This window comes from Numida meleagris, chromosome 1 (assembly GCF_002078875.1).
Source record: "Numida meleagris isolate 19003 breed g44 Domestic line chromosome 1, NumMel1.0, whole genome shotgun sequence".
Taxonomy (NCBI): Eukaryota; Metazoa; Chordata; class Aves; order Galliformes; family Numididae; genus Numida; species Numida meleagris.
The window spans coordinates 129,922,228-130,066,406 of record NC_034409.1 but is presented as its reverse complement, the minus strand read 5'-3'; the positions used below and the strand labels follow the sequence as shown (position 1 = coordinate 130,066,406).

Below are 144,179 nucleotides of genomic sequence, written 5' to 3'. Positions count from 1 at the left end.
AGGCTAGTTTGGTCTTGCTTTCTGCAGTTAGAGCCGTGTCTGCAATAGAGACAGTTGTACCACAGCCGTAGCTTAACACTGTGTGTGCTAACAGGAGCCTACACCACGGGCAGAGTCCTTGGGAGTCCTTGGGTTAGCCTGATATATAATTTGCTTTTTCATGTCTTGTAAGATTTCTTTTGCTGGAGTAACTTTAGTCAGCCCTGCAACTGAGGAAAAGATACTCTAGTGCGATTTGCTAGCAGAAGAAGGTTTTGTTAATATTACACTGTCTCCGTTATGAATCTAGGTGCCATTTCTGTATTGGAAAGAATGTGCATTTTCTTTTCACAATGCCAGGGTGACAACAATAGCTGCGTGACAACACTGTTCTACAAATCAGGCCTCAGTGAAGTGTCTGTGTTGTAAGCAGAGAGAGGATGGGGCAAGCTGTCACTGCAAACTCTGGTTATGTCTCTGATGGCAAAATCTCATACATTCTCCTCAGCAAAATCGTCCCTCTGGCTCTGCCCTCAGTCACTTGGCATAAGGGATTAGTAAATCTGCATCCAAATGCTTTCAGTAAGGCAGAAAAGGCTTTAGGATCATGCTCCTGCTGTGCAATTGCCAACTGGCCTTTCACTGTTGATTGCTAGGTTAATTTTTGTTGTCTGCCATTAATTCCCCAGCATGCTACCGCAAAGCGTGTACCTCTACAGCAATTTTACCCCTAAAATCCATCTTTCTTTTTCAGCACTTCAACAGGTTCCCAGTCAATAATATACATCCCACAGGACATTGTTAGAGCAAAGGAAATCATTGCACAAATCAACACCCTGAAAACTCAAGTCAGCTATTATGCAGAAAGGCTCTCACGGGCTGCCAAGGATAGATCAGCTAATGGCCTTGAAAGAACACTGGCTATCCTGGCAGATAAGGTAGGAGAATAGTACATCTGCACACTGAAAAACACTGTTTTTTTTCTCCCTTTCTTTTGTTTACTTTGTCTGGTAGTGTATTATAACGTGTATAGTCTGTAATTAAAAAAAAAAATAAAATTAGACCAGCTTTAAGATTTGCTGCATTTTATTTTTTTTTTCCACTGTTCTTCACACTCCCATGTCTTGAGAGTGGAGAACAATGTCCTCTGGTTGCCTCTATTGATTCGCCATAATCCAGAAATGAATATTTCTTCATTTTCTTTTATACTCTTTTCTCCATAACCATGTTGTTTCTTTTAATGACCCTCTGAGTCATATGTCAAGCAGCAGCAATTGGGCAAAGCTTACGTGAATGAAACTCTTCTGTAGTATTCCACTGGTGAAATAAGGAATAATGGTGACACAGGCTTTATCTGAATTAGTGATGTGAATCAGTTATTTCTTGACGTTTGTTAACAGAAGACAGACTGGACCCAAATCTGAAGGCACTCATTTACAGGGACAAAAACCAACTACAGTTTTAGTGACGGCTTCTGTCCCTGAAGGAGATGAGGGTTGTAAATGGCAGCAGTGACATATGCTCAGTCAGTTAGCTGTGAATTATCCCAGTTGAGGGGTTATGTGTACACTTTTGTAGACCGCAAAAGATAGTGTGACCACATGCAAATGTGTTAATAATAGTATTCACTCTAGATGATACTGCGGCATGTATAATTAATCCACAGGATTTTCTACAGCTGGACAAAGTATACATACAGCATAGCGAGGGCTTTCTCTCATTTAATAGACAAACAGGTCAAAATTTTTTTCATAGTCACATAACTTATAGAAAGCCTTTAATACAGGATTACTAAGAAAGGAAACAGGTTGTACTGATTAGCAGTTACACCTTCAGCTTTTCTCTTAAGTCTTGCTTGCTATAATTTGAGACAGGCAGAGTATAAACATGTCTGCACGTTAAAGGTTTCTTCAAATGGAAGGTGAAGTGCAAATAGAGGTGTTAGGAATTGCACATTATCAGTGACGTTTTCAGTAACTGCAAGACTTTAGAAACCTACTCTTTCTGTTCTAGTATCCTATATAGCTTTTGAAGACCATGCCATACAATGCTTTTAAAGGCATCTCAGAGACTCCAAAGCAGTTGTTATTTTCTTTTACAGAATACTAGTCTGTTTTTATATTCTTTCTGTAAAAGAATAAAAATAAAAATTGTGTACAGAATAATGGAAGGATGATAAAATGTTGGGGGATTCTTGCTTTTTAGACCCGGCAACTCGTCACAGTCTGTGACTGCAAGTTGTTAGCAAATTCAATACATGGACTAAACGCTGCAAGGCCAGATTATATAGCTTCAAAGGCATCTCCAACCTCTGGAGAAGGGGAACAAGTGATGCTGAGGAACGATCAAGATACACTAGTGGCCAGATGGACGGGACGAAACAGCCGATCTTCTCTGCAAGTGGACTGGCATGAAGAGGAATGGGTATGTTTACTCTGTGGGGTGACGACGGAGTTTCTTCTTAGTTTTTGTTTGCTGTTCTTTTATTTGTAAGGTCTGTATCTGCTCACGAGGTATGCTTAGGATTAGTATTTTGGAGTATATTTTTATGCATCGTAGTCATCTACTGGAGGAGCTGGAGAACTAGCAAAGATGTTCCTTCTGCCCTGTGTGCACATACTGCTTGACACAGAGCTACAAACTGGCTTTAATGAATAATTTTGGATCTCCTAAGCAGCAGAGATCACCACAGTTGGTGCACTTATTTAAGTTGCTTCCAAGGGAAAATAAACAGCTTTTAAAATAAACTGGCCATACTACAAAGGGCTCTTACACTTCTCCAAAATGAAGCATATTTTGCATGTGGTAGCTATACAGTTCAGTGTTCCAAACTTTTCTCTGTTTTTGTATTCTTGTCTAAATATTTGGGACTTGCTGTCCATCCCTGTTTTGATGATGAACAGCTTCTAAAAAGTGTTTGCACAAAAAATTTAAAGCGTTTTCCATACCTCACTGCCAGTTGAAATGAGAATTGGTCTGTGTAAATTCTGTCATTGTGTAGTATAAACTGAAATAAATTAAATCTCAAAAATAGTCAAGGTAAGTTAAAACAATGATTAATTGTTCAAATTTAGAAAGGAGGTCCAATTCATTTTGGAAATGGATCCTTGCTAACTTTGTTTTGGCACGCTTTGACCCTAGGGTCGGACTCAAAATAACAAGATAATAATAAGGCCAATTCAGCTAATTAGATGTAAATATAATATGCTAATTTTATCTATTACTCTGAGTTACATAAGTAAAAAAAGATGCATGATTGTTTATTATACAATCTTTTTAAGAGTGTTTTTCTATTATTTCAGTTAATTTTATTATTGAATAAGTTTATCTGCAGTACAAAGTCAATAGATCATTAAGACCAGTTCTTTGACCAGCTTTCATTAAAGTAGCATTTACGTTTACAGAAGTAACCACTTTTAAACATAGAGCAAGACTTCAACTTTTATCTGACTAAATGGGGATATTCCCCTCTTTCACCAAATTTCTAAAATTATTTAAAATTATTTTCTGCATTTAGTTTTACATTTGGGCTTAGCCATGCATGTAAGGAAATGCCAGTTCTTTTTCCCCTCTTTTCCTAGCTTTGAAAAGAATGAAGGATATCAGCTCCTGCTGCCCTTTTAAAGGGAGGAAAGTCTGTCTCTGAATTTCAGTTGCTCTGGGCTTTAAGGAAATGAAATTTTAAAGGAGAAAAGCAAACGTTTATCAGCAAAACCGACAAAGCATTTCCGTGACGAACGTTAGAGCCTAAAAGAATAAGCAGTAGTGCCAACTGTAATTGTGAATAGTAGTGAAGGAGGAGGCACTTAAAGTTGTTCAACAAATTTACTTTGAAGATAACTTCACAATTTACCATGCACTGATGTTGCTACATATTGCTGACACGCTGGCATGCGTTATTTGTAGAGAGAATGTGTGTGTGCACAAATGTGATCATTCCTCTGGGCACACAGAAACTTTGCAGAAGAATTGGGACTGCAATCATAGGAGAAAATAGGAGGGATTTGTTACCTAATGTCTTTTCTCTTTTTAAATTGAGAAAGGAATGTTTTCTTTTAAGGAGAAAGTTTGGTTGAATGTTGACAAAAGTCTGGAGTGCATTATACAGAGAGTGGACAAACTTCTCCAGAAAGAGCGCCTGCAAAGTGACAGCTGTGAAGACGTTTTCCAGTGTGACATCAGCTGTACTAGTAAGAAAGGTAATCGGGACACCCGTGCCTACTGGATAAATCCAGAAGATGTAAATGAGACCTCATCTTCCTCACCACCATCATCCTCACCACCACCATCATCCACCCCATCCTGTGCATGCCATTCTCTCAGAAAGACAAGTGCGTATGCCAGACACTGCTTCTCACTGCTGCTCTCTCGCTGTGCGCTGGCATCGTTCCTAAGCCTCTGTGACATCCTTCCATGTGTCTTTAGTTCAGTGCTGGTGTTATGCCCTGATGTCAGGCAGACAGGGCTGGTGGTGTACTGGGAGCTGCAAAGACCATAACTTTAGAATCCTAGACCCACTGAAATCATTGCTAAATCTCTCATTGATAGCAATGGCTTTTGGCTTTCCTGATGGGTATTTTAAGCTAGTAAAACAGGTGTTTGGGTCAGCGTATGCCCAAAATCACCTCTGGTAGCTTTCCTGTTGGCTTCAGCTTCTTTGCGGCAATCAAAGCTTATTACAGTGAGCCTCTATAAAAGATTAAATAAAACATGAGAGAAGTGCATTGCTAATGGTCCCACTTGGGCTGCCAAAGTGTAGGAGGGGAGCTGAGTAGTCCCATTAGACTGAGCTCAGCTTCAAAGAGTGAACCTATGGGAGTTTAAAGCAGATTTTAATCCAAACTGTCAAAAGCTGTGGTGCTGAAGGACTCAATTAGTTAGACTTGATGAAGCTGGAAGGTAGGAGTTGGCAAGTGCAAGCTCTCAGTGGAGTAATCCTATCAAAAATGGGTGCTGGATTGAATGCAGTTACATAATGCCATGAAGGTGGGAATGAGAGAGATCCATATCAGTTTAATGCAGCCTTGCATTAAGTTTCAAAATTATTCTATATATACTTATTTGACTTCCTCTCATATTTGTAACATGTGGCCACTGTGGTTTGGCCATTTAATAGAGCAGGTATGCCAAATTAAGCTTGAGGAAAATTGAGATTTGTGTTTTCATTTCCTTTTGTCCTGTTCTGTCTTATCGTTTGGTGGCCCTTTGTGCATTTGTGACTTCACGTCCATTCCATTGGTAATGTTATAGTAATAAGTTGGAAGACAGTGCCTTTAAGAAAAAGAAAACAAGGAATTTAAAAAAAAAAGTTTAAGTATATTCATGAAGCTCTTGTTACACTACATTTGATTTGCTTAGTATCTTAAATAACCATATTTTTCTAGATTAGACTGACATTTGTGTGTGTTATAAAGGAAACTATAATGGGAGAGTTGGCTCTTGCTTCAGAATGTGTTTTCTATTAATCTTTGACTAAATGTTTTACCATTTTGATGCCTTTAAATGTCATTATTTGCTGGCTAGTTTATGTACTATTTACTTGAAAGTTTTATCAGTAAATTTCATATCAATGATTACAAGTATTACATTGTTAATATTAAAAAAAAAAATAGAAAAAATCTGTTGTGGGTGATATCAGAACCTTTCCCCAAGGCAATTCTATGCCAAAAGCATCTTAGAACAATCATTTTATTTCAATTTACCCAGTATTTTCACTCAATTTTTTACATCTGCTGAAAATCCTGATACCTGTGCAATGTAAGGATGGAATTAGTTGCATTTGCCTACCAAAGGTTTTGTGTCAAAATCTATGGAAAAGCTATCTCTGCTGTGCTTCCAAAATGGAGGAAACAACTCTTCCCATTAAATCCACAGAATCTGGCATAGACAAATCAATAAGTGTAGCAAGCTTTAAATCTGAGGGACTTGCTGCCATTTCCCAGTGTAAGGACTAGATTTGAAGTCTAACTGTCAGCCAGCGCTGGATAAATGTAACTCAGTGCTGGAAAGGGAGCCTTGTTTCTTAATGAGCAGTTTGAATTGAATTGCAGTTGAGAAGTTCACTGTAAGCCAGGGCAAGCCAAGTGCTTGATCACGTTCTCATCAAATTTTATTCTTTCTTAGCAGTATTTTGGACGGACTAACAGGTTCAATACTATGAGAAAATATATTCTTATTGAAAACAATTGCAATTTTTCATTGACTCCACACCAAACCTGGCCTGTAATTCCCTTTCTGTGCCACTTTCCACAACTGATCATGGGAATAGCTGATAGACAAAGATACTTTCTCTAAGTTTATAATCACAACATTTGAATGCTTTTCCTTCTCATATATTCATAGAACTAACAATTTTTCTGTTACCATTTCTGAGCTGTGAATAAATGACACTGAGCAGAGAGCAGACAGAATTTTTTTTTTGAAAGCCAAAAAAGACAACTGAAGATAGTTCCTGGACTGGTGAGAGAGTAGAATGATTACTGGAAACACTCAAGAGCATCTCTCTAGAAGTGAATGCTTGTAGAAGAAAATACTCCCCAAAATGGTAGAAGGGAGAGTTAAGATTACTCTTGCAGCATGAGTGCCTTAATTTTCTGTTAAGTGCATTGAATTTACTGCTAGTCTTTTGCTATTCTGAGTAGCAGCCTTTCAGCCAGCTTATTCTGTAGTTGCACTGGACCAGTGGTTCTCAAATGGTGCCCTGTGAATCGCTGGGAATTGGCAGCACACTCACTGGTGATCCACAGAGAGCCCCTGAGCTGGCGGGTGCTGACTTCCCTCCAGGTCCCCATCCTCGTGTCTCCCTGATCAGCAACAGTGAGTGAAGAAGGCAGCCTGTGCCATTGGTGCCCACAGGCAAAGGAGTCTCTTTGCTGAGCTTCTTTTCACTCAGTGAAAGAGTTTGAGAACCCTGGTGTTGAGCATTTGAGTTGCTTATGTTTTGACTGTGTTGCTGCTCCTTAATCATGCATGTTGCCCCTCCATTTCTGTGCAGATTGCAGCCCCGCTCCGGAAGAATCTGCCCCAGGTATGTGCGTTCATGGCTTCTGCTTATTCTGAAAATTGCAAGTTTTTTTGTTCATAGTTAACAACGGAACAAGTGCTTTGCTGTTCAGGTTGACGGTTTTCAAATGGTAATGTTCTGCGATACCACGGATACCTAAACATATTGAGAAGTTATTTCCTATATAATTCAAGCGTATATCTGGTAACTTCTCAGGTATGGGAGAGCACTTGTTAGTAGTCACTTTGGTTTCTCCAAACCAAACTAATATAGGTGACAACGACTTTCCAAATAACACTAACGTCTATGGGAGTCTGATTTTTAATGACTTTTCAGTCATGTCCTTTCGTATGTGCAACTGAGCTCGCCTTTCTGAATGAGATCTCAAACAGAACATGGAGCAATCAGCAAGGCTGGTGGCAAATCTGTGTTGGGTGTATACAGCGAGCAGTACTAGGCACTGCAAATCTGATGTCTCAGAATACAGAATTTGGAAGACTTCCATCATGCTGTTAGTCATCTTTCCTCTATCCTTGTACTTCTGCACTCTTGTGTTACCTTTGCAAGGTCTCCCTCCTGGATGGCTGTAATCTCTTCCATTTGTGAGCAGGTTAATCTCAACTCAGTGGAGGCTCAGTCTTTGTCCCGTTACATTTTGGGCTCCTGGGTTTAGTGAAACGCGTGGAAAGTAAAGCCCCTGTGCGGGTAGGATTTGCATCTTCGGAGAGCCTAATGGTGTTCTTCCCTGCTCTCCACCCTGTTTCCTTATGTCACCAGGAAAGTGCTTTTAATGAATAAAATTCATCTTGCACAAAGTTGGAGTTGCTGGAGAATCTCTTTCGTTTTTGCAAACTATGAATGTGATGCATGAATGAATGTTGTTTTAGTTATTTTTAAGATTGGAGTCATTAAAAGCAGTGAGGTTACCCAGCTAGATACCCAAACTGCATCTTAAGCAGACGTGGCTGAGGTGGCAGTGCAGTGAAGCACTTAATTAGACATTTGTGTCTAATGTACAAAGCAGAACACCTAAAGCAGATAACAAGCTTCCTGTAGGTTTGTTCAGTGCCAGTCCTTAGACAGAGTAACTTCTTATCATGAAGCAGTAGCCTCTGATTAGGAAGTGGGATTTGTGTCCAAGATGTATTGACTTCTAGCTTAGGCTAGAACATTGTTTTAAATCTATAGCAACTCATTGTATCTTCACTGTCTCAGGCCCTTTGCCAAATCGTTCTCCGTCTGGATCTGCACAGTGAAGTCTATAAATAGTTTTTAAATGCTCTGGTCATCTCACAGAACATAAAAGCAGAGCTCAGAGTGGATTTCACATTAAAATTAGTGCTTCATGGTGTGTTAAGGTGCCATTGATTGATTGGATAGAAAATATTCTTTCAGTATTGAGGTTCTGTTAGGTAAATTATGAGTGGTAGACAGAAGAAGGATGGGAAGATCCAGGTGGACGCTTTCAACTTGATTTAAACTCTGTCAGTGAAATATTTCAGCCTCATTTGAACCTGTCATTCCTTTTATTCTTCTTTACTTTTAAGGACAACTGCCATTGATCAAACAGTTAAAAGCAGCACATGTGGCACGTCTGTGAAGCAGGTAGTGAAAAATATTTAGGATTTTGCTAACTGTCAAGGGGCTGTTTCTTTCATGCCCAATGTCTAAAGCCAAGAAGACACGTAGCACAGTAGATTTTTGCTTATTACCCTAGATGAGCTGTTGTATTCCATGTGAGTTTCAGGAGAAGAAAACATGTAAAGATTGCTTTATCTTCAGGCATGCTGGTGTACCACCAGTGTGCTTTGTGATTACCAGAGATAAACTTATCTTCCAAATGAGGTTCTGCCGGGCACACTGCAATCTCTACTGAGTTATAACTACATTTGTGTATGTATATCCATGCAGTGAAATACTGATGTGCTAGAAGATATTCTCAGTTCTTTCTGTCATTCTTACCCATTTATAGAAAAACTCTTAAATGTATTAAGAGAAATGCACTGTTACTATCATCTGTATTTTGCTTTTTGGTTATTTACAGGCCCATGTTAAGGCAGCAGTTTTATTTTGAGAGAAAAATACTTAATGGGATGTAAAAGAAAAGCTGTAATTCCATGGCTGTTCTTCTGATGTTCCTGGCTTTCTCTGTGGCAATGGAACAGAGACAAATAACTTCCCCTTTGTGAGGTTTATAGATTCTCTATCTACTACATGGAACAAAAGCAAAAAGGATACTTCTGTTAATCTTGTTAGTTAGGTTGCTCTTAGCCAACTTCCAAAGTTCTCTTTGTGGCTGATTATCAAAGAAACATTTATTGCTGCTAGCTCTTTAGTCCTGCATTTGAGTCAAAATCACAGACAGCTTCCATTCAGAGGCTTGAACTGACCCCATTCACATGGGCTTTGAGCTGCATGTTGCCATGACTGTACAGCCAGCCAGTCTGGGGTCACACATCTTCTGGTTGTGGTGCTTTTCAGCTAGAAAAACACATTGTCTTTCCCTGTAAAAAGAGAAGTCATCTTCTCCTTCAACATTCCATACATTAAAGAGAGTGAATTTTTCTGTTCTGTTTTCTCCTAAGATTGCAGAGAGAATGGATTTTGGTACAGATCTGACTAATATTTCATACAGTCCTGGAAGTGGATTTTAAAAATTGGTGAGACAAAAGATGAAGGAAGGAAAGAAAAGAAACTGAGCCTATGGGATATGTTAGGGCAGAGTGATCTCTTTAGGCAGAAAGAGTGGCACAGTGTTTGGGGTGCTAAAATAGGACTTCAGCAATCTAATTTCATTTCTTAGCTTCCTGTGTAGGACATTGAGTAGACGAATTTCTGGATGAAATCCATATGTTTCAGTGAAAGCCAAACTCCTAAATACCTCCAAGGGTCTGGCTAGCTCTCATCTAAGTCACTAGACATTGTGTTTCTTGCTAGCTTGATGTAGACCTTCAAAGCTACTCAGCAGACATGAATATGTGAAAAAATACCTTCACCTCTTTGCTTTTTGACTCCTGCAAATGAGAAAAAAGCACAGTCTTACCTGACTGAGGATGAATATTTTTAAGATGGCGAGGCATTGAATGATACACCCGGTTCCACAAAAAGTGGAGGTGTTTGGGAGAAATCTCATTCACAGAAATGGCTAAACAGATGTTCCCTGTGCATCTAGTTATACAGTTGGCTCCACTAGACTGTCAAGTGGACTCCAGTGGCTCCAATGTCTCCAGTGGAGTGTCTCTGTATGCACTGTGAAAGGGTGTGTTTGAATGTGTACAGTTATATGCACAAGTGTGTGCTGGTCTTTCTGTTAAGGCTTTCCAACTCAGCCATTGTATGACCTGTTCTGTGGCATGAACTGGGGAGCTATTACATGGTTGGGAAAGTCCTAACAGCCTCAGACAGTCAAATTCCCCATGTTTTCCTCATGCAATATCCACTCTGTATTACTTAAGTAATAACAAACAGGGAGTAACTGGCAAGCCAGAATGAAACGAGCGCTGCATGTGAATTATCGACAACTTTAACTTGCTACAGTAAGTTGCTCCTTAACGTAGATTTGTTTGAGATAAAGTACTTAAAGTGCTGTTAATTATTTCTTTTAACCAGGAGAATGGAGCGAAGCTCTTTATCCTTTGCTGACGACACTCACGGACTGCGTGGCCATGATGAGTGACAAGGCCAAGAAAGCCATGGTCTTCTTGTTAATGCAGGACAGCGCCCCAACGATAGGGCTGTGTCTGAGTCTTCAGTATCGCAGGGATGTTGTCTTCTGCCAAACTGTAAGCAAGCAAATGGCAGGGTTTGATTACAGTAGGATGTGCATTGGGTTTTTGTGAAATACAAAAGATGGCTTTTTTCAGAGTTTTACAGATTGACTGTCCTCTCAAGTTTAACGGTGTGATCTCCTCTCACAGACTGTGCTGTGCTCTTCTTATTGGTCACTTCACACATTCAACAGGATAGAAATTAAATGTTTCCTGGGATATACATTTCTGATTTCAAAACAAATTGTGCCAGAATTAGTGAAAATAGTTGTTGGTTTTCTTTATGCTGAAAATGAGTCCAGCATCACCCAGGGAGAGAAGCCCAGCCACATCAGGAGGAACAAGTGCTGAGGTTTCACAAGAAGTTCTGTTCCTGGGCCTGCTGAGGTCTCTTTTGACTCAACCATTGGCTAGCAGGTGTCTGCATTAAAAACCTTCCACACCCTTTCTGCCCACTGCACCTTTGTAGGGTGCATACTTCCCTGCGCAATTAGTATCCCTTTCCTTTATTTCGAACAGCTTATCTCTTGGATGTTGTTTGTTAGGGTCATTGTTGTCTCATAATGTAGTATTCCAAAGAGATACATGCAGAGAATTTTTTTCATGTACAAAACTTCATAATGCAACTGATTTTTTAATTTGATGCTTTGAATATGTTTACCCATCAGAAACAGAGCTTTAGTCTCATCCCTTCTGTTTAGTTCTGTAAGTCATACACCTGCGTACCTAGTATCTGGCAGGCAACTTGGAAATTCCTTTGTTGACAGAAAGACTGGAACTAGTCTGAGATTTTAATACTGATCTTAGTACTAGGTCAGCACTGGGGTCTTGTCCAGAATATCTCATAACTCTGAAGAGTTTTGAATCTTTTCATAATGCAAACACACACTGCATTTTTAAGCTTTTTAAAGATATGATTTTAAAAAATCATTTATTCATACTATCAAAATTCATAGTTTGGAACTAGTAGTGTCTCTTTTCCATCTGTATATTGTTGTATATTCTAATGGCAGTGGTCATGTCAAAAAAAGCAGATAGGTATAAGATCAATGGCATCTGCCATGGGAGAGCTTGTGAGATGAAGGCAATATGCTCTAAATCAGAGTGTTTTGAGTTTTGTTGGTTGGCTGTCTCTCTTCAGCTACAAGGAAAAAAAAAGTGACTTAAAGGCAAAGAGCACCAGTCTAACAGATTTTATGGCACCTCTGTCTTTCATGCTCTGTTGTTTCCTTTTGGGGCTGAAGAGCCTTTTGTTTTTGTGTTTTCTCTCCCACAGCTGACAGCTCTCATATGTGGTTTCATTATCAAGCTGAGGAACTGCCTGCACGATGATGGATTTCTAAGACAACTCTACACCATCGGCTTGCTGGCACAGTTTGAGAGCCTGCTGAGCACTTACGGTAAAAGCACAGGGCACGCAGGAGACAGGAGCTGTTGAATCACCAAATTCTGCTTTAAATTGGCTACAGCAGAGCATGAGTGTTCAGTACAGTCTACAGCTCAGCTACAGAATGTTTTCCAAAATTGAAATGCAAAACCAGATTACATTACTTCACTATCAACTCTAAATTCACTTTTAATTGAATTACTTCTGAAAACATACGGTGTACTTGCTGTGTGATATAATAAGGCTAAAGCTTTAAAAAATAAAAGCTCTCATTTTGATTTTTTTGTTTTTTCAATAAGATTGATTTTTATCTTTGCTTTTCCAAGAAGAGATTGAGTAAAATTGCAGTAAGTTGAGAGAAACTGTGCCTGAAATATGCCCTCTCAATTTTCTTCACCTCTCATAATCCTACAGTACAAAGTGAGAGACTGAAGGGAGAAGGGAAAGTCCTTCACTAGTACTGTTCTTGCATCAGAATACCCATCTGGTTGCCAGTTAGGGAGTACTTTGGTGAAGAAATCTGGAATGTGTTGTAGGATTCTGCAGTACAATGTGCCAAAACCAGTTTTTGGCACATGTCCATGACAATACAGAGAAATACTTACGAGCATCATCTAAATTGGAAAATCAGAGTACAGTCTACATGAAGGACAGTAGTCTGGACTGTGCTGGATAATTGGTGTTTTCTAACATTGCTAAACTCATAAAGCTGATTATGGTGTTGTCTGCAGTCTGTAGACCAAGGTGGGCTGGGCTGCCTTGCATCTTTGTCCACAGAACTTCTTCATGAGATGCATGACCTACAGCCTTAATCAAATAAATAAAGGGAAATTGCACATAACAAGTAATGATTACAATTCACTTTTTCCTCCGTGGTTTAGGCGAGGAGCTGGCAATGCTGGAGGACATGAGTTTGGGAATCATGGACTTGAGGAATGTAACCTTTAAAGTAACTCAGGCAACATCAAATACATCTACTGACATGCTGCCAGTCATCACTGGAAATCGGTGAGAAAAAGGGAGGAGAGCAGGAAGTGGGGTGGGACTGCAGAATGGAGAAGTGATGGTGCTGCACTTAAAATACAAGTGAATTATGAGCTTCTGTACTGTGCTGTTTTTTCCTCTCAGAACTTTAGAGAATTATTAGGAAGCTGACTAACTCGTTTTTTACCGGCTAATTTTACAGAGAATGAAGCTGAAAAGGAATATATGGCAAAGCTCAAACTACAACAATATTTTTGTGAATAAATATCATCTCAACCTATCCTTCCATAATCACAAGCCGGCATTATTCAATCTTCTCTTATACACTTACGCTGTTTGTAAATTTCAGACTGATTTTTGATGTTGATCTCCTTGTCTGAAATTCACTGGTGTTGCTAAGTTTGTCAGTGCTTTACCATATGCCATTGACCATTAGCATCAAGCAGCTGGTGGCTGCTGTGTATTTAGGATCGATTTCTTAACTACCAGGGACAAACTGAATTTAACTTACGGTTGCTTGCGAAATGTTAGAATGCTTCTCATTTTGGCCACTTGTCTAAAATGAGGTGTTTTCAGGTTTGAGCTTAAAGGCAATGTATGCGCTGGCTTCTGGCATGATGTTCTGTGCTCCTGCAATAGAGCTCTTGCCCAGAGGGAGCCAGTTCACAGGTAGGAATGAGTGAGTGGAAGGACAGAGGACTCACAGAAGTCAATGTTTTGATGTTTCTGTGTTTGAGTCTTTAGAATCTTTTAGTTTCAAATCTGATTTCTGGAGGAGGTAAGGCTTTCTTGATCAGTGTGGTGTAGCAAGCTCCACTGAAGCTTTGCTCAACTTTGTCCACATCTGAAGTACAGCTAGAACTCTTGAAAATAAGGATATGTAGTGGAATTTAATCAAATTCAGATTCACATGCACTGAAAAATGTGCTAGCTGAAGGAGGGCTGCAGTGCAATCATATGCATGACAGAATTTGCTGAGAACTTTGGGAATGGCTGAGAGCTGACAGAAAATCCCTCTCAAAGAAAATCTTTAGTTAAAACCTGCTGTCAGCCATAGGACACAAATCAGCAGAAAAAACAGTCTTCACTAGACTCAGGGCTGGTAGCATTGCTGTAGAGATTTTACCTTAGAATGAGAAGAAAAAAATCATGCTTATTTATTTTGGTGCAAATGATTGGAAGCTTTACATTTAGAAATGCAAACAGGCTTGTTACTTTCAGACACAGTGTGTGATTTGTACTTCTATCCAGCATAAATGTGGGACATGCCAATTTTGATTGCCCTATATACTTCTCAGAGCTCTTTTGCTATACTTGTATATGCTGTGCTCGAGAGTTATACTGGCAGTCTCTTGTGAGCAGAAAATTATCATAAGAAAGCTGAACTATAAGGGCTTGAACTTAAGGTCTTGCTGCTGGTAGATTAAAGCACAGCACTCAGGTTACAGTGACTTTTGTCTTTGCAACCTGTAACCTTTGTAACCGTATGTCAGCCTATAGCAGATGTCAAGTGGTATGCACTGATGTTATGGGTATTACCTCACATTTACCATGGTATACTGCACACACAGTGCTCTTTGCCATAGCTCAGTAGACCCAAGGTAACCTGCTGGCTTGTAGACCTGAGTCACGATGTTCTGTATCAGTGCCCTTGTTAGCTCCCCCTTTGGCTTATGCTCTGGTCGCTCCTGTCATTGCCACTGTCCTTCTGCTCTGAAATGTCAGCACTACTTACTGTGTCCAAAAACAAATCCTGCTCTGCATATGCATCATCACCAGTCTTTATCACTTTAAAATCAAATATACTTTACTCAAGATGGGGGCATGCCAAAATTTGGCTTTTTTTGTCCCCAAATAATGTTAGAGCAGCAATACTAATGAGAAGAGCAAAATCAGTTTTTGTCAAAAGATTGACATATCGTATTGAGATGCCCATGAGAAGGTAAAACTAATGTTGCAGGTTGTTGCTGGTTTTATTTGAAGTAGAAGAGCTTTTTGTGACTAGGAGCAAGCTGTAGCAGTTCTTTCAAGTCCTCAGTTTTGACTGATACTGATTTTCTCTAATAATTGGATTGCATTGTGGATGTTAGCCTTCTTTGCAGAAATAACATTCTCAGAATGATGCTTTTGAATCTTTGTCTGATATTTCTTTCTTTGTTCACAGTGATGGATTTAACGTGAGGATCCCTTTGCCAAGCGCCTTGTTTGATTTGCTGCCACGAGAGATTCAGAGTGGCATGTTACTGAGGGTTCAGCCTGTGCTCTTCAACGTGGGGATCAATGAGCAGCAAACCCTAGCGGAGAAGTAGGTATTCATTTCTGCAGCTCAACCTTGATGGCAGTTCAGCAGTCTCCTGTTCTGACGATAGAACGTCTCTGTGAAGTTACGCTGTTGCCTTGCTAACAGTAATTAATTTTCTCTTCCAATACACAAACAAGGGAACATCGAATGAGGCTGACAAACAAAAGGAGGTACTTCTTCATATGGCACGTAGCTGTGAAGGTCCTTACCTGGTGGCTTTGTTTCTAGTGCAGGTTTATGTTTCAGAAGAGGAAACATATTTAACACAGACCTCTGTGAGTGGTAGGTCACTAGAGGATGAGGTTACTCTGAGTATCATTGTGTATTTGCCCTGGTGGTTTAGCATTCTTCCCTAGACTTCCTCTTCTGGAGGAAAGCTATCAAAATCCAGGGTCTTGGGCTAGATGGACCTTTACTTTAATGTATTGTTGCATTACTTGTACAACACAACACTGCTCTTGTAATGCTGAAAAATGTAGCTGTGTAATAGCTTTTGTTAGGGAAACTGTTCTGGAAGAGCCACCAGAATTTCCTCAGTTATGGCTGTGTTTTTAAGGAGTATGTTGACAGTCGCTGCTTTAATGGAGTGCTCAGTGAAGTCAAGCATAGGCACATGGCAGCACCGGTGTGCTTTGTATGATGGTAGACAACTAGAAAACATCAGACTAAGCCATTCCAGCAGTTCTTGTTGTCCTCTGTTGCCTATAAAAGGAGCCCAAGTTGACTCCATAGTTGTAGATACCAATATGGTGTACGTTCGTATACATGTGTATGTGTATATATGTATGTACATACACATAAATATACGTATATAGTTAGGTGAGGTGAATCACAGCAGTGATGACTGTTTATCACTTTCACATTTTGTCACTCCTGGTTCCATATTTCTCATTCACGTCTGAAATCAGGGTTCTTGACCCTGTCTTCTGAAGCCATGGTTGTTATTTATGAACTAAACTAGTAAATCCAGTATTCCAAGACTGAGTTTTGGCAAAATTATTTACCATGTGGGTTTTTAGTTTTGAAAGCAGGGTCCAAAAGCCCAAGTATTATTTTCTAAAGTATTTTTCTTTCTGCCTTCCTTCCCACTTTTCCCTTCACACTTGTATATTCTTTTTCTGGAGTGAATCACTACAACTGTTTCCAGCTCTTTCCTGCTATGATTTACTCTGCATTTGGGTGTTAGGACTTTCTTGGGATGAATCTGTTTTCTTGTCATATTGCAGAGTGAAATTGTTTTGAAGAAAAGGAGAAAAATTACCTTAGGTTTAACTTCCTTCCCTTCTTCACCTTTTAAAGGTTCGGAGACACCTCGCTGCAGGAAGTAATAAACATGGAAAGCTTAGTGCGGTTAAATTCGTATTTTGAGCAATTCAAGGAAGTTTTGCCTGATGATTGTAAGTATGTGATAATTAATGGCAAATCTGGTTGAACTTTTCAGGCTGATTTTCTTGCTTATTTGCTTCAAGTTAGTTGTTTAAATGTTGTTATGCTGGTGTCAGTAACCTCCAATAAATGATGCAACTCAATTTTACTACAGAATAATCTTATTTTCATATGTAGGTAGAGTAGATTCAAGTGTTTCGAAGTTCAGTCTGAATAACTTTCCTTTTCTTAATTTTCTTTTGAGTCTTTTTCGAAGTGGCAGTATGTATTGTATAAACATACAGCCATGCAGTGAGATTGCTGCGAGGGGGTGGGGCATACATGTGACAGGTCATAGCAGCAGCACTTGTGTGTGCAGTTTTTGGTCATGTTCTCTTAATGACCTGTACAGAGAGCAACTGTCATGTTTTGGGAACCTCTTAGTCACATCCACTCTGCCTGTCCTTTGTGCATGTAATTGTCACATCTGCAGCCAGCGATGGAGAAGTCTAGCATCTGGAAGAGAGACAGTAGCTGCAAGCTTGAATGTTACTGGTAATATAGGGAATTTTTCTGCTTATTTTGTTGGGTTTTTTTTAGGAGACAGTGGCTTAAGTGCCCCCAGAAACTGTGAGAATTAATTGATTTATTATTATTAACACCAGGCATCTTGTGAACTAATTTCTTGTTCCCAAAATTGCACTTTTGTTGCAGAAATAGAGATGCAACAACATGCAGTGGGATGCTTAGAATGCTATTTGCTAAAGTAGATTATGGCTCTTTCAGGTGCCCTCCACTAGTTTTGATGAAGCTGAGAGCTCCCTCTTTCCAGTCACTCACAATTGAGCATAATAGTTTCTCCAAAGTTTTAGTTGCAGAATTTTAAGCTGTATTTTATTATATGGTAGTCTAATATCAGACTGTGTTGTAAACTTCAGAAGTTCATCAGTTTATGTTGATTTTTGTTCTACTTTTTTCCCTGTTCCTTTCTGTCCATAGTCTTCCTTATCTCATACCTTTATTTTAGTCTCTTCCCTCATTCCCAAACCTCAGATGTCGATGCAGTCATCTGTTAACTTTTGCTTTTTTCTGTAAACTGTTTTAAAATCCTACAGTATGTTTGCTATCCTGTCGTTTGTTCCTTTTTCTTGTTTTTTGAACTCTGTTTTGTCACTATACTTACTTTCCCTTATTTTTAAAGAGCACTGGTTTCATAACTTCAAGCTTCTCATTTGCTACCGCCACTCACTTCTCATAATGAGTTTTCCTTAAGTAACTTGAGGTTCTGAATAAAACTAGTGTTCAGTGTTGGACAGGTGGCATTAACATGCACCTTAACAGCAAAACAAAGCAAAATGGTTTCGTGTCTATCTGCTTTTTCTCCCTCACTCCAGCTACCTGTTGTAACCCTGCCACAAGAGACAAATGCCTCTGAGAGGGAAAATCTGCCCTCTGCCAAAATTTTATTCTGCTTCGCTGTTTTTTCTGAGTAAATGCAGACATACTGTACCTGGTTTTGCAGTCCAGCTTGGACAAACATTTTGTGGTTATAAACATTAAGAAAAAGTTTTGAGTAGAAGTGCGAAAAAAAATATTGAAGGTGTCCCAGCAGACGTGTTAGAGATGCTCTGTGAAAAGCTGAAACGTGGACAAACCTGGGACTGTGCTTGTCCAAGCTTGTCTGAGAGTACATTTTGTGCCTCCTCTGTGGTGATGTTTAGGATGTACAAAGTGCAAAATACTTTGTCATGAGCCCTTGTCAAGAGAGAATAACATTTTCTTTGGCTGTAAAACAGGTGGTATTATGACCAGCAGTAGTGTAGCCTGTGTAATATAGGCAACAGGAAAAAAACATCCAAACAGATCCTTATAGGGGACAGGAGGCATAGTGACGTATCTGCTGGCAGCTTGCAGAAGGTGTTCCCTTCCTGATCAATATGTAAGGAAAAATGTTCCCTGATCCACTGACGTTTTTTTTTTCTTCTGAAAATGTGTGCCATGAATTCTGAGCACCGCAGAATTTCCAAGAAGTCAGTTACTGTTTAGTTGTTCCCTTTGATCTCCTTGTCTCTAGACATACCTGGGGTGGTGGCCTTCACCCTCTTTTTGTTTACAGACATCAGGGTGCGTTTCTTGTAGCTGAACATTGCCCAGACCGCAAATTCAAAATTGCAGATGTGAGCAGAATATAAAATGGTATCTAAAGAATTTCTGTGGAGACATACGTGATGTCCTGTCGCCTCTGAGGGGGGCACTTACACGTTTCTGTACAGCTCTCGGCAGCACGTCAAAGCAAGTACATCTGGGAGACACAAAACAAGATCCTACACCAATCTTATTCCCTTTGCTCCTTCCATTACTGCATTGTTATATCACATTCTGAACCCCTGAAATTTTAAATGACATGAACATATATTTCCTGTAGAGTTTTACTGAACTTGAATTTGTTTTTTGATGGTATTGTGTAATTGAGAATTGAGTTAGTTGTGAGCTTTGATAGTTTCAAGAAAACGTGACTGTATTTCCAGTGGGCATATAGGAACACTTTTCATGCAACTGATCTTTGTGAAAGTGTTGAGTACAGCTAAAAAAAAAAGAGGACTTGGTTTTTTTTTTTTGCATTGTAGGTCTACCTCGATCTCGTAGTCAGACGTGCCTGCCTGAACTGTTAAGGTTTCTGGGACAAAATGTACATGCGAGGAAAAATAAGAATGTTGATATCCTTTGGCAAGCTGCTGAGGTATTTAGTAATTCGAGCATTTCTGTACAGTTCCGTTGATTTTCTGTATACGTGCATATTTTCCCCTTTTTTATTACTGATATATTCAGATTTCTTCATTTGCGTCTGTTAGCTTGGAAACGCTGTCAGGTTGAACCTCCTCTGGTATTCAGCCACAGGAAAGTAAAGAAAAGGATTTTTTTGCACAACAGTATTTTCCCTACAACTCAAGTAACAAAATACTGCTGTACCACAGATGGCAATTTTTGTGACATCAGAGTCCTCGGAAGATTTATATCTTTCTAAAGAGGAGAAACGCATGTGTTCTCTGGGAGAAGTTTGTGTGAGGAAAGAATGATCGATTGTATATCCCATTTCTAGATATGCCGCAGACTAAACGGTGTTCGGTTTACAAGCTGTAAAAGTGCCAAGGATAGGACTGCTATGTCGGTCACCCTAGAGCAGTGTTTGATCCTACAGCACGAACATGGAATGGCTCCACAGGTCTTCACCCAGGCTCTGGAGTGTATGAGGAGGTAAGAGTTTTACTGTGTCATGTAGTCCTAAATAAGGAACCATGCAAACTGCAGAGGAGCAGTGGTCTCTGTTTCTATTGAAAGAAACAAACAGTAAAAGAAAGCCAAAATACTGCAAAACTGGTTGCTAGGATTCATCCCTTGCTTGCACGTATGAGGAATTTTCATTGGTGAAGCTGGTCCTTAGCGGGTTTGCATCAGGTGAGTTTTAGTTTTCAGTAGTGAATTGGAAGTTTTCAGAGAAGCAAATGAAAACAAGTTTTCAATTAATGCTGAGCTTACAGAACAGGAAACTGGTGCTTCTTTGAAAGTTGTTTGATGATGAGGTTGCTGCTGTCGTAGCACTGGGTTTCTTCATTCTAGATCAGGCATCAGCCATCTCTGATTTCTCAGAGATGTGTATTGTTCTTTGAAACAGACTCCTGCAGTTTGCACTGGTTTGACACGTGTATTCTTCAGCAGTGAAACACTTTGCTCACCGGGCAAAACGTCAGTATGAGTGTTTCACAGTGCAGCAATCAAATTTCATCACAGCGTGTCAGTGTGCTGTTGTCATAGCGATATAATGATGTTCTGTATTCTGAAGCAGCAGAGATGTTTGCAGAATTCAATACTGTACTAAAACAATCTGTTTACTGTTGTTCAATGCCTTGTTTCAAGCACTGCTGGAAAACTCCGTAACTCACATACCAAAAGAAAGGATAAGAAATCTAGCTTTAGTCTTTATCAATGTAGTTCAACAATGCTGTTCAGTCCTGTTTTTCAACATTCACTCTTACTGAATGTACTGTACTGTGTGTCTTCTCACCAAATTCTCTAGAGTGTTCAATTCTCTTATCCTTTCTGTATGTTTTTGCTGTTTGACCCTTTCTTACTCTTTGGGTACTTAGAAGGAAAATGTCTCATATAATAGCACTCACAGCCTCTTACACTAAAAACTTGTTTTTCACTTCGATGTCTAACTGGATGTCTTTTTATTTTCACTTTTTGCTGGACTGCTACAAAATTTATGCAGTATATGAAAACTGTGCATCCGGAGATGTTAAAACTTGACATTTGAAGTAAAGACAGCTCAAAATAGTTTGTGAGGGAGAAGTCATTGACTTAAAAACAGAGCTAAGTGACTCTCAAATACCTTATTATTTAAACTGTGCATCCTGTTGATGTAGACATCTGAAAGAAAAAAGCTTGGTTGCGTAGTTTTAACAAAGTCATTTATTTATTAAGAATAAAAAATGAAGAAGTATTATACTAGGGATCTTGCTGTTTTCTTTACGTTAATTAACAAGTTAATATTTTTAATGCAGTCAGGGTCACAGTAGAGACAGAGATTAATAACAACATTGCTTTGGGCCTCTATACCATCAGTTTAATTTAATACCGTATCAGATAAAGCACTGACATGGGAAAAACATTGCTTTATGTTGACCTACATTGGGTCTTGAAAGTGGGCCAGTTTAATCAAAACCTTTAGCTAGCATGTTCCAGCAACATCAGGAGTTTGCTCTAACAAGTGAAAGTTGTGGCTTGCTCTTCTTTTGTTTAATTGTTGACTAAGAGGGATTGTGCAGAACAAATGCTGACTAATCCTGATGGAATACTAAGACGAGATGGGTTTTCATCAAGCCCATATTTCTTCCTTCCTCTCATCTCATTGGTTTTTAGGGTTGTTTGTTTGTTTAAATATAATCTCCAACTCTGTTTGAGAACAATGGCACAGAAATAAAAAAGCTTAAATAGAGAGATAGATTTATGGAACAAATATCATAGAATATTGAAAGTTGGAAGGAACCGACAAGGATCACTGAGTCCAACTCTTGGCTCAATATATACAAGCCCAACTCCACCCAAAGCCATTTTGACCTGGACAGGATGACCTGACCTAGACGCCATATGTAGGAGATGAAAGAGTTGCAGATTACTTCTGGAGCGTTGAAAAAACCATCTTTTTTTCTTTTAACCTGGACCTTATTTGAAGTATTTAGTTGTACTAAAAAAGTAAGGCTTGGTTCAATCTTGAATACAAACGTTTCAAGAGATTGCACAGGAGTTGTGTTTTACTTTTGATAAAACATATTTTCAGTTGGGCAAAGGTACAGAACCATTGCTGAACCTTGGGGAATATCCATAGCACTGCTTTCTTATTATTCTTTTAAACATACTGTCGATGCATCAGGTGCATAAAGTTTTCCGTGGCACCGTGGGAACTCTGAGGACTGATTCTGTAATCTAAAAACAGAATTGGACATGAAGAAATGAATTCCACAATAGGCCTGTGCTCAAAGCAATGTAGGCATTAGGGGCATAGAGAGATGGGCTATGCAGCATCTTCTGTTCACATGTGTACATTGAGGCACTTCAGAAACATGCATTTTGAAAAGTGTATCGATACACGCTTGAATTCATTTTGAAGCAGAAAAACAAGTGGGTGGTTTGGGTTGTTTGGGTTGTTTTTTTTTTAGTTTATATATTGAGCACGTAGTTAAGAGGTTAAAGTATTTCATGCAGCTCATGTGGAAAGATGTTTGAAAGGGTCAAATACTACAATGGTTATTCATGTTCAGCTTGCTTTTCAGAGCTCCACTTTTTTGCAGCATGCAGAAGCATGGCAGAGCTGCATGGGATATCGCTTGGTAATCTGAAAGAATGAACATGGAAAACCATTAATGTTCAACCTACATGTGTTTATTTTCAGTAGACTACAGTACTTCTTTCTTATTTTTCTCTTTTATTCTCTTTCCCTCTCCTTTTATCTGTAATTGTGCTGATACATATTTTTGAGATGTTTTCCCCGTTTTTCTTTACTTCATATTCTGGTTTTGTTGTGGCTTCTTCCGTGTTTTTTTTCATCTTCTTGACCACCTTGCGTTCCATCTCTTTTTACGCATTCATTTGCATGTCCATCTTCTTTTCTATTTTATTTTCCCTCCTCCCAACCTTCTTCCTTTTCACAGCATTGGAACACGGGAGGTAGTCACCCAGAAGAACTTGAGTGGCTTGGTGCCCATCCGAGATTTCAGACTAGATCCCAGCCTTCTCTACTCTATTCCTTTACTAGCTCTCAGCCCCAATTTACTGATTGTGTGGCTGTTTCTGAGCATAGCGTACCTGGTGGCCAGATTACGTTGCAAGTGAAGATAAGGTTAAAATAAAAACAAAAACAAAAAAAAATTGCTTGAATGTGTATTGCCACTTGGTACCTGCTGGACAAAAGAATGTGTCATAACATTGTCTGCCAAGAACTATTATTATGCCTTACAATTTTACGTTTCTATTGTACTAAACTGTAAATATACATCAAATTATTTTATCAAGAAGAATTGTATTGAAACTTTAAATTACTGTTCTGCTTTCAGTGCTTGTAACATAGTCTGACATTTGGCCTGTTACCTCGTTACTTTAGCCGGCCTGAAGATCTCTTACCAAATATAGTTTTGTGTTACTTGTTTCATGTATTCCAGAGAAAGGAACTCTGAAAAGAATTTGTATCTTTTGTATATTCAGGGTGTATGCTAATCTTGCCTTTCATTTTTACAAGCTATGAAGAGAAAAATAAAAAATAGGGTGGGGTTTATAAGAAATTATAAGAAATTTATTTAAAGAAAGAAACAAATTTGTACCTTTATTTCAAAGCATATTATCCAAATTATTATTAAACAGTTTGTAGAACCATAGTCTTGTTCCTTTCTCATGGTTACGTATGTTCCAGTAGACTAGTGTACCCACTAAAAAAAACAACTTGCAGTGTGCTGCATGCAGGATTATTTCATTATATTTGTAGATCTGCATTTTGTAATATATTAAAGACAAAGAGATAATGACTTGTGGTTAGGGAGAGTATGTAATTGGCAGAGCCTGCTAATGATCCACTGTCTGTTTCAGGTGCTTTGTTCTATAACTTATTCTGAAACAGGGTCATTATCATCATATTGAAGTTAGTCTACAATATTTCAGGCAAGGAAAGGAAGGTATTAATTAGCTCAGTTATTTAGGTGGGCTTGAGGTTTTCCATTAGGCTTTGTGTTAATGACGCTAGACTAAATATTACTGTTATTTCCATTTTGAAGTGTTGGACAGCTTTAATAAATTGTGATGATGATAGACAGTGACTTGGAGGTAAATGAGTGATGGTAAGAACATTCATTTAAATGGTGATACTAAAGGAATTTACCTAGTTTAGTCACACAGAATGATTGTGGAAGAAATTCGGACACCATTTGTATCTAACATCAAACTGGGATAGGCCTGGTCAAAATGGTGGATTCTGTTGATGTAGTGGTCTGGAAGAGCTTGTCAATAGCAATAGTTCATTAAAAAACTAACCTCATTTAACATAGTTTGCTAAATTCGTAAAGGGATTTAGTTTGCTTGGTGCCTAAGATGACAGAATGTTGGGCTTGATGACCAAGGAGAACTCCGCTAGTACTGTGATTTCTGATTTCTACTATTATTAACTTGCTCAGAAAACATAGATAGCTATGGCTTATATTATCAATTTTAATGTATTTTGAAAGCTCCTGAAAAAGGTACGCTTAAAAAAAAAAAAAAAAAAAAAAAAGGAAAGGAAAAGAAAAAAGTGTAGTTAAAAAAAAAATAGGGTAAAATCCTGAATTTGGTAAATATTCTAACTAAATAAAGTACATGGTTATAGTTGTGTCTTCGTGAAAGAAGGCTGTACAGTACACTATCACCTGGTATTTTTCTCACTATTCTTCCAATTTTGTTTTTAAAAGAAAAAAAAAAAGCCCACAGACAAGCATATGTGTATATTTAAGCATTTATCCTATTTATTTTGACTTGTAATGAATTTCAGCAAAGCCTTACTGCTGATGACTTTTAAAATCATGGCGTGATATGGTACTGGACATTTCCACATCCTGTGCTGCTGTCCAGTACCACTGCATCTCAATACAAATAATTTCTTCTTTCTGATTAAGATTGACTTGTTCGCTATGAGGACCAAAATTCCCTTTTTACACAGTGAAGGATGATTAGGTTCACTGTGGCCTTGTTGATGAGTGTCTTGGGTTCAGTCTACCAAGATGTAAAATTCACTTTAGTAGGGGCACCTCCACTGAACTCCCTGATGTTAGTATGTCTGTTATAAATGCAGTATGAAGCTTTGCTCGTGACGGTTGTTGGCAAGATTCGGCGTGCAATAAGACCACCTTTAAATTAATTTACAGTGAGACCTTTTGACAACGAGATGGGTTTTTCTTACCCTTTGCTAGGGGAAAGTTTTCATTTTTTCTCCTTTAGCTCACTCTGTGCTTTCATCCTGGGATTCAGTTTTAAAATGATGCAGTGCGTTCTGCCCGTGTGCCTCCAGAAGCTCCGTGGCACATGGAAATAGGTGGAATACATCTTTGTCACCATGCCTATGGGCCACCTGTGCCACAGAGGGACGTTGGGTAATATAGGCAGTGGAATGAGTTAATGAGCAGAATTATTCACTTCCAATTGAAAATTCTCAGTTGGCATCCCATATTTTTAATTCAAATTTGATGTTTTTATTACTACTGTGAAACGTATTTCCTGCTAATCCTTGATGGATCTATTTGCAGCAGTCTTTGGGGGATCTGTAATACACAAAACAGTGTCATAGAAACAGTGTCACAGTAGTCACAGAATATACTGAGAGACAGACTTCAAACATGAGCTGTTTCCTGCAATGAAAACGTTCAGTGCTTTATGAAGTTAAACTAGGTGGTACGTAAGTAGCGGAGCTGCAGTCTGTGTGATTACCCAAAATTAGAGGAACAGTGAGATCAGCAACAGCAGAGAGCTTTCAAACTGGAGCAGAATCCAAACCCTCCTTGTGAGTCCGATTGCCTCTGTTTATCTGGTACCTGCTGCAGCCACCTCCAGGACAGGAATAACGGGACGTTCCCACCGTAAGATTGTGTACTGTACACTTTGCCATGAACTTTTACTATTAAATCAGTGTTTAGGTTTCCGTTCTCTATCAGAACGCGTTCTCATGTGAGCCTAAATTGATTTCTAACATATTTAAAATAACAGTGCTTCCTCTTTGTATGTCTAGTTTGGATTTGAAGTAGCTTTGCAATCGTAAAGAAGCCTTATAACTGGAACCATTTTTTTATTGTAGCACAGAACCTCTTTGTAATGTGAGGCAGTTGCACCAAAGCATTGGGTAGAAGTTGGACTCCCAAATTCTGCACAGCTTTGTTCCATTGGGGTGTTGGCTGTCAACGCAGCCAATACAAGGCTGCTATTTCCTGGTTGGTTGTTTTTCAGAGTGTGTTGGTTTTCAAGTTAATTTATGCACGCAAAGATAACTGGAAAGCCATTATTTTTGTATCAGCTCTAGTCTTGAAGTAAATTCTGATAACACTGACATACGGGGAACAATAAAATAAAGCTCCTACTGAGAGGTGGACGGTATTTCTTTTTCAAGATAATATACTAATGAATTAGCAGAACTGCTTTTAAGCAATCTTTTGGGATCCCTTGTGCAATGAAGCGGCACGTGAGTGCCACGACAGCGTACCCTGAAATACATGAAACCTTCCTAAAAGAACTTTCTCAGTAGATGCACTGCTGCTTTTTAGAAATGCAAAACTAGCAATCAGACATAGCATGCGTCCATTCTGTGTGCTTCTTACTAGCATTGTATGAGGAGTCATCATTTTTAATATTTGCAGTCGCAAATTAATTAAGCGCTCATTAAATATAACCAACTTTTTGTTAATGCTATAAGATAACCAGTTCATTTCATCTTAGTTTAAGTCTTTTTTTTTTTTTTTCCGTTTTACTGCTGTCATTTTTTTGTGCTTGTTTTTTTTCCCCAGCGAGGGTTGTCGGCGAGAAAATACAATGAAGAATGTTGGATGTCGCAAGTATGCATTTAATTCCCTGCAACTGAAGGCTTTCCCAAAGTATTACAGGCCTCCAGAAGGAACTTATGGAAAAGTTGAAACATAAGCATCTTATGTCCTTTAATTGCTGTTCCATTAAGACGTGTGGCTGCACTCTAGACTAATACATGATTTTGTCATCCAGACCAGACCAATAACCTTTTTGTACGTTTCACTAGGTTATACGGAGCATGTTACTTACCGAATCGGAGTCTGTAGTAACAGTTATTCTGACACCTTAGCTTGAGAATAGTGTGATGACTCTGCCCATTTAAATAGCCTTCAGTGTATGTAAGATGAGCAGATATTGTACTACTTAATAATTACTTCCATGCATATAGCTGGGTACCTCCTGGATGGGCAAGGACTTTGCGAATGGCGTTGAGGCAGCTGTTTCACGTAACATCTTTCAGTACTGAGTTGACTTCAGACTGAGCTTTTCATAACTTTTTCAAACTGAGAGTAAAACTCAGCCGTTGTAAATAAAAAGGGACTGGACCGTAGGCAGTCTCCTAACAGTAGAATGCATTATTGCAATCAAGAAACAGATGTTCAACTTCTAAAAATAATCAGCACAATAACAGCCAGGAGTATAAATTGTTGCACTGTATATAGGACGCCATCTTGAAATACGAAAAGAATAATAAAAAGGCCAGGTATATGAGGTCTAGTTTGTAGTCCTGTCCAAATAAAGACAAATAACGATCGTTTTTGGCACAAAAGGACTTGGGCAAATGTTAACCAATTTTAAAAAGCATTTCAAAACGTAATGATGTTAGTCAATTAATGACAGCGACAGTTCTCCCAGCCCTTCCCCACTATGACGTGTTCACTGTGTTCCATGGTAGCGTATATCAATTAATGTGTTCCTTTATCCATGGCTTTTTATATTGCTTCTGGATTGAAAGCATTAGGATGTCAGGGCATTGCATTTTTTTAATTGGTGTTTGGTTTTTATCAGTATCTGTCAACTCAAAAATGCCTGAAGTACCCAGCATCCCCCTTACTCCCTAACAAAAATTTTACATTTGTTAAGTTTTGCATTTTACCTTACTAAATTTTCAGAATTATGCATGGGCAGTATGACTATTTTCAAAGTATTCCTGGAGAAGGTAGCAGTGTCTCATTTTGCTGGAACGTAACTCATGTGCTAATGCTTGAGAACCTCAGGTGTGTTCTAGCTTAAGGCTAAGGTTTGATAGTCAATCAAACAGTTCGATAGCGTTTGATAAAGGCTCAGTACATCTCCATGGAAATCATCTCCCAAAGGATGCCTTTGAAGATAGGATACGTTCTTAAAAAGCAGCTAAACGTTAAGTTCCAAATCTTAGCAGGATTAAATCATTCCTAACTAGCTTCATTCAGCCCACTGTGCCCTACCCCTCTTGTTTCCGAGGGCTGTGAGCTGTAGAATAGAAAAGCTGGTCATTTGTTCTTGTGAGAGTAGCAACAGCCAGGTAAGTATATGGCTGTCTTCTGGTTTCTTTCTCCCTCTCACTGATGTTTGTCTGTGCTGTCACTGCTCTATCAGTCATGTTCATTCTGCTCCCATGTAGGTGTGGGGGTTTTAAGTCCAGCAGTTTTTGCATTTTGCTTTTTGCAGTCTGACACTGAGCAGCATGTCACAAAACCAGTGAAGAGAGTTCTGCTGAACCAGGTTGTCACCGTTATTGCAGTCATTCTAGGAGGAAAAAAAAAATGCTGTGCAAATTCAATGCGTTTGTAGTTCCTTTCCCAGTACTAAGCTCATCTTCTGTAGTAGGACAGTCCCTTGGAGAACTGCAAACCTTGTCCTCCAATTAAAAATTGTTGGTTTTTGTTCTTTTTTTTTTTTAATATGTAAACAAGTATTTGGTGAAAACCATTGCAGTGAGATTTCTTTAGACATTATTCTCTTAGTTCTGCTCAACCTTCAGTCTCTGGTCCGTTATTAAATGCTACATTTATTTTTGTATACACGATAGTCTTGATATCCCTTAGTTTTTATGAGTTGATAATTTTATTTTGTCTATTTCAAACAGAGTTAATATTTTAAGTCCTATATCGTTACACTAGAAGTCTTCTTCCAGTGTTCAGCTCCAGAAGAAAGCAGCAAGAGGTCTGTCGCTGCAATTAGCAGAGCCGCTCTCTTAGGTGGTGGCCCACAGTCTTTAGATCTACTCTGAGAGCTTAGTGATCCTTGGTTTATTTTGTATACCAATGCAGTCAGATGTTCCTGAATTTTCTGTACGCGTGGTTTTTGCTCACCCTTTTAAAGCGGTGGAATACCAATCTCAAGCATTGCGTTACTTTGTTTAAAATATTCTGGTTTTAGGGTACTTCCGTGTAGGACGTGATTGTCCGGCTGACACGTGATACGTGCAGCGGTGTCAGTACCTGCACGCCAGCGGCTTGTTGTAAGGGGCGTAACGAGCAGGGAGATCCTGAGCAGTTAATCTAAAAAGAAAAACTGTGAAACTTGAAATCCACATAGGACACTTCACAAGGGTGAAGTAAGCTTTTCTGTTGCACAGGAGAGACAAACTTAAGGATTACTGTAAAATGAAGTTCTGTCTAATGTTCTTTTTTTGAGTACCTTTTTTAAATTATAAAACATACAAGGGTAAAAAGACAAAAAAAAAAAAAAAAAACAACTTGCCGAGTATGTTCTGTGTATGTTCCGTGAAAGTATTTACAGCACAGTTGCCTTTTGTTTCATTTATACATGTAAAATGATTGTATAATACGACACTGTTTTGTCCCAACACAATTGTATTTGCCAAGCTTCGTGCATCGAAATATTTTTATTTATTTGTTTTTGGGCAGTATTAATATATCATAAACATATGGCTACTGTTTTATATATCCTAGTTCATCCAATCCATGTATGCTGTACATGTGCTAGTCTTTAGGATGAAAACCAATAAAGAACTGACAGTACCAAGAGGTGGCTGACTTCTGTTGCTTTCTTGAGTAAACTAATCAGCACTTTCAGGTTGCTCAGCTTGGCATGCTTTGTCTGCTCTTCAGTCAGCTCGTGCCTACAGCAGTGTTGGTAGTTACGTTGCTGGGAGAGGTTGATCCACAAAGCACCCGGCCTATGTGCAGCTGTGCTGTGCGACCACTAATGCGACCACTGTGATTACAAAGTGACATCTTCAGATGCTGCCGAGCATGAAATGCGAGGTGATGCCCAAGTGAAAGGGCTATTTATACACGTAAAAACAATTGGTTTCTTTTTTGTGGGAGAAAGATCCCTTTAATATACGTGTTGGATATTTGTCTGGCCTCTTTCTGCAGGTGCATGCACTACACAAATGACCATACGCCGCCTCAAGACTGCATATTGTGCTCAGAGGTAATTCTCTGCCCAGCAGCCGGTGCACAAAAAATTCAGGTGCTACGTGTTTTAAATCACGTTCGGTAACCTTACAGGCGTAATGTTTGATGATTTGAAGCCACCAGCCCCAAATCCCCCCAGGAGCTGCGTGAGAGGGAGAAACGCGGCATCCTCCCGTCCGGGTTAGTTGCTAGCTGCTGGAAAAGCAGAAGACTGCTCTGAGTTCTGAAGAAAGTATCGTTATTTTCCTTGCGGTCATCAGCGGAAATAACTAAACCTGCCTTGTGCTTGCTCTGAGGTCTTAGTGCTTGTATATGGTTGTGCACCCCTGCACCGATACCGCGTCAGTTAGAACGCACCAAGTTACGTTCCCAGTCAGCTTCGTTATCTGTAAGGCAGTGGATGTTTCTTTAAGCGCTGTGACGACGATATTCACACCTTCATGGCCTTTGGGCTGCGGGTACGTGAGTAGCTTGGGTTTGTCCCAATTTCTTGTCCGTATTCGGAAGAGTCTCATGCAACTTCTAGATCTTTTCCTCAAAGTGAGCTTTCTGGATGAAGATGACACTGTGCAACATCTGCATGGGAATGGTCTCTGAGGTAGGTGACTGCAGCACGCCGTCAGATGCGGTTCGTGGCGGGAGCTGCGATAAAACTTGTTTCCTGTGTCAGCCATTTTACTCCCAGCAGCAGATACACTGAGTTACTGAAGTGAAATATGGCAGTGCCAATACTACTTCACCTGGCTCATTCTCTGTCAGAGCCTCTGTCCTCTAGGCAGGTTCGTCAGCTCAGCAGTCACTCAGAACCTTTCCTTTCTCTTGGAGCTGACTGACTGCATCTTTTGCCCCACCTAGCCGGGCGCCTTTTTTTCGCTGTTTGGGTTCGGATGCAAGAAGATGCCTCTTGCCTATCGCTCCACAGCCCAAGCACACCCCGGGATGCAGGGTTCTTACAGGTAGGTGTGTGTCCATTCTGTGGGCTGAGCAGCCCTGTGGGGTTTTGTGTGTCCACTGGGGCCAGAGGAATGCCCATTTCCTGGATCCTGCTTGGGCCTGGGCAGCCACGGTGGCGGTTGGAGGCAGCTCAAGAATTACTTCGTTAAACACGCAGCTCACAGGTAAGTTTAGGCAGCCAGCTGCAGAAAAGACTGTAGGGAGGGGGAACTTGTGAACTCATGGTAGTTTGCCAAGACAGAGAAATCAGATGCTGTTCTGATCCCACCATTTATGCTCCCAGTGCAGGAAAGGATGTGGTGGCAGCCTGGAGCCTCTGCTTGTGTAGACTGAGGGGTCCCGTGTGAGCGGTGTGGGGCTGGTTCAGTCAGCCACTGTGAACACCCTGGGCCACCCAAGCGTCTCCCAGGTACAGGGCGCTCTGCTAATGCTGCCCTTTGGCTGCTGGATTGCTCAGCAGGGAGTCAGGGCTCAAACTGAACGGAAAGCTGTTCCTGAGGGGGTGGAAGCCTTGGAAGTGCTTAAACAAGAAGAGGAATATAGAGTAAATCTCCCATCCCGTCAGGCACCGGACAGCATTGGTCAGCCCCTGGATGAATTCCCACGGCAGCCTGTGCAGAGCCCATCCCTGGGCAGGCTCTGTCCCCTCCCACCCGTGGGGTGGGGGAAAGTAAGGCTAATTTTTTTTTTTTTTCAAGGTTTCAGTAAGAATCATTAATTTTTGAGGCCGGCTGGAACTGCTGTGATCTCCTGAGCCACACAGGGGTGCTGTTTGGCTGAGTGTTAGGAGCGAGCGGAGAGAATTGCTTTACTCAAATTTATCGTATTAGGAAAAATGTTTTCCGATTTGCTGATCTAATCAGCATTACAGGGATTTTTTTCATATGGGTTAATATTACGGCACTGACTAAACCTGTTTCTCACAGCTTGTCTCTATTTTAAACAAACAAACAAAAACCAGCAAAGTGAGCACAGTAAAGTACCGCCCATTACCTAAAACTCTCTGGTGCTCAACCTGCTGCTTTCAGTGCCATTCAGTTCTTGTCGTTGTTATAACAGCTTTACATGGATTTCTGCGTGCGGTTGAACTGTTGCTGGCACAAACTAGGCCTCATTCTCATTCCCTGTGCCTGGAACCACGTGTTAATGCTCCTCATCTGGGCCCAGATATGCACATCTGAATGTAAGTTCTGCCTAACAGTGAGACCACCCCATGCACCATGAGTGCTTTTCTTCCACTCAGGGTATTGCAGAGCAGTAAGCTATTCCATTCCACCATGACCTTTGGTTAGTTCAACTGAAGCTTAAGGCTTTATTCTGCTGATGTTTTCTTAAGCTCCATTAATTTCCATGCCACCCTGCTCCTAAAGAACTGGAGGGCGATTCGTCAGCCACAAAAAGGATTGGTCGGGCAGACAAACTTGAGTAGGATTAGGCAGTTGGACCTGCATCAGAAGCTCACAGGAAGATACAGTGGTATTGCTGGCTAGGGGTGAGACGGACATGAATGTTCCTTGAAATTACCCTTGTCCTAATAGAGTCAGAGCACGTACAGCACAACAGGAATTACTCTGCGAGCTGTGTGTTATTTCCATACTCTGATCTTGGCAGAACGTTGCTGGTGGTCTGACTGCTGAGGGATGGGCTATGCCAAGTGGTCTGGAGAAGTAGGGCAAAAGGGGCTATAAGTTCTTCCCCCTTCCAGAAAGCCCACAACAGCCAGTGAAGTGGCATACTAGGGAGCGCTGTAGTCTCTTGTCCAGTTCCACCTTCTGGGTATTCCCCTCCTGAGAGACAGGGAGCCATCCCCCTGCCTTCTGTTGTCTTCCTGCATTGCCAGACAAAAGGTTGGTGCCTCTTGCCTGGTGAATATTGTCTGACTCCGGAATGGGCCAGGGAATGATACTGGGTGGAGCAGAAACTGTTCTGATACTTGCCCCCTTGGTGGACATATGCTTCCCAGCAACTGCCTTGTAACTAAGCCAAAATAACCACAAGTGACTTCACCCTGCTGTAGCTCCATACCAAAAAAAGCCCAAGAAACATTCCGGAGTATTTTTTTTTCCCCAGGAATATTTTATTAGCCCCAGAATTAGAAATAGACAGCCTGTACCTCTTTCCTAGAGACCCCTTCCCCCCACTCCCAGCCAACATCTTTGGTCTCTTGTGGGACGCCAAATTTCCGATCCCTTATCTCGTTTTGGGCAAGTAATTCAACTGTGATTTTTCACAGCTTCTAAGAGTCTGTCTCAGACTCCAAGACAGCCTGTTTGCTTCACCTCTATTTGTTTCACTTCTCTGGCATGTATCCCTTGTAGAAGTCTTTTATCGACAGTGCTAGAAGTCCCGCACTTCCTTCCGCCACTTGAGAACTTTGTCAGTGTTAGGTCACAAAACTTCAGCAGAGACTGAGCATGCCTCCCTGAAGATACCACGCTGCTGACACTCTGATTCACACATTTGCTTCACAGTAGACAGAGTGAAGTCAGGTCTTGGATGTATGGTCCTTCCTCAAGGCCCTCTGGGTGGGCTGCGGAAGGGCGTGCTGATCCAGGTATTCTGCAGGTAGCTTCAGCATTGATGCCAGTAAAGCAGCAGTTGAACATCATGTCCACCCTTGGCCGGTCTTAGATGAAAGCAAGTACTGGGCAAAACTGTTTTGAAGAAGAACCTGTTTAAATGGAGGTGGCTGAACGCCCTCCTGGAAGCTGCGAGCACACGGCAGAAGCTGGGCCATTCCAGTCTCAGCAGCTCTTTGTTCTGTGACTCATTGGTTCAGAAGGCCAAAATACTGAAGCTGAGAAAACTTGCTCCAAATTACAGGGTGCCAAAGCAGACAAGGCAAAGTCAAAGCTGTACTTAGCGTAAAGCATCACTGAGTGAAATGCTTTCAGTGAAAGATAGTTTCTTACCCCATGCAAGTCAACACTTGTGTACTCTTGATTTCACCCCTCAGGTGAGGCAGCTGGGGCACAGTCAGGCAGTCCAGGGGAAAACTTCAGTATAATTTAATTTGACTGTGACATTCCACTGTTAAGAAGCTGCACAGCTTGTTACTTCTGTCACGGAGTATTTGCCAAGCTCTAGTACTTACGCTGCTGAAAGTCCCACATCAGGGCTCTATCCAGATCCCTCTGCTGTTATGTTGGATCAGCCTAAGTTTTCACAGATGTGAAATAAAATGTAACTGTACTTTCTTTTCATTTATAACCTATTCTGACATAGTACTATGCTTAACCAGAATCTCCAAAGTTTTTCAAGAGGTTTTTTTTTTTTTTTTGAAACTGAACTAAATTTGGGCCTCTTCTGGTCAACATGTTTATTGATGACCTGGATGAGAGCATTGAGTGCACACTTAGCAGATGACACCAAGTTGGCAGGGATCTGCCTGGGGGTAGAGAGGCCCTACAGAGGGATCTGGACAGGCTGGATCTCTGGGCTGAACCCAGTGGGATGAGGTTCAACAAGACCAAGGGCCGGGTCCTGCACTTTGCCACAACAATCCCAGGCAATGCTACAGGCTTGGGGCAGAGTGGCTGGGAGACTGTGTAGAGGAAATGGACCTCGGGGTGTTGGTCGATGCTCGGCTGAGCATGAGCCAGCAGTGTGCCCAGGTGGCCAAGAAGGCCAATGGCATCCTGGCTTGTATCAGAAATAGCATTGCCAGTAGGAGAAGAGAAGTGATCATCCCTCTGTACTCAGCTCTGGGATTGTTCAGTCTGGAGGAGGCTCAGGGGAGACCTTATCGCTTCCTACAACAACCTGAAGGGAGGTTGTGCTGAGCTGGGAGTTGGTCTCTTCTCCCATGCAACTAGTGATAGGACTAGAGGGAACGGCCTCAAGCTGCACCAGGGGAGATTCAGGCTGGATGTTAGGAAATACTTCTCCAAAAGAGTGGTCAGGTGCTGAAATGGGCTGCCCAGGGAGGTGGTAGAGTCACTGTGTCCCTGGAGGTGTCCAAGGAACGTTTAGATGTTGTACTGAGGGATGTGGTTTAGTGAGAACTACTGGTAGTAGATGAGCAGTTGGACTGGATCGTCTTGGAGATCTTTTCAAACCTTGGTGATTCTATGATTCTAGTGTCAACTAAAGTGATTTCACCTTAGGGACATAGTTATCCAGTTCAGGCTTTCAGATTTCAAAACAGGGCAGGAACTTTGCAGGCTTTTGAAGTTTATTCGCTAGAATTAGCAGAATAGAAATGCCATTTAGAGCACCAAAATTATTAAGGCAAATTAATGGTAATTATTTTTCTTCTTTGCTGGGAACTTTGTAATCCCAGCAGTTTCCAGGTCTGGAAAAGAAAAGCTGACTCATGGCAGTCTGCCCCAACAGTACTCTGAATTAAAAAGAATGTTTTCAATTATCAGGCTGTGAGCTCCGCATTTTTCAGGGCAGCTCATCCTCAAAGAACCTGCTTAGGATGCTCTTGAATGATTTTATTCATTGCAAAATTAGAAGTACCCATCTTGGGACTTCAGGTAAGCAAGCAACTCAGCAGCCAGCATTCTTTATGCCTGTGAAGACAGACCATACCATAAAGCCAGCAAGTAAGCTTTGCTGTTTCCTCCCTGAGGTTTCTGTTTCATACACATACCAGACCCAGAAGCTTCTTTAGAAACCCTTGACTTTTGACCAATTTTATTTGACTTATGTTCCATATACTACTTCAGGTTGCTGTATATGATGTTTGCTTTTTTTAAGAGGTAGCTCTCTTGATTACTTTAACCAGGCAAAACAAAATGAAAGTGCTCTCCAAAATAAACTTTGTATTGAGAAAAGGAAGAGCGGACACTCAGAAAAGGAAGCTTTCGGCCTAGGACTTTCCTCACAAGCGGTGAATGACTCAGTGCTGTTTCGCTTGTGAAACTGAAAATGACCTGTCCAAGATCTAAAACTTTTGGGTTGTTTTGCCCCTGGACCTTGAGTAATAATTTTTAATCGGTGTTTGAAAAGAAACTTTTCAAAAGCAAGAACTGAGAATGTTCTAAAGGCAGCAGATGTTATTTGCATTAACACAAGGGAATGGCTCACGTAGGGGGGGGGGAGAGCCAAAAGTCTAAATTAGATATGTTGCCTTGTCTTGTTCAAAGGGAAATTTTGAAAGCAGAAATTATTTTGTTTCTGCAAAACTACTTAAGCCACTGGGACTAGTAGTACCTAGAATTCATTTCTGCTTCTATCTTCCATGGAATCAATTCCTATATAAAGATCTGCTGGGGAAATAGGGTTGTACACATTACATTAACTTCAGTAGCTTCTTTCACCTTGAAGTTACTGCTCTGTTATCTCCTCCAGTTCCATCTTACAGAGAAGCAGGCCCCAGCATGCCAGTAGCTTAACTGTGTCTTTATTTTGCATGCAGGAAGAGACTTGTTTGCCCAGTTACTCAAAAGGAAATTCCATAAAAACCCACCCTGAGCATTTTATTACTTGCGTGGTTCTAGAAATATCCAGATTTTAAGAACAAAGGAGTTCCTACAAATGCCCACTTCAGAGATCCACACCTTCAGCAGCTGCTGGTGACAGCAAGAGAACAGCAACCAGGCACCTGGGGAAATTTTTTTCACATAGTGCTAGATGGAAAAAAAAATGGTGAGTCTCAATTGTTTAACTCGTATGTTTTCTTGCATACAGTATTCTTTGTAGCAAAACAGGATGCTCTCTTTAAGAGAATGGATTCTGGTGAAAATCTGCCGTAAATTTGGAATAGTGCCACTGAATGATAAGTGAATTTGTGCTGCTCACAGTACTGCTGCTTTCTTGTAGCTGAAGGTCTCCATTTTCCCTCAGCGTTAGCGCAGATGAATGTATGCAAGTCACTGAGGCTTGCCTTACTGCTAGTGCACGGAAACAGACACACTCAAGAGTGAGAAACTCTGTCCAAAAAATAGTGAAGTGCTGTAGATCACTACAAGACCAAAGGTTACAGAGGTAAGGGCGTAGCATGAACTGCAGCTGCTACGCCTGATACTTACAAAGTTGAACAGCAGAGATTGTTTTACAGCATTTTGCTATCCAGCAAGTCTTCAAGCGGGCGGCATCAATGCCTGAAAACAGTTTATCAAATGCTGTACAAACTCACACAGTTGAGGATGCCAGTTTTAATTGGCAGGAGAGATTCTGTTAATATAGGACCTATGCACAGTAGATTTTGGCCTGAAGGTGACCACCACCAAGTGGATTTGCATACGCACCAGTTTAGGAAATACTGGGAGAACACAATTACAGTAGGCAGACGTTGAAAAAAGCAGTATTTATTTTAAAGTACAACCCAAAGTTGTAGCCGTAAGAAATGCACAAGGTATCTTGTTTTTTTTTCCACAAGTCTTGGCTGTGTGCATTTCATTTCAACTTAAAAATGCATTCAGGTTTACAAATGTACAAAGAGCACAGAAAGTGTATTACAGTCTTAACAGAATGCTCTTACATTCAGCCATTTTGCTGTTAAGGTTCTGTGTTGGTTCTGTTGTGGGTTTTCTTTTTTGTTGTTGTTGTTGGTTTTTTTTTTTTCCATTTTTTTCATTTTTTTTCTTTTTTTTCTTTTTTTTTTCTTTTTTTCTTTTTTTTACATTCTTAGAACCTGTGTTAACAAAGACAGCCTTATTTTTAAAAAAATACTCTGCATTTTAGCACAAAGTGCCGTTTATTTTTTTTAAATTAGAACTTGGAGGGTAATACTGGAAAAAATTTAAAAATCAAAACCGGCGCTTCCATAAAAGTATTGCATGCCAGGACCATTCTGTAGTTCAAACTGCTTCCTACGTTGAAATGGCAGATGGTGAAATAGGAAAGCAGTGAAATTGTCCAGATTTACAGGCTTCGGCTGTAGGTTGGATTTGTGGCCTCACCCAGACTTTTCCAAGCTTATCTGTAATCTCACACTACCATATTGCAGGATAGAGTTTAAAAAGGGGCAAGTGATGAAAGTGTGACTGAGGGGGGGGAGGGAGAGAGGGAGAAAAAATAGCCATGACCAACAAATGCCTGAAAACGACGTTTCAAAAATTCGCGTTCAGAATTGTATCACGACCTGGATTAAAGTTCTTTTCTTTCGCTTTGCTTTGGGTTTCAGTTTTCATGAGGATAGTGTGAATTAGACCACGGATCCGAACTTCTTCTTCCAATTGTTGGGCTCCAAATTCTCCAAGGATTGTAGGTTTGTCCCATGTCGTCAGCAGGATTGGCAACAGTGGCAGCAGAAGATGGAGGAGGTGGCGGCGGCGAGGAGTTTTCATTACCCATGAGATCAATACCTGACAAGGCATTTGTTGGAGTGGTGAAGGGAAGGCCACTGTTGAGGTTACTCGACCAGATGGAACTGCTGAATGGAGTGGTGGACCACAGGCCGCTCGGGTTGCCAAGGATCGACTGTGGTAAAGACAGAGCTGAGTGAGTAGCTGCCAGGTCACCTCTACAGTCAGCTTTTTCTTTAGTACTGTTATTTTTACGGTCTCTTGGAAAGTAAAGTATCGAGAAAAAAGCGAGTCTGCTGTGGCAGCCCTTCCACCTCCACTGTGACACACAGTTCTGAAGTACCTTTACCAGACCTTGCCCAGAGGAATCACGCTAACGATCACCAAATGCATCTGGGAACTGAATGGGCTGCAGAGTGCAATTACATTACAGGCTTTTAAGCTGTTTCCATTTGGGCTTATACATCCCCACGCTATTACTGATTTAAACAGTACTGGTATTCAAGGGTCAAAAAGCTTGAGCCACTTTAAACTCGTTTGATCAAGATAGATAAATAAAGACAAAATTCAAGTTGTAATAGAAGGTAGCATTGATCCTTGATCCTTTTTGACAGCTTGCAAACCCATCTCCTAGTATTCACATTTATCTGTTAGAAAAGAAATCACACGGTTTGGATGAACCTTCTTGTGTTCAGCCCCACAGTATCTGCCCATATTCCCAGGATATACTTTTTTTCTCCTATCCTTAAGTTCCCCAGTTAAAGAGAGATGGGATGGGATAAGGCCATCTGGCAGAACCAGTGACTCTGCCCTGGCTCCACAAGTCTCTCTGACAAATGGTGCTGCAGAGCAGCTGCACCTGCACCATGACAGCATAAATGAGTTTGGAATGGATGGACAGGTACGGCAAGCCTAGAAGGTCACATGCAGAAATGAACAAGGCCCAGTTTTGGTAAACTGTTTTACTAAACAGTAGAAAGCAAAAAACAGAAGAATCTAACCAGTGGAATGTGGTTGGAGAAAGGGATACCCGGAAACAGCCAGGGATGGAGATAAGTTAGTATAAATTCCATGCTTTTATGAGCACAGAACCTGACATATGTAGGCTTTACACTCTAGTCAATAGGTTTAATAATGCACGTATGCTGTAAATTCATTTTGCAAACACAGAGTAAACCTGAAACATCCAAGAGGCAGTAGACTTGCTGAGTACGTGCTGTAAGGTACAAACTTCCTTACGTTTGGATTTACTGGGAGAAGATAGGACATCCCTTGCCAAGATCTACATCCCTCAGATAATGAACACCAAAGGTTAACCAGTATCAGTGTGCTATGCATCTGATGATTAAAATAAAAATCCCTTGAGAAAGCAAACAGGGTAAATTCTGAAAATGCCTTCATTTCAGGTTGTTGGTTTTTTTTTTTTCCTCCCCGGAACGGAGGAGATGCATTCAACCTTATCTGAAACTGGCTGGACAATAATACATTAGCAAAGAACCCTCAAAGAACTTGACGCAGAGGGGTGGATAGCAATTTTGAGCATACTAAAGGGTTAACCATGCCAGCATCATACTGACTGTCCAATGTCACTGGGATGTTGAGTTAAACTGGGGTCACAGTTTGTTATATAACTAAATGGTTACATTTAAGCTATACAAGCATTAGACTACTAAGCCTACAGCAAGAAACACTCATGCTGCTGTTCAGACAGCATCTCTAACACACTAAATCAACTCTATTTCTTGCTATGGGCTAAAGAACCAGGAACTATTCCAGTGTATCCCAAAACCACTTAGGAGAGTCTGGCAATTGCTCATGAAGTAGAAGCAGCAACAAGGAAAGGATTGGCAGAGCAATATCTTACACAGACAGCTACTCCTTTACAGGGCTTGTGGAGCGAGGTACAAAGTGGCCCACAGACAGAACTACATGATGGAAAATGGAGAGGCTGTTGTGAGAAAGAAACCTGAGAAGGAATAGTTCCAATGCAGGAAGGCTTGAGGGGAGATGAGATGGAGAAGTCAAATGCCACTTAGTGCAGAAGCAAAGAGTTGTGCATAAAACGGGAAAGCAAGAGGAATAAGGATGATAATGAAAGTAAACTCACCAGAATCCTTCCTAGAAAAGAGGATAATCTAGGAGCCACTATACAGCTGCTGTTTGCAGGAAGAGATTTGGCTCTTGTGCCAGAAAGAGGAAATGTACAAGCCCTGGTCTGGTACCTGCCCTCTTATCTTGTATTTAGCCTCATCTGCAGGAACAGCAAAGGTTTCCTATCCTGGCTCACCACAGGCAATGAGAAAACACTGTCATTAAAAAGGCCTTGAACATTTCCATCTATTGGCTGCTTTTTGTGACCTCCTTGAATCACTTCTAAAATGCTTTCTCCCCCTCCACCCTAAAAATTATTTAAAAGCAGAGACTAAAAATTCTTCTGTATCATTTGCTTGGCTTTTGTCTCAGTGCTTCCTGAAGCACAATTCCAGGTAGCTATCATAAGCAGCTAGCTAGGACACAGGTTGGGAGCTAAAGCAATTGTTCTGGTTGTCCTCAGTCCTTCCTTCTATCACATGAGAAATCTGCCCTCTGCATGAGTAAAAGCAACGGTCTCTCCTTTTTATACCTAGTGATGTCACTAGTGATGCACATGGTTTTACATAGTAATGTTACAACCGCAGTTTTAAACACATGGCAAAGAGAAGGGTTAGCAAGTGCAACCAGGTGATGTAGATAGCACCTCTTAATACAGAAACATTTTCAGAAGAAAAGATGATGAATGATTTACCCTTACAGTGAAGACAACTACTGTGCTGTAAGTTTTCTTCCGATGCCAAGGTACAAGGATAAGAGAGCAGCGCTACAGTCTACACTGTTTGGTGGTGGTGTTTTTTCCCCCCCCTCCCACTTACGTGTTTGCACTCAAGATCCCCATCAAAATTAGCAGTCAGTTTAAATGCTTCTACTTAAGCTCAGTCCTCTAGTGTTCTTTGTAAGCTGAAGAGAATACACTTGAGTTTTTTGATTTTCAGACCTTATGTTAATTTACAAGGAGGTGCCACAATGGATTCAGCAAGAATCAAAATAGGAAAGTTATCACGTTGCTTATTTTGCAACTGTCCATCAAACTAGAAGTGACAACAGCAGCTCAGGAGCAGAATGTCTGAAGCATGTGGAAATGGAACATGCCACTAAGTGCTCTCATCACAAATTTCTTCATCATCTGCAAGCAAGCAGACTAATGGCTCATCGTCCAAAAGCCATTCCAACTTAAATACATGGAACTATTAGCACTCGGTTGACCTTTCATCTAAATTAAAAAAAAAATCTCTAAATGAAATGACATGGCAGATACAGAACAGGTTGGTAACAGCAACAAAACAGTGTGATTTGTGCCAAATACTCACTGCAGTTGTATGAGTTGGTGAACTTGAGCTTGTTGGCCAGGAGGGTACGGAATCTGCAGCTGAAGGATCCCAGATGGATGACGGAACATGATTGAACTCGCTCCAGTTTCTCTGAACATCTTGCCCATAAGCAGGTCGAGCTAAACCAAGTTTGCTAAAAACCTCTGAAAAATAAAATGAAATCAATCTGAGCACATACTGTTTCTCCTTGCTCAAGAACATCAGCAGACTAACGTAGTTCACTGTCCCTTCCCATGTTTTTCTGTTGGGTCCTGCTGCAGTAGGAGAACAGATCAGAAAAGGTCACGCACAAACACAGACCTCAGCTCACTTGCCCTGTATGGGGCAGTGGCTAACAAATTTAGAATCATGATTACAGTGAGGAAAAAAGTTCTATACATACAATAAATTCCACAGGTTGATACTGAATGAAATATCTCAGGTACTGTTTACACAAAGGCAAATAGAGGATCTGGTAGAAACACAAGAATACTGCAAATCCTGCTAGTTCAGCACAGCAAGTTCACTGTGGTTGGAGGAGGTGACCGTGCTGAAGCAGCCTCTCAGAAGTGCAGCACTCCCTTCCCAGGTGACTCCTGGCATGGGATGTGGCACCAGCTGTGGCCAGCCCAGGCAGGCTGACCCTGTCTCAACTAAGAGAAGGAAGGACAGTGCCAGTGCTCACGGCTCACATGGTGCCCGCACACAGAACTACTGATCCCAGGCACCTTACTGCCATCCCTCAGAGTCACTGGTGTCAAGTGTTGCAGATGAAGTGAAAGCAGACCCCAGACATTTTTCAGTAGACACCCAATCCAATGGTATGCAGATGCCGCATGAAGTTTGTTTTGCTTACTGATCCTCTGCAGATACTTTAAAAAAATACTGTGCACTCCCAAACACAGGATGCAAATCTACCTCAAGTATGTAGCGCATCTGAGCTCCACAATATAACCTGCCTGCATCAAGGTCTCATCTCAATAGCCACTTACAGAAAGTCTACCTATCTAAATATAGGAATTAATGGATGGTTAATGTGCATCAGTTCATTAGACAGTTACACGAGTGCTAGAGGAAAACACAAGAGGAAAGCAACATGAGGGATGGGCCGTTGCATCACATATATAGCAATGGGTTTATGCAAGCGTGAGGTGCTCAGGAAACCACAGGTTTCACAGCACACTTCTGAGACCTACTGTAAAGCTCCAGGGGAAGGATGGAAGGGAGGAAGACAGCGAGACAAGAAATATAAAGATATTCTTCTGAAACCGAGAAACTTCTAAACCAGTTGTTTCCAGCAAAACAAAACCTAAGACTTTCCACCAACTCCCTGGGCTGAAACACGCAGCACCGAATTATGAAGTGTTTTCCTATACAGTGATCCTTTTCGGGGATAGGCGTGGGAAAAGAGCTTGTACTTAGAACAGTGGAATGGAAATACACCATTTCTTTAACTGTGTTTAAGTACGGAAAATATTTGAAAAAGATACACTCACCTCCGGTTAAGTTAAAAGAATGTCCAAATGCAGAGAATGAATTGAGAGGTGTGAAGTCGGGACTGCTGGGGTTGCTGATAGGACTCCATAAACCCGAACTGAATAGTAAGGAGGAATGGGAAAGAAATATACATTAACATGAGTTCACCAACAGGAACAATGTGCTGGTCCAAACACAAGTATGTATGTGTACAAGTGTGCATGTATATACGTGCACACGCTATACATATGTACAGAAATATAAAATGGTGCCCAACACTTGGTAAATAAGCTTATTTTTGTTTTAAAAAATGATGTCAAGGAAACACCATTATCCTGTACGTACAACACTCTGCTCTTGGTCTGTATGCTGAGTTCCAACAAAGAGCAGCTCTGCTTTTCAGAAGACTCGCAGGCTCCAGGATGCAGCACAGCTTTTTGACAAGCAGAGCAAGCTTAGAACTGCTCAGAAGGCATACAAATGCTCACATTCTAGCTTGTGGATAGGTTTCTTGAAAATACAGATGGGTTAACTGGAACTGGTAGTAAATATTCACAAAAAGAATCCAAGAACTGACCTACACATCTTGCACAGAAAAGCAATTCCTTTGTATATCGAAAATTGATTTCAAGTCTCACTCCTACTTCAGAAAAGCTACCAGACACTGCTCTTTAGAGACACGCACAGCTAAAAATCTATTTAAAAAGGCAGCGTGATCAGAAAAGATCAGGAATCCCCATTGCATTGGGGAATATAACTGAGCACAGCTATACTCTGCTTCTACTCAGAACACAAAGTCCTGTTATTGTCCTGGGCTCAGAGTTAAAACTGGGAACGACAGATATTGCTGTACAGTGCAAAATCCTGCCTGTGAATTATTTTAAGTCATCTTGGTACACACTCCTCAGTACTGATAGAGCCAAGCTGAGGTCTCCTTGTTTGGATGCCCAGGGGACACAAGATTGCCAAGTTACTGGGAATGAGAAGGAAAGTCCCCATCACATCCAGAATACCTCTCTCTCCTTTTGAGTCATTTGCAAAAAAATAAAAATTCAGAACTCACAAACAGAACCAGAATAAACTCTGTTCACTGCCTTCAAAACGCCACTATCTGCTTATGGGGTCTTTTCTAAGAGCTCAGGTATTTCCAAGAGATATAAAACTTACCTGTCAGAGCCATCACTGTCAACAACTGTGTGGGAAATGCTGATATTGCTGGAAACTTCTGTCTTAGTTGGCGGAACCTTTGGTAAACCACTGCCACCTGCAACAATACATCGAAAATGAGGCAAAAGTAAACCAACTGACCAACCAGACCAAATATTCTGGAAATACGCAGAGATATTGATTATGCCACGCTGGTACAGTACCTGGGCTCTTGTCATAACCTGCAGCAACAGCAGCAAAAGTGGGGTTTCCATTCCTGCCTGGAAGAGAAGCTGCCTTTGCCAGCTTGTGTTTGGTACTGTTGGGCTGCTTGCTTTTCGTTTCACTTAAAGGGGGGAGAAACAAAAGTGGAAAAAAAGTTTAAGGTTTTGGACTTCGGTACTTTGATAAACAAGCAATTTAATCCAGAATTCATGAAAACATTACCAATAGTTCAACGGTTTATGTAGGTGCACATTTCTGTAATCAAGCAAGTTGTAACAAACTGCCCCAAAATATAAATAGCACTCTAAGATGTGCACAGTAAAATCTGCTAAAAAGCAGTTTCCAGAGGAAGAGGAAATGGGTACGAGAAAAGAGAGATGCACCGTATCAAGCACATTGGTTCCTCAAGCATTCTGTGCTTGTGAAATCAGTAGGGGGTGCAGATCCAAACTCACTTGCTGCAGCTGCTGTTCACAATGCTGCTGTAAGTGCCTCCTCGTGGCCCAAAAGCTAAGGATGAAGGAGGAGGAGGAGGAGGAGATGGAGAGGCAGGCGTAGGTGAGGGCTGTCGCTGTTTCAGGAAAGCATCTGCGTTCATGGTTTGTAGAGAGAGTTTATAAAGGTTGTCTGTAGCTATATAAAGAAGCACAAAAGACCCTCATGTAGTATTACTTTAAGATGATGGCAACTCATACTCTGCTATAAATTCTGTTTGAGGAATTATTTCAAAGGCTGTTCCCAGTTGTAAAAAAGTAGTGGCTCCTTCCTTATATTCTCCTCCTACTACTCAGGTTTACTGACTACTGTGAGACTATTTCAATGAAAGCATGAACTGATCTGCATGGAACAAAAAGAATGGAACTTTTAGCCTAAGTGAGAGCTGTGGGGAGGGCTGACTTGATGATCACATGCAACCAAGAGGAAAATGACTCGTTTCTCACCAAGGCCTTACAGTGTAACCAAAAATCTTGTAATAGTGCCCCACCCCAACCCTTGCAATAAGGAGCTTTCAGTGTTTCCTCCAAAGGAGGGATCGTTTAATTTCAACTTTGGCTGCAGAAGAAAGAGGAAGAAAAACTCAATCTGCTGTAGAAAATACATTTTGTTTTCAAGTAGTAATTCTCAGTTCCTCAGCAGTTTCTGAAGAACTGTAGAATGAATGACATTCTGCCCATGTGGTGTTCAAATCTCCTGAACTGTACCGGATGCTATCAGTATTAGGCTTACTGCAGAAAATGGGAGCACGGATATGCAGGGAAAAAAAGCTAGGCTAAAAACAGATCCAGCCTGCCGACAGATATGCATAGCAGGAGACTAATTCTGTCATCCTCCAGTGATTACTCACAGCTGCCAGCTTTGTGAAGTGGCACGGAGTCCCACTCCGGCGGTGGAGAATCCTTTTCGCCTTCTGAGCTGCTGGTGTTTCCTAGCTCCTGTCCAGACCCACCGGGGAGAAACTTTGATAATACTGATGGCCTGCTCTCTATTAACTTGTTTGGACCTATTAACAAAACAAACAAAAAAACCCCACCCAAGTCAGTGGATAATAAAGCAAGCAGCTTTCTTCTAACGTTAACAGATCGAAAGTTCAGAGATATTTGTGGTATGTGAAAATAGCCTCACACTACCTCTTGTTTTTGGGAGGTTTCTTGATTTGGACGCATTCGTCAAGAGGTGCTGTGTAGATACCTTGGATGGAAAGGTTTTGCGCTGCTTGTTTTCCAGTGAGGGAGTATAAGGTAATTCCAAGGAACTAAATGAAAACAGAGACCCATTTATTTATTTATTTATTTGCTTTCAGAAGTGCTGCAGGACATACATATACAACTACTGTACAGGCTTTACAAAGGACTGCCCTCTGCAGCTTCCTTCTATCGAGCTTATGCTCACCTTCAAAACGATTCATAAGCACAGTTTTGCTGTCATCTCTTGTGTTTCTCCTACGTACAACTCCACCCTTTCATACTTCCTAACCCCAGCTCATCTCCTTCCCACATGGGCATTCCAGCTCACTCACTTTCCAGGACTACAAAGCCTGCTCGATTACAGAGGGACAACCAAGAGATGGCAATTGCAGTTTTTCCTCTCTGTTGCCACTCGCATGCTCCTGATACGCTGTTGCCACGAACGCACAGGATGATTGATCACAAAACTATTCCAACCCATCAAATTTATGTGGCTATATACTGTTCCTTTTCTCCAGCTATTTGATTTTGTCCCAGATGCTGTACATTTTCTAAGCAGAAATTGTTGTATTCGTGTCTTGCAGAAGAATTCCAGCTCAGTTAGGGCCTCTGAATACTGTCACATACAACCACCTTGTGATTCAGAAGATAGAGGAAAATGTATAACAGTAAGAAGAAAAAATAGCAGGGGACTTTGGCCATGTTTTAAGAAATATTTTGAAGAAAATGAACGCATATGCATACCAACTAAAGCTAAATCTCAGGCTAGTATTAACTACAGTAACAGGCCAAACACAATCCAATATACCACACCTCAGTCTGGCAAAGATTACTTCCGTGGCTCTCCAATACACATTTCGTTTTAGAATTTCAGAATGAGATTTCAAAATGAACAGCCTATAGAAAGGCCGAGGTTCTTTATTTTTTCCTTTTCTATCATCTGCAGTCTGTCAGGAAGGGAACGGCACTGGCAGCAAACGCCTCTTTTAACAACATATCCAAGATGCTGATTTTACTCTGTGATTCCAACGAAGGAAACTGCATGGCTGTAACTTCACCACAAGTAACTAAAAGTACTCTTGTGACAGTGCTGCCACTGTACAGAGGCTCCTGTAGAAATGTTTACCCTATCTTATCTGTGATATTTATTACAAAAGACCTTGCCAACACTTACCCCCATTTTCTTCTCTGGATTTAATTCTCATATTATTAATTGACTGTACTCCCATCAAATAATTATTTACAAGCTTCGGATGTTCCCTGATACCATGAAGGAAGCAGAAGCTGCCTGGAGCTGCATCTGCTGCTGTCATTAGCCAGACTGGCAGCCACAACAGCAGAATACACAGACTGTTATCGATCCATCTCCCATAATGCCTCCCCCCTCTGTTGTGCTTACCTGGTTTTCACATCTGCAGGGATTTCTTTCTTGATACTTGTTAGCAGTTTTTTACTTTTCTGTTTTATTTGCACCATTTCATTTTCAGGTTTTTCCGGCGTAACTTTTCCCTTTTGTTTTTCAGGTTCCTATAAAAGACATTATAATAGGATATCTATATTGATCAAATGTACACGAAAGGTCCCTCTTGCACCACAACATACCTAGTGCAACTAGGACTGAGAAAAGAACGCTAGTTGAAAACATGAGCATTTTTGCAGCATAGAATTTATCTTGTTACTACTTGGTTAGTATATTTTTAAAATGTGATATTTAATTTTCCCTAGATATTTTCATTTCTGCTTCTCCATGCTGTAAATTCACGTGCTTCAAGCAAATCAGGTGATCACAAATACACAGCTCCTTAGGCCATGACCTCCAAGTCTCCCCAGAAAGATGTGACCCTGCACTGAGAGCTACACGGCACTCACGTGCAGCTCAGGCCACACAAAACAGACTGCTTTAATCAGCAAAGCAATGAATACATGCAACTTTCTCAATACAAATTATTTATTCTTTAACTTTCTGGATATGATTATTCTGTCAAATACCTATACTGAAAATCAAAGGTTATTAAACTGAACTATGTTTTTAAAACACATTGTATATTTTTTCCCCCCCTCTCACCAGCTAGCAGGACCATCTTTTCCACAGTTCAAACTTAAGAAATGACAAAGTTTAAGATTCATTTTCATCTCTCACCAATTACCTTTGCTTTGATTGGTTCCACAGCACATGCTTGAAGACAAAATATTTCTGACAACCTGACCACTACACAAATGGTTAAAGGGCTTTTTGTTTACTACCCAGAAGCATGCGAGCCCAATGAATAATATAAGAGTAGGGGTATAGTTGCATTGGCAGAGGTGATTAATTCAATTCCTGCTGACAAGCTACCGCCAATGAACTGACTCTTCATAACTGATTGTGTTGTTTTAGCGCACACTTTAATTATCGAGTAAAATTAGCATTTGTACCTTGTGTTTTATTCAGCAAACAGAATGGGCTAGGAGAGCACACAGAGACAATTACTACAGTTCTGCTGACAGCTGCTAGCTCGTTCCAACCACAGTCACTCAGGCACTTTCAGTCCTGAGACAACATGATTCAAGCATGTTGACACCGCTCTTTTGTAAAAGAGGAAACTGAGTAGTGAAAGCAAGGACTGTGAAAGGGGATTTTTATAATTAACCTTCTTCCACTGCTAGCTATTGTAGCACAGGAAAGACGAGGAAAGAAAGAGACTCTATTTCCAAGTGCCATGCTCCGCTAACAGATGATCCATCACAGGAGCCTCCTTTTATGAGCAGTGCCGTACCTCTTTGAGAAGTGGTTCTGTATCTGGGTTGGAGGTTTCGGTTGTGGTTGAAGAACTGTCATCATCTGCCAAGGAATCCTTCAGTTCATCTTCCTGTTGCTTCCCTTTTCCTCTTCTGTCCTTTTCTTCCCGTTTCTTTTGTGGCTTTGCCTTCCGCTGAAGTGCCTTCCCTTTCCCTGGGGAGACAAGGACATTTCAGATTCTCATCAGCACTACTCTGCGATGGGCTCGTTCAAGTCGTTTCAGAGGCAAACCCACATGATAAAACCTCTGAAGTTAGATTGTTATGCTCCTGAGCCCTAACTCCATTGCCTCCCAGCAGACATGGGCACCTGGCTGCAGAGTGCTTCTCTGCTACGTTCCTGGCGTTCCTTTTGAACGCCTTAGAATTCAAATTGACTGCGCCACCACATAAAAGTAGATTTAGTTACATGGACTTCGTAAATCGGTACAAGCTTTATCATTCTAACAAAGAGACTGAAATGTTTAACATTCTTGCCAGTTCAGAAGCAAAACAAAGCCTCAGATTAAGACTAGAGTGGATGAGAAAAGTGACTATGATATTTTTTGTTTGGGAGTGATGTACTTCTCTCTCTCTCTCTCTCTCTCTCTCGAAATCTCACCCCCCAAATACAGTGACTTCCCTCAACATATTTTACTTTTTCAAAGTGTACTGCATATGAAGAGCCATGGCTAAGCTGAATAAAATTGTTTGGCTTGACATATTTAAGTGCTACTGCATCTCAGTGTATGAAAATAGTGCATTGAACACTCCAGGGAGTGTTTAATCAGTTTTCTTGAAGCAATCCACGTATCAATAAATACTGCTACTCTAACAGTCAATTATGTTTTTCCTGCACTTTCTACAGGCTAACAAACATAGCAGAGAATAAGCTCAAAATACAGAGGTTTAAGAACCTTCAAAACAAAGCCAGCAGTCCTGGGCTTGCAAAATAGAGGAGTATAAAGTAGACACCTGGGGAAAATAACAGTTATTGAGACAAGTATTAATACAGAGAAGCTGCATGCACACATGGAGTCATCATCAACTCGCCTCTGCCTCTTGCTGTTGTACAGGATGAGAGCATCTAAAGTGCTCTTTCGTGCCTTTTGGTAGTCATGATATATGCCCTTACCAGTAGATCTTCCTCAGATACTATCCCTCAGACTAAGTATCTTCCTTAACATGCCACGCAGTGCCTGCCTTCCTGCTTCCAGGATGGACTTCATAAACTCAAAGACTCAGCTATAAGTGAATATAGCTCAAAGTAAGTGAAATCAAAAACTGGGATTTGTACGAGCTCACGTCAGAATTCAGTTTGGTAGAACAACGATGGCTGTCCTGTTTAATGTGACAATTTGTCCCCCAGGGAAAGTTTGTACCAAAACATAGATTTGCCTCCAGTATTTTGGTAAATACCAGATAGATATCAAAGGGCAGCGTCTTCACATTTTGCTTCTTTCAGACTTGATGTTTTCAGTAACAATAACAAAAACATTGCAGATAATGTTATTTTTTAACAGGAATGCAAATACAAGCGTAAACACAAGTAGCTCTGTATGTAAATTTTCTAGGGGTCAGCCTCAAGCTTATTGGGGTGTTCTATTTTTGCCTCAGAAGGCCTCATGCCAACATTTGCATCACCTTTAGTCTACATTTAGGACTGCTGAACAGCTTAATGCTCACCATTAGAAAGTTTTCTCTAAAATCATTGAATCTTTAATGTTGGAAGGGACCCTTAAAGGCCATCAAGACCAACCCCCCTGCAATGAACAGGGACACCCACAGCTAGATCAGGTTGATCAGTGCCCCGTCCAGCCTGACCTTGGATGTTTCCAGAGACGGGGCATCCACCACCTCTCTGGGCAACCTGTGCCAGTGCCTCACCACCCTCACTATAAAAGACTTATGTGCTGTCATAAAACACAAACATAACACAACGCAGCTGTTTAACACAAATCTAATGTAGCCTCCGCAGTACTCTGCTAAGAACTACGTATTAGGAACATGAAACAAGACAACTGAGGGCTGAAATCCTGCACAAGACACTCTGACATAGAATTTTAATTCAGAAGCTGCTGTTCTGGCAAGTGTCTGTGACAAGCTCTGGTTATTTACCTAAAGACAAAGATCAGCGTGCATATGCAGATCCAGATAGATAATGGAACTTCCCCTTAAGTTTTACATTTTAAAGGGTGCAAATGGAAATGGGCAAGTTTTACTTGATGTGCTGAGCTTTTGAGTTAACTTACGGATTACCAGTAATGCTGGGTTTTTATATAAAGCTTATCCAAAGAGAAGCTTGCATTAATAAATATGTGATTATTTGATCTGAGCTGGCAAAGAAGTCAAAAAAAAACAACTATCTGGACTGCAAAATATAATAAAATATTCATTATATGCTCTGCACTAAATAATACATTTAAATATTCATTATACTACCGCACCAAAGCACAAATGATGCAAAGCCTCTGTAACAGTAAGAAAAAAGTGAACCATCTGAATGCATTTGTAATCAAAAAAGTTGAAAAAAACAGGAAGTCATGTCAAAAAGTGAACTCCGCATAAGAGATAACGACTGAAGAATTTTATCACATTTTCAACAGCTTTACCAAACTGATAGACAAATAACAGAAGTGCAGCTCTCAAGCAGATGCATTTAAATATGCCTGAAAAATATAAACCAAGGTCCATCAAACACTTCGGAGCAGATGTTTGCTAAGATGACTTCCCAATACAAAGGCTGCTAGAAATTGCCATAGGTGCAAAAAGGTTAACGTAGATACATCTTGTTATTTGGATCAGGAATATGTTTCTGAAACAAAATTCAATCATGCCCACATACTGTGCAGCAGCTGCACTCTTGGAGCAATCTTGTACAGCAATCTTGGAGTGCAAGAATCACTTCTTCTGCAGAATGAAGTGCAAACAGAAGATGTGCTTCAGAAGCACTCCCGATTTTCTCAGGTATTCAAGTACACAGCCTGGATCAGCCCACTGTAAATCCTCTCAGAATTGCCCCACGGACATGATGCATCCTCCCTACCAGCCATGTTGCTTCACAAAGCTCCAGTGCCACACTATTTGCTTATGTGGGGACTGAGTATGAAACCCACCTACAGCTATGTCATTTGCTGAAGTGCCATTTAGCTTTTAAGAAACAGATACCTGGCAAGCTGGTTACAATTCTTTTAACATTAACTCCTCCTACCACATCCCCTTGCATAAATGGAAAAGGAAAGCAAAACAAACCCACCAACAACCCAAATAAGTAAATAAACAAAAGCTAGAAATAAAGTAGCATGTTTTAGCAGGATCCCCAAAGCTCTCAGCACTTCAGAGTCCCCCATTTCAAAGTCCAAATGCAACAACACACCCATTCTCAAGTATTTAAGACTTTTCTGCTCATTACTAAATACTGCGAAGCTTTCCTCTGTTGTTGTGCATGATCATACAGATGTTTCAGGATTTATACACCTTTTTCTTAACTTAATCTCTAATAAGAAAAACAGTATCAGTACTGTTTCTGTACAACATCACTAGGGAAAAATGAAAATTCATTTAGAAATAAACACATCAAGATTAAATTTGTTAACAACAAAACTAGGACATAACCCAGGTGGTGAATACATAAAGCATGTTAAGAAGCTCCCAGACTCACAGCATCACTGGCTTTGGAAGGGACCTCTGGAGATCAAGTCCAATCACTGCTGAAGTAGGTTCCCTACAGCAGGTCGCAAAGGAAAGGTAGAGTTGGTCTTGAATATCTCCAGAGAAGGAGACTCCTCTTTGGGCAGCCTGTCCCAGTGCTCTGCCACTCTTACAGGAAATATTTTTTTCCCCATGTTCAGATGGAACTTTCTATAGTCAAGTTTGTGCTCACTGCCTCTTGTCCTGTTGTCCGGCACAACTGAAAAGAGCCTGATGCCATCCAGTTGACACCTGCTCATTTCTATAAGAGTTGATAAGATCCCTTCTCAGTCTTCTCTTCTCCACGCTGAATAGCCCCAGGTCTCTCAGCCTTTTCTCAAAGGGGAGATGCTCTATGCCTCTAATCTTCCTTGCAACCCTCTGCTGGACGCTACAGAAGTTCCCATCTTTCTTGAACTGAGGAGCCCAGAATGGGACACAGTATTCCAGATGTGGCCTCACCAGGGCAGAGTAGAGGGGGAGGATCACCTTCCCCGACCTGCTGGCCACACTTTTTGTGATGCACCCAGGATATCATGAACCTTCTTGGCTACAAGGGCACATTGCTGGCTCATGGCCAACCTCCTGCCCACCAGGACACCCAGGTCCTTCTCTAGGGAGCTCCTCTCCAGCTGGTCAGCCCCTAACCTGTACTGATGTATACAGTTATTCCAAAACATTCCAAAGATTTTGCAGGAAGAATCGTAATCTAGCACTGCACGAAGAATTTCACTGCTGTAAAATAGATAAAGGATGCACTCAAGATGCAGGCAGATACAGAAGAGTAGGGAACAGTTGAGAAGCTACCACCTTCCACACTATGAATGATGACCTTTACAGCTGATTAGATCTTGTTCTGTGGTTTACATAAGTAATCCTTTTTTTTTTTTTAAACAAAAAAAGCAGAATTTTATTACCTTTGTTTTTTCCTAGTGGAGATGGAGGTTGCTCTGTAAACACATCTGGGGAAGGGGTTTCTGGGTGGTCAAAGTCTTTTTCCATAGTTTCTATGAGCCCAGTGAGATCTGAATCCTCTGAGCTGTGCCTCCTGCTGCTGGCACACTCGGCATGAGGCGGGCTAAGAAGCGGTAGCTGTGGCAAAGCACTTTCAGTCTGTTGCTCTTGCTGCTGGGACCCGGATCCTGGGGGTTGCTGGAGGGGCTGCTCTACCAAAGCTGTTGTCTGCTGCTGTGTCGGCTGCTGGTTCTGCCTCGTGCCCTTGGTTCTTTTGCTTGTGGCATGCGTCTGAGCTGTGGCACCTGAATCCAAGGTAAAGGGGCCTGCCCTGTTCACTGACTGCATGGAAGATGCTTGTGAAGTCCTATTATTAGGCATGTTTGAACTGTTTTTGGATTTGATGTTTTCAACATCAGGTGCATTTCTATTGCTGTGAAGGTGTGCTGTTGCACTGCATTGTTTATGATTCCCTGCACTGGATCGTGAAGAACTGCCTGCTCCATAGATCCCTCTGGACGAACCGTGATTAGAATCTGATCCAAGCGCATTCAAGCTGGAACAACAAGAAGCGTTTAAATGTACTTCACAATGTTTTAGTTCTTCTGCATGAAAAGAAAAAAAGAATCACTGTATCCAAAAGAAACCTTTAATTACACTATTCTTGGTGTATAATCAACTAAAATGCCTAAAACTTGTTTGACAAGTCAGTAGCTTTTACCATTTCCTGTTCACTTGCTCGCTGCACATACGAGCAAAAATGGTTAAAATGACAGTCAATGTGTATGTTGAAGGGATAGGAGAAGACTGTTATTTATTTTTTAACCTAAGACCAAAAGGCAGAACTTTTGGCCTGCTATTTTTCTGCAGTCTATAGTTTGTTTTCTACAGCATTAACAGAAAAACTTAGCAGGGTTTTGGCAAAAATATGAAAATTCTTCACAATCACAAAAATTTTTCTTTGTAACTCATTATCTTTCGTCCATGGGAATATTCATTCGCCTGCTCTAAAGAGTCTATTACTTTCTAACTGGCCTTATAACTAAAGCGGGGGAAGGGAGAGGAAAACTAAAAACAAACCCAAACCCATACTTACTTTCCATCGGATGAAATTCCAACTATTCTCCTGAGATCAAGTGGCCTTCCCATATCGAAGGGTGGGCTTGAGGCCTCAAAAGACAAGCGTCTTCTAAATGGCTCCCAGATTCCTTGAGCTTCTAGATAGGCTGTTCCAATTACCAAGAGAAAGAGTACACTGCAGAGAAGAGAAGCACTCTGTTAAGTATTCCTACATTTTGAGCATTTTAAGGCTTATGAATTTAATCATGGAAGATGAAAATTTTGTATCCTATATGGAAAAGCTGAAAACTGCATCCAAATCACATTTCTGTCTAACAGAAACATAAAATACCTAAGTCTAACATAACATACACAGCAGTAAGAGTGAGTAGCAAAGCTGGAGATGCAGGTCTGGTCCCAAGTCCCCAGTTTTAGTCCAAATGAAAAAATGAAGATAGAACTGAAATACTAAAATGGCATCCAGGAGGTCACCAGCTCTCACAGACTTGGTACAATTCTATACGAAAAGCAAAGATCCTCCAGAGCAAATTTTACTGCAGTTCAGAGAACTAAAATTAAGGACTGCTATTTCAAGTTTTACAATTGCATCTGCAGTGGTGTTTAGTTCTCCACTTACATAACGCACTGCAGTGAGCTGTATTTCTGATGAAGCAATAAAATCACTGTAGAGACATTCAGCACAGTGCTACTAATTTCATCTTTTAACAGGTGGGAAATTTCGAGGGGGGAGGGGACATAATATCGATGACTAAAGATTGCCTTGCTTATTACCCTAGAAACTTTGTGCAAAATTAACTTTGCATCAGCAACTTCGGTTTCTGTTTTTCTCCCAGATCCAAATGCCAGTTTTTGTAAGCCAAATGTTATGAAGAACTTCCATTCACAGCAAATGACGAGACACCGCTTGCTGAATTCGAGCTGCCTAGAAGAATTTGGTCTAGATATCATCTTTTATTTTTTAACTGTCAGCAAAAATCCATGCAGCTCTGGAGACCAACTCAGCTGATTGTAGCTGCTTATCAGTAGTTTTCCCTGTCCCAGGGATTAAAATGGATAGCAGATACATAACCAGACAGCAGGAAGCAGGCAAAGTAAATTTCATCTGAGGTACTAACAAGAAACAGAAAAGTTAAAGAAATAGGGCAAGTTTTCAGACAAGCTTGTACAAACTCCTAGACAAGAGAACATCACCTGCCTCAGGCACTATGCCCTCAGATATACAGCTACTTTGGGGATGTATAGAATGAGGTGTCACCATCAGTACTACGAATAACAGTAGCAATAGCTGAAAATATCACAAAATTGATACCAACAAGAGTACTGCATCTCCACAGCACTATACAAACTCCAGATGGGGCACACAGGGTTTTGGTGCCACAGATGTGACATGGGGGTAGCTGCAACAAACAGTCACCTCAAGGGCTTCTCCTCTGCCACTCTCAGGAGAACTGTACTGCTTTTACCAAAGCAAACACTGTTGTTTTGATAAATGAGTATCAGCTTTGAAATCAAAAAAGAAACAAGCATGAAAAAAACCACAAAGAATAAACTTTTTTTTTTTTAAATAAAATACCCTTTCTTATCTTGGTGTCATGGTGGTGGTAGGAACAGTGCTGGTCCACTTTATGTTTGTTCACAGAGCCTAGGGATTACTCTGCAATAATACAGAAGTGTGCTGGTGGCAACAAGCAAACCTCTGCACCAGCATATCCTGAAAGCTAGAGGCTATCTATGTGCCTGTTCCTTGGAATATTATAAGGTGGTTACATTAGGACTCCTCTAATTTGCTGCTGGGAAGTGTTTTCAACTTATAGGAAAAAAGAATGAAAGGATTAGTATTTGATGTTTTGTGATGTCCAGTTAGCAAATACAGTACGCGTAAAGTTATCCAGGCAAACAACATGAGCTATGTTATTCACTCTGTCAATAGACAGAGCAGAAATTAAGTCTGCACATTTCTAGCAGATTTTTTAGAAGAAACACAAAATAAGATAAAAATACTGCATTCCAAAGAAGAAAAAGAAGCACACTATCTTCTCTCTTTCTTTCATCAATCCCTAGACAAGGAAAGACAGCCTGACTAAATATTTATGCAATGCAGTACAGCAAAATGGAAGAGTCAGTATCTCAATACAAAAAAAAAAGCAAGGCTTGATTTGCTGCAAAGGCATTGGATAATGCACACAGGAAGACCACTTTTTCCATCACAGGCATCTACAGCAGCAATCTGTCTCACACTGCAATACAGGTTTTACACCAACAAAAGTAAAACGTTTGTTGTTACTGATTAAGTTTCTATCCTATGGATTTCTCCAGACAAATGCAGTGGGGAAAAGCATCTTACATCCAAAGAGACGAGCAGGAAAGTAACATTTATAACCTCAGGTTTCAAAAAATATAGATAGATCTATACCCAAGTTAGACTAGGAAAATGCAATGGAACTTTCAACTCAAATTTCAGCTAGTCTCTTTGAGGAAAAAAAAGCCAGCATCAATATACTACTACATAACCTCAGGGTGTTTAGTGTTGCAGACAATGCCCTTCAGGTTCTCAGAAATTCCATTATTAGTATCACCAGTTGTCTGCCACATACAAGTGGCAGCACGTTAAATTCATCTAAGGCATCTGCTAAGCTCATCGAGTCACTGCCTCATATCTTTCTAAAGCACAGTACTGCAGAAGGATGCTTCAACCTCAACAGGAATTCACTGCTAACAGTGCTCTAATACCTAATTCGATTCAAGTTTGGCTGAATCAGTTATGAAAAATCCACATACTATCAGAGCTAACAGGATCTCGCCTAACAGTCCCAAGCGATGAACATATTTTGTCCTCGTTTAAAGCAGGAAGTCAGTACTCCTCAGCCTAAAGCTGTTCACATAAATCCCCAGCAGCTTTTATTAATTGTTCTCCTTTTGCCACACCATATACTACACTAAATATAACATGTACTGAATACACATGCACACACGCCTTTTCTCTATAATCTATATTTAAGTAAAGGTACCTCACACGCACATACTGAGAAGAACAGAAATACACATTACCTCATTATTCCTGAGGTAAGGATGTACAGTGCCAGTTCCCAGTTGGGCCTGGGCAGTGCTTCTGCACATGTTGCTAACATATGATACGGAAGGGATGCATTCAAGATAAATATGAATTCAGAGCCTCCTGCAGTGATGAGTTTTAATTCACGAATTACTCTGGAAGCAGTGAAATCTGGTGTAAACCTGAAAACAAAGTAAAGCATGTATATATATATACACACACACTTATATAAAACAACAGCAGCTATACCGAAGTAATGAACTGATCATTTATGTGAGCTACGTTTAAATGAAAACACCACGCTTTTTGAAAACACCACTACATTCCAGTCTGATCACAAACTGAGATCATTGCAAAAATGCTAGTGGAGCTTCACTGCCTGCAGTACCTTGCACATCCTCTTGCATAACAGTAGCATCTTTTGAACTGTTTAGATCCTGTATTCCAAATACCTAGTTTAAACCAAGCAGCGTTGAAGAATAATTTTTGGTGCAGAGATCTTTTACAATAAAAATGCACGGAATTCAACAATTGTTGTCATTAAGGCAGCAGATGAAATATTCAAGACCGAAATGCTGTGCTTTATGATCATAATCCTTACACCAAGGGCTCTTTAGCATGTACTGCAATGCACCAAAAATATACGTAAATCTAGATCTCATGTGCATTCATAACCCAAAGAAAGGAAATGTATAAAAAGCTGTGTCGTTACACTATTCCAGCTCATTAAGTTGCATTCACTGGACAGGAACAAAAATAACACTACAGTCGGTCATAAAAACTTAAAGTTTTTAGAAGAACAAATAACGTTTGCAAGAAGAGAGAGGTTTTATGCTTTAAGCTGCATTAAAAATACCAAAACACTCAAAGCTTAAGTAAAAACCCTCAGAATTTAGCCAATATTCACTGCCTTTGAAAATATAATCAGGTATACCAAATTCCTCATGTACAGCTCCATTCAGATGCAAGAAAAAAACACTTACAATATGACTATGTCTTTAGAGGCATTGACACTTAGTGCAAACTCTTGACAGTTAACTACTTTAAATCCGTATCCTTCACATGTATAGCCACTGATTTCCATAGTTTTCACGTTAATCTGCAGCTGCCCCGTGTTTTCCACTTTAAACGTTCTTCTGAGCGTGAAATTTGGTTCTTTGTATTTCATTTCTGGAAACAGAGGAAAGTAATTAGTGCTGTGCTAAAATGATGTTCTTCACTATGTACATCAACAGCAGAAGGGAGTTCTGTCAGTATCACATCAGGAAAAAGAACTGGCAAGGCCCACAGAAACCTTACATAACCTGCAGGAACAGGTTTCTGCTGCCAGACTGTTGTACACTTGCATTGTTCTAGACCACTCCAGCTGATCAGGGAAAGAAATGAAAAGCCCAAAGTCTGACAGCACTACTGCCTAACAAAAATCATCTCAGTTTTAAAGTTCCGTGACGCACTGCTTAGAGTAGTGGTATTCAGTGACAAGTCCCAGCACTTGCAGAATGAGAAGTTATCTTTTTGAGCCTTAAGGGTAAAATCTATTGCTACATTAGCAAAAAAAACCCCAAATGCTAAATCACAACATGTAAAGAGGTATGACTAAGCTTTACTTGAAATTTTCTTACTCATTCCTCAAAAAAAAAGTAAGATCTCAGATAGTAATTAATATATTACATATGGAAATCTGCTAAATAGTAATGCAGTCTAATACCACATGAAAACCAAACCTCTTTTGCTAGATCTTTTAGAAATACAGGTACCCTCTGGCCCTCCTCTCAGAAGCAAGCCTGGGGCATGGAGCAGGAAGCCTCTGATCCCAGAACAGAATTTGCCTGAGCTTACTTTTCAAAGAACATATCCTTCGTTTTTCCCTGCTGGCCATACGCAGATTCAGAGCGTCAGGGGAAAAAAAGCCAAAACCACAAAACAGATAGAAACCATGATGTCTTTTTGATAACATTCGGGAGTTATACCTCATTCTAGTAGTTTACTTGAATTTTCACCTCCTGCATCTTGCATTTTACTGGACAAGGGACTTTTCAGTTTTCCTAATTTTCATATTAAAAGTTAAAAGATCAAATATACCATTTTCTGCCTAAATTAATAAGTAATATTAATGTATTTAAAGGAAAAAAAACTGTGACGCCCTAGAAGAGGGAAAAATGTTTCCACACATACACGTTTTAAGTTGCACGCTTAAAATGTCCTTTATTTTCTCTTCAACAAAGCAGTTCACAAAGTACTCACTTTCTGAACAGTCTTTTAATAGTGCTTCTGTGATTTTAAAGCGCAAAGAACTTCCAAGACCAGGAGGTTTGCCTGCAACCTTCAAGCTCTCAGTCGTCCCCTGTCCTTGTACCATTATGGCATCTATTACAGTCAAATTATTTCTGTATTTAAAAAAAAAGAGAGAGGGGTTTGGAAATATTCATGAAAGAATTATGCAGTTTATTGCTCCTGCAAACTTCTCTAGAGAATATGAAGTTATATCCCAGCCCAGATAACTCCTAACAGTACAGAAGGAAGTAGTGCCAGTTGTCATAAACAGAGTGCTTGCAAGACTAAAGCCTAAGAAAGCACAACATAGCAGGGAAGTAATAATGATAAATTACTTATAGTTTATATTTCATTATCATATTAAAGTATCACATTGTAGAAAAAGTAAATATTTATGCAAACAGAGCTCTTTACAGGCAAGACTGAAATAGCAGCTTTATCTTGCAAATGGTACCTGTAACTAGATACTCTACTCTTTTTACTTCTTACTTTCGGTGGATTAAGAACTGGTTGGCTGGATGCAGCCAGAGGGTTGTGATTAATTGTTCTGTGTCAGGGTGGAGGCCTGTCACAAGTGGTGTCCCTCAGGGGTCGGTCATAGGACTGGTGCTCTTCAGCATCTTAATCAATGACATAGATTATGGCATCGAGTGCAGCCTCACCAAGCTGAGCAGTGCAGCCGATACATTGGAGGGAAGGGAAGCTATCCAGAGGGACCTGGACAGGCTGGAAAAGTGGGCCCAGGTGAACCTAATGAGTTTCAGCAAGGCCAAATGCAGGGTGCTGCACTCGGGCCAGGGCAATCCCAGGTACTTATACAGACTAGGGGAAGCTCTACTTGAGAGTAGCCCTATGGAGAAGGACTTGGGAGTCCTGGTGGACGAGAAGCTGGACATGGGCCAGCAGTGTGTGCTGGCAGCCCCGAAGGCCAACTATGTTCTGGTCTGCATTAAAAGAGGAGTGGTCAGCAGGGAGAGGGAGGGGATTGTCCCCCTCTGCTCGGCTCTTGTGAGGCCCCATCTGGAGTACTGTGTCCAGGCCTGGGGCCCCCAGCACAAGAAAGACGTGGAACTCTTGGAATGGGTTCAGAGGAGGGCCACCAAGATGATCAGAGGGCTGGAGCACCTCTCCTATGAAGAAAGGCTGAGGGAACTGGGCTTGTATAGCTTGGAGAAGAGAAGGCTCTGGGGAGACCTCATTGTGGCCTTCCAATACTTGAAGGGAGCATATAAACAAGAGGGGGTACGACTGTTTACGAGGGTAGATAGTGATAGGACAAGGGGAAATGGTTTTAAACTAAGACAGGGGAGGTTTAGGTTAGATATTAGGAGGAAGTTTTTCACACAGAGGGTGCTGATGCACTGGAACAGGTTGCCCAAGGAGGTTGTGGATGCCCCAACCCTTGAGGCATTCAAGGCAAGGCTGGACGTGGCTCTGGGCAGCCTGGTTTAGTGCTTGGCAGCCCTGCATACATCAGGGGGGGGTTGAAACTAGATGATCATTATGGTCCTTTTCAACCCAGGCCAGTCTATGATTCTATGATTCTATGCTTTCAAAGCAGTACAGAGCGTATTTAAGGAAATGAGTCCAAGTATACGGATTATATATTTATATTAGCAAATATGTACTGAATCCAGCTTAACTACTGTAAAACAGATTTACTTTAAAAGTAATTGTGGTTTCTTCTGACATATGATTCTGTAATTACCCTTGTAAAAGCGAGTTTCTGACTGACAGCAAGTATGACCATACATGTAAATAACGACATAACAGAAATTCAAACTCATTTCAGAAATATCTACCCTACCTGATAACAATTAACGATGAAACAGTTTTGTTAAGAACTGGAGTGAACTGTACTTTGACCGACTTTCTCTCCCCAGGTTTTAACATTAGGCTTAGAACTGAATGACGAGCCAGGCCTTTTGTAAGTCCAACAGGGCTCTGTTGTGGCTGGACCTTAACAGAGTAGGGAAAACAAAGTAATAGTTTCAAAAATAGGAATTTTTAACATATATTTGATAAAATGTATGTTTACGTAGAAAATTGCTTGCGTTCTAGAGAAGTGTCTTACAACAACAGATGAACAGCATATTCCATTGGCTTGTTTTAGCCAGAAACAGACTTCTAGCACAATAAATTCCCTATTTATAAGTAAATCATCTGACAAGCAGAATAAACACAGCAAGACAGAATGCAGCTAAGCTATACACATTTGGATTCATAAAGCTCTAATACAAAAAAGGAGTTCTGAAGTTTTTAAATGTATATTTTTAACACTAAAATAGCATTAAACCATTATGCAACATTTTCTACCATTACAGAAACATTTTTTAGAATACTGCTTTTCCAGAGTAAAGAAGAAAAAAAGGGGGAAAAACCAAACTTAAAATAGAAGGCCTATTGAAAAAAAAGTGCATTTTGCTTAGTTATCCTTTAGATGCAATGCAAGCATCAAATTGCTAATCTAAAACTGATTGTAAATGGAGTGGAAGTGCATACATATTGGATGAGAAAAGGAAGTGATCAGAATTGTCACATGCCCTGAAAATATGCATAGTTAAGCCTGTACACAAAACTTAAAAAGATTTTAAATAAAGAACAAAGCAATGGAAAATTCAGTACTTTGCTAACTTTAGAGCTACAAACCACAACACTGATAAAACAACCCTCAGATCAGTAACAGAACGAATAAGAATGCATCAATAGTTTTTCTGCAACTTCTGCATTTCTATTGTAACGTAAGTATATAGTGGAAATTAAAATGTAACTGTTACATTTGAAATACTTTTCCTACTTCACTAAGACTATCCAACAGAAGTATCATATTTTTTGATCCCTAATTCCCAAAATTTAATACATGCATGACTGAACTCTTCTTAAACGTTAAAACTGTATCTAAAGAATGCAATGAAATACTTACACAATTTCTGAAGACCTGGAATTCTAGAGTCCTCAGACTGAAATCCGCTGGCTTACTCAAATTAAACCTGAAACAAACATGCAGTGTTTTTTTTTCCCCCCCATTCATGAAGAAAACAATCTATTTGCGCTTATTACACACTTTAGCACAAATCAAGAACTTATGGCAGGACTCAAACAATACACAGCTGACAGGATCACTTGGCTTTCTTTTTTTTTTTTTCTCTCATTACTACAAGTTAAGGAAAAAATGTAAGCACATTTTTAACTCAGCATAAATTCAGTTGTATGTTCAGCGTGAAGCAGTTTAGATTCAATTCCCAGCTGGGCTAATGACTGAAGTTCTAGAAATGGACAACAATAACTACCAACACACCGCATGCAATTTCTGTAAAATGCATTTTGCTGTAGAGCAAAAATGCCCTACGTACTCTAAAACAATACTTACCGTTCTAGCATTTTATCAGCAAATGTGGATGGGTTAGAATATAAGGCTACAGGAAGGAACTGAACGTACACAGGAACATCAGCTGGATTTTCTAGAAAAATTTCTTCTTCCTAATCAGAAACACAATGTTTGTGAAGTTTACATTTGGTTAACCGTAACTAGAAGAAGCTATTTAAAATACAATCCCTAAACCAAACACTGATGCTATCAACAAAATAACTCACTGATGAGCTGTTAGTATTGGTGAGTGGGAAGCTCAACTGGCGTGGTGAACTAAGTACGGAAGGCCAGGCCATTTCTGCGGTAACTTTCAACTGAACATCCTTCTGAAGATCTGTGTCCACTTCAAATACTGCATTCAGTCTGGAAAAAATAGTTATAAAACTTACTTCACAAGAGTAAAGTGGCAAAAGCCTGGATAAAAACAATCCTGGAAAACGCGGAGTGCTTAAAAGCACCCTGAAAACAGCATTAGTTTGAGATGATGTACATTATGTTTAACTTATTAAAAAAACAACACTGAGATCTGCCTATATTTAACACTAACAGAAACTGCAACAGAGACCCCCAAAACATGTTCTAGGAGAGCAACTGAAAAATTCAAAAAGATGCTCATTATATAAATATTGTTGTCAACATCCATCCATTCTAAATTCTATTAGAGTGTATTTATGGATAAGGTGACCATAAAACACAATAGGACTTACGTGCTGTATCACCAGTCTTTCAGTATTTCTATTAAACCACAGTTCTTTGGACACTGAGACAACTTCTGCTGTTTTCTTAGAAAGCACCTACCTCTTACTACTGCAGAAACAAATTTTGAGAATCTGATCATGATTCAGATCATTAAACAAAAATAACCCCACAAATATTTTAAGTCTGAGATTATGTAATGCTGCTATTCTGAGATTATTGTAATGATGATTAACTATAACAATCTGCAGAAGTATGAACAATAAAAAGGAAAACCATCAGTCCTACTACACTCTGTTTATAAAGCAACATCCAGATATCCACTACGTCAAAAACATACTGTGCATCCAAACTGTATTGCACGTGGAATATAGAGTAAATCTGATGTATATTAGGTGTAATAGATGCAACGGAATACGTGCCTATACTCACAATAACAAATCTAAATGAAATCTAAAATTAGGTCACGTTATTATTTCCATGAGCGAATGAAGTTCTTTGCCATTAGCCAACCTGTACAACAGACTTGATTCCTTGGTTACTCCATGAGCTCTCCACCACAAGCTGAAACATGACTAACTACTGAGTTCTCCAGTCAGCAAAAGAGACCAAATGTTAAATTTAAAACCCAGAGAAGTATTTTGGAGAGCATCTAAATCTAAATATCCAAGTCAGAATCTATTCTGAAGGAGCAGGCTCTCCTTTGCCTAGCTGGTTAATTTTAACTCTCTTTAAAAAGTATCATACATTCCCCATAACTGCTGTTCAGGCTGAAGTAGTTTTTAAACAACGTTTTCCTTCATTCTTGTAGAAAATTCAGTTTACAACAAATTTATTCAGGAGTTGTTAAAAATTCAGCATTATAACAAAGAAGCTACTTACAATTATTTTGTCTCTCTGCAAATATGCACATCTTTTTTGAAATCAGCCTGGATGCTATCATCACAAAAGACACATCACTTGCTGTTAAAGCAAACATCTCTTGAAGCTTAATCAGTTTACGTATGTGAAAGTGGATGTTTAAAAAGGTATACAGAAGCCTTTAGATATTAGATAGAAACCATTAATCACTTTCTAGTTAGCATCACTCAAGGAGAAGTATCAGACAACTTGATTATTCACTGAAATACAATAATTTCAGAATAGCAGCAACAGAAAATCTTACAAAATACAAAGAGGGATGTCAAGCTTACTACTTTAAAAGAGATTAAGCAGGGATACTGTGTACAATATAACCTGTCTTAGAAAAGATTTGCAGAACAGAGACTGTCCTGCTCTTGCCATCCCTTACAGAGCTACAGTATGCTCCAGTCAATAGTAACTACTAAGGCTGTGATTGACTTGAAGAAGTTATTAGTGGTAGAATTTTTAACTTTTTAAATTTTCTCTTGAAAGGTTTTGCAGAGAACACCAAGTAGCTGTTTTTTTGCTCTCTCTCAAAAAGCACTACAATATATATATTTTTTAAAAAATCTACGTTTTATAATACCACATGGCCTGCGGAAGTAACAGGCATAGAAGACTTACCTATGGCTTGAGTTCTCCTTTATTTCTGTCCATGCTTTGAACAAGTTCTCATGCAAATCCCAGTCAGAATCCCACATATCTTCTTGCATTGCTACGCTGTGCTGAACTTTGGATTCCGCTTTAAAAAACATAATGTATTTTTAAATCCTTCGTGTAAAATCATTGCTTAAGGGGAAAACAATTACTTGTAATTTTCATAAAAAAGCTAGTTACTTACATTTAGACAGAAAAGGCAATCCTACGTAACAATGATCCCCACACTGTAAACCAGGATCAAAATAAATATTTGCAATCTGCAAAACAGTAAGAGCAGACCAATTAAGAAACTGCACAGTAAATGCAAAGACCAAAGAAAGAAGGAAGATTTCTGATGATCACAATCACACATACAATAAAATGGAAAGAATATGACAACTTGTAGAAGTAGACAAAAACAAACCTTTGATTTTTTTCCTGACTCTAAATCTTCTTTATTACTTCTCAGTCGCTTATAATAAAACCTTACATCTTCAGACAGGGAACGTATGTGCTGTATTTTCACTTTCTGAGAGAAGGAGTTCATAATGTTCAGGCTCTGGTGAACTACTTTCCCCTTAAAAAAAAAAAAGGGTGAAGAATGATGCATAGCATGCATTTTCCCTACCACATGTATTTATTTACTTATGCAGACTGGAAAAAATGCTACAGCAGTTTAATTTTTCAACTGAAATTTTAACAATGCTATCCTAAAAAATGCTTTTGTTTTTTAAACACTTCAAGGTAGGTTTCCATGAATTTGATTTCTACCTCCATCTGTTTCCAAACATGGTTCATCTCTCTTTCAAAAGAAATACACCTTAAGGTTTTTGGACAGCTAGGACATTTCTGCTTAATCAAATCACGTTTTAAGAGAGGCAGAGGGGGAAAGGCAAGAGAAAGCTTCAGTTTTATCAGCCTCCAGATATAAAAGACAAACAATCTTCTTGTAACAGCTTTAGAAAATAGTTACAACTGTTTAGAAATTATCTTAAAGGAGCAGTTGAGTGAAGCTCAGATTATCAACACATCAGGTGATAGAGAACATTTACAACATAAGCGTAACCCTCCCTTCCCCTCCCATTGAAATGACGGCACCAGGCAATCAAACTACCTTGAAAAGACCACAAAGAAAAAAGTAAGTTGAAAACAGTGCGCTTCCCCCCACATCATACCTTTACATTTTATCTTTTAAGTAGAGAACATATGGTTTAATTATGTGTCACAACCAAAATGGTTGCAGTACTCAAGCTCTCCCTTCCCCCTCTTCCCCCCCCCCCACTTTCAAAGCTCACTCCAGTTTGATCTCACTTGTAATGCTATGACTCCGTAGGCATGCCTTTCACCTTATCTCAACACCCTGCCCTGACAAGGATATGGCAAACAATAAATGAAAAGAAGTGAAAGGCTAGTCAGGATTGGTGACAAGATTTCAGACCCATATAAAAGAGATACATGCAAGCAGACTTAAAATCCTAGGACTATCTTCTAACAAACAGGTTTTAATGTTCCCCTTAAATCAATACTTCCTCTCATTTTTTTTATTTTTAAAGAAAAATCACAAGTGGAGAGATGAACTTCGCAGGCTCAAAATTTAACTGCAGCCTCAGGAAACAGTCACTTAGCAAAACAGTCTTAAATAGCACCAACTGCAAAGGGAAAGAAGCTGCAAGAGTAATTCTGTAAACAGTACAGTCCTGTTAAACTGAACAGGAAGTAGAAATGACTGTGTCTGTGCTTCACCTACATAAAGCTGGGTAACCAGTCTTCACCATTTGGGCAAGATAAAGGTTCATAAAACTCTGCAGAACAAATGAAAAGTATTTTAGTAAGATCCCCATGTAGCTTTAAAATATTGAAGAGCAGATAAGGGAAGAAAACTATCACTCATTAATAAAAAAAGATTTTTTAAAAAATTGGGTTAAAAAGATCCTTAGCACAGTTTCTCAAAAAACCTTCATCTGGGGTAGAAGGTTAGGACAGGTGGCACTATAAGCTAACGGTGTCATTACAAAGTACAAGTCAGCACAGAAAAAGTGCTTAAGTCAAGACAGTGATCATCAGAAGGCCTGTATGCACCAGTAGTGTATTGCAGACAGATTTTTACAGTACACCAGCAATCACACTTAGGTGCAAATACACTAAAATCACAAACAGACAGCACTGGGAACCGGGCAGCTGCAGGAGAATTACATCCTAGGTATGAAGTGAAAAACAAGTGTTACTAAAATTGTAGTGCCTCGTTATTCCTGGATGTTATAGCAGTCGGATTTCTCTACTGTAAATTGGAACAAGAAGAACCAATGCTATTTTAGGCTTATTCTCTTAAGCAGTGGAGGCATTACTGAACAACTAGATCCAACAAGATCATGAATTCAGTAATCACAAGTTTAGTTAAAATAAAACCAAGAAAAAAAGAAAAGCAAGTCTGCTTTCAGTGTTCTCAAATACCGAAAGAGCTAAGTGTTCAAACAGAAGTAGTTGCTGAAGCCAGAGGCTCTAAGAAGCTTGAGGTTTGAACACAGACAACAGTTTAGAATTTTGTCTGTAGTGATAATGCTCTACAAATTCATACTCCCAAATAAAATACAGTAGCTCAAAAGTCCCCTGAATTAACGCGTGAAAAAAAAATACTAGAGAAGAAAATGAAGCCACTAAAAATTACAGCAGTCCCAGGATGAAAGAAAATGATGGCCAGCAATGACACTACCTCTTCGAGGCTGAGAAATGCAGGTACTACAAGAACCAATAACACTTTCCAAAACAAAACAAAAGAAAACCTGCACAAAATAAAGTCAAGGTGATGAAGAATGTGGGATTATATCAAGATGCACCTAGAAGCTTAGATATTCCAGTTAGAAGAATAGCAGATTTTTAAAAATTGCTCCCTTACGGACCAAAATTTAACAAAATATTTTATTGCGGTATTCAAGAGGCACAATGACCTTGACAGGAAATAGGAGATATAAACTAGGACACAGAACAGAAACTGCTTTATATTTAAGTGAAAGAAAAGGAAACGAACCATTAAGTTTTCTGTTTATTGAAGACTTATGGAGCAGTTCATGGATGAAGTTACAGCTATAGTAGTCAGTGCAATAAATATCCCGGTAATGGTAAAGCTGTACAGTAAAACAGGAAACATAGATTCTAAAGATAGAAAATAATAAATGATCCATGCAACTTCAGGAGTGACAACCTGACCTTGAGAGTAACACAAGACTTCAGAAAAATTTGTGAAGCAGAGTAAGAGGGAGATGGAATGGTGCATGGGACAAACGTGGCAAAGATTTGCTGAAGTCCTGTTGACTGGCCTGTTCTCCTCTGATGAGTCCTACTGCATTATTTTTTCAAGAAATGATCATTTATCTACTGGACATAAGGTAAAGCACTCATCAGAAGTGCCAGTGAAAAAATACTGTTTAAGAATACACAAACTGTAAGATCAGCAAAAGATACTAAGCAGCTATTGCAAGACAAGGAGAGAACAGCCGGAGCTCTATGAATGAAAAAAAATCAGGGTGAAATAATTAGTGCATAGTTTACTGAAGATTAGTCTAGGAATAAATATTCCTAGAATATTCATTGCTTTGGTACCAAGAGGTATAAAAAGAGACAAGTTTGATCCTGCAAAGTTAAGAGGCGCTTTCAGAATCAGAGGAAGATCAATACAGCATACAGATGGATCTGCTGACCTTGAGTAGGGAAAATAGGCTGAATTCAATAATTGTCAACTTAAGATCGTGAATTTCGAATCTAGTAAGAAATTTATTTTAAAGGCTTAAGCCTCTCTGTTTGAAAAGGCAAAGCAGGTAGAGAGAATGATGGTCTGTATACGGTCATTGATCCCACAACACGTTAAGACTAGATAGGACAGATAAGGAAACAAAATCATTTCTGCCAACATGCATAAACTGAGGTATTCTCACTAAAGATAACTAAGACCTCTAAGGAATGTGGTAAAACTTCACTCAGATGACATGGTACATTTGTGATTACTCATTAAGAAAAGAGACTGCTACACATGGAAGATTAAAGATACACAGTATGTAAAGCAGGAGAAAACAAGAAAATACCTTTTTGTTTGTTTTTAACCTACTAACAAGCCATAGCACATACACTGCTCTACACCAATGTCAAGAGCTAAAAAAGGGGTGGGAACTAATTAGGATCAAGGACAGGGCTGATATGGAATAAATGGTTACAAAGTTACAAGGAATAACGATGGGCTGCAAAATGCAGGAATATTTGCAGCCATCCTAACTACAGTCCTGGAGTAACTTCCTCGCAGGAAGAAGGAAGACAAGAGTCATTATCATCAGATAAAATAAACAGTAAGAATAAATAATGAAGTAATAATTAATGTAAAAATGCTCAGGGCCCCCAGGGAATTAAGAAGTGGGCCAGAAGAAATCTAGACCCTTATCCCACTAAGAGAAGCTGGAAAAAAAACTTTGCGACCAAGTACAGTGCTGTGACAGAGTGGTTACACACAGAAGGCAGCTCTGAAATATTCTGTCTAAGCTAAACTAAGCATGAAACAGAACGTGTTCATGTAGACAAGTAATGTAAGTGATAAGAGATGCCTGCCAAATAAGCACCAAGCCAGGCATTGCTTCAAGTATTTGTACAGCATAGATGTGCGCAGTCTGTTCAGGAAGGTGCTTTTTATAAGACACTGATGGCAAACCAACCTGCAAAAAACAACCCACCAGTGACAGCTTTCTAGAAGACGTTACAAAGACAATTTCGATATATAAACTACTCAGATCCAGAACATCCATCTCTAGGAGGGACATTATTTTGTTACTCTAGCATGACACACTCTCATGTCAAGTATTTCTTTACATTTTTCCCAAGCCTGCACAGTAATCACTAGCAAAAACACTGGAGAACCGATCCCTTATTGGACAGCTGCTTTTTCAAAATATATTGAAGATGGCTTTATCATTTCAGAAAACTGCCACAGTAGTATTTCTATCTTGCCATCCCCATCTCTCCTTTTCTACCTTTTTTTTTTTTTCCAGTCTACCATTTCTCTCCTGATTTTCCATTGTATTACATTCCACACTCATCAGAAAGCCACATGAATCTCAGACTTTGATGAAATACCAATTGCAAAGTCAATATGCCTTGATTGCCCATGTTTCCATGGCCCGACTGAACGTCACACAAGAAAGAGAAGCATTATCCGGTTAATAGATTGGTGCACAGTTGAGCAAAGAAGCTGCCTTCAGCTGTCGCTGAATAAACACTAGTGCAGGAGCAGGAAAGAAAACAACCTTTGCATATTTTTGCAGAGAGCTGCGGACTCTCACAACTTTCTTGCTTCCCTGTTGATGTACTCCACCATATACCCTCAAAGACTATCTACTTTCAATGCAGAACACAACAACACAGTAATGCTTCACAGAGATCCAAAACTTTTTATACTGAAGCTTCAGTTCATTAGCTGACTTTGTCATCTTTGGCTTTACACATCAGAAGTTTGAAAAATGCATTTATGCAATGACTTGTGTCTTACTCCTTACGCTAACGTGCACGAATTGGTAATAACTATGTAAACACAGTTACGTTAGAATGAAGCTGCGAAGAATCATGCTTAGGATCATACCAGTATTCAAAGGTCCCACGTAAGTGGGCAGTAGAGGAGAAATGGTGATAAACCATGCTTGGGACGTGCGAGGAAAAAAGTAACAAATGAAATAATACAATCTCTCCAGCAACTTAACACATAACAATTTAAGACAGAGGTTTCTCTCGAAGATGACAGGCAAATAAAAAACAGCTCAATAAGGTTTAATACTGTGACCTAACTATCTTACCGGAAAAGAAGGTGGAAGAAATACATGTTTTGGGGAGCAAGTCAGTGAGCCTACAGCAATCACTGCCTTCACTGGTATAGTTAAAATCTGAAAGAAAGAACAAGTGAGTTAAGGAAAAAAAATGTTACTTCCAGCTTTCAAGTGTTTCTTCTGCATTTATTCGCATGGATTAACAAAAACCTGAAATTCTACAATTAATGTAGCCTAGTCTTATGCACACAGTTTAAATGTGCAACCATGAATTAAGATTTCAACTCATCATCGTACTCAAACAGTTACTCCATACTGTCAGGAAGTAAACCTTTGCTCAGTCATACTTAGCTTCATTCTACATGGAACACAAAAGCAAAGTTAAAATAAAAGCTTTGCAATGGGGCATTATACTGGTCTCACCTGAGAGAGACTTACTCTCTTGGAAAGCAAGAGGATGATGCATTTAAGATTACTATTAATTACTAATAGGGAAGAGGATATAGCAAAGTTAAACATCAAAAGTCATGATAAGACCTCGAAACAAAAATAGACTTAAAAGGAGTGCAGAAGCAATGGCAATAATCCTTACTGTGTATGGTGCTCTAACAACTGTTAGCTTTATAACAATACAAGTACAATAACTTGTAGGGAAATAAGAAAACAAAAGGCTTCCAGTTGTAAAATTGGAGAGCCACTTACATGTATGGACATACTAAAAAGTTTAAGGTCTCAGTTACCTGTCAGAAATCAGGAGTTTCCTATTTTCTGCATCAGAATCGCACAACAAGCTCTATAATTTCCTGACTTCATAAACATCATATTTTCTTCTACATGTATCACTCAAGGTGAAAGTTACAATACAAAAATATTAAATATGGATTGTATTATATATTATAACATCACTCTTCTGCAAAATAATTTGTAAAAGGAAAGAAATATGAAGTTGAGAATTAATTGGTTGTTCTCTCCCTTACTGACTTTGGTGCAAGATCTGTTTCATCATTTGTCAGCAAACTGCAATTTTTCCAAAGCAATTTTCATGTTGAATTTTGACAAAAATCTTTCAAAATTATACCTCAATTTCAATAACCGACAATGTACCAAAAAGCACACTGTGAGCATATTATGCCAAAAGATTTTTGTATTGATGCTTTGAGGGTGCGTCAAGAACTCATACCTCAGAGCATCAGGTCAGACATGAACAGAAATTTCTGAAAAGCAGATGAAAATCATAGTGAAAGTCATTTTTCATTCTCTAAGAGAAGATACGGCATCAGTAGCATTACTGCCGCTCCCTGCAGAGTTTACTTGACCTCCACCCTTTCAACCTCAGCTCCTCCGTGACACTGCTATCTGTCCACTTCAGACTTCACAGTTAAAAATAAAAAAACACTCCACTTGGACAACACACATGAATATACAGTAAGTATACCTCATAATCTGTTGTGATTTGCACAGCTCCATCATGAATCCCTTCAAGATCTTTTGCTGTTAGTTTTACTCTAAACACAGCATAATAACCCGACGTTAGTACCACCTGTGAATGGCAGGAAACAAAATTGTCTTCCATTAAAAACAAAAAATGAATTTCACAAAGAAATACACTAAACAAGTCCCTATTTCCTTAAACTATTTGAAACTGACAGTGGTAGAAGTAAAAAAATTCAAAAGTAAGTAAATAAAGATTAAATATTTCTTGGAGATTACTACTTCTGAAGTTCCCCTTTCACAACCTAACCAATCTGAAAGCTATACTACTAAGAATAAAACTAAAAATAAGAGTATACAACTTCTTTGACAATCATTCTTAAATTTTGTTCTCCTTCCCCCACACTAAAATTGAACTATAAAAAAAATCACATATTTGTCTTTTTTCCCCTCCTAAATTTAGCTTTAAGCAATAGATTCAAAGAGTTACTTACTGAAGACTGATCAGATGCACTAACATTTTGTAGTTCGTGCTGGTTTGCAATTATTGTTGTTCTATTTCCCTTTTCAGTTGCTAGGAGTTCTATGGCCAAGCCATCCCCTATAATATGCCAACTTCTTATAGCCAGCTTAAAAAGAACAAAAGATACTATTTCAGTAACAAGACCGATGAAAGATTTTTAAAAGGCAAACTAAAAATAAATCCATCCTTACCTCTATCGGATTGCTGTTGATGATGGCAAATAAAATGCTGGTAGCTTCTGCTGCACTCAATATGCCAAAATCTATAAATCGTTCCTCAGTTTTTGGAGGCAGTACAAAGTACTAGAAAGATTAATAAAGGTATTTTAGCATAATTAAATATAAAATGTACTCCATGTTTATTAACAAATAAGTCAAGTGCAGCAGTACTAAGACAATCTCAAAATTCTATCCATTTTCTATGCATAACTAAAGGGAGCAAAAGAATTTTTCAGCAGTAACAAAAGTTGTTTGAGAAAAGAGCTGGTGAAGTGGGTGACATTATCTGTAAGCCTGTCGAAATTAAGAAAGCTATCCTCCCACAGAATCAGAATAAAGAGAGTCCTATGAAATTTGCCTCTAAGTAGACTAGAATAGCTAAAAAAGGGAAATACTTACATCTAAAAATCCCGTGTATGCTCGAACAGGTAGGTGAAATTTAGAAGCATTGGTGATAAGTAAAATATTGTTATCTATATGGGCAGATGATGTGGAAGGCATAAAATAAAGTGTAAAAATATATCTGGATTCATTGGGTGGAATTAAGACAGGTTTGCTGAAGTTCTGGACCTGGATCAGTGAAGAATGAAGATCAAAGTTACAATTTAACAAAGTGCAGCACGCTTAAACATTTTCTACTAGGTAAAAATATTCCACTGAACTGAGGCTTACTTTAAACATTGGTTTTGCTTCCTCTGGTAACACAACATCATGTATAAGGACTGCAAAATTGAATGTATTTGTTAGATAGATTGGTCTTTCCTCAGAATCAGAAGCACCGTCACGGATGTGAAAAAGCGTAGCAGCATGATCAAACCCTAAATACCTATGAAAAGAAAACATGTATGAAAAAAATAAGATTTTCCTTATATAATCATATATTACACATATTAGATTCATATAATTTTTATTTTATATATAACACACACACACGTGTGTACTAGAATTCCTTTAATCCATCAGCAGAAAAGGTACGCAGCACACTGCATGCTAACGCTGTAATAATAATACTAGGGGAACATCAATTATTCAGTAATCCAAATGAAATAAGAAAATACAAAACTCGGCACACTTGGAGGACTAAAACCAAGTGTCCATGTACTAAGACAGCCTGCAAATCACGCACTTTCCTTACTATCCAAATTAGGAGTTGGCAACACTAGAGTTCTGATAGGTAATGTTTAGTTTAATTGCCTTTAACATACTGTCAATTCAGTTGATAAGGCAACACATTTCAATGACAATCCAATGTCAACTTAGACATATTTTGTAAATGAATGAAAAAAAGCGTTGACATGATGTCTTCAAAATTTTGCTTAAAACCAAAAATATTTTCTCTACTCTTGCTTCATATTGTGGGTGACAGAAGAGAAAATGCAAAACTGGAAATTTTTCCAGTGTCTCATCGGTAGTCTTCAGCTACTTTGAGAAATGACTCATGCAGGTCACTTTGAATCCAAACTTTGAAACCAGACTGTGCATTACTGAGACTACCTCATTAGCGTAAAAACAGAAAAACTTGTACCAGTGATTGTAGTTCTAAATGAGCTTGATTCAGAAAACACAGGTACCACCTCTTTATATCCCGTCCCTCACCAAAAAAGCTAGAGTTACCTTGCACACCAGCTACTTTTCAGAATTATCTTTTTTTCTAAACAATGTTCAACAACTGCACGCTTACCCATCCAATACTTCTGCTTGATAGGGAATTTCAAGTTTGGAGTAGCTCTTCTCTTTTGCTTTAACAGTTATTTTCCCAGAAGACTGCGATGCTTTTTTTGCTTTTGACGCTGTAAAAGAATATAAGGAGCTTGTTCAAGCAGACAAACACCAAAATCCATCAGGTTAGATTAGGACGAGTAGTACAGAGCTAGCCCAGAGACTGTGCATCGTGGAAGAAAATGGATCTTAATGAAGCTTCAATACACCACTGACATAGAAAAAGGCTTACAAGATACCTGAGTTCTGAGTTCTTCCCCCTTATGCCAGTTAGTTGATATGGCTGAGTTATGTACTCTAGGGAAGCCTAGTTGTCAAATAAATGATTTAAACACGTCCAGAAGATAATTAAGATGCTGGGTGAGCATCTGAATTCCTCACTACAGTATGTACTGTTCTACACTAACAGAACAGAAGTTTGTGTGTGTGTTCGGCTCCTTATTTAAAACTACCAGTCAAGCAGGACTTTGGGCCAAGAACACTGAAATAGAATAAGAATCCATGCAAGATCCAAAGCTAAACAAGTGCCAAGAACAAAACTCACAGGTCTGTTCCAAGGTCACAGAACAAGCAATGTTATCCTGGTAGCAACATGACCAGAAAAGTCAAGGGATTCAAATACTGGTTAGTACAAACTGCCAGCCCCTAAATTCCCTGCATGTAGTGGGACAGCTGTAAGAGCAAATATTTACAGCAGACTGCTTAATAAAAATAATTCACCAAGTCAGTCCCTCATATGTATTATTGTATTATGCAGTTTGACTGATTTTTTTTTCCCCACCCATCAATCCTACCAAAATCTACCATGTGTCAGTCTATATGTTCTCATACAACAATTCCTTCCAGCTTCAAAATCTGGACATATTACCTCAGGTTGACAGCTATTTTAGAATTTAATATTTATGGGCTAAGATATCTTCACTTATCCTACGAACTGTAAGCTATTCGAAGTCTAATATGCTAATCAATACACAAAGTAAATCCTGTCCTCTCTATCCATACAAATTCTAAAATTATGCCTACCTGAAATTAAAAACACTGCATCTATAAGCCTCCATTTTTAAGCAATCCAAGATGAGAGACTTAAGGGTACCAACTAGTATCGTAAAGCAGTAAGATTTGAATAGGTCAGCAGCAGTCTGATAGTTGGTTAGAATCTAATACAAATGGAGGTAACATTTCTATAAAAGGTCGGCATAATATTTACAGTCACGCTATGTAGGAAGGAAATGAACCAGCACTTCTTTCATGAAGATATAAATGAAAGTCAGGATGAGGATACATAACATATCTTCATAGGAAAGGTTACAGTGAAAGCTTTGCCACTCTCACCTACCTTCTCCCGTAATATAAATTCAAGATGAAAGAAAACAAGCTAGTAATCACAGTAAGATTCTCAAGTGCAAGACAGAGCCCTCTTTCTGTGGGCATTCCAACACAAAACGTTTCGGGGGAAAATAGTATCTTGGAGTCTTCTTTAAACTTCAGAAAGCTCAAAAGATATTCCAAGGGATATACTCTCCTTCAATTTATATTACTGTGAGGAACGTGTCTTGGTTTGTTAGGATTTCCCAAAAGCAAACACCTTTTTAGGCTAATAATACCTTTTAATCAATGTCTCAAAATACCACTTATGTTTAATAGAATCTGATGTTCAGTTTTTATATTTACACACGTAAAAGTGCTTAGGAATTCCTTTTCTTCTCACTGTTAGTTTATCAGTCTAAGTCACTGGCTGGTTGTGACTCTAGAAAAGAGCCTTCAAAAATACATGAACTAAGCAGAAATATAAGGCCCTTTCAAGTAATTCCACTTCCTCCTCAAAGCATCAAGTATCATTCTGTTAAGAGACTTGAAAACGATTCATAAGGTTCAGCAAGTGTTACGAAGCACTGGACAAGTTTTAAGAAGAGAGGCGAAGTACTTACCATCAAAGCTAATACTTGCAACTTTGGTATATTTACTTTCAGAGGCCTTTAACGTAACTGGTTTGAAGTGTACTGTTATAGCTTCATTCTGTGGTGTAGGTCTCACACTCTGCAAACACAATCAAAATATAAAGCACTTGTAGATTTATCATTGTTAACACACTGCGCAGCCTTCAAGCATCTTTCAAAGTGATACAGCTGCAACTAGTTGTTGCTGAGTTTGTATACGTCTATCTTCCCTATAACAAAGCAGCATCACAAGAGATTTTAGAATATTTTTCAGGTCCTGAAAACTACTCAATATGCAGAAAAGTGGGCAATAGAGTTCCCCTTGAAAACAGAGTGAAAAGACAGTATAGCCAAGAATACGTAAAAGAAACAGAAGGCAATTTTTTGTAAATTAAGAATTATTTTTTCCTTAATGCCACAGGGTTACAATAGCTATGGCCTATTTGTTTCTGGTTCACTTGTTACACAAGTCAGCTAACAGCTTTGTTAATTAATGGCAATACATGCATCCACCTTGTCTCTTATCCCATGCTAAGTCTGCAAAACTGCCACTGGAAGAAAAAAAATCACTATAAAGAACAGGTCTGCAAATCTGAGATGATACTCATTTTACAGTGACATTTTACAATATCACTTTTTTGATCTGATAATTAGTTTCTAATTACACAGAAACAGTGAATCGGATGTTACCAGAATAGCAGTTCTGCCAGTTGTTAGCCACAGTTGATTTATAGAGATATCCACTGTTACGCAGCAGAAACATGGATTCCAAGTGTCAATATTTGAAGTGTCTACGAAGACTGCTAGCAAACTATTTAGATTCCATGTACAGAAACAGGGCTTGGAGCACTTAAATGCTCTTATTCTTATTTTGCTTAAAATTGGGATGGCTGCCATGATTCCTCCTCCCCAGCTGTCTTCTGCTGTAAAAACAGCTCAGCTGCTCATATAGCAGCTGCTAAGCTGCCGTAAATTACAAGACACTGCATTAAGAAAATTGAAATGAGTGCTGGTTTACCTTACGCTAGGCCACAGAGGTTTAGCACCTGCTTCACAAGCAGCTGAGACTTTCTTCATTGGAGAGGAGTAAAGCAGACAGCTAGTGCTACACACTAGTTAACAATTCTTCAAAGCTAAGCTGTTCTTGATTGTAAATGCAAGCTGTAAAATTTTGCATACATAACTAAGTTCTGCAAAGTTACATAACTAATGTACAACCCTCAGAGGAAACAAGCAGCACTGCTCATGTAACTAATGAATAATCTCTGTTAGCTCAACTGGAAGATTCTCTGCATTGGACGTACAGCACTGACCTCTGTCAAACACCTGCATACACATGGTGCAGATATTTGATACCTCTCTTTATGAGTTGATTTATAAATATCACAGTCTCTTTCTAATGGAATCCATGTTATAAAACTGAGATCTTGAGGTATCTTCGAAAAAACCCTTAAAGCAGGCAAAACAAAAGCTACAGTCAAGCTCATAACTTTTGCATGGTAGAAAAGATAACCATTTCTAGCAGCTCCTTCCACAGAAAAAGCTGGTTTTGAGTTATTAGAAGTTTGAAATGATGCTGATTTCACACAGTTCATCAACAGAAAATATTCAAAAGGACAACCTGGTGTCAGAAAAATTCCAAGTTTCAGAGGTGTACTTCTTAAACTTACAAGTGTAACAAATCTTGATTGATTTGTTCAAAACATCTACAGAAATTTAGTTGAAGAAGGAATTTAACACTGTTTTGTTGATTTTTTTTTTTATTTTAACTGTATCGGTCACATTTCTCTCACTGCTTGATTACATGCTATAAAAGGAAATACAACATTAAGATGACTAATGGAAACAAAATTCCTTAGGAATTCTTTCAACTTCATTTTCCTCAAATTTTAACCCATTTCAAATAAAGCCCAAGTGAAACTTGTTTCCTGAGATGTGCCTTATGAATCATCAAATATGGGCTCCTAAGCAGCAGGTCATAAGAAAACATGCAAAACAAGCTCCACTGAGAATCTAACACTATCAATTTTGTCAGAAAAATCCCCGTCAGCAACTTCTGTGGGGAAGAGGAATTTTAAATAGTGCATTTTATTAACATATGACTCTCCAATGGAAATGCCTCAGTCAAGCTTCAAGATCCTGTAGTATATGGTTTAAGGAAGGACTCACAGACTATATCTATTCTAATAAGATGAAGAATGTGTGTGATAAACTACTAGTAGATTTGAATCTTTGAGGCAACTTTCATTATTTTGAGATGCATGCACTCAAAAATTGAGATGGAGAACATAACTCAGAAGTGAACTACTTCTCACAGGTTGGTAAGAGCAAAAATCTACTGTGAAGTAGTTGAATTGTGACCAAAGTAAACGCTTTCTTATACAAACACTTATCATCAAACAGATAGGCCTAGATTCAATACACAGGTATCCTCAAGTTTCTTGTCCTTTATACATAGAATATGACCAGGAGCTGAAACTTAAAAAGATGGCTTTGCTGTTAACAATGAAATGGACTTAAACTGTCTTAAAGAAACAAAATTTTCTTTCTAGAGAGGGGACAAATTAAAGAGATGAACCATCTAACTTTTTTAGACTTCTGACAACATAGTTTAATTGTTGCAGCACAATGGTTCATCCACTCACGAAATAAACATGATGCTCCCTAATGACGTAGAAAACCCTATAAAAAAAGTAAATAAGGAAGTTTTTGTAAAGACTCTTAGAACTCAAAAAAGAAAGTCAAGTGACTCACTCTTATTTTCCTTAACCAAATTGTTGGACCACAGCATGACTAAGAACTTAAAAGCACAAGTACAGCTCTGGCAGCACTGTTAGCAGTCTCTCATACGCAGATGACCTGAAGATATTTAGTTCTTCCAGCAGCCAACTTAAATATATGCTAAATATAGCCCTGGCCTTTACTTCTGACATTAAGATTAAAGTTGTGGGAGAGCTCTGCCTCACTGCTTTTAAACTCCAGTTCTGAAGGATCAGAAATCAATTTCTTAAGCTTTCCTAGAAATATACCATTCACTAGTTTCCTTGCAGAAATTCTTTACTCTTGTTTACCACTTTAAAACTGGCACAGCAGCAGAAATTCACACAAATTCACACGGTAGTTAAAATACTGGGAAGGTTCTACAGTTCACAAACTTCACTAATTGTGCTTTAATAAGAAGAACAATTGACTTGGACATGCCATATGTGACATTGAAAAATATATCATATTTAGACTTAAATGAAGTAACTTTATCATCATGAAGGTAGGTTCCAAAGCCCTTCAAGATCTCCAAATGTACTGCTTTGATACATTATAAAAGAATAATTCATCTGGAAAAATTCCGTCGTGACTTGTAGAATGAGCAGATGATAGCCTACCATTAGACTGTGTTCTGTGGCCTATGGTCAGGAGTGCAGAGACCACAGCTTTTAAAAAGGGAAGATTTTTTTCTGGAGAAGTATGAATTAGGTGCTAATTAATCTGATATCAGATATGATACTGGCAGTTTGAATGACAAGTTATCTGCATTGCACTCGTGAAGTATGTCACACACCTTACAAAAAAACTGGCAAGTCTAAGAACATGGGCATGACATGTGAAAGCAAAGAGAGCTGAAAAAAATCTAGTAAATTTAGAAGTCCTCTGATAGTAAGAATTACATATAGGTCTCTTTAGAGGGGGAGGAGAGACAAAACTTTTCAATTCGAACATATTACCACTCTCCATGGAAGGTGGTTTCTAGCCACGCGGGACCGTAAAATCATCTACCCTCACTAAAATAATAAGCACTGGAACTTCCATAGATTAAATTCTCATATACTATGCTATTACCTTGTCTTGACTTGAGAGTTATCCATGAATAATAACTTAGCAGACACTGCAATGGACTACCACTACAGTGGAAAGCTACCTTCATTACTAAATAGGTGTCCTGTTTCTGCCATAAATTTGTCTAGCCTCAGTGTCCAGTATCCTGTCCTGTTTTTGTTAGACCTCTACTATTAAAAAAAAAAAAAATCATTCTCTGCAGTTAAAACTTTAAAAACAAAATAATGCTCTCCAAGAGCCCAGTAAGAAACTTTTGCCAGTCCTTCAGTCACTCTTCTGGCTCCCTTGGTTTCTTTTCAACACTTCAACACTTTTTAAAATGCACTAGGACAAGATATAGCTACCAATACAAACAAATCTGGAAAACAAGGAAGACAGGAGGAAGAAAAGGAAGAAGTGAGAAAAATAGTGGGCAAAGAAAGTTTACATAGGAAATTACATAGGAAAGTGGTGCCTTTTTCTTATATCAAGCTACAAATGAGATGGACCCAAGAAAACAAGGGCCACTATACAGTCTGCTTCAGAAAGCTATTCTTTGCTCATCTTAGAAGACTATGTTGGAATATCACTTCATACACTTTCACGGACTCTGATGTAGACAAACAATCCCACAGAAACAGTGTTAATCTCTTGTATGCCAAACTGGGATTACAAGTAGAAAAGCTTGGGGACCCTAAGATATTGTAGACATTATCTATAAATATTGAAATAGCTGCTGAAAGAAGGCTATGAAGCAAATTAATTTTACCACACATATACATGATTTCTTTTCTTAATAGTAAGTCATATTTTAAGTCACCTATTACCTAGCTTCTAATTCTGAACACTGTATGGTGAAGCTGGAAATGATCAATTTTCATGAGATGAAGTAAATCCAAGCAGAAAGTTTCAAATTGAAAGGAAACAAAACTTACTGTAATTGGCACATCTTTTGTTCCTGAATTTAATAAATGCAGATTTAAAATTTTTGGCAGATCTGTTAAAGAACAAAAAACACACCTGACTATTAGGCTATGTTAATATGAAAATCTTATACAAAGTTATCTGCGCTAGCTAGTTTCTCATAAATCCACTGTTGTTCAGTGTTAAAGAGTTAGATTAACATGGCAGCACAGCCAGCCAAAGTAGCTAGCCTCAGGAACATGACATTTTAAACTGCATTTTTGAATAGCAGTAAATATTACATGCTTCAGTTAACTACATTTATTTCTAACACATTAAGAAACGAACCAGCTAAACATAGTAAAATGAATGATTTTGGCCTGATGGAATAGCAGAGACAATCTTATTTGGTAATCTTATGTGCTAGCTAGGTTGCATGGAAAGTACTTAATAAACTACTTTTTTTTTGGTGTTTTTTTTTTTGTTTGTTGGTTTAAAAAAGATATATATGGACTGTTCCTTGAGTACTGATAAGACCTTTTACAGTTTCAAAAGATAACTTCAGTTTTGTTACTTTCTGTCAAGCATAAATAGTTTTTTTGATCTCACTTAAGCAATATTAATTTAAAATGTAAAACATGAGGCGCAAACATGTAAATGGCACTTCTAAAAAAGAAGAAATTATAAACAACTTGGTTAAGTTTGCACGCTTCTACTATCTCTTGCGTATGAAAGGTATTAAAGCTTTGTAGCTATAAAGCAATCTTCCCCTAAAAAAAAATTAGGGAAGTAAACTGACAGTGGCTTTCAGGTTAAGCCACGTGCAACAAAGTTTTAAGACTCACATCAGTACTTGACTTATAAATAGATGTGGAAACTACTGTTTGCTTGTACACATCTCAAGCTTACTTGAAGGCAAACACATTTATGCCTAGTAGCAATGCACTGCTATCCTTTTTTTGAAAATCTGGCTCTTAAAGAAAAAACAAAATAAAATCATAATCTCACAATCACTCTTCCCCTCGTCCCTTACAAATACTTCGAGATCTGAAGCTTTACCTTGTGTTCGTAGCGTACCAAAATCTAGCATTTCTGTTGATGAATAGATTCCTGGTGCTTTAAGGGAGGAAAAAGAAACATTACCATTTTCTTACTGCACAAGTTCATTAAGCTAAATAACGTCAAAAATACTTTTCTACAAACCTGTTGTAACTTCTACCTCAACAGGGAGAATGATAAATTCTGTGTTGTCTGAGGCATTTGTTTTTATTCTAATGAATGCTGTATGATTATCTGCTTCTCTCGAAGAAAAGCTGGCTCTCATCACTCCTTTTGTTTCATAGGGAGGTATTTCCTAACAAAACATTAAAAGCACATCTGTGAGATTGCAGTAATTACAAAAAAGAGCTGCTACAGCAAAAACTACAATAGAAATATTGAGTATAATTGGATAATAAGAGAAAAAGCAGCAATGGTAACAAGAAATAGCCTGCATGTTTTTGAAGTTACCATTAAGTTTCGTTTGGATAGTTTTTTTCTCAACAAATACGGCACTGATTAAAAACAGGTATACACAAGAGGACTTTAATTCCCCTCTTAAGTTTTATTTCTTAAAAATGTGGTAAAAAGAACAGAGATTAACGATAAAAATGTTACTGAGCTCAGTAACATCAAATGCTATTTTTATATATTGTTTTTCTCCAAAGCAGACACAAAGCACATACGGTTTCATCCACATACACAAATGTCAAAATCATCTAGTTACTACATTTGGAGAGTCTCTGAATTAAAAATTATACAGAGAAGTCTAGCTTTCAAATTCTGCTTTCATGCTTACTCACAAAGCTAATGTAAACAAACTGCTACATTGTCTCCAAGGATACAATTTGACTCTTCCATATGAGTAATCAGAGATCATCCAAAGTTTGTCTGGATCCCCAACGTACCATTAAATAATGATCATAAAAATGCTCCTGCATATGAGGACTGCTTCGTCCAATCATCAAAACATTTGACATCAATACAACTTGAGACAACAATGTACAATTTGACAGAATACATTAAAGTATCATAACCATGTTTTAAATGATTTCTTCCACTTCTGTTGTATCTGGGTGTCTCCACCTACTAGTTTCATTTCTTCTAGTTGTCTTACTGGTTTGAAACACCGATGGTTGATATGAAACACAAGGAGACTGATGCTAAGTAGTATTAACCTAACTGCCCTTCTATGCAACTTTTGCATGCTTGTCATCAATGCTTTATCTGGCAACTTGATCTGGAGAAGCTGAAAAGGTACTTGCTGAAGGAACAGAACTAGAACTGAGGTAGGCATTTAAAAATCTTCTATGATTTTGTTGGTGGCTCTAACCACCACAAACAGGTATGTTGTTTATATATCTACTAATGATTACAGAATTCAACATTCTCCTTAAATTTTCTTTCGTCCATGAGGAAGGGGTTATCTTTAAAGCAATGCTATTTGAGTAAAACTGTGTCAAAATATCAGGACCTTCATTTTTTTAGAAAAAAATCCGATCTTATTCCTTATTTCCAACTCCCAGTATGTTTGCTCTTTCTGGTGATCTTTAAAATGCTTGTGATTTGTATTTCTACTCACTTCTTTGCAATTTGTGTATCTAAAACTAAGTTACAGCCGTTCTCACAGACTTCCTCCAGAAAAGTCAAGAATTAATTTTTGTGATTTTCCTTCTTGGCTTGGAAATACATTGGCTTTATTCATTGCAACAGATACAACAGTCGGTGACTATAATGATATTTGGAGTGAGAGAGAAATTTTGAATCCCAATGACTTAGAAGTCTCTCCCAGAAAAAACTAGACATCAAAAAAAGCAGTGATTTCAATCACAGAGGAAAATAGTTTTCATATCTAGTTAGACATTACTAAGAGTGTAATATACAGTACAAAGCCAAAACTTCATCTTCGGAACGCTTCTAAAATTTATTTCCCTTGAAGACACCAGCACGTACCACAAAGAACACAACAAAACAGATTTAATAGGCCAGACCAAGTATTTGTCTAACCCATTATTCTGTCACTGGCAGAAGATATGTAGTGTAGGGCACGCATACTTTCCAGAACCATTTCCAGCCACTCTTGAGTCATGATCCAGGGATTTACTGCTGCTGGACATGCTGCTGTTTTACAATCCTCAATTTGTTCTTCTTCCTTAAGTTCATTCAGCTGCTTTTTCAACCCACATAAACATTCACAGTGATTTGCAGGAAGGACTTGCTCAGTTAAAAAAAAAAAGAGTTTTGTTTTATAATGTTCTTGTAGGCTGAATCCAGCTTGCAAGGCATAAGGACTACACTGTCCTGTGTGCTCAAGTGGGTGTGATTCATCTTCTCATTTCAAAAAAGAACAGTTAAATGGAGATGGCTTCTTATAGTTAAACTCTTCTTTCAATTTCTACTATCATACAGCTAATCGACCCTGTTATCATTTCAGGATATGCGGGGTTCTTTTATTGATTATATGACAAACAAGCTGGTAAAAAAAAAAAATCACAATCCTAAAATCGTATCAAAATAAAAATTCCCCAAACATCTACAGTAAATGCTGTAAGACATTACTACTTACCCACAGTTTCTTTGTGCCTCCTTGTTGACCTGTTGGAAGCTCTAAATGGAGATCACCTCCACTGGAATACATTTCTACTACCTGGAGTGGATAACAGGAAAATGTTAACACAGCATTAAAGGGAGCCTGCCAGTTATCAGATAATATAATGTGCCATGTAAGGGATTAGCAACTATTTGACCATTGCAGTCTCTTATTAAATTCACTTTTAATGATGATAAAACCACTGACTAGTGCTACACTTTATGTGCTTTCTGGGGAATTCCACAGTTTATGAATCGTTTACCAAACAGTAGCAGAAATTCACTACTGGGCTATTGATTTACTTGTTTGCTTAGGTTCAGATATCACTTCATTCATTAATCCTGCCTTGATACAAGAACATTGTATTATTGTTACATTTTAAGGTACACAGTAAAGACATCACTCACTGTGAGAAATTATAATAGTACTGTATTTAATACACAGTCTAGACAGACACAGTTTATTGTATTCACATTTCACTGGAGGACATTTCTGGCTGTGTTTATCAGATCCAGGGAGCGTTCTTCTTTCCTTACAGTTGATCAATAATAAAGGTCATCACTAATAAAAAAATCAGATTACCTCCTGAAATATTTTGATGACAACAACAAAAAAAACATTGTCATATCAATGCAAAATGAGCAGGAGGGAGCGAAAAGGTATGCCTGGATTAAAAATGCAAAATCTATTTTACTTTATTTGCTTCATTACTTTTCTTGATTACCAGAGAAGTGTAATTCTCCATCTTGCAGTAATTATGACATTTTAAAAATGGAAAATCCATAGTAAAACCTCAATCTGGCAAACTGAAGAGAATTCTAAAGCAATTGATCAGCATTTAAACAGAAATGCATCTATATAATGTATAAAACAAATTCACAGTTCAAACAGATTTACGAAATACCAAAATAAAATTCCAGGCTAATATTATAAATGAATGAGCATGTAATGCTCTTAGACTCACCTGCAAAGGTTCACTGTGAGGGTTATGTATATTTATTATAGGAGAAAAACTGCTATTTACAGGAACTCGTGCCCCAATAAAGGGGCGCAAACGATAGGGGTTCGATACTCCAATGCCAAACACCTGGTACAGAAGAAATAAAAACAAGCCTTAGCAGTTGTATATAATTGCTGTAGTGTTTAATATATATGCAAATTTTAATAGTCTACCAAGTATTCTTTTTAATTAATTGTTTAATATACTTCTCACTGAGCATTTAAAATCAGCACTGAAATAAAAGTGGTTTCATTTACAGCAAACAAGTATTTCTAACAGCCACTACTTAATTACAGTGACATATTTATATCACAGAACATTAAAATACCATCTTTATTCTGATACCCTGAAATACTAAATACCAGCTAAAGGTTAAAAAGGTATTAAATCCTTTAAGGATAAGATTATGGAACAAAGTATCTATACGGGAAAGGCTTTTGTTGTTTTTGAAATGTTGCCATGTAAGAACTAGATTCCTTTAACATAAGGATTTCCTGATAGCGGCCCTTCAGTATCTAAAGGGGAGCTACAGGAAAGAAGGGGACAGACTCTTTAGCAGGGACTGTGGTGACAGAACAAGGAGAAATGGTTTCAAGCTCAAAGAGGGTAGATTTAGGTTAGATATAAGAAAAAGTCTTTTACAGTGAGGGTGCTGAGGAACTGGAACAAACTGCCTGGGGATGTGGTTGATGCCCTGTCCCTGGAGACTTTCAAGGTGAGGCTGGATCAGGCCCTCAGCAACCTGATCTAGCTGTGGTGTCCCTGCTCATGGCTGGGGAGTTGGACTATATGGTCTTCAGAGGTCTCTTTCAACTCTAAGAATTCTGTGATTCTCTCACTTTTCAGACTCTCTCATCTCTACAGTTTATCTTTTTGAATTTCAAGTGTATGGATTTTTCTGCCAGCTTAATGAATAAAATTGTCTTATCATTGTATTAGATGAGCAAAGAACAAAATGAGCTGGATCATTGCAATGAGCCACACAAAAAAAAACCTATATAATTTCAGTGATCTAGCTTACATGTTACTGACCTATAGATATTTACATTGATTTAACAGCATTACAGCAAGCAGCTTGGGTGGAAGCTTCTTTAACTTGTTTGAAAAAAAACACTTTGCATTGTTATATATGCAGTAATAGATACAGCCATAAGGCTGATTCACATTTTACAACGTTTTCTGATTGATTGTTCTCTACTTATCTTACCTGGTAAGTGAATACCCCATGGTTAGAAGTGTTAATAAATAAAGTGTTCTCTACATTTCCCACTACTCTTGCGAGGAAAACTACATCAAAGGATGTGTTGCCTCCTGGAAGAATTTTCTGGAAAAAAAAGGCAAGCAGAAGAAAAAGCAAGTTTATTGAGGCCACTGCGCCTTGCAGATAAACACTTTCTGAGCTACAGAAGATTTCTGTGTGTTCTTTATTGAACACTGAAGTTAGAAAGTTTGTACAGACTTGGAGAAAAGCACAGAGATGCGTAATAAGATAATCAAAACATTATTTTACAACTAATGTCTCTTGCAAAATTATATCAATCACATTTTTAGGCTAAACTGTAAATCCGGAATTCACCATTGCACAGAAATACTTTGGACTGAGCTTACTGAACACAGGAGAAAGGCAATTACTACAGAGCTTTGAAAAGTGAGAAAGACTGCCTATAGACAGGTTTTCTGAAGGAAGGACTGTTTCTCAGTGTTTACCGGACCCTGCTAAGCCACAGGCCCTACACACAAAACTGAAACTGGACTGTATCTGAGAGTAACATGGTTAAGAGTTAAACCTACTGACATCGTGCTTTTCAACTTGCAAGTTCCTATGATATGACTGCAATAGTTACACCTGGATTAGAGTGACTGCTTCAGACTAATATCTCTTCACTGCATCTACAGTCTTCACAAGACTCTAAGAATAGCTCATACCTGTGCACATGCTCTGAAGTACAGAACACTTAATGGTCACATCAGCAACAAAGGTATCTGCTGCTAGTGACAGGATATACTTCCACCCTAGTTAGAACTCCTAAGAAAAATTTAATTTCTTCTCTTCTATTAGGGTTTGCATATGATTCCATACTCAGTTCAAATTTGCTTGGTAACTGATGTGAGATCAAGAACTGAGGTATCTTAATATTTTTAGGTGTGTAATTATTGCAACAAATAACTCACTTAGAGAAACAGGGTTGGGCACAAATCAAGCTCACATTCAGGAAACAAAGAAAAAGCTCATTTAGAGAAAGCAGAATAACTTACCCTATTTTGAAAAAATGACGCATGAAAATGCGATGTTGTAGCAGATATTGATACTAGTGTAATTGTTTCTTCTGAACTAGGGTTATGTAGGTAAACTTTTTCCATTTTTGGCATTCCAACTGGCCTGTGGAAAAAGGAAGAAAACATTTTAAACTGTTAAAAGACTTCTAGTAAAACAGAACAATGGGTTTTGTCCCCCCAGGCTAAATAGGTACATATAGCATCTGGAACACCAACAAGAGAACTTTGCTCATGTGTTTAAGTAATATATATAAATTCTACCTTAAATAAGGGCTAACTTAACATTTTTTTTCTTGATATTTTACTGATTACTTATTACTTTTTATGACGGTTTACTTAACATTGCATTATTCTACAACTTGGTACCTATCCAAAAAGATATGCTATTTTTCAGGTTTCTACTTCACAATCAGAAGAGGGAAAATTGTCTATTCCTATGATAGAACATCTAAGTAATCCTCTTCCTTCAAACACCCCTTCAGTGACATCAGTATATATGGACTTGAGTATTTATCTGTTTGGTAACTGAAAGACATAGATGAGCTTCTGTAAGCCAGCAATTTACCAGTGAATTAATTACTCAGAGTCTCCATGCCTTGAACAAGCACCTTCTGATCCTAGTGACGCAAACAAAAAAGATATAAAATAATCCAATTCCTCCAACATTGAAAAAACCTCTTTCAGCCTCTCCTGAGGATCAGCTGTTGTTCTCTTGTTCTCATAGCAACTTCTCATGTTCTCTTGTTGAAGACAAGCTTCCAGCACCTTGTTCCTTGCCACAGAATAGCTTCTTGACAATTCTCTTCCCTGACTATGTTCAGTAGCTCTCCAAGAAGGGGAAACCATCTTCTTCCTATTATACTACACTCTAAAGAATCTTTATAAGAGGAATTTAACAGCCAAAGCCAAGAATCAAGCAGAATAATTCCAGCCAACCACAACAGCAGGAAGTGACAGAATATGAGCATACTTAAAGCACCGCATCACTTACGAACAACCTACATGACTAGCGTATCACTTATGGTCTCTGCAAAGAAACAACTACCTACTGAAAACTAGGATCAGTGCTGATTTAAGTACGACTTTTTTATGACGCTTAATGTGTGAAAAAACACAAAGCCAAGAAATTATCTTGAATGATTTGATAAGACTGAAGTGCTAGCTTGCTCCCATCAGGAAGGTAGTATGGAAGTAAAACACATTGTCCCAGGAAACGTTCCAAACAATAGCAATACTTTAAGGCAAGAACAATTTTCCTGTACTGAAAAGAGGCAAATTTAAGTCACTATATTTGAGAGGCTAAAGCCTGTAAAAAAAAAACAAACCTAACAGTAGGGAAGCAGTCATGACAGACATTACAGTTCTTTGAACTTCAGATTTCAAGCAAAAACCACATTATATGTGATAAAAGAAGTCACTAAAAAGGAATTCTATTGCTAGGACTACCTTTTTATTTTACGACTTTGTTGACCTTTTTGGTTTTGCGACAGTGACTCTAATGTTCTGCTTTGCTCAGATACAGCTTTTCTTGTACACATTAACCCTGATGTTAGCCAAATCTAGGGAAATATGACAAATTTTACTTTTTTTTCCCCTCTCTCATGAGACATGGTAAAATTCAGGTAAAACAATGTGCATGAGACACCTTTAACGAACTTAAATCCCAGACAATAATCAACTAAGAGATACTCTCCAAGCTGTGATTTATCTAGCCACAGTAATCTGCAGAAGTACAGTGTTTACTGGTGCCAAATATCTAAATTTCCTGGAGCAGTGACAGGTAATACTTCCCACTGCAATAAGATGGTATAGATACACACCTTCAGGCAAACAGGAACTGTCAAAGCATGCAAGATTTTGCTCCTGATCTTTTGTCCCTGCAAAATGCTGGGTCCACCTACACTGATGAAAAGCGGATACTAAGATGTAGATGAGAAGATGGTAATTACCAAGGGTGAGGTGCCTGTTCAAATGGGAAAATAAGTCTGTGTTGATGCATCATTTTTACTGCTACAACTCAACTCTTTCCAGTATCTGAGTTAGCATCTCCAGTACATTGTAAGCACACCTTTGTAATGGAATTCATTTCGACTCTAGAGATCAAGACAACAATTACAACTCTTAACTAAAGGAAAGCAGTTCCTGCAAAGAGTTGGGGAAACAAATCCTTGAGCTATTGGCTCAGACTCACAAAAATATCAAACTAATCACTATAAAGTAAACATGGATTGAGAAACTGTCCTTTTAAAAGAATTATTTTTTTTTCTTACTGCATATAGTTGAGATACTTTTGTTTTAAAAAAAAAAAAGCTGGCTTCATTTGCAAAAATGATGCTAGTCTATTAGTAAAAGCCCAAGAATGTAAATTCAGCAGATGAGTTCTTCTTCCATCTCCTATTCTTTTCAGCAAGATTGGAGAGAGAACAGAAGTCAACCAACATCTTCTCACTTATATTAGAAAATACTGGGAGTTACCTCCGGAGACTGAAAGAGAATGCCTTCTGTAACCCATTCTTACAAAAAATACTAGCTCCCTACATGAACTCAGGTTGGACATTATGAAAAATTTCTTCTCCAAACAAGTGGCTAGGTGCTGGAATGGGCTGCCCAGGGAAGTGGTGGAGTCACCATCCCCGGAGGGGTTCAAGAAATGTTTAGATGCTGTACTGAGTGTGGAAATCGGCTGCCGCCTACTACAACTGAGGGACACGGTTTAGCGGGAAATTCTGGTGATAAATGGACGGTTGCACTGGATGATCTTTGAGGTCCTTTCCAACCTTGGTGATTCTCTGATTCTATGAAGGAAGTTCTCAATGTTCAGGAGTAGAGGATCAGAGACTAGACACTCTCCGGTTTCACATGGAACTATAAGCATTGCTGGCTGAGCGACTCAAGTGAGATACCTCACTAACTGAAGTAACCAAAACCAGAAGTTTGAGAATGCAAACATGTCTCAGTAACTGGGAAAAGCAAAACAAACAAACAGCAGAAAGGATCTCTCTACTAGCCTATAGGCCAATTATTTATCAGCTTCCCGATTCCAGTGGTTTTTTGTTGCTTGTTTTTCATTACTGTTGTTTGTTTTTAAACAAATCAAGAACATTTTCATAATAAACTTGACAAAAAGTTTGTGTCCATGTAACTCGAAAACCAGAGCAAGTGTCACATTTTATGTTAGGAATCAGACGTAGATCCTGTAAACGCATCATACTTATTCCAAACAGTTAGCAAGACCCTGTGTACAAAACAGTACCAGCATAGACTTAACCGATAGTGTCACCAGCTGTAATGTGAATGAAGTTAAAAGTGTAATAAAATATTATTTGCTTTGGCAGCACTTTTATATGCCAACAAAAACAGATGTACATCTGGACTAAACGTCAACTTACTGTCAACTGTTTCTTACATTTAAACTCCAACAGAAGAGAATGTTTCATTTTGCAGCATTAACAAAAAAATCCCACAATCTCAATTTCATGCACTTGAAGTTTATAAAATATACAATATAATTACTTGGCTGCACATTGTAGGTACCTTGTAGATCCCTGCACCCTTCATAAATACATTTGTTTGAAACATATAACCTTACATAAAATGACTTGAATAAACTCCTCAGTTGCTAAAATTCTCTGCTATTCACTGTTCAAAAACCAGAATATTCTTTAAATACTAGAGCTTACGAACAAATGTAAAGCAAAACATTTTAAAGGAAATACAACACAAGATTGTTGATAAACAGAAAACTAGAAGATAGTTTTTTAGAATATTGTCCTACCACCAAAAAACTGTCTCTTAGAGAGTGGGACCTCACTCAAACTGAATGATGCAAAAAATGCCCATCCACCACAGAAGCATACTAAAAACATATTTTTGTACATTACCAATAACCAATCTGAAAAAGAGGTAAGAAGACAACTTCAGTTTTAAAATAATTTGACATTTTAAAATGTTGATGGTAAGCAGTTCTAACTTGTAGCGTCAGTATCCTAAAATTCTCAACATCAAACCATTCCACTGACCAAAGTTACTTCTGCCAAGAAGTTCATTGTGAAGAACTGACTAACTTTACTTTTCATATCGTCAGACTTGAGTTAACAGAGATGAAAGCAAGATTCAAGTTCTCTCATAAAGAAGAAACAAGAACAGAATGAGAACTACACTGCATCATAGTCTTCACCTAGATGGACTGCCTGCAAGAGCTCAAATATGAAGACGCATTGCAAACATGGGAAGCATTGTAGGTAATGACCATCCTGCCAAAACAACTTCTGGGCAATCACTTTCCAAAGTTACAGAAGACAACCCAATGGTTACTGTTTTAACTTAAAAAAGAGAGAGAGAGAAGGTTCTCATATTAAAAAATGAGCAATATTCCATTTAGTCTAAGCAGTTTCCTGGATCACTGATCTGAAAGAACCTGTCCTGGACCCACCCCATTCCCAGAGGCCTAAGGTATACCAAGAACATTTGGGATCTTTTGAAGCGAAGATTTGCATATCCTAACATAGAGCACACATTTCTTGTGATAAATCTGAGATGATCTGGACTGTCTTCAAAGTGGTAGAACAATGTATTATTTTATATTAAAGCAACATTACAAAACTACCTCTTCTATAGAAGTTTGCAACCACTGTAATCTCATCTCCAGTTAGAGCACAAGGAAGTGTGTCTGCAGGACTTACTTAGCAACTGAATCTCAGTTTTGATTTTACAGAATCCCCAGATAAAATAGATTTCCATTAATATCATAGATGTTTAAGTTGGTATGATTTTGAAAGATCTGATTCAAGCCAAACACCATTACCAGACCAAAAGTGTCACAAGAATGGGTTACCTTATGACTGAAATTAAATATTGCAACCTCCTTTAGCCTAGAAATGATACGTTGATAACTCTGCGTCAACATGACCTTTGAACAAGCTAGCTCTACTAAATGCTACCTATTAACAAAACACTTTAGGTACAACTCTTATTCAGGAACTAAATATGTATTTTAGGATTTTTCTATGATCCATTATTAACTCAAAAAGAAAAGACAAACTGAATGTGAAAAAACTGCCTAATTTAAAAGGCAAAAAGCCAAAAGATTAAGTGTGAATTATTTTACTTCTAGGGTGCCTGGCATATGCAGTTTATTCAGACCATAAGTTTGAGTTGCTCACCACTTCTCCAAGTCAGTTCATCTCTATTTAAATGCCTAAGGGTAGAGTTTAAACTGAACTCCGGAGCTTCAAATTAAAACCTTTTCTAAAGCTGTTTCTCACATCTCACTCTAGGTCTTTATAAATTTGAAGATGATTTCTGCCTTTCTGCCTGAGATTATTATCTAAACTACAACAGCTAAATTAAGGATAACAGAATCTTAGATTAAAATAAAAAAAAACACCAAAAACCCAACACAATGATTCAAGTTCTGACACATACACACACACAGGTTCCCAGTGTTAACTGATTAAAGTCAGCAATCCCTGAGTTCTATATTTATTGTACAGAATCCCTCACGCTTCTTGTTAATAATTGATTTGCACTATTTTAATGGTATACTAGATATCTATTATTTCAGTACTTTCAGCTTACATGAAAAGCAAAAATATAATGAAGAATAGATTGAAGTATTCATGACAGCATGTGAACTACTTTTAGTTCATTTCAAAAAAAAAGGAAGCAAATTTGGAAATCCACAAAAAAGCAGCACATATACCCTCTTCAGATTAGTATGTAATATATAGATGACCTGTAAAATTAGCATGCCTCAAACTACATCAGTAGAACATTTCACTTATAGCCAACGAGAATCAAAAAAATCATAGAAAATACATTTTTATTGTCCAATTCTGTAATTACTATGAATGGAACATTTGTATAGTTTTAAAAGTCACTTAAAATTAAATCAGTATGTTTTTACAGGAACTCTAGTTGAAGAGCAAACTGCTGTACAAGTTTCTAGGTTTGTACTGCACTCAATATTATAACTTGTTAACTACAACACAATAACGTTTGTTAGTGCAGAGATGCAGTGGAGCCAGACTTACCACTCTGTATTTTACTACTCAGCTTAGAACATTGTTATCCTCTTATCTATGACCAGTTACTGACAGAAACAAATACCTGATATTTTGAAGGAATAACAAAGAGCTGACAGTGATTCATTATGTCTTTACTACAATCAGAAAATGAGTTCCCATATTAGATTATTATATTTCTGCAGACTAACAAATAAGCTCTGTAAAATGAGGCATCTCCATATAACTTCACTACATAGTGATGTTAACTTTCTTTTATGCATAAAGGCTATTTCTAGAAAGCCACTCTTTGTAAACAACACACAATTACAACTCCTCCTTCAGAAACAAGCATACACTGTATCAATACACAGGTGTCACCTTGCACATCTCTGTAGTTACTACACCGATGTTTGGCACTTCCTACAAAAAATGGAGTAGGAAGTTTTGTTAATAATCCATCGGTGGTGCTGGCTGAAGATGGGGGAAGTTTCTCACAAGCATTACTGCACTAAGGCACACTTAGGCTGTTTTTTCTCCTCTGCCGAACTGCTAACAAGAATGTTTGAAATGTCATCACTTCAGTTTACATTGTCCTCGAGTAAGAGCAGCTTCAGTGCCTGACTCAATCTCTGAGCATCAAGTTGTCCTTCACTTTTAAAGGCACTTCAGACTTAAGTGAACTGAAGACTTATCAACTTACTGTTCATGGAAATCCAGCATTGGTGGCTCGAACCGCAAAGGTCGGCAATTTCCCCGATACAGGGATACACTGCAAGAAAAAATAAAATTCTGTAAAATATACGTTTTTGCCTCCTTTCATCTTGAATTACCCTATTCATTAATACTACTAACAGCATATCAAATTCAGCGGAAGAAACATAGCTTGACAAACCTGCCCACACTTTTAGCAATTTTAAATGATTATTTGGTACCTCCAAGAAAGACTATGCAAAAGTACAGATTCTGGAAACAGACATAATTGAAACACTCATCAGTATTTAGAAGAAAAGTATGCGTTGCAGTAAGCTAAATAAGTCTGCATCAGTTTCAATAGCAATATCCAAACATTCTCCTCAGAATATCTGACAAATACATGATAATACATCCCGTGAGTTTCTCTAGATATAACTGTAGTAGCACATAAACCACCCTGATCCCATTTGCTGGTACTGATGCCACATGGGAGAAACCAGCCCACGTTTATGCTGTTAAAATTCTCTTAATTCTCAAAATACAGTAGCTTCTTTCTAGAAACGTTCTTTGGCTTCAACTGTACCAGCCTCCTGCTGATAACTGGGAGAGAACTAGCAGATGAAGGCTAAAATTTAAATACCACTCAAACCACCCAGCAGTAAAGACCACAATGTATCTGAAACCATCTTCTGGTAATTTCTCTTTTTTTTTTTTTCTTTTTTTTTCCTCTAAAAGAGAACAGTCACAGTCAGAGAGAGCAATCAATAATCCACAAGGTAAGTTAGAACAAAGAACACAAAGCAATTTAATTGATTGAAACATTTTCTTGTTCAGAATGAAATTACTTTGACCATGCTCACATCTCTGTACACCAGTAACACTTTATCTTGGACTGAGTAAAATTCATATTCAGACAATGAACATAAAGTAGGGGACTCTAAGGTAAGGAAAGGCTAAACAATGGCTCTAGATCAATGGCTTTCTTTCTTCCTTAAATCATAGAATGGCCTGGGTTGAAAAGGACCATAACAATCATCTAGTTTCAACCCCCCTGCTGTGTGCAGGGTTGCCAGCCACTAGACCAGGCTGCCCAGAGCCACATCCAGCCTGGCCTTGAATGCCTCCAGGGACGGGGCATCCACAACCTCCTTGGGCAACCTGTCCCAGTGCATCACCACCGTCTGCGTGAAAAACGTCCTCCTAATATCTAACCTAAACCTCCCCCGTCTTAGTTTAAAACCATTCCCCCTTGTCCTATCACTGTTAACCCATGTAAACAGTCGTATCCCCCTCCTGTTTATATGCTCCCTTCAAGTATTGGAAGGCCACAATGAGGTCTCCCCAGAGCCTTCTCTTCTTCAATGCTTTTTTTTTTTTTTTTTAAACTGATTGTAAAATTGAACTCTTCTTTCAGATCCTGTTTTCTGACTTGGTATCAACAATTACAGACTCCCAAAGATCAAAACATAACCAGGCACCCTGGGTAAAAAGAGATGCTCCAGAGCAACACTGCAGGAGAACTACCCAATCTACTTTAGCAGAGGGAAAAGCAAAACTGTATAAGGTGTCCTCAGATAGGCACCTGTGGCTGGCCTTATGGCAGCTGAGGCCTTGAGCTTTATCAATCTGTCTAGCATACCTACCAGAAAAATAACTGTCAATCAAACGTAGATGCCTTTCCAAACTGCAGAACCATTCCAACAAGGAAGCTATTTACAGGAGTAAAATTTCAAAAACGGAGCATGAAATCCTAATGTATTCTCTAACAGCCTAAAACTAGGCAACAACAACACTATAATAAATTCACAGTGTATTTCATAAAAAATACAAAAACACTTAGTTATTAACTCCAGTACTCTACAACTATATCTCTCCATTTCAAGTACAATGCGTGTGTAATAGGGAAATCTAACCATGTTTTGAGCTGATTTACAGCTCTACACATCCAGATGTTGAAGCATCTTCAATACTACTTAGAGCTTAGTCCTTAAAAAATAGCCTTATTCCAAGATTAGGTGTCATACAGACTGCTTTAGTCACACACATGTAAATAAATCTAAAAACAGTAAAAATGCAGGTGCAAGTCCCAATGATAGGAAGAATTAAATTCAAGTCTACAGAAAGCAACAATTCTTGCTACTGTTGTGCTGCTGCGACTCATTAGAGCAGTCAGATATGAGCTAAAACCAAACGTCACATAACATGTCCTCTGCAAAACCAGTTACAGACACAATTAAGTTGGAAAATTATAATAGGAATGATATTTTGAAAGTTCTGAACCCATCTTCAAAGTGATCACCTCCCTCTTCAAAGCCTATGGTCCAATTCTAAAATACATTTGCAGTGCATTTTTTTTTTTTTAACGGGAAACAACAAAGCCCGCATATCTTTATTGTCAAGGTAATTGTAATACTCAACTGGAACTACTTACTTTTCTTCTAGAGTGACTGTTAAAATAGTACTTTCAATAATACACTGTAATTTCTTCCAGTTTCAAACCCTTGGAAGGTGAGCCATGCAGCACTTCTGCTTTTATTGATAAAAGAACATAACCACTTCTTTCATGCAAAAGGAATTAGCTCTCCAAAAGTTATTGGAAATATTTATAGTATTTATAGAAATGATAGTGAAGATCTTTGTTATAAATACATTAAAGAGTCACTTCACCTAACTTGGACAATCAGGATATAAATAACTCTTCACATACTTGAAAAATTCAAGTATCACTTTCTCAGAATGCATAGCGATGCCACCCTGGATAACCATTTAGACAGGACTGACTTTTTAAAAGATTAGATTTTGGTAAAGGCAGCTACATCATAACAAATGTCAAATATAACGAAAGTAACATCTACAATAAGGCTCAAATAGGAACGAGCAATATTGGAATTCCCAAACTTTGCCTACTGAAAGGCCCAATTTGCAGCAGACTTCCAAAATCATGATAACGTCTGCTCTGCTGGATGATGATAACGTCAGCCTCACTGGAGGCTGGATACACCCATGGGTAGGGCCACTTTACAGCATAATGAGATTTAAGTTAATAATTATACATGCATGTAGAGCTCTAGGCTTCCCAGACTTGCATCAGAATTTATGCATTTTTCTTTCCCTATCCCTTCAAGTTTTCTAATCTTCAAGGTCAAGAAGAACAACATGAAAAAGAAAAAACGCGACGGAATGAGAAAGAACTACTGACACCTGCCAGCAAGCTCCAGCAGACCAAGAATTAGCCAGAAGTCAGCTGAATCTACGAAGTTTCTGAAAGACTTGTACCTGGTACTGATTTGACACAGTCCCTATGCTTCTACCCTTCTGCAAGAATTTTGAGCTTAAAAGTGAGACTTCAGAGTGAACTACATGCAGTCCTGGGCACAAGCATTTCCCTCACTGTATCATCCATCTGTCACCAGTGTGAGAGAGCATTTTCCCCAAGTACTAAAATAACTGCTTTATTAGTAGAACATAAACAGATGCAACATACTACAAAATGTGATTCACAGAAGTGCAACTTAAAGTCCCATTAAGGTTATTACCAGACACAATTATAAAGACGCTTAAAATATCTATTTCTGGGAAGATGGATATCCACCAGTATCAAGACAATATCCTACTACTTAAGGATGTTCTGAAAAATGTTTTAAATAAATTCTGCTGCTTATTGCAGCATGCTAGGCATTCAATTTTACATCATCCATGCACACTTCTGCATTTGGAGACAGACAACATGCTTGTCAAATAAAGCACTTAAAGAGTTCTGCACAGTTTGGTAGTAACTGTCTTTCTATATTCTCATTTTACCATTCTGGGATTCCTGGAAGATGCCTGTGCTCTGTGGAATCTTATCTGTTCCATTTTTAATTGCTACTGTGGAAAATTCAGATCTAAGGATAATATCTACATGTATTTTTCCCTTATTACTTTAACATTTATATAAAGGGTTTTACTTCCTTTCCTGTGCCATAAATCAACAATATAAAGAAATAAAAACAAGAGCATTAAAGCATCAAACTGCAAGAGATCTCATTACTTTAGTAACACTTAAACTCCCAGAAAGCCACTACTCTGTTATTTCTACTACCACAACATAAAATGAAAATGTCTCCAAAATTAGCCATATGAATTTTTAAAGTGACAAACAGTCAAATATATCACAATGGGTACTTTTCATGGCAGACTGTCCCTGAAAGAGCCACCTAAAAGATGGAACGCTTTAGGCTAAAATAGCAAGTAACCAATCACATTTCTCTGGTCACATTCATGACCTCTAAATATTAAAAAAAAAATAAGGCTGAGCTTCAAATATCAGAGAATGTATTTAAATTTTTATAGCTAAAATGATTTTAGAAATAAGGACATTAAATGTAGCCTCAGTGAGAAAATTAGCTCCCACAAAACATTTGACCACTAAATATCTGGCATCAGTCACGACTGTAAGTGCAGATGAATAAAAAAACTAGCAACAAAGGTTTTTAACAAACTACACCCAGGTAGTGGTTGGCTTAGTTATGCCAGTATTAACCCCTTATCGGAAAAAATGTACTCATTATATCAAATGTTAAAACTTCAAAGTTAACTTTCTTGGGGGTTGTCTGGGGAAAGCGTGAGGAAAGAACAGGGAAATGCTTGAACTAATGTACTGTAGTCTGATCACAGACAAGAACAAAACAAAAATTAAGTGACTAGTTCACTTCTCCCCTCCCACTTAGTGGGAAAAAGCAGATCAAAGAACTGAATAAATCGCATAGACAGGGAAGAAGTATCTGCAAGAATACCAAGAAGGAGGTATTACAGTCACTAACAAGTACAATGATAAACAAATCATCTAGAGAAGTTAAGCGTGTAGATGAGACACTCAGTTTTTAGCAATGCCATTTTACAAAATCACCTAGAAAGAAATATGCACGAAAAAACAGTAGCCACAAAGTCAGGGAGAGAAACAGACAGGAAGCAAACTGGGTATTTACTTTGTAATACACCACTGAAAGGTTTGTAGTGCAGGTCTTTATGTTTTTACTGCATTCTGACTGAACACCAAATAAACCACTAACAGGAAGTAGAATGCACTGTATATTTCATAGACTATCCTGAGTTAGAAGAGATGCAACAAGAATCATTGAATCCTAGCTCCACACAGGTCTACTCCAGAATAAAACCCAATGTCCAAGAGTGGTGGCCAAACACTCCTTGAACTCCAGCACTCGGGGCCGTGCCCACTGCCCTCTGGTGCAGAACCTTTCCCTAACCCCCAGCTGCCCCTCCCCTGACAGCTCCATGCCGCTCCCTCGGGCCCTGTCGCTGTCCCAGAGACCAGAGCTCAGCGCTGCCCCTCCGCTCCCTGTGAGGAGCTGCAGCCGCCATGATGCCTCCCCTCAGCTCCTCTGCTCTGGGCCGAACACACTACAGGGCCTCGGCTGCTCCTCCTATGTCCTGCCCAACGGAGCCTTCACTGTCCTCGTAGATGTCCTTTGAATGCTCTCTAGTATTTCTTTTACAATTCTCAAACTAGGAAGCTTTTTTTTTTTTTTAAATATCCGTGACCCCACAGTTTTTATTAGAGTACACTCTAAAACACAAACTTCCAACACAGAAAGAAATCTTCTCAGATGAGAAATTAAAACAAAACAAAAAACCTCGAAGAACTAATCCATGGCCTGAGCCTCACTCTCAAGGACCATCAATTTTCTGTGTTTTCTAGGAGACAAAAAAAGTCACACACGATCCATAAATCCCAGTAAAAGAAGCACTTTCTTTTTGCCATTGAGACAATTATTTAAACAATATATTATTCCATTTAAACAATCTCCAAAGTCTGATTCAACATGAGATGAAATTGAGCCTTTGAGGTTTCATCATTATTCTTAAATTCATGTTTGCATACTTGCAATCTGATTGACATGCTGCAGCACATACATGTACAGCACAAAGTGGAAAGTTAAGAGCCTTCACAAACAAGAAATAAAGAGGCAGAAGGCATGAATGGCAGATAAAAGCCTCCAGTGGGTGGGTGGGTGTGGGTGTGTCAGGGGGGGAGTGGGAAGAAGCAGCAGCAGGCAAGGTACAGCAACAAGAATTTTCAAGTTTTATGCAGTATGACTAAGCTGCACTTCCTTAATTAAAAAGCAAATGAAAAGGTGGTATAATACGAGTTTGACAAAATTCACATTACCATAATATACAAAATAGCTCAAGCTTCAGATTAAACTATGCAGTAATTGCCTTATTTCAATACATAATATTAACTCTTCTTGTTTACATTATCAAAGTAAAGATAAAATGGATTTTTAATTTCACCTGACATGAAAGACCTGCTACATCCTCACAGATTTTTCAGCATTTTCATGTTCACTCTTTACCCTTACTAACCTGTTCATCAAGTATTAGAAACTTAATACTAGGTAAGCCAAAACGTACAGTATTTCCATGTAATTCAGGAGATTTACATCACAAGATTTAGGTAAGTATCTATCTAATCAGGAGGTAACAGAGACTGGCAGCAGGTGATATTAATAGGGATGAAGGCTTTTTAAGTACAAAATGAGAAGAGTCTTTGTTTTTCACCCTAGAGATTTTTCAAAACTTCTTGCAAAGAGAAGCTCTTAAGCTCACATTTAGGCAATACAAGCATACATATGTGCTGTTCCATTAAATGTAAAGGAGTATCTGAGGAGTCTTTAGAAAAAGAAATAGGGATTAGGAAGAAAAAAGGACACCTTTTGCTTCTCAGATACTACACAGTTCCATGTGAGGGAGAAAAAAAGCCAAAAAACAAACTAAAGGAAAACTACTGAAAGCAAGATCAAAAAGCTGTTCTTCAGAAGGGCTTCAAGAACTTCTACAGCAGGTAAACAAATCCACTCCTTTCTCAATAAAACATTTAAAACTTCAATGAGACAATACAAAAATCTACAATCAGAGTTGCAGTATATTCCCTCTTCACTTGCACAGAATTATTATGTGGTATATAGTACTAAGTGGATTAAAGAATTCAACCTAATTTATTTCTTGTGCGAAGTGATTTACTTGTCCAAGCCTTCGCAATATTCAAATCACTACTGTTTGCCCAGTTCCAGTGGGTATTATTAGTATAATATTCGAGGCTCTTGTTAGCAAGATTGTTATCAAATCTGCATAAATCAGGTGAATCATTTTATACTTGTAAGTATAAAGCTTAAGCTTGTCCTTTCTCACACATTCAAAGAACATAAAAATGAATCATAGAATCATAGAATTAGCTAGGTTGGAAAAGACCTACAAGATCATCCAGTCCAACCATCCACCTACCACCAATATCCCCACTAAACTATGTCTCCCAACACTATATCTAAATGTTTCTTGAACACCTCCAGGGACAGTGACTCAACCACCTCCCTGGGCAGCCTGTTCCAGCGCCTGACCACTCTTTCAGAAAAGTAGTATTTCCTAATGTCCAGCCTAAATCTCCCCTGGCACAACTTGAGGCCATTCCCCCTCATCCTGTCACTAGTTATATAAGAGGCCAACACCCAGCTCATTACAGCCTCCCTTCAGGTAGTTATAGAGAGCGATAAGGTCTCCCCTGAGCCTCCTCTTCTCCAGACTGAACAATCCCAGCTCCCTCAGCCGCTCCTCATAAGGCCTGTGCTCCAGACCTCTCACCAGCTTCATCGCCCTCCTCTGAACACATTCCACGGCCTCAGTGTCTTTCTTGCAGTGAGGGGCCCAAAACTGGACACAGTACTCGAGGTGGGGCCTCACCAGGGCTGAGTACAGAGGGACAATGACTTCCCTACTCCTACTCGCAACACTGTTTCTGATACAAGCCAGGATGCCATTGGCCTTCTTGGCCACCTGGGCACACTGCTGGCTCATGCTCGGTTGAGCATCAACCCATACCCCCGGTCCGTTTCCTCCACACAACCTTCCAGCCACTCTGCCCCAAGCCCGTAGCATTGCCTGGGGTTGTTGGGGCCGAAGTGCAGAACCCGGCACTTGGTCTTGTTGAACCTCATCCCATTGGCTTCAGCCCAGAGATCCAGCCTGTCCAGATCTCTCTGTAGGGCCTTCTCTACCCCCAGGCAGATCGACACTTCCTGCCAGCTTGGTGTCGTCTGCAAACTTACTGAGGGTGCTCTCAATGCCCTCATCCAGGTCATCAATAAAGATATTGAAGAGGACAGGCCCCCAGCACCGACCCCTGGGGAACACCACTCGTGACCGGTCACCAGCTGGATTTAACTCCATTCACCACCACTCTCTGGGCCCGGCTCTCCAGCCAGCTCCTTACCCAGCAAAGAGTGTACCTGTCCAAGCCACAGGAAATAACTAAGCAAAAGAATTTTCTATTTATAAAAGTAGTTTAAAAATCAAAATTAGAAAATGCTTTACATTTTTTCTATCTACACAATAACAATACTCAAAAAACTACAAAATTTGTACTTGATTTTTCTTGCACTAAACTTTTTTATTCTTGCAAAAATATTAACAATCTCACAATAGCATGGCTGTATTAAACGTTTAGAAAACTCTACTTACCTTTTCTGTTGATATGAACTGAGGCCTATAGTTGTCTCAGTCTGTAAAAAAAAAAAATAAATAAATTGAAGAGACTGACAGCATTATGTTTCCTGCGGGGGCAAAAAAAAAGTCAACATCTGTAACAAGTTACTGATCACATTTTGAACAACAAAAGGGGAAGCTCTGATTCAGAGGAGAAAATGTATATCAGCTTTTTTATAATTAATTACTTGAAGAAATTAAGCCATCAGCTTCTACCCAAAGACCACTTGGCTCCAGACAAGAACTGTAGACAGTTCAAGTGGTAGGACTGCTACAAACTGTGAGACGAGCAGTAATTTAAAACTGAGAAGAGGAAGAGCATTCAAGAAAAGATAATATTGTAGGGAGCAACAGAAAAAGCTACCAGAGACAGAAGAAACAGATTACAAAGAGAAGCATATAGAACAAGTTAACAGTCAAGCAATAATCTTACTGGTGTTATTTAGCAAACTAGAAAACAAAGAACATTATAACCTCCATTCAATTAGGAAACTTCAACTCCTTCCCTGCTAATTATCTCCTAGTCTCTATTATTCATACCTTTACTATCCCTGGACATTACAGGTAATCATCTGAAAAGGAGGTAAGGTTGTCTAAGAAACTCCAATTAGTTTGCCCTTCCTTAAGAAATCCCAGTCAAGAAGGCTCTGTTTGGAATGTCCTCTTCAACACATTCACACACAGGCATTTTCTGAAATTCTTTTTTGATCTTGGATTTGAAGATCAGATTTAGGATTTCAGTCGTTCTCTTAAAAGCATCTCAAGGCCAAGATCAAGAATTTTAATCTTCTACAACAGGAAAGGAAAGTTACAGGTCTGATGAAGTCCATGGTACATACACTGACTCAAATGACACAGTTCCTAACTCCAGTAAAATGAAGTATCTTCACAGGGTGAATGATAATTTTTCATTTTGCACTTCAGAACTAAAAATCAACTCCCTTGGCTGCGCATTTCACTGACTTCTAATTCAGCTACAAGTTATGTTTTCTGTCCTTTGCTAAGAAAAAAAAGTTTTCGTAACAGAAAACAATCAAGCCGATCTTTGTTCTGAATGTGAAAATCTCTACAAGCAAAGAACATACATTTTTCTTTTTGGAGACGGCTTGTTGGAATTTGCTAGTTATTACTATTGAATCATTTACTCCATAAAAAAATTAATACTCAATTCATAAGGATTGATTCTGGACTGGAAATGTAAGTAACATTTCAGATTTAAGATAGATTATTTGGTTTAGTCATCCTACAACTGATATCAAACTAAAGAAAGCTCGAAGTGAATTTACTTACCATTTAAAAGCCAAGATAACCCAAGGATTTGTTTGTAATTTTAATGACCAGACAGAGAATCAATTAGCGTTTTTCTTTTAAAGACTCTGAGACAGATAGGCAGACTGCCTTGCTAGGACATGGCAGGAGGAAGGGATTAACAAGAAATTTTGCTTTGCAGCACAGCGTAATCAGGGCAGTTTTTCCTCACTAAACAGAATTCTAAAAGACAATGTAAGTTGATCTGTATTGTCAATTTTATTATAATTTAAAAATCAACAAACTGGGAAGCTTTCATTTAAACTTATGTATTACATTTGTACCATAATTAGGAAAACAGCACATTTCTTTTTCTTGTTGGGTTTTTTAATATGTTTTTAAGTAAAATATTTCAACTTGCAAATTTTTCCTAGCTAAGGTATGCTACTCACATAGTTACAAACTTTGAGTTCAACTTCTTAATTTTTTTTTTGTTACTCATCATTTTCCATTTCCAGTAAGATGTAAGATAATACTGTACAGTCATTTAAAACTATTCTTCTAATTTCACCAGTTCTATTCTTCCACACTACGCATTAGTACCACGAACCTACTAGAAAGAGACAACCACTAACTGCTGAGACAAAGTTCTTCAGAAATACAGCCAAAGTACTACCTGAAGTTCACAGATACAAATCATTCTGAGTTCCTTACCACTACCCTTGACAGTGCATTATCCACTAGAATCAAATACAATCTTCCTTTCAGTAATTGATTTTTCTTCAGAGAATGATACCTAAAGCACGTCATTAAATTACCAGCAGTTACCTGACAGATGACAGAGCCAACAGGTTCGGATCCTATGACAAGGCAACCAAAATAGTTGCTATCAACACTGTCCCATCCTTGACAACTAGCTTTGGCTCTAGCAAGAGAGCACATTATTACATTTTAAACTATTTGGTAGGAAAAGTTGTTTGTTATCTACTCTTAAACATTGTGACTGGCAGTCAATGTGCCCTAATATTAGCCTTAGTGTAAGACCCTACTCCGACCAACTTTTAAACAGACAGTAGCAGAGATCAAACTTAACCCAGAAAATACAGGAGCAAACATCATTAACAATAGCTGAGCAGTAGTTAACTATTGGGAGTTAAATTCTCTGAGTGATCCTACACACAAGTTTACTCTCCTCTATTCTGTAATTACAGATATGCAATGAAAATATTAGTCTAATGTCTGTATATTGAGGTTTAAAATCAGAAACCACTTTGGCAAATTCTAAAAGCAAAAAACTACTGAAGACTTGCTTATGAAGAAAAGCATGTTTCTGGTTACAGATGTTTGTTAGATACAAAGCAGAATGACAAATTAAATTAAATGACTTTTGGGAGGTTTGAAATCAGGGTCAATCAAGAGCAAAGATACAGCACAGGACCTTCAGCAGCTCATCGGCTCAACCACAGCATCATGGAACTAAACCAAAAATAAATCTCATGTGGCAGTTTCTATAATTATCGCTCATTTTTTTATTACGTGTCAGCCTTTATAGTCTCATGGTAAACAAAAACATACAACTGTGTTCAGTTACATGTTTTAAATTACTTTTACTTGACCTTCAAGTAGAATTGTAGATTTACTGTTTTCTGGTGTGACTACATCCCTTTTCCAACAACTGTCAAACAATACCAAGAACTAAAAAGAGCGTATATGAAGTGTGGGTTTTGCTGAACAGCATGTAAAGAGAACTAAAAATTAAGCTTTTTAATAAATACAGCTTATTATTTTCCACTGTAGACTATACATCTGTAATAAAGTAATATTAGAAAAATATGATTTACAGGAAAATATTACCTCTTATCTGTACAGAAATATTACAAACAGCAAAATACTACCTTGCAATTGCAAGCTTGATATAGATCAGGAAAAAGGCTGCATGTGAACACTGCTAGTATTTCAAGAGTTATAATAAACTAAGCTACAGAGGGAAAATTTCAACTGGAATAGTTTTATGATTCAGCTAACTGCCTAGCAGCAACAAAAAAATAAGGTCAGCATAAGAAAAGCAGTAGAAATATATAACCGAGTGGGATAATTAAGCAACAGAGGGAAAGATCACCCTTTCTATCAGTACCGTGGGCTTAGAAATCCTCCTACCCAAATGCTTGCATTCAAATCTTGGAGATACTTTAGAAAAACGTGAAAGCATTCTGCACCGGTTTCGATACTTGAAACAATTTGCCCCTGGGGCTTTGCACCCTCAAGAAAGATTTCACATAGAGAATCTGTACCTGAAAGTATACCACAGTAACTCAGCAACAGTTCTGGAATGATCCTGGACAAAAAAGAGAATCAAAAACCCCAGACCCCTTTGAATGTCGCCTCTAAACATCAACGTTAACTTCAGCCAGAAAGACAAAGAAAAAACCCAACCAACACCTTAATCTTAATATCTCACCAGCTTGTTATAGCAGCTAGCCTTTATTTTTTGGTAAGAGGTCATATTACCTAACACTACATTCAGTTATCTAAACATAGGCCTCTGCTGCTACTTGAGATCAATGCTCTATGGCAACGTGCCTGCTTGCAAACTGTTTCTCCTCTGTTCTGTGCCATATCTGCCAGGTCCATGTAGATGTCCTTGATAGTCCAGAGCTTCTCAAAAAGCACTGTTTACCCATGTTTAGACAACTCAATTAAAGCCCTAGTGTCTTAAGGTTAAAAAAAAAAGGATGAAAGAGTTGGGGGAGGGGGAAGGGAGGGTAGGGAAAACCAGAAAAAAAGCTCTTAATCAAGACTTGAGGTTTCTTGGCACCAAGTACATTACTTAAACGTCACTGAAATTCTCAACAACCAAAACTTTCTGTATTCCTACACTCTTTTGGTTCTCACCTTCTGTAAAAATTCTAAATGTTTTTATTTTATACTGTGGTGAGGTCTCCACTTGTAGAAAAGCTATGTACTGTTAGCAACAAGATGCTGAGGGAGCTACAAAACCGATATGTAGATGGCAACTTCAGTCTTCATTGCTACATTCATCATCAACTCTATGTTAAGAGGGAGGATAATTAAAACAAACAAATTAACGATTAATACCTTGCTTAAGGTAATGAAAAAAAGACTCCTGTAATCTGGGAGGTAGCTGAAAGGGGACTGAGTCATTCTTGCTACACGCTTTCACGACACAAACTCACATAAGGAAACAAAAACATCAGTTGACTTCAGTTGAAGCAGCACATGATGTGGACTCTGGCATTGCAACAGTCACCTACTCCTGGGCATCAATTAATGGTTCTAAAGCCTGGAGGTAGCAATTCTTTCTTCACAAGAAGCAATTGCACCTTTTAAGGAGCAGAGGGCTCCAAGAGCAGAGCAGCTCACAAGCAATGGCAAAGAAGTGAGATAATACCATACACATTGTAAAAGAGTTCCAGAGGCTATCTAGTCCAAACCCCTGTTCGGGAGAGCTCCAGTTAGTGCAGGTCACTCACAGCTTTGTGCTACTGAGTATTGAATGTCTCCAAAGACAGCAGTTCTCCAACTTTTATAAGTAACCTAGTCCAGCGTTTGATTACCCATAGGTTTTTTTTTCCCTTAAATTATTCTGGAATTCCTCATGCTGCAATCTGCATCCAGTGCCTCTCAACCTTCCACTGTGCACATTGTAAAGTCTACTCTGTCAACTGAATACTGCCCTTGTGGGAAAGAGCAAGGGAAATCACATCCCTTATCTGGCCTCACTTTTGTTCATACCAATCAGTAGGCAGTTGGCCTTCTTCACTACCAGGGCACAAGGCCAACTTCTTTCAGTTCAGCTTGTTGTCTTCCAAGACCCCCCAGATCTTTTCTGCTGTGCTGCTTTCTAACCAGCCAGTTATGTTGCATGGAGTTATTCTGTCCCAGGTGCAAGTCCCTTTGAGCAGAAGCCTTGGCCTTCCCATCTACCAACTACTTTGCCCAATGTGGCAGCATCCACAAACTCAGTGAGAGTGCTCTCCTCCCCATCACCCAGATTGATGAAGACAACGTTAGGCCATATTGACCTCAGTATCAAGATCCAGCGGACATCACATGTAACTGACTGCCAGGTGAACTTTGTACTGTAGAGCACACCCATACAGGTCAATGGCCCAGGCAATTTTCCACATGCTTTTCTGTCCACTTATGTGGTCTGTATCTTAGCAGTTTGTTACATGAATATTAATGGATATAAATACATGAAATGTTAATATTAATACAGATCATGTCAAAACCATTTTTAGGTCAACAAAAAATACAAAAATTTGAGGTAATAGAAAACACTTCTCAAATTCATGCCCTGAAACAAGTTACCAGTACACCAGAACAGAACGGCTGCCACTTCTGTTAAGATACTTCTAAATTTACCATGCTGTAAAGAATGAAGTACAGATCATGCGGATAATACTAAAATTCCTTCAGCTAGAGATAGCAATGCTGATTTCCATGCACGTAACACAATCCCTTAGCGTTCAGCTTTCTCATTGTAAATCCACTGCAAGTCACATTAAGGCTCCTCTTGTTTAATTTTAAGGATGGTTATATTTCTGCTTACCGGCTTTGTGATTAACAGTTTACAGAAGTTTCCCAAAGACACCAAATACATATTAACTACATACAAACTCACTGTTTGCTATTTCTATTGCAGTGTTTCTTCTCTAGCAATAAGTAGCAGTAAAAAAAATTCTAGGAGTTAGTCTGTAAAAAAAGCACTTCATGCACTTAAGATTAACACAGTATGAGAAAGTAAAATGATTGAAGTATTTCACATTAGAAAAATTGGCTGAAATTTGTAGGAACAGGCTACTTAAGGGATACTAAGCGTTGAGAGACCTGGTTTAGTGGGGTTATGTTGGTGGTAGGTGGATGGTTGGACTAGGTGATCTTGTAGGTCTTTTCCAACCTAGCTAATTCTATGATTCTACTAGTACATAAGAAGTACTTCCCAAACACTTGGTCTGAATGGAAGATCACTCACTGTATTGCGCTGGAAACACGAGATGTTTATGGCAAGAGCTCTCATGATAAATAGGCTGGCCTGGGAAACAGTCTTTCATGAAACAAAAGCAAGCGAAAACTTTATTCTGAAACATTAATTTTAATTTACTGTCTACTTTTCAAAATAAGATCCTCAAAAAGTGGGAGTGTGTTAGCTTAATCTGGAATGATAAGCTACAATTGTTACTTTTAATAAATTGTTTCAGCACTCCTAATATTTGCAGATGACATCACTGTCAGGGGGGCTGGAAGCATCTGTCAGGTCTGGATGAGGCACTGAAAAGAGGGCCTGAGACTGACAAGGTGAAATTCTGCAGAAGGAAAGCTCAAATATAAAACTGGGAACAACTGACTGAGTGGTATTTCTAAAGAAAGAATGTTGCTGGAAAGCACAGTGAAATACAGACTAGATGAGCAAATGAAAGTATCTCAAAAATTTACATCTCATACAGAATTATTAAAACAAGTGTTGTTATGCAGGGAAACAACTAACTGGTCCTTTCTCAAAGCTTGAAATAATTCAAGTCCTAATTAAGCACCGTACTTCAACTACTGCTCAGAGAAAAAAGAATCCAGTAAAGAAAGTTACCCAGTTTTAAAAATTTTGTATGAAGCTGCAGGTGTATTTTAGTACAAAGTGACCATTATGAAAAGGGAAGAAAGGAAAGAAAAAGAAAGAATGATAAATTTAAATATGAACTACAGAATCAGCAAGGTTGGAAAAGACCTACAAGATCATCCAGTCCAACCATCCACCTACCACCAATGTAACCCCACTAAACCATGTCTCTCAGCACAACATCTAAAAGTTTCTTGAACACCTCCAGGGGCGGTGACTCCACCACCTCCCTGGGCAGCCCATTCCAGCGCCTGACCACTCTTTCAGAAAAGTAGTATTTCCTAACGTCCAGCCTGAGAACTAGAAGATAACTGTATGAACTAGAGATAAGAGAAAAGACAGTTTAGGTATGAAACATACAGGTACTTTGAGACACCTGCAACTGTTAACTTCACTTGAGATTTTAACAAAAAGAGAGAGAAACATCTGCCAGGGCAGTCCATCCACTCACACCACCACCTGAAGGAAGTACTAGGCAATTTCCTGACATCTACCCCAGCCAAGCAAATCTATGACTGAAAAGTCAATCGGTTATACAGACTTCTGCAAACTGTCTACTGCTGAAGAAAAACTACAGGTACAAATTAAGAAGAGTCTTGTACTGAGCAGTAGACCATTTAATTAATGCAAATCTCATACTATGTTCAGTAGCTAACTTATAAATTATTTGAAAAGTTCAAAAAGTTGATTCCATGAAGGGAATGATTCATGTGAAAAAAAAAACCAGAAGAAGAAAATTCTCTCGTGAAATGTAGTTTAAATCCATGTCCTGGAGGTATTTAAGAGACATGTGGATATGGCACTGAGGGACATGGTTCAGTAACGGGACTTGGTAGGTCATGTCAGTGGTTGAGCTTGGTGATCTTGAAGGTCTTTTCCAACCTAAATGACTCTCTGATTCTATGTGGAGCGCTTTCTAATTCACAAACTAAAAGTCTACATCCAGAAGTAGAGTCTTTGCTACAGTTTTCTACTAGCATTAATTAATGAAATTTCCATTGTGGTTTTATTTTGCAATTTATTTACATATGTAAAGATTTGTGCTCTTTCACAAGATACAAATTTGTACAACAACGTATCTGCTCTGCTTTTTATAATTGCACTGAATAGTCACAAGAGGTCACCATATAAAAATTGACAGAATAGTAAATAAATTGGAAGCTAGAGTAAACACGCTGTATCACTTTGATTAAAAGGATCTCACTTTAATTACATAAGTATTTTTTATCCTAAGAGCAATAAGCTCTTAATATCATAATATCTAACATATAAACCAATTATTAAAAATTGTTGTCTCTCTTCCTGTATTTTAACATAATTCAGCAACATATTAGGAAAAGAAGCAGCCAAACACAATCCAAAGATTACAGAGCAACATCCAGGAGTGTTTGACCTTGTTCCATCATCAAATTTAAACTGTTTTTTCACTGTCACATCTTGTAACAAATTCAGAATGATTAACAATCCATTTTTTTCTTTTTACTCTTTTTTTTTTATCACTTATTGAAGTGGTTCACAGTAGTACCATTACTTTCTAGTCTACTACTTTCAGCTACAGAAGTTGAGCGCTAAAATAATGGAGTAATTTTAAAATTTGTAAGATTATTTTTAATTAGATTAAAAAGGAGCCCTAAAATGTAGATAACTGAACTTGATCACATCCTTTCCATCTCAAGAACTGTGCCAAAACCTTGGCCCAATTGATTTGGTCAGTCATTCTTATTAAACCATTCTTCTCAAGCAAAATATATTCTAATCGAGTATGCAGAAAAGCTAAACATAGTCGTTTCTTTTCTCTTATATTTATTCTGGTAAGTGATATTTCCATGCAAGTTGAAAAAATCTCCCTGGTCAAACATGCAATAATTGAGACCAAAACCACCGTATGGAAAGCTTCCACTGTTCTATTCTGGATGTCCATAAATAAGTTACGTAGATATCTAATATGAGAATGTGTTTAATACATGACAAATAAACAACTGTTTAACTAGAAATGTGCTTTTTGGTGTTTTGTGTTTGTTTGTTTTTTTTTTAAACAGCAATCTTTTCAATTGTTTAGATCATTGTAAGGGATCTTATCCTTGTAGAGTATGACTTTAAAACTTGTAATAAGTAATTCTTATGTTAAAGACCAAGAAGAAAAAACACAACTTAGGAAGGCAGGCAGGGGTGGGGGAAACCCTCTTATATCTAAAACAAATAATTGTACCGTGAGCCCAGAACTATATACCCTTCACATTTGTAGACTCTACCAGACTAAACAGGAGGTAGAAATTGTAAAGCAAATACTGCATTGGTAACTAACGAAGCTAAACAGTCACCTGACAAGTTTTCTAACTGTTTAAACAATTATTTGCTTTTTTCTCATCTTCTCTCTTTCCTCTCACCTATCAGGGCTAACAACATCCAGGAATTTTAACAAAAAGACGTTCTCAACATACATGCATAGAGTACACATATGAAATTCTAGTCAATACAACTTCAGAACTCAGCAACTCAAAAAAGTGTTTGCCATTCCTGTCAGCTTTCTTTTGGCATAAGACAAAACAGACAAAATAGTATTTGCAACAGTCTCCTCACTACATTGACCTGAACTTTCTTTAAACCCAGTGGTAAATTGGTCCCAAGGCTACCTCTACATTAAGGAATCCTGTAACACTTCTCAGCTCGTTTAGCTGTGCATCTCAACTCCATATTCAAGGTGAACCTTGAGTACCGAGAAGCCCCCAGTTATTCTGAGAAGAAAAAAAATAATAACATCTGAACAAACAGGCCAGACAGAACTGGTGGTAAGCTCCACCAGTTTCCTGGCATGAAAGACCCAGGGGACAAGAGCCTCAGGACACACCAAAGCACACTGCTGAAAATAAATCTGAAAGGCCAGAATGTTTTTGGACTGGTGGAAGTTTCCTGTTTGCCCATCACCAAACATCTACTTACCTACGAGTTTCAAAAAGTAGCTATCTAAAATGAGAGGATGAAACATTGTTAATTCAGATAATTTACTCTGAGTACCTACCTGCAATAGGTCTCCTTCATCAAAGCGTAGCATTTCTATTATGCCATCTGACTGGATGAAAGCTGTGAAGAAAGACAAAAAGTTAGTCACTTAACAGAAAAACACCTTGTTATTAGTAAGAGCAGCATACATCTAAAATCTTCAGTACCTTGTTTTGTAGATAGAGCTAAGACAACCCAAAGTAACAATACAGAGTTTAACAAAACAGCAAACATACTTTGCAGATCACTCGTCTGGCATGAAAGTTAACAATTTATTGTAGGTTCCCTAAAAAGATTGGCTGTACCAAGCTAAGTCAGTATTTTAACTGTAAGAATTACTGGGTACCTAAACAAGTTCAATGCACTGAAGCCCATGGAAAATTCTGACACTTAAAAATGGAATTTCAGTTCCATTTGTACACTTAAAATCTTAACTGTACATCTGGAAAACCTTGTTCACACTGTTTTCTAACCCTCAGTGTGACTCTCCAGCTTGACAATAACATCACTGAATTTGAAACAGTTTAGAAGTGTTTGGATAAAGAGCTTCCATACAGTTAAGGCCAATGAGAAGTTCATTCCTCAGTCACATATAGGATACACAAAAACAACACAAGTCTGTAAAACACAGCTATAGCCTCAAACCAGAAAATTGAAACAACACAAAACCTCCATACTGTGGTATAAACAACTGATCCCTTCCCTACCATTTTTTCATGACTGCCTTTGTCATTCTGCTTGATGAAGTTTAGAATGTAAGAACACATCTGTCTTGGAAAGAAGGGACAACTTCAATGGGAAGAGGTTAAAGGCTTTCCAGCTTACAGAAGCATACTGTGCACTTCTGGAAGATAGAACTTGAATCTCAGCCCAAAAAGGGGGATTTGAATCTTTATCTCCCACTTTGAAGGTCAGTGTTCCAATAAATACAATTATTTTAAGGTCATGAACAACTCACTTTCCTCAGATGTTTTAAAAATGAAAGGAACATGCAATATTTTCAAATGCTACCTAACATATCAGTGTTTGCACATCCTGTTCTGGGTCTCTAGCTCCCCCCATTTTCAGATAGATTCTCCTGAAAGGTACACTACTCCTACGTTTTGCCTTCTTACTATCAAAAGTGAAAGTTCACATAAAACAAAGATTGCCACTGTCATCTCCGCAAGTTTCTCTCTCTTTTTTTTTTTTTTAAGCAAAACAAAAACCCACCCTGCCTCCAAACAACATCACATATTAGGTGTTTACTTTTCGAGACCCTGTACTTCAGAATTCTGAACTTCAGTGCCACAGGATGCAGACCAACTCATCACAGTCAAGGGGAAGGGAGGCTCAGGCTGTGAAGGACGTGCATGTTCTGCAGCACACTGAGTGCGGCATGAGCAGTCATCACATCAGCAATAGCTTCAATTTTGCATGTGTTACTATTATTACCTTACTGAATTTCAGAACAAACAAAAGCCATCCTCAAGCTAAGAACTGGGTTTTTGTCAATCTTTTACACTGAAGAACTATACAGAACATTGGACAAGAGCAAAAACAAAAAACCACAGGAACAAAACATCATTTTAGTAGCGGCTACAATATCAAGACCTAGAGTTCATCACGGTCTGGGCTTTTAAAAGGCAAATTACTGGAGCAAATCTATCAGTTTAAAGATTAATCCTAGAAACAAAGAACAAGAGGATTCTTGTATACGTATTGTCAGTTGAATGGACATTTAACACACTGATTAATTTTGCCTTAAAAACCACTCAAAATCTATATGAGAATTGCAGCACAAAAAGAAAGAAAATGAAGCTCTGACGTGTTACATTAAAAACTGAAGTGTGATAGTTAATCGAAGTTTCACAAAAATGCCACGCCTCTCTTCTGCACAAAAAATCCAAGCCACAGAATAACTAATTCAGATGATAAATTCTCATTGTTTAACTAGGGAGAAATCCAGAATGAAGTTATGTTTTCCACTGAAACCAAAGTTTAACAACAGTTTCATAAAACAATTTATCAATAAGAACACTTCTTTCCTAATAAAGGTACTCTACTTCTGAGGCTGAGCATCCTTTTAGTTTTTTAGCTTAATGATTTAGAGACAAATAATACACAGAACTTGACTGTGACATCAGGCAGAAACAAACCAACAAAAATCACCAGAAAATGGCTTTCTATATTCATAATCTATCGTTAACCAGTGAAATGCAAAAAAGATATTTCTTCAAACGTCCACTGTTGCAGCAAATTTTTTATATTTCCTTACAGCTTTTTTCCCCCCAGTTTAAACATGATATACACAAAGAGCAGAGAAGCGTCAGTTCTTCTGTAATGATAACATATACAGCTCACAGAATCAAGCCCGAGTCTGACTCGGGCAGCCTGAGTTCAGGCAGCCCTTCTGCAAACCCCTAACACTTTCTCAGCCACTTCACAGTTACTTCATCTTTGGTTTACCTTACGAACAAAGCAACACATGTTACAGAACATTCTGAGCGGATGACACAGTTAAATAGAAGTGCCATTCATCATTGGATCGTTTAGGAAATGTTTTCAGAGAGCAGGTGACAGTTAGTGCCAGGTGAAGTCAGATGCACTGCAAAGCTTGGCGGCTGGCCATTTCACAGCAGTTGCTTCTGAAACCAGACCATGAAGATGTTTCTGCGGTTATACCTTTTACTTTGTTTTAGACTGTCTTTCAAACTTCTGTATTTTATCAGTGATTTCATCAAAGCAAGGAAATGACAAGTGAATACCCCAACTTCAAAAGATGAAAGCTTGTTTTTTGCAAGTGACTCCTCAGACTCTCAATTCAGGTTGAAGCAACAAGTCGCCTCATTCAAACGAGGCAGAAATGTTGATATTTTATAAAAGCTCCACTGGCGAGTGGTAAGGAATCACCCGAATTCCCATATGCATAGCTCTCAAACTGCCTGATACAGCCCAGAGAGAGGACAAAGGCTCCTTCAAAGTGAAATGCAGGCACTGCTTCTTTCTCAGTATTCACCCATTCCCAAATTAGAAGCAGTTGCTCACTATTTGCACTTGTAGTACCTGAGCTAAGCAAGTTCACAAGCTTCTGCAGTGTAAGTCCAAAAATAGTCTTCTCTGTCCTTCCATACAAGATATGTATGTCACCAGTGGAGGTTATTACCAATGCCATAAGACTCTACAAGCAATTAAGTGTGAGATCACTTGGTCATGCTTTATTTGGTGAACCACTGCCCCCAGTCCTACAGAGGAAGTGGATTGTTTCTGCAAAGTCCCTGACAGTTTCTTCTGGAACAACTCCTGCCCAAAGCCTGCGCCAACACCATTACGCTCCATAATCAGCCTAATACTGTAGCCAGTCTCTAACACATCAGCAAATGTACTTCCATACATTGGAACAGTGAACTGCAGCAGATGAAGAACTGCTGGCTGTACCATTTCACTCACCCCAGCCACTTGCCTGGCAGCTGCTTCGAGATTGGCACAACAGAACATTTAGGGTAGGAAACATTTCAGCTGTCCCAGCATGATCCACCACTGCACAAATCAGCAGCCAAGAAGCCAAATTACGCATCAGGAAAATTATTTCTTCCTGAGCCTACAGGCAACTGAAGCCCTGAAGCCTGATTATAATAGTGATTAGTCAAACTTTAAGTGTTACTAACATGTTGAGGGTCCACAGAGGAAAAGGATGAAGATTCAAATCCATGGATTTCAAGGCCTGGAGAATCACTGCCTCCTCTTTTCCTTCCCAGTGCCACAGTATTTTCTTCTGGGTATACGCAGATATTTTCCAACAGATAGCCTCTATCCTCCCTAGCAGCATCAAGAAGCCAGTTGGCCAGATTCATGCAAATTCCCTACAGTATCAGTCACTCTCGCTACTAGGATATTACATGATGGCAGGGTCAAATTCATCCTGCTTCCAGTCTGCATTTTCCTCTTGTCAAACAGTATGTCAGTACTGACAGTAGTGATATAAGCAAGAACAAATGCTAAAAATACTGGGTATTATTTTCTGCTTTCACTGTACCATCTTTAAAGTGTAATTTCTTTAAGTTAGCTTTTCTATGAAAAATTCCACCAAATATACCAGAAAAGTAAGAACATAGGTCTTTCTGCTTGCTCCGCATCACCATTTTCTGCAGGGCATTTTAAAGTCTTCTATAACTCTAAAAAAATTTTTTTTAAGAAAAGGCAGAACAGAACACATCACCATAGCTGTACCCCTCCCGCCACTCCAAACCACAGGTTTCTTTAACAATAAAACCATGTGTTCTATAGACGTTATTACCAGTAGATTCCCACATGTTTTCTTTTGCTCTTTTCAACAACTTACAGCGTTTGAGGCTACACAAATACCTAAAGAGAATAGGAAACATCACCTAAGCCAAAACAGATATCAAATTAAAGTTCTTCAAAGCTTAAATGTCACCTTCTCACAGTTAATATACAAGTAGCTAGCAAACACATTTTGCTCCAATACGCTTATATTTTAATTGTTTCTGGTTTGTGCATTTTGTGTTTCAGCTTTAAATAAGACAAGTACAAGCCTAAAAAGCATCAAGTAACAAGAAAATCTTTAAATCCTACACTTCTCCAAAATAATAGGGAACCTCGTATCAAAATCACGTTAGTCAACATCAATCTTTAGATAGGCCTGAACTACATGCAAGAGAATAAATTTGCATGTAATGCGAGACCACTGCAATATGCCAAGACTCTCAGTGCGTAACGATAAAAAACATTCTCCATGGTTCATAGGTTATGAGGCCAGCTTCTGACTGAGATCTGATTTTTTAAGGTGGCTTTGCAAATTTTTCCTTTCATTTGGACACCAACGACTACTTTATTCCAATAGGAAGGGATTTCCTATATTCTGGCATATAGACTTGTAAAAAAAACTATTCTGAAACATTGCTTAGTTCTGCAGCAGTCTCTCCTCACTGTGACATTTATTTTTATGTTATTTATCATTATCTGTGCTTTTACATGCTTTTAAGAAGTATTTTCTCCCTCAACTCTTGTCTGAACCAATTTTCTGACATTTTATAAGCTATATTTATAGAACGTGGTATCATCTACTCTGTGAATTTTCTCCCAGTTCTGGAAATAGTGTCCAAACTCATTACAATAGGATCAGGTTATTTAAATCTCTCCTTACTTACACTAGAATTTTGTTTTGTTTTCAAAAGTCCGGTTTCTAGCCCTTTGTCTCAATGACTAAGCTCATTTCAAGTGAACTATAACCACATGAGCCAATAATTACAATGTGCTAAGTGTCATGCACTTCTGCCTACGTAACTGTAATTACAGCATTTGTATTACTACCAGTTAAACAGCACAATTAGAACTGGACAAGTCAGTTTCAAAGCTATGAATTAACTGCTAATGCACAATCACACCATTTCAGTTGTCCCGAGCAATGGAAAAAGGAGCAGCATATGAAGTCTAGGCAGCTGGGTATATGATGACAAAGCAACATTATTATGAAAGGAAAAGTTCATGGTAAAAATTAAATATGCACAGGCAAACAGCATTCTACAGTCATTTTTTATTGGTAACAAGAATATAGAAGTCTGGTGAGCCTCTAGAAACACACCTCAGTTCAACATTAAAAAAAAAATAAAAGCTGATTAAAAATAATAAAAAAAAAGCCAGCACTCCCATATAGGAGAGTCGGTATATATCAGCCTGAACTTCTGCCTACATCCTAGCAGGTTCTCTGGAAACATGAGAGATCATTCTCTTCTGAGCCAGTGAATGTCAGTCAGGCAAGCAGTTCAGAGACAGAACCGCCAGTCAGCAAGCTTCCTTTCCAGCTAATTCCTCTTGCAGTTCTATAGCCAATCCCTTTGTTTCTTTTTCAGTTGCCCATAAGGATGAGAAATGGATAATTTTTCCAACAGACCTTGGGAAGAGCCATCATAGTCAAGACAGTAAATATACTCCAAGTAGTAAAGATCATCACAGGATCCATAAGTGTTAGAATCATAGTTCACTTTAAACTCCTTTTACATAGCAATATATTCATTCTTATTAACAACCTTCATTACCATTCCTTAAAAAAGACAGCTCACTAAATTTTTATTTAGTTGACACGTTAGCTGAAACTGAAACATTTCTAGATTATGCACTCCTATCATCACATGCAACCATAAGCAACACATTAAGCTAAGTAAAAAAAGGAAAGAGAATATTCATTAAGAGCACCACTTTATACTACTGATTACAAACATTAATTTTTATGGCTTTAGACAACGCATACCCCAATACATTCTTAGGCACACATCTATGCCCAAGTTAAAACAAGATAAACAGAGACAGCGGATCACTTAGACTGCAATATCCAAATGTGTGACTAAGCTACAGGGCGGGGGGGAGGGGGCAAAAAATTTGAATTTTACTGCACACAAGAGCACAAATTTGAGTCTATACATACAGACTTAGCTGGGTGTAATCTTTTGCTAATTTGTTTGTGTGTTTTTTCTGACTTTAGATACAGGATAAGCTGCAGGCTGGTTTCCTTTGTACAGCAAAGCTCCTTCCTAGGAAAGATAGCTATCACATTACATTCATCCACTTATCTATTTCCCCCTTCGTTAAGACAGATGCATATTTTTAGTAACTCGGTTGTCAATCCAGTTTTAAAAATCAGCCACAAATCAGAAAGTGACAATGTGGTTGTTAACTATGTAACTAATTCTAATACAGACCACAGACAATGAAGCTGCAGCTTAGTTTGCGAAAGGAAGAAAGTGGTTGTCCCTCCCGAACATAGTTCAGGTACTTGGCTGCCACATTTGCTTGACATTTTAGAGATGACACGACTGGTCAAAGGTTTCTTCTAAAAAGAAAGTGGGAGCTTGCACTGACCAGAGGTGTTGTCTAATACATAAATCCTTGCGAGAAACCTGCAGAATCATATCTAGGTGGAAAAAAAAGGTTAACTGAAGACTGTATACTATACCTAACAGCTTTTATTTATTCTAAAGAAATAGGGGACATTCAGACCCAGGGTTTGAATTTGGGGTGGTGCTGTGTGGAGCCAGGAGCTGGACTTGATGATCCTTGAGGGTCCTTTCCAATTCAGGATATTCTGTGATCCTATGAACCACAGGGTACTCAAGTACCTTCCTCAGATGTTTATTCTATACTCAGCCTATAATTTCACCTTGCAGAATGCCCCCTTCATCCAATTCAGCTACAGCAATTATTTATTTTAACCTGACTTTTTTTGTTAATAGTTTTTAAAAGGTTATTCTCTCTATTGACCACAGCAGTCAATTTCAGATAATCACAATAAATATAATAAAACTTTATTTAAAAAAAAAAAAAATCAAGTGCTACATCAAAGGATGCTACATGCTTGAAAATGCTTATTAAAAACATTTGCTTCAGGTTGGTACTTTACTTTTAAACAGAGCAATTTCATTTTTTTTTTACCCAAAAAATACTTAACTACTGGTTCCAAAATGCTGCTCAAAAAATAACGCCCCGTTCTGCTTTTTTTCAATCAAGACCTCATAGATGTGTTTGTGAACACATAAAGTAAAGAGAAGTTACTCCCTCATCTGGAAAAAAAAAAAAAACCCACTTCAGTTTACATTATTTTTAACCTAAAGAGAACAATGCTTCTGACACTCATGGAAACTTCTCCCATATTAAAAAAAAAAAAAAAAAAAAAGGAGAAAAGGAAGTTAAGTAGAAAGCCAGCGCCTGAAAATAACTGTATTTTTTTTCTGGCTGTGGGCCATACAAATTGATTATGGCTTTTTACTCATTCTAACGATGGTGATTTTGAATGTTTTATAATTTCAACATGCTAAATTAGACTATACTTCTACAGACTTGTTGTAACCAAGCTTCCACAGACACAATTAATTGTAACTAGCCTCAAAAACAAGATAATCTGTCTTGCAGTGAAAAATGGGAAAAGTGGCAAGCTGTCCTTCATTTTTATCACATTACCTAACTTACTTCAGTTCTCAAATTTTAGGCAGAAACTGCTAATTGTAGCAATCGCTTTTAGTACTCATATAGCACTGAAATCTGATGTGTGCACAGAATTTGGACCTACTGAAATTCTAACCTTTTGAGCATATAAAAGCATTTAATATTTCATTTACAGCAAATGACAGTTCATTTATAGCTTCTGCAGCCCAAAGGGAACAAAGCATTAACTGACGTAATTGTTTGCCCTTTCCATCATCTTTCCAAACTTGCACTTGTATGAAATGAGCCACTATTGAACAGACCTATGAAAACCACTTCCTCAAAAAAATGGACTGTGCCAACACAGTGCAAAGATCTGCATAAGAGATGCATCCAGGTTGATTAATGACCTTAATAAACCCGTACAGTGAACAAGATTTGTTCTTTTCTGTGTAGGAAAGATGAGATTTTCATAGTTAAAAAATAATATGCAGATACCACACAGATACCAATATCTAAGTATCTGCTGGAGATGCGAATACAACCAGATAAAAGCTACAGCTTTGCTCTGTATCACTAAGCTCAAGCAATACATTGCACAGAAACAGTGGCCTTGACACGGTTCTGCCCTCCTCTTCTGACCCTCCCTCTCTTTTTTTCCACCTAGTCACTTATCAGGGTGGAACTGCATCAATTTATACAACAACTGCAGAACTTGGAAATTATTAAGCTACTTTTTGCTCACTAAGACTTCCAACTCCTTTAAGAGTAAGTTACAACTGGAGGGAAAAATCCTTGTGAGGGAAGAGCGCAATATCTCCACCCTCTTCGCGCTCATGTGGCAACCGTTACTCAAGTGCCCACTGGAAACAGCTATTAAGCCTGGAGGACAAGGAAAAGAGCAGCAAGATAAAGTTTAATCAGCCACTATGCAAAGCCTATAAATACAACAAGCAAAGGTCAAGAAAAGGTAGCAAAAGCCTTGATATTAGACCTCTAGTGCTAATGATGTAGCACTGACAGTACCTATCGATTGTTTAGCAAAGCATTTTGTTGACTTGCAACGTGGGAACACAGACCCACAGGAAAGCTGGCTGCAGTGCCTGATAAAGCTAGAAAAAAACTGGGTGGAGAAGAACAGCTGCAACAAGTTCTGCAAGAAGATAAAACACAGACAAGAAGCATCAAGTGAAAGAAAATTCTGGTCTTGGGGAAAAAAAAATCCCAAACTGCTAATGAGAAAAAACATTGGAAGCATTTACCCCTTGGAAGAAAATAATCAATCTCTTCTGTTCAGACTCTCAGACACTGCTGGGACGATGTCGGCTGACACCCTGCGTAACACAGATTACGACTGCACCCAGTATTCCGAAGCCCTAGGCTTAGTTGCATGATGTATTTTGATTTTTGTATTTTTTTTTTCCTACTTCAAACACTGCAAATACCACAGAATTCCCCACATCACTAGGGTGCCCCTTGACTAAGATAACAGTTAGTTATCTTCACTCAAAAATCTCTCTTTTTTCTACTTTGATGTCTCTAGCACCTAGTCTCAAGTTAAATATGCTAGATTAACGATCCTTCAGTAATGTAATTTTTCCCCTGATGTAGGTACTTTACAAGTATAACTAAAATCATGCTTTCTATCATGCTAAATATATTTATTTCATTTTTAGTACCCAATTCTCATGTCTCTTCCCCTAGAGAAATTCAGTTTAATCAAAGGAAGGACTCATGGGTCTCATCAAGTACTGGAACTCTGATCAAGTTTTCCTTGATAAAATGGAAATTTGTTTCAGGCTTTTTTCCATTAGATAATGACATTCAGTAGTACTAGTGGGTAGAGTAACTTCAGCCGTGAAGATTTCATCTCTGTCAATAAAAATTACCTCTCTTTCTGTACTAGACGTAACCAGTTATCCCCCAAAGTGAGCAATTTATTCATCATTCCATTAGTTTGGAAGATAACATCTAGCCAAAGCTATCTGGGCAGGTCATGACCAGGTTAAGCTATCTAAAAGGCAACTGACAAGCTGTATAGAATCATAGAATCATTAAGGTTGGAAAAGACCTCTTAGGATTATCTAGTCCAACCATCAACCCATCCCCATCATGACTCTCAGTGCCACCCTTCTTGAAGACCTCCAGGGACAGTGACCGCACCACCTCTCTGGGCAGCCTGTGCCAGTGCATCAACACTCTTTCACAGAATTTCTTCCTAATATCCAAACTGTGCAACCTGAGGCCACTACCTCTTGTCCCTCACTATTACCTGGGAAAAAGAGATTGACAACCCCCTCACTACAACCTCCTTCCAGATTCCTCCTTATTAGTATGTGACAACATAAAAGCAGCTATACCATAACACAAGAGTTCCACATGCACAGCCTCCCTCCAAACTTACATTTAGAAGCAACGATTTAGAGGGCAAAGAGAGTCTCAGTGCTTTCTCCCACCTCTGAGAGAACTAAGCAGGTGTCACTAGATCATTGTAATTTCTGTTACCTGTAGTCTGCCCGTGTCTGAGGTTACACACAGACCCAGGATGCCAAAGCAAACATGTGAGAAGAAAATATGAAGCAGTGGGTCCTTACTGGAATCCCGTCTCCTCCCACAACAATGGAACTGCTAAACCTGTAACATCCAGTATTCAGGCCTCTCAATATTTCCTCAGATACATAAGCTCAACATTTGTTAAGAGTTACTTAACACATCTTGTATATTAGCATGTCATCCACAATCCAATTCATTGTCAAATTATCAGCAGCTGGCAAAAATGGGAAACTTAACGGCTGTAGGGCCCTTCACATTAAAAACATGATGTAAACATATTATAACAAAGAAAGAAAACTGGGGAAAAAATAAAGCCTATATTATGAACAAATGCCGAAACAAGTAATGGCAAAAAGATTCTTTTTTTTAAATCCTGATCAACTTCTTCCAGCAATACAGTGACATGTGAAACTTTCTGGATCTAATTACAGCTCCATTTCCATCTAAATCATATACAAATTACTACTGCCATAGCACTGATTTTACCAGCACCCAGATTTCTGCTGTCTTACAGATATTCCTATCAGTTGTGACAAAGTTACCAGACTGGTGACAGGGCCTGAGGGAACGGCATGGAGCTGTCAGGAGAGGGGCAGCTGGGGGTTAGGGAAAGGTTCTGCACCAGAGGGCGGTGGGCATGGAACACACTGCCCAGGGCAGTGGGCACGACCCCGAGTGCCAGAGTTCAGGGAGCATTTGGACAGCATTCTCAGACACAGGGTTTGGATTCTGGGTGATGCTGTGTGGAACCAGGAGCTGGACTTGACGATCCTTGTGGGTCCCTTCCAACTTGGGATACTCCATCACTTCATGCATGACTTCCAGTCAAGCTTTTAAAGTTATGAAGAAAACCCAGAGAGAATATATGAGGCTGGAGTGGACCTTAAGACAGCATCTTGGTCAACCTCCCATTGAAAGAATAGCAAATGCTGAATTTGGACCACATCGCTTAGGCTCTTGTTTAGCTTGGTCTTCAAAACCTCCAAGGTCAGAGAATTCCCAGCCTCTGTATGGAAGTCTGCTTCACTGTAAGGATAGACATTGAAACATTTTCTCCTTAGGCCAAGCTGGAACACTGTAGCGATCCTGATCACCCCACATGGAGGAGTCAGCAATTCCCATTAAGAGATGGCTGTAGCAGGCCAAAGCCTGTGCTGCACACACAGGTACTGTGCAGCAGTACTTCAGTACTTGTACTTCAGGCTGGTACTGTGCTGCACATACCCCAGGCCACAGGACAACTTCAGCCAGCTCAGTGTAACAGGAACCTGCAGCAGCTCCCACTTGATTCAGGCGATTATGTGTGGCCTTGCCTTTATCTACGAGTGTAACAGGTCCTCATGTGAGCATCCTTTGTTTGACAGTAGAAATTATGAATGGAGTTCCAGTAGGAATTATGAATAGAGTTGTTTTCTTGAAAGGAAATCCTATAATAGCTCAAATGACCAAAACGGAATAACCCTTTCTATGAATTGGGTCTGCATAGTAAGTCCCATATGAATTGAAAGCCTGTTTGATGCTGCATTAACTCAGGGCTCCCAGAATCTGAAGTGATGTGAGATTATCTTTACAGTGTTACTTCTAATAAATAGCATTCTCAATTGTATTTTACAGAGTCTGAGTATCTTTCTTGGCTTATCACACAGCAGCACATTCCAGTGCAAAATAAACTTACCCTATTTCAATTTACAACCACTATCCCTCCTGTAGCACATCTTGAGAGTCTGCTTCCATTTTCTTGGTGTTCTGCATATATATTAACAGGCTGCCCCTACGTCCCTCTGAAGACTCATCATCCCATGCAGCTTCAGGTCCCATGTAGATCATGCACCATCTTCTCAGCCTTCCAGGGGAGAGGGGGCAGCAAAGCTTGATGCAATGTTTTAGGTGTGGGCTACTAAATGCTGAGTAAATGGGAATAATCACAGTACCATCTCGTGACTACATTCCTGTACGTTGCCAGAGTACACTGCTGATTCATGTTTAGCGTTTCCAGCTTGTACCCCCTGCAAACGGTTATTCTGTCCCAGATGAAGGACTTTCCATTTGTCCTTGCTGAATTTCACGACGGTGTTGTCAGCTCACTTCCCCATCCTGTTTAGTTCCCTCTGAAATGCAGCCCTGCCCTTGAGCAGTCTGACTGCTCCCCAGATTCAGTACACTTCCACCTCCAGATCAAATGACAAAGGTATTAAGCAAGACAGGTCCCTTGGAACTCCTTGTAACCATCTTCCAAGGCAAAGCATAAACTACTGCAAGGAATAAGCCTAAACCAAAGACCATGCAGTTTATCAAGTTGCTTGGATGTTGGTTGGTTTGTTTTTTACCGAGATCTACAGATTCTACCTATAGTTATTTGAAAAGTACTGTGGTGCAAACCACTGATTCATTAATTCTTTCTTTATTGCAGGATGATCTTATATATTTACAAGCTTCAGATAACCAGCTTTCAAATTCACTAAACATACCACATCAACATCTCAAATGGAGGGACCCAAAATTCCCCTACAGGAAGCAGCTGCCACAAAAGACAGCCAATTTCTTTACCCTATCCCAATATCATTCAATATCTTCTATTATCTTTAGTCTGAGCCAGAATTTTCACTCTACAGCTTATCTATTGCAAAAATAAATAAATTACATAAGCCATTCACATCAGACTATGTTGAATTGATCCAATTTCACTCTGAGGAAGAAACTATCTTGAGATGTTTCCAACAAAGCATGCCTGTAGATAAATGCTTCAGCTTCTAAAAGCTAACATACTCTTTTTTAAAACTTCCTCTTCAGACAACTTTTCTCAGCCAATTTTTTCTTCACTACCACCCTCCTCAGCAAGGATCCATTCTATGGATGTAAAAAGAAAAGCTGATGAACAGTGAGCACATAAGGAACTTCAGCAGAAGTAAGTGTTTGAAATTATTTAAATCATGGAACCATAGAATGGCTTGGGCTGGAAGGGACCTTAATGAACACCCAATTCTAACTCTTCTGATGTGGACAAGATTGCCCAGGCCCCCATCCAACCTGGTCTTGAACACCTCCAAGGATGTGGCATCCACATTCTCTGGGCAACCTGTTCCAGTGCCTCACTACTCTCCCCGTGAAGAATTTTAGTAGTTTCTAATCTAGACCTACTCTCCCGTGCTTGCTGAACATCATGAGGTTTGCATGGGCCCACGTCTCAAGCCTGTCATGGTCCCTCTGAATGACAGCTTTTCCCTTCAGCATGTCAACTACACAACTCAGCTTGGTATCACATCAAGGTTCACGTAATCCCATTGTCAATGCCAGCAACAAAGATGTGAAATAGTACCAGTCCCAATACCAACCCCTGAGGAACACCATTTGTCACTAGACTCCATCTGGACACTGAACTGCTGACCACAACTATTTGAGCTCTTTATCCGCCAAGTTGTTCATTTGTCAAATGCTTTGTGCCTGTCAGAATCATGCTTGGATACAACTTTGTCACTCATCCACACTCTCTCAAAAGTTGATTCATTCTGTTTACCATCATTGTTAGCTGTACTTCCTGACTTAAATGACTTTAAAGTGTATAAAAATGAAGGTGTGGGTTTTGTTTGTAAGTTCAAACAACTTATTAAAAGTCCATCCACACTCTATTACACCAAACATGTACAGTCCAACATAGATCTAGATATTCAATTTGTAACTTCATACAGTAGCTAGGCAGAAGGAACAGTTACATAGTTTCACTTCCTCTACATTCCATTTCATTAAGGAATCCTTAAAACCAGTTCAGTGCCTGCCATAAAACTCGAGTTGCTCTCAGCCAATTCTCTACTGCTACATGTTCCAGGCAAAAAGAGATATTAAAAATGCCTCTTGGTAATGTTAGTTAGAAGACGGACATGGTAAGTTTAGCAGTAAAAAAATAAAAATTAAGTAAAAAAAAATTTAATCATTTTCAGAAAATGATATTACATTGTAATCCTTCAGCTCTTTGCGATTTCTTTCTTGCTCACCTTCTGGAGTCCTCAGCCCAACCTCCTGCTCAAAGCAAGCCCAGCAAGAACAGGCTGTTTGAGGCACTGCAGTCCTACACTTATTACTATGAAAATTACCCACACTTATTACCATAAAGAGCACAAATTTACTTCCAAAGCTGTCTTTTAAACAATGGGGGGCAAGAGTCCCTCTTGGAAGTTGCGCTACAACCAGGGAGGCTCCTGCTGCATGCTGGCAGGAGCCAGAGGCACCACGCTGGATAGCAGTCACAGGCAGGAGAAATAAAGCATTTCCATTGCCTTTTATTCTTGCCAAGCCCACAAACACGGGAACAAACCAAACTGGTTCTAGGCTGTGTTTCAGTCGCGGGACTTTTACTGCTAGTTATGTGTGAACCACAGCAGCCACCATTTACTGAACGCGGATCTACCAGCAAATCCCAGGAGATTTCCCAAGTGTAAAGTTTGAAAGATTCTTTATACTTGTAAACTCAGTTGATCACACATGGAATCATAGTATGCACAGCTCTAAGCAGAACTAAATTGGCTAGGTTTTGATATAAAGGGATATACAGAAAATGTGCAAGCTTTATTGCTAACAGCTGCAATTTTAGAATGCAGAAATGTTTCCAAATGACTCAAAGTAACTTGCATTGCAATGCTGGCAATCAATCAGAAAAATCGCTGCAAAAGCTTTAAGTTAATCAATGCCTATAGACTTCTGCAACAATGCCTAAGGACTGCTACAAAGTCTGCAGGGGCTTCATCATGCTGGGCACCATACACATAACAGAAAGTTCCATCAGGAGTTGAATCATCTCCACAGGCAAGGGCACCTCAGTCTGCTTCATGCAAGCAATAAGGCTGGACACCGGTAAGGGATAAAGAGATGCAGAGGAGGAAAAACAACTATTTCAAGATAAAGTCATGGAGAATACGAGGTCTCAACTTCCTGTTCACTGAATTACAGTGCTTGCTTATATCGAATTTAGCCCAAAGATTCTGCAAACGAGTATGAGATCTTTCAATCTAAGCATGTGGTTAATATTCATCATTCATGAAAGCAAAGACATAGTACAAGTCTGAGCAACTCTCCTATACTAGAGTTTCAAAAACACAGTGAGACAGCATGGTTGATTTTCATACTCACTGTGCTTTCCACATGCTGCTTGTGATTTTAACATGCTACTACTCCATCTACTATGGTGTTCGCAGTTTGACCAAGGTCATTCTTTCTGGATCACATTTTGATTTATGTCAGGGTCAAAACATTAGTATTAAGATCAATGGCAGCATGCTTATATTAGTTCTGACGGTAGGATATGAGAAACGAGCAGTGTATGGGAAGAGCTTGTTACGTTATTGTAAGCCTGTAAGCTTTCTCCCACAACATCTTCCAGCATTAGCTTTCTTTTCATACTCATATGAAGTATCCTGGGTTGCCATTTTAGATATCAGCAAAAGAAAAAGCTACTTGTCTGAGATAAGACAATGACAAAACCAGAAAAGAAAAACCAGCAACCAAGTGCACTGTTTTAAAAAGCTCCCTTCAGCTCTTCCATTACTATGTCAGCTACCACTTACACCATTTACACTCAGTAGCTATCTTAGTTTCTAGGATGTTAGTAGAGAATATGTCAAGCTTTGGTAAAAACAAACAAACAAAAACATTCATCATTTTCACTAATTTACCTGGTATCAAATCTTGGATATAATCTTAAAAATTACAACCAGAGATTAAATCTAGCCTAAATGTCAATGATAGAATTGTTAGGGTTGGAAAAGACCTCTCAGATCAACCAGTCTGACCACCAGCCCACCCCCACCATGCCCACTGACCACGTCCCTCAGTGTCACATCCACACGGCTCTAGAACACCTCCAGGGATGGTGACTCCACCTCCTCCCTGGGCAGCCTGTGCCAGTGCCTCACCACTCTTTCTGAGAAGAAATTTTTCCTAACACCCAACCTGAACCTCCCCTTGTGTAACGTAAGGCCGTTACCTCTCAGTCTATCACTATTTACCTGGGAGAAGAGGCTGACTTCCACCTCATTACAGCCTCCTTTGAGGTTGCTGTAGAGAGCTCCCAGGACTCGCAAAGATATTCGGTCTCACTTGGGCTCTCTACTCGTATCGACCTTGAAAGCAGGCAAGTAGGTAAGAGAGAGCTGTACAGATAGTTTCAGCAGGCCTTCAGCCTGCTCCCCAGATAAAAAGCAGCACAATTTTTTAAAGTTGCTGCAGTGTAAGACGAATAATTTTTAAGGAAGCTAGAAATGGAATAGGAACAAAGGAACAAACAAAAGAATTCTCAGGTTTAACAGCACATTCATAGAAGACATTTGTCTTCAAAACATAATACTGACCATTGGGCTTATAGTGTTACTACGGCTTCCTTCAACCTGACACCCAGAAGGATACTGTGCACCCATCTCCACCAATTAAAACAAAACAACAACAAAAACTGCACACTCAAATATGAACTGAAAGTTGTCCTCAAACCATATGGCAACACGGAATGTAGTAATTATACTAGAAAAGGAAGAGTGTACTGCAAAAAGCCTGAAAATTGTATGCACTTGCAAAAGAAACTCTTAAGCTATATTTTTGCTCCTCTCAGATGGCAAGAGGCTCTTTGCAACTAAAGGCACAATTTTTTCTTATCATTCTTTCGCTATGGGTTCACAGATTCCCCAAATGACAAAAACAAACAAAACAACTTTAACTTTCTTCTCAGTCTTACTCTTTCCTCAGCAATATTCCGGCACTAAGGGCCCAGCTAGACTAAGAAATAAGAAGTAGCACATCACTGTTTAGTCTGAAATTGACGTTTAAGCTTTCTGGCCAGCCTACGTAGTTCGCTCTGCTCTCATGTTTTTCCCATGTACTTTCAACATGTTCATACTTCTCTAGTACAGAGCGCATGTAGAGCAATACAACTCTTTCCCCCATGAGTTTGATTTACAGTCTCTATACACAAAGGATCTGACTTTTGCTTTTCGTTGTTAGACAAATGGCAAAGCTGTTTATTTTCCACTTTTACCCTTAAACTCTTTAACTAAGATTGGGGACCAGAAGCAGTCACATCAATCTGAGATCCATCAGCACCGTTATTCTTCTCACTTGTGACAGCCCCACGAAGAGCATCTTGCTGCTCCTCCTGTGCATTGGCTCCATCTTTCCCCAATCTTTGCCTCACTGATATGCAAGATAGAAGGACAAGTGTTTTCCATTTTCATTTTTCCCTTTCTTTTGTGATATTCTAATTTGTCCTTCTCTCATTTCTGTCATCCACCTGGGCACCTGCTCCTATTACTTTTTTTCTGTAGCATCTTCTCTGGAATTCGTACTGCATGCACCAACTGTCTTCATACAGTCACCTTCACCTGAGCACAGCAGAAATAGGACAGGAGCAAGAATTCACAGCCGCAGTTCCACCTCCTCTCCACAACTTCCTTCCTGCAGCTGTAGTGAAACATGTATGTCCACATCTGAGGGATTGACATGATATTCCTACTTTCTTACTTCCTGTTTTTGGCTAGATTCTCCAGCACACCCCCCCCCCCTTTTTTTTTTTAAACTGTGTCTTCCTATGTTTAACTTGTGGCAACCTAGTAGAAAGGTGCTGAACAAAAGCTGAAACACCCTCCTCTCCCTTCCCTTCTCATGAACTACCGTTTCCTTTCGAGCTCCTACCCACTGTCCCGACTGGTCCTTCCTCTTCCATGCTCAATTACTGCACCTGCAGAATGGCACTTTGTTAAGATCAGCAGGACTGGATCTCACAAACCACTATCTGAAAAGGCTTGCTTTAAAAATCCACTGGACTGTTTTCATTTTCCCCTTCTTCCTGGAGTTACACACAGACACGGCACTGAAGAAAACACTCAACAGCAGTTTTCAACGTGTGACCCACAAACGTAAGTCATCAAGGAATTCTAAGGAATCCATGAAGGATGAATTTAAAAAAAAATCCAGAGCACTAATCCATGACTTATTAGTAAGTTTAAGCATACTACTTAAGAGTCTACACCCAAGGGATAAGTTTTGAATAACAGGTTGTATGAACAGAAGGAAATCAGTGCAAACTCTTCCACTTTCTTAAAGGACTTCAACCATAACCATTCAAACTCTGAATCTAGCACTACATTTGTTTATCCAGGAGTGCCAAAGAAAGCTGTAGAGAAAAAGCAGCAGCTCCTCCACAAATCAACAAAGCCATGCTATGTTCTGAGCTGTCACAACTTCCAGGGCACGCCATCAGTCCCATCACATTGATGTATATGGCATCGCTGACAAATCTTGTAAAGTCATACATACATGTGAAGGAATGCAATCAAAGTCAGAGTTAAAAATAGATGGTTCTGAAGTATCTGAATGATGCCAGTACCTCGAGACACCACAGAGGGACCGACACGTTCTCAGCACTCTAAGAACACTGAACCTTCTTCACACTGTTTTCTAAATGGTGAATTGTCTGAAGACAGCACAACGAACAAGAGCACTCGCGACTCAGAATTGATTGCTTTTATTACCACCTTCATACCGACACCATCGTATTTGTAACAAGTCGTTAAGCAATTACTCAAATCGAATACTTCATTAGAAGGAAAATGAAGGCTTATTGACCTTTATTCCGATAGCTGCATCGCGACAATCCGTTTCTTCCCCCAGGTCTGCTCCCGGAGACACGCTCACCGTCTCCTTGCTCAGCTCCTACTCTGCGCCCTTCCTCCCCTTTATCCCAACTCCGCTTCGCTCTCCCTGCCTCCCTCCGGCACCCTCAGCCTCACTACACCCCCCGCAGTGCAGCACCTCGCTCGGAAAGCCGCCCCGTGCCTCCCACTCGCCAGCGCCCCGCGTTCCCCCACCGCACAGCCACGCTTCAAAGCGCGCCGTGAGTCCGCACCGCGGCAGCGCAGGAAGAAGCCACGCTCAGCAACGCCGCGGCGTTCCGCTCGGGGCTTTTTTCCCCTCCCCGCGGACACACCGCGCCCAGATGGCGATCCCCGGGGCTCCTCCGCCGCTCCCCGCCCGACTTTCACCGAAGTTCGGGGCGGTCCCCGAGCACGGAGCCGGGGGGCTCCTCCTGCCCAGGCAGCGCTGCCGCCTGTTTGCCTTGGCCCGGGCTGCGCTGGAAGCCGGCCGCGGGGCAGCCAGCTCGACGCTTTTTTTGTTTTCCCCTCCCCTCTCTCCTCTTTAAAGGGCGGCCCCGGCCCCATCCCCGACGCTGTCAGGGAGGCCGACCCCCCCGGCTCGCCCCCTCCCCGCGCACACGGAGCGCGGAGCGAGGCCCCGGGGGCTCCCTCAACCGCCACCCAGCCAACAGCCGCAACCGCCGCGACCGGAGAAGAAGATCGACGAGAAGAAAGGACGGGAAACGGGTGGCTCACCTTCCTTCTCGGCCCGGGCCGCGTGCAGGAGCACCGCCAGGGTGAGGCGCAGCGCGGCCGCCCCCCAGCCGCCGCATTGAGGGAAGGGGGAGCCGGCCGCCGCCTCCCGCCGCGCCGTCATCGCGCTGCCGCAGCCGGTGCGGGTCCGCCGCGTCTCCGGCCGGGCCGCGGCGCGCGCGCGGAGGAGCTCGGGGAGGGGAGGGGAGGGACGGGGCGGAAAGGGGCGGGGCGGAAAGGGGCGGGAAGAGTGCAGCGTGGGCACGCGCGTGCACGCTGAGGCGCACACCTGCCCCGCCCCGCTCCCTGCCCGAGGGGCGGGGCCAAGGGGCGAGGGCGGTGCCATTTTAAGTGTGGGCAAGACGCCTCTTCCGCTGGTGGCGGGTTGTGAGCTGTGTTTGGTTTCATTTTTTTGTGTGTGTTTTTTTTTCTTCTTCCCCCCCCCCCCTCCCCAAGCTGTTGTTGTTTTTGATGCGACTGTGAGTTTTGTGCAAGCTCTAGCTGTCCGTGGTGTTAGTAATCTCGTCTCTTTATCGCCGTCACCTCTTTCTGAAGACTCGGGGACTGCTCTCATTGTTTCCCCGCAGACCGCGCCGAGGTTTTTACTGCCCGTGCTCAAAATGGCGGCGGGAGGGCTGCGGCCGGGGTTGTTTCTTGCAGCGCTTTGCGGGCTCGCTGGTGCCACGGTGGGTGGGTTGGGTCAGGCTGGTGGCTGCCCACAGGCGAGAGCCGTCCCCTGAACGTGTCCGCCCACGAAGTCTCCCTTCCATCTGCATCCATCCATCCATCCTCCAGCTGCTTGTGGCTCTTGGGGGCTGCTGGGAGGATATGGGCAGCCCTTCCAGTGCTGAGCCTTGCAGTGCAGGCATTGGTGATAACATTAATTGAATCGTTAGGGTTGGAAAAAGACCCTCTCAGATCACCTAGTCTAACCACCAGCCCACCTCCACCATGCCCACTGACCATGTCCCTCAGTGTCACATTCACACTCGTCTTTAACACCTTCAGGGACGGTGACTCCACCACCTCCCTGAGCAGCCTGTGCCAGTGCCTCACCACTCTTTCTGAGAAGATATTTTTCCTAATACCTAACCTGAACCCCTCCTGGCACAACTTAATGCGTTAAATGTCTCATTCAGTCACTGTTACCTGGGAGAAGAGGCTGATCCCCACCTAGCTTACAACCTCCCTTCAGGTCATTGTAGAGAGTGATAAGGTCTCCCCTGAACCTCCTCTTCTCTAGACTGAACAATCCCAGTTCCCTCAGCTGCTCCCTATAAGACTTCTGCTCCAGACCACAGCTTCATTGCCCTCCTTTGGACGCGCTTCAGCACCTCAGTGTCTGTCATGTAGTGAGGGGCTCAGGACTGAGCACAGTACTTGGATGGAGCCCTGGACAGCCTGGTCTAAGGGAGGTGTTCCTGCCCACAGCTGGGTAACCTTTGGGGATCCCTCCCAACCCAAACCCACCTGCACCACGCCCCAAGGTGAAGCATAAGGGTCACTGTGAGGGCACGATGTCATCCATCTGCTGAGGAAGAACAGAACCTACCACCATCCATTTTAACAATATCTGTGGTCTTTGAATCTGTGAAGTGAGGGAAGCAAATGTGCAATTGGAGAGATTGCATGTTATTATGTATTCAAGTGTGCTTATCCATCAAATGGAGGCAACATTGGGTGCTATGCAGCAGTGCTGGCAGGAGCCATGACTCCAGGGGTGCTGAATGGCCCCATTTGGCAATGCTGATGGCAGGGTGAAAGCCACAGCCATAGCTTGCTCTAGGTCTCTGCTTTCCAAGATGGGCCACCAAATTCATCTTGAAAAAAGTGGCAGAGGGAAAGGGCTGTTATATGAATGATCTGTTTATTGATGAACTGCCTTAGATTTTTAGTGTTGCGTGCCCCCGTGTTCTTCAGTCACTTGCTTCCCTACAAGATCAATATTTAAGATTGGGTTCAAAGTTCTTGAAGATGAGGTCCTATTTCAGCTGCCATGGCAGCATAATAGATTTGGATAGTATGGTAGATTCAGAGTCTCAAAGGGACTGACTCATGCACAGACTAAACAGAAATAGTTACATTTGTTATGGTTCTTACACAATTGTAATATAGGCTGTTCTTTATTGTCAGAACTCCCCAAAGACACATTGAAATCATTGTTGTTTTCTTGAACAATGGCCATAGCATCAGGTAAGTTTATTTTTGAGGAGAAAATGGAAAATTAGTAGCATTGGATCAAAGCCTTTCACAATAACAGTGGTCATTTCCAGAAGACATTGATTTGAATTAAAGCCCTCTGTGCAAATACTCTCACACTGCAAATTCTTTTAACCACTGCATTGAAGCAGCACATATGTGAACGAGTGACTTGAGAGCTCATGAGTCCCTCTTAACATTTCTCAGAACCACTCAAACCACAGTAAATATGAAGCCAGATCAGTGCTGTGAGCAGGAGCCACATGTTGACTTCTGTGGGGAACAGGTATGTGCATCAAGGAGCACAATCAAATTAAGAACTTAGAAAGGCAAACAACAGTCAGTGCATGATCTTGATTTTACTTTATTAACAAGGCTTCTACTGTATACACATTACTTTTCTGGGAAAATAAGTCAGCTTTTTTCTGTTCTATTTTAAACCCAATGTTGCACAACCGAGCAGCCAGACTTTCTCATTCTAATTCATGCTGCAGAGCATTCCACCTCTAAAATGAATGGGAACTCTAATGAAACTAAGATGTAAGGATGGTAAAATCTGCCTCCATGTAAAAATGGAAATACCAACTGTGTTATTAAAAAAAGAAAAAAAAAAAAAACTGAGAGTATATGAAATAAATGAGAGAACAACTGTGAGTTCTACCATTATGGTATGTATGAATCTTAAATCTTAGAGCATGAAAATGCAGGCAGTTTTAATTGTTTTATACAGAGAATGTCTTTCTCAAAAGATATTATTAGATATCTAGAAAACAAATAGCTCACAGTGCATATTCTTCCTTTCATCCTTATCCAGAACTCCTACTGTTTTCAGTCAAGAGTTCTGTGTGGAAAAAAAAAACAATACAATATGGTTCAATGTCTGTAAATGATAAAACAAAAGACATTCTGTTAATTTATTTCTGAATTAATCTGGTTTGTATTATTTCATACAATTTTGAGGCTCTCCATGCTGCTTGGTTAATGTGTGCAGGGCATACAAATACTAACATTTGGATATCACAGTATTATATGAGCCTATTGAACAGTTTTTTTTAAAAAATGCAAGTCTTCTACTAAAAAAAAATAAAATATGATGGGATATAAAATATTGTTCTTTTTGAAATGTACTATTATAAATAAACAAATTGTGAATTCTGAGACAATTAAGTTCAATAACTGACTAGTCAGATGAAGAAATGCCCAGTTCTGTTGCAGAACGTGTCAGAAAGACTTTGAAATGGTCAGCAATAACTCTGTAGTTCTTGCCAACTTCGTTAGCATGATTGGTAAGAAACTGTAGATTGAACACAGGAAGATGTACGATCGGTGTACCTTCAGTGTTGTCTACCCTCAGTGGAGGATTGTGTACTTGAAGACTGCAGTATTTACTGACGTATAGTAGTTTAAAATATTTCCCCTCTGAACACCCAAAAGTCAGCTTCCAACTGTCATGGAAGGTACCTTCACTGAGAGTTTAAACTCTTTTTCTGGGCAAGGAACCAGAACTGATAAAATACAAATTTGCAGTTTCTGTCCTGACATCTTTGCAACGGAGTCAGGAGGTTCTAGGAGAGTGGTGGAGCAGTCAGCTAGAAGCCAGAACCTCATTGGCTGCTGGTATTCATAAGAGGTTATCTATCAGACTCCTACAGTGATAATCAGATGTTCGAACTGCCTGTCTCTCCTGCAGAGGCGCTCTGATCAAATCCAGGTGACACTGCACTGTTTGTGTGGTCCTTTTCACAGGTTCAGCTGGGAGGATTATAAGTCACAGTGCGAAATGCAAACTGCTAAACTGTCATTGAGATTTCTGTTGTGAATGTACTGTGGATTAACTTCTTGCTTTTGGCAGATGTTGAAAATGATTAATTGTTTGAAAATAAACCAAGAAAAGAAAAAAAAAAACAGAGAGAGAGGAGGCTGTTGGAGCATCCAGTCATTCTTCTATTGGTACAAACTTACTCCTGGTAGCTTGTTTATTAGTATGTTTCAAGTTCATTTTAAAATGATTTAATTAAAAAAATTCCTACCACTTCCTCTGAAAAGTATGCACAAGTTCTGTTCTTCACTGCCAAGAAGATTTTCTGATACTCAGTCTCACCCCATCCTCTTTTCCTTTACTCCTACTTATTCTGATATATATAAGCACAAGTATTTCCTCCTCATCTTAAAGGTTTACATTACTTAAGTGTTTGCTGACTGGAGATATGCCTCTATCTACCTCTGCTTTAACAAAACTAGATGTATTTAGCTCTTTTAACCTTTTTCTATAAAACAGCTCTTCCGGATAATTCTTGCCACTGTTCCTTAAATTGCCTCATTTGCCTTGACATTATGATGGATTGCAGAGAAACGTTGCACATACCAACATTCCATCTGCTAGGAAAAAGTTGTCCTTTCAGAAATGTTTCAGTAAGCTCAAGCTGCCAAAATGAGTTTGTATCACTTAAGTATTTTGCATCACTCAGCTATATTTTTGAGCTAGTACCAGGCACTCCAAAGCTGAGCTTACTGCTCTGTGAGTCTGTGGCTTGTCTTTTAGTTGTCAGTATTCTTCAGCTCTGGGTACTCTGCCGGACTTGTCAGCAAAAGTCAAACACTTCAGCTGAAGACAAGTAGCTCAGGACTCCCTCTGCTTTATTATCCATGCCAGATGAAAGTCATTGGAGAGCTTTATTTCCAATATTTTATTTATGGCATTGTGAAACTGGTACACTGAAAAAAACAGAAGAACTATATGTCATGGTTTTATGATTTTCGGTTACTGGTACTCCACATCATAACATCATGTAGTGAATGTACCTGGTTCTCGGAAGAGAAGGACTACTACATTCCCCACGGTACTTTGCTCCTCTGTTACCATTTTCCAGCCGGAGGGAAAAGATAAAAGCTCACAGTATAAAAACTTGCAGATCACGAGACCTCGTCCCTTTTTCCACCGTCTCTCGTCTTGGCAGCACCTCGCTCTCCAGCCGTCTTATCGTCGGTAGTAGAGTAAGGCCTACCTTGATTTTGGGACATTCTCTCTCTCTGTATTGGATTTATCAGCTTAAATTGTAATTATTGTGTGTTGTACTATAGTGTGTTGTTTTGCATTCCGATATCTTATTTAGTAAATTAGTTTTGTTTCTCCTCAGATTGTTGCCACTGTTCTTTGCTCTCAGGGCCATCTCCCTACCCTTTTCCCCTTTCCCCTTTTCCTGGGACGTGGGCCCTTGGGTCCCCCGTCCCCTTTGTCATGGAATCGGGCCTAACGCCTGTAAACCGTTGACACTATAGTATATATTCAAGATTTTCTGCAAGATTTATTTTCAGTGTACCCTTATTACCTTTTACTTCCTTACTCTCTAGATAAGCAGTTGTAAATTTCTTTTTTTATTCTTTGTTTCATTTTTATTTTCTGTTCAATTAGTCACTGATGACCATACATCTAATATAAAATCCAAGTTATGTCATAATTTTTGTTAAACCACTGAAAGAATATACCCTTTATTTCTTTAAGAATTCTGCATTTTGTGACCTAAATGTAATGATCCAGGGTTACTTCCTCAGATAAGAGGATGATCAACTTCTGATCAGTCTTGACATTTATGACACCTGCTTGTGCCATGAGAGCCTCCTTTCAGCTTTATTGTGATAAATGCTATGACAATGTATGATTCTGGCTTACCAGGTTCCTCAAATAAAATAAATTACATGGTATTTCGACCACAATAATACTAGTTGTAGTAGCATTATGGTGAACTGTGATGTGACCCGTTGATGTAGATACAGCGCACAGGAGCGAAGGGATGCTGACCAGAGGGACCCTAACAGGCTCAAGACGTAGGCCGTGGAAACCTCATGAAGTTCAACAAGGCCATGTGCAAGGTCCTGTACCTGGGTCATGGCAATCTCGAGCACAAACACAGGCTGGGAGCTCAGTGGATAGAGAGCAGCCCTGCAGAGAAAGACTCAGGGGTGCTGGTGGATTAAAAACTCAACAAGAGCTGGCAACGTGTGCTTGCAGCCAGGAAAGCCATCTGTATCCTGGGCTGTATCAGAAGAGCAGTGGTCAGTGGAGAGAGGGAGGTGATTGTCCCTCATCTATTCCATTCTTGTGAGACCCCATCTGCAATACTGCATTCAGTTCTGGGGTCCCCAGTTGAACTGAGTCCAGAGAAGGCCATGAGAATGATCAGAGGGCTGAAGCACCTCTCTTATGGAGGCAGGCTGAGAGAGTTGGGGTTATTTTGCCTGTAGAAGGCTCCAAGGGAGATCTTAGGCCTTCCAGTTCCTACAGGGGCATACAGAAAAGCTGGAGTGGGATTCTTTACAAGGGCATTACATAGGACAACTACTAATGGCTTTAAATTACAAGAGGGGATATTTAGATTAGATATTATTAAGAAATTCTTCACAATGAGGGTGATGAGGTGCTGGAACAGGTTGCCAAGAGAAGCTGTGAATGCCTCAATCCTGGAGGTGTTCAAGGCCAGGCTGGATGGTGCTTTGGGCAGCCTTGTCACGTGGGAGGTGTCCCTGCCCACAGCAGAGGGTTGAATTTGGATGGTCTTTAAGGTCTCTTCCAACCCAAACAATTCTATGATTCTGTGATTCTATACGTATTTGTAAAGTTACATGCACTACACATTAGTCCCATTAATAGATCATTTATTTGTGTTTTGCTGGTGCTTAATCTGTGTCATGCAATTGCCATAGCACAGCCCCTCTGTCATTCTACAACACCAGCACCAAGAGACTTGTTTGATCTGAAATGGGATGACCTGTAGCATATTTGTTTGATATGTAAAAGATGAAGGCACCTAGAGGAGCCTAGCTTGTAGTGAGCTGAAGTACAGTGATATGAACTCTCCATGCGGAGTGAGTGCATATATCACTTTTGCTCAATCTAACTTGTTATCAGTGTTCCTGTACCCTAACCATCCAATGCAGTGCTGTGCACCGCGACATAGTGAAGTTGTGAGATAAAGCAGAAGGGGTTCAGTCCTGTCACAAAGTCCAGGCTAGTGGAAGATCTCAACACCAGATTAGCTCTGTACTTAAGAGTAGTGTTGATGAAGGGAATTGCTCACATTTGACCATGTATTCATTAGATGTCTTGCTAGTGTGCTCCAGACTTTCCAGATTCAGTTCCCAAGAGTGCACTAATGCAGCCCCTTTTGGCTGCAAGCACAATTGTATGGCCTAGATAATACTTGGCAACCTGGCAAAATTTCTTTACTGATGATGTAGCCAATAGATGTTTCATTGTGAAAGTAAGGTATGTGATATTTACTCCTCTCATACACTCCACTGATTTAGAAACACTGGAACTTTGTAACATGACACTACTATCAAGGCTGGCGTGGTTCTTTGCAGACCTGCAGAGAGAAAGTCAAGGCTGCTGACATAGTATCATACTGTTGTACCCACAGAATCATAGATAGGTGATAAATGTGCTAAATTCTGCATGTTGATTTTTTCTGTTGGAAGAGGAGGTATCTTGTGCAAAGCAACCTTTGCATGCAGAAGCAGTCTAGTGATGCAATAGGAGAGAGCAAAGAGGAAGAAACCAAAAAAGAGTAGGCTTAATCTGAAGGCTGACCAACCAACTGCCCTATTCAGTCTAAAGATACATCAGCTATATTCCTAAGTTCCTAAAGCTTTTCTGAATGTTGAAACTTCTGGTATTGGAGTTAAATGGGATCTCACCAAAATGGTGATATACTCGACTATGTGTGCCTTTTCTGATGAGCGCATCCAACACCATTGCACTGATATCCTCCTGTCAAAGGGTATATGTGCTCGTGTGGAAAGATATTAGTTAGCTACTCAGAATTGGAAAATGCAGGTGCTTTTAATGGGAATCTGTAAATGATCAGCGTGCTTGATCATTTACCCAGCTGTCTCCATGCAGATTCTAAAGCTTGGCTATAGACACCTGCATTTGAAGCTCTTGGAATGATTTTCTTTAGTTTCATGCTAGCTGACAATGCACATAGAACCCAGATATTCCTATGGTACAGGAGGGCATTTTTGTGAGGTGCTGTTGATTTCAATTCATGAGCTGAATGGAGCAATATATGAAGCATGCAAAGAGGACGCACATCAGGGGCGGTGTCACCTCTTTGTTCTGATTATTGTCTGGGCCACTTATCCTCAAAGAAGGAAACCAAAGCCAGAGACATCCATGCTTGGAGATCAACTTGTGGGATGAGGCAGGATGAAGTTTTTGTGGTATAATCCGTTTAAATGCCTTAAAATTTGGAAGCAGATCTGTCTGCTTGTTCCTGCCTTTTGTGCTTTTGATGTTTCTTCTCCAGCTTTTTGCAGTCTCTTCTGGAGGAGCTTGAAGAGTTTGATGATTACATTCTTCTCTTTGCCCTTCAGACAGCTCTGGATATTTTCTCCATCTGAACTGAGTCATATGCTACATGATATGGAGACTGAGTAGGTGAATGTCTGGATTTTCCTGTCCTTTCAGGTAACCCATATTATCATTCAAAATGTCATTCTGGGTATAGACTTAGGGTGTGCACTTCTTCTTTTTTGGTCTTATGTTGTGTCTTTCATTTTTGTTTCCGGGCTGGATTATATAAATGATGGTTCTTCACTGCTGGCTGACTTCCCCTTTCCTGCTGTGGGTAAGTATCTCTTTCAGTTCTGCATGTTAAAATAGAAAAAAAATATGAGACCAAAAGTAGAGTAGAGTCTCATGGTGCAGCCCTGTAGCCTTGAAAAGACCTTCACTGATATTTCATTGCTATGGACTGACAGATGTCATGTTAATGTGTCTCCAAATGTTTGTGATCTCCTCTCTCACACTGGGGAATAAAAGGCTCCCAAGGAACAACGTGAGGATATTTATGGGTGAGGGTTAGTTCGAAGGTCTATAGACTACACCAATACTATCATTTGAGGCTGTGTTCCCTAAGTTTTGCATTATTTGCAACCTCCTCATGTTCTTTTAAAACATGCTGTGCTGCCCTTTTTGTGCTGTAAACTGTGGGGAAAGTGTGGAGTCTGCAGAACTGACGTAGGGAGCTCATGAGGGTTGTCTCCTCTATTTCATCTTTCAGAGTAGATGCCAGGCCTTTCAGGGCAGGTAGAGGAGAAGTGGCACCAGCTGGTCTAGAATAACACTGCTCTTCCAGGAGGCTGCATTTGCAGTGTGGGGCTGAGCTGTCTTCAAACAGGTTGTAGCAGGCAGTTTGGGAACTGGCTGCAGTTCCCACCTTTGGCTCATCCTAACTGAATTAATTTGTCCTGTAAAATTGTATCCAGTGTCTACCAAGTCTCAGATCTGCATAAACTGAGATGTGGTTGAGCATGAGACATCCCAGTCTTTTGCTGTATAGCAGAGTACGGAAAGATTCAAAAGACAAAATGCTCACTTGGATGAAGAGTTGTGTTGGGTTAGTGTGCCAAGGAAGCCTGAACCAAGGCTCCAGAATAAGTGGTTAATTTCCTTGAAAAAGCTTGTTCTGAATAAGAGCCAGCTGCTCTTCATCCAGGCACTGCTCTCCCACCAGCAGCAGAAGAGCTGTCAGCCTTCCCTGTCCAAACTGAGATATGGATACCTTAACATGGATCAGGATGGAGGTGACATTTCATTCAACAAAAAGAACAGGGGAGAATGGAGAACCCAAAAAAGACAGAACATTTTGGCACCAATGCCCTCTCTGAAGATGAAAGGACCCTATACATTCCTTTAGGGATATATCTACATGGGTGAATGTGGATAGTTGCTTGCCTACTCTCACACTCTGAGCTACCAGGACACAGGCCAACTCTGACATGAAAACTGAAACCACTGTGCTTATATTTACCATACATACTCTCTCAGCAGGGCTTATCGACACAGTTCTTAGCTTTCTAGTCATTGCAGCTACCTAATATCCAGAGCAGTCTGGCTTGCATCCAGCCAGCTCATACCACAAGCAGCTGCATGCACTGCTCCACACAGACACTTTATCCTCACTTGCATTTCTGTTTAGTTACTTACAGTAGGCAGGTATCACAGTGGCTTCTGCAGCAGTTGTACATGGCTAAGAGCAAATTGGC

General features: G+C 39.4%; 2 protein-coding genes across 28 annotated transcripts in view; one reads left to right on the top strand and one right to left on the bottom strand.

The window, feature by feature from the left end:
- INPP4A (inositol polyphosphate-4-phosphatase type I A) overlaps positions 1–29,845 on the top strand; it is a 119,997-nt gene extending 90,152 nt beyond the window's left edge. For 10 of the 27 annotated variants that reach the window (XM_021412654.1, XM_021412618.1, XM_021412635.1 and 7 more), the window contains 12 exons: positions 734–917; positions 2,185–2,403; positions 4,040–4,310; positions 6,974–7,006; positions 10,592–10,764; positions 12,026–12,149; positions 13,018–13,144; positions 15,285–15,425; positions 16,722–16,819; positions 19,415–19,527; positions 19,888–20,042; positions 22,997–23,177. In XM_021412654.1, the coding sequence (XP_021268329.1) occupies positions 734–917; positions 2,185–2,403; positions 4,040–4,310; positions 6,974–7,006; positions 10,592–10,764; positions 12,026–12,149; positions 13,018–13,144; positions 15,285–15,425; positions 16,722–16,819; positions 19,415–19,527; positions 19,888–20,042; positions 22,997–23,177 (1,819 nt within the window). Of the gene's footprint in view, positions 1–733; positions 918–2,184; positions 2,404–4,039; positions 4,311–6,973; positions 7,007–10,591; positions 10,765–12,025; positions 12,150–13,017; positions 13,145–15,284; positions 15,426–16,721; positions 16,820–19,414; positions 19,528–19,887; positions 20,043–22,996; positions 24,601–26,854 lie in introns of those variants that run through there. The other 17 variants (XM_021412708.1, XM_021412699.1, XM_021412744.1 and 14 more) reach the window with 9 other exon arrangements.
- TMEM131 (transmembrane protein 131) lies at positions 37,437–134,104 on the bottom strand. The gene is made up of 41 exons (XM_021412604.1): positions 133,938–134,104; positions 114,122–114,183; positions 104,196–104,236; positions 95,689–95,757; positions 88,963–89,086; positions 87,914–88,030; positions 86,671–86,793; positions 85,683–85,763; positions 83,282–83,432; positions 83,138–83,194; positions 82,111–82,172; positions 77,357–77,465; positions 75,391–75,499; positions 74,382–74,535; positions 74,109–74,279; positions 73,683–73,793; positions 73,463–73,597; positions 72,973–73,077; positions 71,568–71,654; positions 66,167–66,319; positions 65,945–66,020; positions 65,728–65,845; positions 63,729–63,867; positions 63,505–63,614; positions 63,058–63,124; positions 61,942–62,093; positions 60,105–60,247; positions 58,844–59,030; positions 57,857–58,042; positions 54,825–54,983; positions 53,692–54,284; positions 49,084–49,259; positions 47,727–47,854; positions 46,271–46,395; positions 45,988–46,143; positions 45,098–45,275; positions 44,642–44,763; positions 44,439–44,535; positions 43,292–43,389; positions 41,796–41,959; positions 37,437–38,566 (listed from the first exon to the last, which is right to left on the bottom strand). The coding sequence occupies exons 1-41, from the start codon at positions 134,056–134,058 to the stop codon at positions 38,267–38,269; spliced, it is 5,616 nt and encodes a 1,871-aa protein (XP_021268279.1). The 5' UTR covers positions 134,059–134,104; the 3' UTR covers positions 37,437–38,266.

Bases quoted from the DNA above. Each gene is read 5' to 3' on its own strand.
- TMEM131 (XM_021412604.1), bottom strand. From the start codon at position 134,058: ATGACGGCGCGGCGGGAGGCGGCGGCCGGCTCCCCCTTCCCTCAATGC. The intron at 73,794-74,108 runs GTAAGTATTTCC...TAATCTTTCTAG, and splicing joins CATACACGGGATTTTTAGAT to TACTTTGTACTGCCTCCAAA. The intron at 73,598-73,682 runs GTAAGGATGGAT...GTTCTTTTTAAG, and splicing joins TCAACAGCAATCCGATAGAG to CTGGCTATAAGAAGTTGGCA.